This window comes from Cynocephalus volans, chromosome 1 (genome assembly GCF_027409185.1).
Source record: "Cynocephalus volans isolate mCynVol1 chromosome 1, mCynVol1.pri, whole genome shotgun sequence".
NCBI lineage: Eukaryota > Metazoa > Chordata > Mammalia > Dermoptera > Cynocephalidae > Cynocephalus > Cynocephalus volans.
The window spans coordinates 285565145-285709323 of record NC_084460.1 but is presented as its reverse complement, the minus strand read 5'-3'; the positions used below and the strand labels follow the sequence as shown (position 1 = coordinate 285709323).

General features: G+C 42.4%; 2 protein-coding genes across 3 annotated transcripts; both read left to right on the top strand.

Moving 5' to 3' along the window:
• Positions 1–8482: 8482 nt before the first annotated feature.
• LOC134373142 (RING finger protein 223) lies at positions 8483–9472 on the top strand. Its single transcript, XM_063090651.1, has one exon. It carries the CDS (start codon positions 8483–8485, stop codon positions 9470–9472), a length of 990 nt encoding a protein of 329 aa, XP_062946721.1.
• Positions 9473–29431: 19959 nt separating this feature from the next.
• PAX3 (paired box 3) lies at positions 29432–124050 on the top strand. Of its 2 annotated transcripts, none has more exons than XM_063111927.1 (9): positions 29432–29516; positions 30809–31044; positions 32501–32627; positions 33791–33925; positions 95792–95997; positions 104775–104940; positions 105850–106064; positions 123274–123520; positions 124016–124050. In XM_063111927.1, exons 1-9 carry the CDS (start codon positions 29432–29434, stop codon positions 124048–124050), a joined length of 1452 nt encoding a protein of 483 aa, XP_062967997.1. The 2 variants fall into 2 exon arrangements, with proteins under 2 accessions (XP_062967997.1, XP_062967990.1); XM_063111920.1 differs by having other exon boundaries at positions 32498–32627.
• The last annotated feature ends 20129 nt before the right edge of the window (positions 124051–144179 follow it).

Genomic DNA, 144179 nt, shown 5'->3' with positions numbered 1-144179 from the left:
CTGACAACTTTCACAAGGATTTGAGAACAATTTCAAGATATCACCTCCTTTTTCCTGTAACACTTCAGTATGCATTTATAGCAGATAAGAATTTTTTTCATATCCACACTGCTATTATTATAACAAACAAAATCAAAATAATTCCTTTATATCACCTATTAAAAATTTCTGGGGCTCCACTTCACCTGTCTGGGTTCATTGGCCCAAAGGAGGGAGCCAGGCCCATCTGGCTGACACCTTCCTATCCCTTCTCTCTTCTTCCTGCAGAGTCCTCCCAGATGGGGCTAGCTTCACCTGACCTGCTCGTGAGACTGGAACCTCGCCAGTCCTCTTTTCCCAAGTGGAACCTACCTTTCCATTTCTTTATAGCCACCAGAGCAGAGCAACTCAGGGGAACATGACGTGTGTCTGTGTGCATGTGTGTTTGTAAACTGAGAAGTACATTGGTTTGGGTTTAACATGTGGGTTATTATTCCACATTATCCAAGGAACCTGTTGTTCCCTAGGGCTATTTCCGTGGTGCTACATGCATGGACCTCAGTTCAAACTGATGACAGAAAACAAAATCTCGTCTCTGGTGGCGGTTCAGGATGTGGTCCATCCTCTTTGGCTTCCTTTCTCTCTGGATGGCATCTGAGCACAATGAAGTCAGCCGCGGGAGGTGGGGAGAAGCGAGAGGGTCCTTGCTGGCCTCTGCTCAGGTGACCCTCATCCCACCTTCATCCCTGATTTAGCTAATGCTGTGGTGCCATGTCTTCCGGCTCTGGGGTCTATTTGCTTTCTCCCTCTTCCAGCCATGACCCCCTTCTGGATGCTCCTCACCCAGGGCTCAGGAAGGTTTGCGTGATCTCTTGGAGCACTTTGGAGCATCAGGAGACTGGACACCCAGTAGTGGAATGTGCCGTGTCCAGTTCTCTCTGTGTGAATCTGCCCTGCCACCATAATTACTTTTGTAAATGTGTCTGAACATTCTTGTTCTGCTCTCCCTTCTTTTCAGAACTTTTCCCAAAAGTTCAGTGAAATAAGATATCTGAGGAAATAGGATGAGTTCATTACATAAATAATAAAAGTGAACTAATTATTCTTTCTTTATTGATATCTCACTGAAGCAAAGTCAAAAAAAACAATAGTAAAAGAAATAGTTTCAATGATTACAATTGAATTCTTGAAGAGAAAAAAATTCTTCCTTTTAAAAAAACTATTCCTTCATAAACATGATTGCTAACAATAAAAGCACTTTCCTGGATGATGAAATGAGTTCCTAGATAAAAATTCAAAATGTCGAAGGATAATTAATGCTTAATGTGATGTAAAGTCATCCAGTCAATAATATTTAGGAAATGACATTTTTCAAGGGCAATGGCCTACAAAACTCTACTTCTGAGAATCAGTCTTAAAGAATTAATCCAAAATATGGGAAAAACTATATGATGAAAATTTTTATTGCAACATGAATTTATAGTAGCTAACTATATTACCTGAATATCCATTGATGGAAGAATGCTTAAGAAAATTATGGTAGCATCATTGGATGAAATGTTATGGGCCATTAAAAATTATTTATTTATTCAAAAATATTTATTGATACATATTGACTAATATTTATTAGTCCATTATGTGCTAGATACTATTCTAGTCATTGGTGATATGACTGGGAACAAAACACAAGAACCACTACCTTCTATAGGCTCACATGCATGTGTGGAGGAACAGGCAGGAAACAAATTAAATAGATGAAATGCACATGCAGGATGACTTCATGCACATGGTACAGGGCCCTGTGCTCAGAAGGACATAGCACTTGCTTCAGTGCTCTGCAGACAACCTTCTTGACAGCCTTATAAAAATTCTTAATAATTCTTTACAATTACAGATCAAGCTCCTTGTTCTACTCTTTCCCCCCTTCTCACTACTGCACTTGACTAGTCTTAAAATAATAATAATTTTTTAACAAGATACCCACACTTAAATTTGCACCAGGTACAGTCAATTATGTAGTTGTGGAATAAAAGAAACAGAAACGTAGGAGGGACAGGAAGTGCGGAGGGGGCTGCAAATTTAGATTAGACGGTCAGGGAAACCTCATTTATTTTTCTTTTTTCTTAATTGACTCATGATAATTGTACATATGCATGGGATACATTGTGATACTTGGGTTCCTTTTTACAGTGTGCAATGACCAATCATACCAGGGTAATTAGTATATCCATCACATCAAACATTTGCCACATCTTTGCACTGGGAACATCCAACATCCTCTGTACTAGCTACTCGAAGTTATACGGTAATTTGTCGTTGACTGTAGTCTCCCTATATTGCTACAGAACACTAGACCTTACTCTTCTTGTCTCACTACAATTTTGCATCCATTGACTGTCCTCTCCCCATCCACCTTCCCTACTCCCTTTACCAGTCTCCAGTAACCACTACTCTCCTCCCCACTTCTACGAGATCAACTTTTTTAGTTTCCACATATGAGTGAGAACATGTGATATTTCTCTTTCTGTGTGGGGCTTATTTCACTTAACATATTTTTTCCAATCTCATCCATGTTGCTGCAAATGGCAGAATTTCATTCTTTTTAATGACTGAGTCGTATTCCATTGTGTATATATACAACATCCACTGACGGACATTTAATTGGTTCCATAACTTGGCTACTGTGAATAGAGCTGCGATAAACATAGTGGCACAGGTATCCCTTTGAGATGTTGATTTCCTTCAGTAAAAGCCTCATTGATGTGACATTTGAGCAAGGATATGGAGGTGGTCCTGGTTATAAGGACTATTAATATTATAGAAAAATGCTTATTTCATATTTGTTAAATTGATAGTTACTATTGAGTAAAAAATGTACAGTGGAGTTTTGGGATTTAGGTCAAAACCCTTGGAAACCCTCTTGGAACCTGCTTTCTCCCTCACTCACCACGGGCTTCACCTACAAATGCCATGCAGACTCCAAGCAGTCTCACCATTCCTGTGCGGTCACTTTGTCCAAGACACCTTCCTTTCTCTGATTTGTTAACCGGGCCACCTACCCATTTTAACTACTTCTAAATTTGCCCCCCTCTAGCCTATTCTTAACACAGCAGCTACACGATTCTTTTGAAACCTAAATCAGATTCTGTATCGTTCTGCTCAAAACTCTTCAATGACTTCTCATCTCACTCTAATCAAAAATTTAAAATCATTAAAATGCTCTGCAAGTCCCTGTATGATTGTCCCTTCCCCAACACCCTCTGTGGCCTCATCTCCTGTCCCTCTCTTGTTTACTCTGCTCCTGTTATTGGCCTCCTTGCTGTTTTTGGAATGCAGTGAGAACATTCCCACCTCAGGACTTTTGCACATGCTGTTAACTTTTCTTGAGACACTCCTCCTTAGGAGAAATACGTGGTTCTGTCCTTCGTTTCCTTAAGATCTTTGCTCAAATGTCACTTTATTAGATGGGCTTTTATGGCCACCTTATTTAAAATAGCAAATCCCTCCTTCCATACCCCAATACTCGCTGTCCTCTTGTCCTGCTATATTTTTTCCCCACAGCACTTTCCACTTCCTATTGTACTTAACAAAATTTGTTTATTGTCTGTCTCTCTCTCTCTCGCTCCCTCTCTCACACACAGACACACACACAATCACACACACACACACACAAGTTCCATGAGGGCAAGCATTTTTGTTTGTTTTTGTTTTGTTTTTGGCGGCTAGCCCGTTTGGGGTTCTGAACCTGTGACCTTGGTGATATAAGGCTGTGATCTAACCGTGTTAACCTGCCAGCCTGAAGCAAGCATTTTGTCTGTTTTGTTCACTGTCTGGTTTTTCTTGTTTGTTTGTTTTTCCGTCAGCTGGCCAATATGGGGATCCAAACCCTTGACCTTGGTGCTATCAGCACCATGCTCTAACCAAGTGAGCTAACCCTCCAGCCTCTGGTTTGTAGCACCAACTCCCAAAACACTGTCTGGCACATAATAGACACCAAAAATAGTAATATAAATGAATAAATCAAATTAAAGTGAAACAAGATATGTGCATTACTATTACAACTATGTAAAAACATATGCCTATGAGAATAAATTAAATGACAGTAATAGCTATGCTGAAGTGTTGTGTTATAGATGATTTAAAAATTCTCTTTTCTGAATTTTCTTTAAAGCAGTTGCATTATTTCTATATTTTAAAAAATGCTATGATTTTCACATTGTAATAAGTATTAAGATGTTCTAATGCAATATACTGAATTAAACAGTTCCTTGGAAGGTTTCTCAAATCTGCTTGCTGGATTTTACTGGAAGTAAAACCAAACAAATGCACAGTGAGCAGATATGTCTTAATCTCGAGGAATTTTAGTGGACATATAATTGCGAATCTCCATAAATTGTCCTCATCTTTAAAAATAAACTGTTTATTTTAGAATAGTTTTAGATTTACAGAAAAATTGCAAAAAAAGAAAATCCCTGCATTCCCATATACTCCACATCTAGTTTCCCTATTTTTAACATCTAACATTAATATGCTAAATTTATCATAACTAATGAACCAATATTGATACATTATTATCCACTAAAGTCCATGCTTTATTCAGATTTCCTTAGTTTTTTCCTAATGCACTTTCTTTGTCCCAAGATCCCCTCCAGGATATTACACCTCATTTAGTCATCCTGTTGCCTCAGGCTCCTTTTGGCTCCTCTGTTAAATTCTTGGTTCCTGGAGGCCAGGTATCTTATCCCCAGCACCAGTGGCTTCTGAAATAGGACCTCAGTAAATGGTGAATTGAATCGACCCAGTTCCTATTTTAAAATGCCAACATTGTGATCAAATCATTTACTAATTGCCTCTGAGTGGCCCTATCTGCCTATACATCTATTGCTCCAATATTTCCAATGAGATTTCTCTTTGTCCTGATGTTTTATGCAGGGCTTTATTTATTACAACTAGCAGATCAATAACGCATGGTGAAATTCATAGGGCAGGCCTCTGCCTGGTCTTTTTGAGTGAGATGCTACCTGTATTTCTATCTTTGGAATAATGGAAGAGCTGGGTGAGATCCACTCTGTTACTATTGGCTATATCACCTTGAGCTGGTTACATAAACCCTCTGGGCCTCTCTCACAGGCCATTTGTGAAGATTACTGACAGCAGGTATAGAAACCCCTGACATAAATCATAATGAGTGTTAACAACAGCCAGGGACTATTCTTTGTGTGTTATGTGTACAGCATATTCAATCCTCACAATAGACTTAGGTAGTAACTGCTCTTACCCTGTTTTACAGTTTTGGAAACTGAGGCACAAAGAAGCCAAGTAGCACATCTCATACTACACAAAGGGTGAGGAGCAGACCTAGGATTTGGACTCAGCACTGTCAACCCATACTCTATGTGAATGCTTTTTTCCCTACTAAGCCCTTTGTGAGACAGCTGTCCCCAAAACTAAAACATTCTCTCTTTAGATGGATGATGGAAAGAATGTATACAAGAGATTGCCCAAGACCATGATGGCCCCACTTTATACTCAGGTCCTCAAAAACAAAACAATTCAGTAAATACTGAGTGTGTAATATGTTCAATGCATGCAGGATTCTTGCAAAACCAATTCAGATACTGACATGAATATTGAGTTTCTCGTTGCTTCAACACAACTTTCTTCACAGTGAAACCATAATTCCTACATGAATAACCAAGTTTCATTACTTACTTCTGCAGGCAACACTGTGGGCATGGGGCCTTACAGTCCATTAAGGCAAATGGCTGTGGCCTATGTCACACAAATTTATACTCTTCAGGAATGTCAGGATGTCAGGGCTCCCCCCACATGACATCTTTATGCATCCTAAAAATGAATGGCCCAAGGACATCAAATTTATCCAAACAAAGAGAGTAAATTCTAGCATAGTTAAACAAATTCTGGCAATTGTTTGTGATTCCATCAACAGAATGAATTATCAATAAAAACCATACCTGGACCTCTCAAAGAAAGTTCGGTGGTATCCAAGATGTCATGAGCTATGGAAAAAATGCCTGTGGCTACTAAATAATTATTTTGGTAATGCTGTCTTACACTAGTTAAGAACTGGTTTTGGATTCACTTCAAACAAATTTGTGACTTTGGTATATAGCCCATGGTTCTCAACCAAGGACACTTTTGGTTGTCGCAATTGGGGAGGGTTTCTACTGACAGCAAGTGGGTCGAGGGCAGGGGTGCTGCTAAACATCTGACGATGCACAGAACAGCACCCACAACAAAGACTTATTCAGCTCAAAATATCAATAGCACTGACGTTGAGAAACTCTGGTGTAGCCCATGCTTCTATTTCTCAAGTCTTTCATTCAATGGTGAGAATGAATAACAGAGAGAAACTTCAAAATCTTCAATGTTTTGCTAAAATACCCACCATATCCAAACATACATAGAGACCTTCAGGACTCCTTTTGAGTGGCCTTTTGGCATGGAGGTTGCATGTATCCTAGGAACTAGGTGAGTTCCTGGGAAGAAGAACATAAATCTGCAAGAGCCCTTTTGCTTCTGAGCTTCTTTCCTCTCGCCTACAGTTTTTACATATTTTTCCACATCAGCATTATGTCTCTTCTCAGCTCAGAGCTAATCAAGGCCTAAAGCAGAAGAAACCAGTTTAAAACTGTGCATTTAACACATTTCCAGGCTCTTCACAATCACACAGTCAACAAGGGAAAGAGAAAGACAGGACATGTTTTGCTACAATTAGGTTTGTGTAACTTGTGCAAATTTGTAATCTGCTAGGGCCAGACTAGGGCCTTCTCCTCAAGTGCCATCAACCTGTCTTCTCTGATCACAGCCACCATCATAAAATATTTTTTTAAAAAAAGAAATTAAGAATATTTCCCCAAATAATAATTATAAAATTTGAAACTAGGATATGGAAAGTTAGTGGGTTTTAATGAGCTTCACCTAAGGTCCCTCAAATTTAAGATATTTATCACATTCACTATCCACATAGAGTAAAAAATGAATTTATTTTCAAATGTCACAGAAACTTAATAGCTATTTACGACAATTCCTCTTCTCTACCTCTTGTCTAAATGTTGGTTTCTTTCTTTTCCTTCAGCTTGCTTCCTACCCATTCATCCTTTTCACGAACATTCCCTGGGGCATCCTGCTGTCTTCTGCAGAGAATCTGGAGAGAAAGAGAGGACATTCCCATTTTCCGGGAATCCAAAATCTCAGAAAGCCATCTCTTCCCCTTCCTGCTTGGGGGAGGGAAATGCTCCGTCTTCATGGGGTGAGGCCCGACCTGCAGAAATAAGAGGGGACTTTTTGGTTAGGAATATCTGACCAAAAGAAGCCCTCTTTCTTGCTCATCTGTTCAGTTGGGCTTATATTAGTTTTAATAAAATCAAGATCTGTCCCATGTTACTCATGGAGTTTTCTGCTCTCTATATTTGTATGTTAAAAGTGTAAGTGGACGAAGTGGGTGAGTGACGCCAGGGGCTCAGTTTAAGCTGGGCTTTGAAATTCTGGGAACCTGTTTGACAACAACTTTCTCCCCTCTCTGCCTCTGTAAATGCCTGTGCGCCAGAGAAACAGCTCCAGTGTCAGGAAAACAGCAAGACCCTGCTATGAGTATGTGTTTTTGTGCCTCCTTAAAACTCAGGAAGCAATTTTTCAGAAGGAAAAAAAAAGGTATCGTTCAGCTCCACAATTTCCTCCAAATGGTGAAAGGAAAACGCCACCGCTCTGCTTCCACCCTGAGAAGCGCGCTGCAGGGCTGCTCGGGCTCTGCTAATAAAAGCGCACAGCACAAATGGCTGGGTGATGACTGGCTTTCGCCTTTGGACGGAGAAATGAGATCACGGTTTTCATGAAGGGAAGAATCCGCCGCTGCCGGGCGGCTGAGGCTGCTGCTTCCCCTCCCTGCGCGGATCGCGCATTACATCACCGGTGAGCTCTTGCGGGTGCGGGGAGAGGAGGCTTCGCCAGGGACCCAGCCCCAGACGAAGGAGGACAAACACAGAATAACAAGGGGCGTGGGAAGAGGAGTGTCGAGGAAGAGGAAGAGGGAAAAAGCAGGACCGGGTTTCCACCACCACCCCGTGTGTGTGTTGGGGAGACGGAGCCAGCACAGGCGAAATGTAACATCCGTAAGCAGCCGCACCCCCCAGATCCCCTTCCCGCACCGCCTCCCAGCCGCCCTCAACTCCCAATTCCAAGTCCAACAAAAACCGATATCCAAAGCTGCCAGGAGAGCTGCCTTGAGGGGGCCGAGGGCGACGGCCGAGAGGCGCCCGGGGACTGGGAGGGACCGAGGCGCCGGGGGCGGGGGAGGAAGGAACGCGAGGGGGAGGCGGTCGCCGCTGCGCCCCCGCCCGGCTCAGCCAGCGGTGCCTCCCCCGCCAGGCGACAGCAGTCAGAGGGGGGAGGCAGAAGCGCCTCCTCCCCGCCCCGGAGCTGAGGCGGCAGCGCAGGGGGAGGAAGGCGCCTCACCTTGCCCCGATGAGGGGCGGATCATGCCATGGCAGCGCCGGCGAGCGACAGCGGCGGCAGCGAACAGAGCCCGAGCAGCAGCCCCGGGAGCCGGACGGGAGTCCGGGACGGCGGGGACGCGGGAGCCCGGGACGCAGCGGCGACGGCCCCCGGCCTCCCTCCGCTCGAGGACTACGAGTGCAAAATCTGCTACAACTACTTCGACGCGGACCGGCGCGCGCCCAAGCTGCTGGCGTGCCTGCACACCTTCTGCCAGGAGTGCCTGAGCCAGCTGCAGCTCCGCGCCGCCGCCGCCGCCGCCGCCACCGCCGCGCCTGAGCGCCCGGCGCGCCCGCCGCCCTGGCTCGGCCCGCCGGGAGCCATCGCGTGCCCCGTGTGCCGCCACCGCACGCCGCTACCCGACAGCCGCGTGCACGGCCTGCCCAACAACACCAAGCTCGCCGAGGCCTTCCCGCTGGCCGTGCGCGCCGCGCACGACCCGCTACCCCAGGACCGCCTCCCACCGCTGCCCGCGCGCAGCCCGGCGCCCGCCGCGACCCCGCCGTCCGCCCCGGCCCCGCTGCCGCCGCCGCCGCCCGCCGAGGACGCGGCCCCCGGGCCTCGCTCCCGCCCCGGCCTGCGCGCCCCGGGCGCCTACGAGAGCTGCCAGAACTGCAAGCGCGCCGCGCTCACCGCCGGCTGCGTGTGCGTCGTCTTCTCCTTCCTCTCCATGGTGGTGCTGCTCTTCACCGGCCTCATCTTCGTCAATCACTACAGCGGCGGGGGAGGCGGGGGATCCCCCGGAGGCGGGGCGCCCCCTGTCGCGGCCCCGTCTACCGGGTCGCCCTCGCCCGTGGGGCCCATCTGCCTGTCGGTGGCCAGCATCTTGGCTCTCTTTTCAGTCGTTGTCACCTGGGTCATCTGCTGGCTCAAGTATCGGCCCGAGGGTGCGGTCGCGGGCTCGGCGGGGGGCGGCGGGGGCGGCGGCCCGAGAGCGCGGGCGGCTGCGGCGGGCGGCGCGCGGAGGAGCGACACGTAGCCTGATCGGTACGCAAGACCTTGAGCGGCACCTCCCGCTCGGCGCAGCCTAAAGGAGGGGTCCTCTGGCTCGGTGCGCTCTAGCTTCTCCGCCCTCTCCCTGCGGCCCCCGGACGCTCCGGACGCACGCCCCTCCTCGCTGTGCCACCGCGGGGCCTCGGTTTTCAGCCCCTCGGGCTCTCCACGCCCCACCTCCTCCGCTCTGGGCCAAAAAGGGAAACCGAGGAGGTGGGGATGCTGGTGGGGGGGTTCCCTTTTGCCCGGACTGTGCGAGACCGACCTCCGCTTCATGCACACCCTTATCCTCGCCAGAGTGTGCGGCTGTCTTCCCCAATGTCCGAGGATTTGCAGACAAGAGGAAAGGGGACTGGAACCCCTGCCGCCTCGCCCGACAGCTGCTTTTCCGGCGGCCGGGACTTGAGAGGTTCTGTAAGGGTGCAGGTGCGCGCGCGCGCATGCATGTCTGCAGCGGTTGTCAATGGACTTGAGATGTCCAGAGAAAGAATGAATAAGATGTAAACGTGAGAGAAAGGTTTCCCCGCTTCCCGGAGGTCGGAAAGGGAGAGATCCGGAGCGCTGAGAGTGATGTACACTCCCCGCGGGCACAGCGCGGGGGTGAGTGTCACAGCTGGAGGTACCAACCACCCGCATCTGCGCGCCGACAGGGCAGGGGCGCAGCGCGCGTGCGCGCTCGTGGCCGCCTGCCCACCGGGCGGAGTGGAGGGGCGGCCGCGCGCGCAGAGCGGGGGATCCTGCTGCCCACCGCCGGGTGTCTGGAGCAGATCCCAGGAGTCCCGTCTCCCGAAGGCTCGTGGTGGTTTTATTCACGATGTTACTGCCAGGAAGTCATTTCATCTTCTGTAACTGGACTCAGGGAGCTTAAAGAGCCTGTTCTCCCTTTTCTCAAAACTGACTTACTGTTGCCCCCACCTGGAAGATATTGAAAGCTATTCACGCAGAATATAAACTGCAGGCTTCTCCCTTTCCCCCGCCTTTTTTCTTCATTTCATTTAAAAAATAATTTATTTTCGAATATATAAACCTGGAATTTTTTGTGCATTAACATTTACAGAAAAGTTGTTGGATAAGCAGTGACATTTCTCCCTCACCGCCAGTCCAAATACATTTCGAAGTTGGGAGCAGAAAATAAAGAAATGTTGGTAATTGATTCAAAATTTTATACTGTGAAATAACTAATGACTTTCAGTTATCTGACAAAATATAAAATAGTGCCCAAAGACGAAATCAACTGACAAGTCATTCTTCCTTTGACTACAAGGATATATATATAATATATATATATAGCATACATTTATCAGAAAAAAATATTATTTTGAATTTGGCTGTTTGTATTGCTGGAATCACTGAAATGTTCATATAGGACCACATGAAATGAAAAAGAATAATATTTATCTGATTTTTTAATTTAAAAGATGAATTATGAGTGTATGTTGCAGGTGGGTTAGATGCCTTTCGTAAGAAAGAAAAGTCCCAGATGTATTTTATATGAAAACATCCTTTATTCCATCTTTTGAAATCTGGAATAAGACAAAGTTTTCATGGTTAAAAATCACAGAAGCTACTGAGAGTATGTTATTCCTTGTGTATTTATGCAAGCTGTCTGCATGATATCCTGATACCTACTATTAACTGAATTTGAATGGAGCATTTGTATCTATTATAAGAGTGAAGTAATTTATTGGCCAATGATAAGTAGTGTGGCTGCAATTAAGGAACTACAGTGTTACATGTTTTATGTCTGCATTGTCTTAATAATAAAAACAACAAGTATTTATAGAAAAAACCTATTTTCATGGCATTTATTTCATGGTGAAAAATTGCTCCAAGTTATTTGGGTGGCACTTCTTTTCCTTAAATACTCATCCCCATCCAAATCCTAATTTCACATTTTGTGTGGGGCTGAGAGAGAAATAACTTACACTTGGGAATGTGCATAGCTAAGATGGGCATTTTGTGGAATTATTTTTAGGGTTTAATAAGACTCCCTGAAGGCCCAGTGAGATCTGTTGCATTCTGAAGGGAGAAGCAGCCTACTCGTCCACTACTATAACATCCACTAAAACTAAACTGTATTGCCAGACTTTGTTCTTGGTTTCTGCAAAATGTTTTCAGGTTCCTAATGCTATGAATCACATTCCAGAGATTAGCTTTAATTTATTTACACCCCTAGTGTCTTGCATTACTTCTATATTTATTTTTATATTTATTCCCTCTTTGTTTACCTCCAGTGCTGAGATTCTGTTTGCGTTCTCAACTAGTTAGTTGTACAAGTGCATCTACACATGTGCTATATATGTGTATGTATTATGATATGTGTATATATATTATATAATATATATGCATAGTAGGAACAATTTGGCTTTGTGGATGTAACCATCTGTACATATGTACACACACGTGTGTTTATTTCACTCCCTAAACTGGCAACCTGGACATCTGTCTAAAGTTACTTGAGAGACTGGTCAGTTAGCTCTTTTGGTTAGGGTGCAGCCTTATAACACCAAGGGGTTCAGACCTAGTACCAGGTAGTGCCAGGAAGGAAGGAAGGAAGGAAGTGAGGGAGGGAGGGAGGGAGGGAGGGTTACTTGGGGACCAGCTTGCTTCCTGTAGAGTTTATTTATGTTCCACTTCTGTGAAACACCAATGATGTAACCTAAATTATTCTTCGTAAATGAGAAATACATCTTTGAATCACCTCAGTCACAGTAAAAGCCACATTTTGCTTCTTTAATTGATTGCACAGGTAAATTTCTTGTAATAAAAATTTGAGTTAGAATGCTTTAAAATCAAAGAGACAATTAGGAGCTCAGTACCTAAACCGAGAAATTCTTTTTTTCTTGGCTAACCTTGCTTTTATTGCTAATTTCTGACTTTGTTATCAGCAATTGAGTGGCAGGATGTGACGATGAAAAACATTTGTTTCTAGTGGTTCTCTGGTATTCAGGTGTCCCTTCCCTCATTCTGCAGATTTGATTTAATCATTCCTACTTTATATGGGAAAACCTGTCATACCAACACCTTAGACAAAGTAGGAGTTTAGGAAAAAATCATTGAAATAATGAGGCGGTTGTCTGGAGGGTTCCTGGTGACAGTGGAGTGTTTTTCTCCCTTCCCACAGCAATTCTCATCTTCTTGTAAGAGATTGATTCAATCCTGGACGTATCTCCAAGTCATGAGTGAGAACTACCAGTAGAGTCACTGCAAAAAGCCAGACCTGGCCTGGCCTGCATACCTGCTCAGTAACTCAGGGTCCCTATGGCTCAGGTTCTGCCTAAGTTCTGGGGTACAGGTTAGAATTATCATCATGCTTCCACAGAGTCTAAATTTCAAGTGAAAGAAACTTTTGATGGACTAAACACTTGGCTTCTGAATGCAATATGGTCTGATGAACAAGATGCACATCCAGAAAACACGTTGGGTTTGGGATCTGAAGATTGCATCTCCAGCCAAGAGATGTGAGGCTGAATATTGGCTATCCACTTAGTTGGAAAGACCTTGGAAGTCCTTTAACATCTTTGAGCCTCAGGCTCCTCATCTATAAAATGGGGGTTGGTGTGAGAATTTGCACACATAAGCGGGTGGAGGGATAAAAATGCTTTGGAAACTAAAGCCTATGTGGACCTGTGGACTTGTTTTCATTCAGGTCTCCAAGGGCCTATCACCTCCCCAGAGAGGTCTGCCTCCAGTGGAAATCCCAGTTTTACTTTCCTCCTAAGACTTATAACTGTCTGCAGTGGTCTTATTTATTTATTGCATTTCTTGTCAATCTTCTGCAACCAGATTGTAAAGCAGAATGTAAAGACAAACAAAAGAGGAGCCTTTTCCTCTTTCTCTCTCTCTCTCTCTCCATCTCTGGTGGTTGGCTAGTATGGGGATCTGAACCTGCAACCTTGGTGTTATAAGACTACACTGTAACCAACTGATCTAACTTACCAGTCCACTTTTTCTGTCTGGTTATCCACTTTATCCACAAAGCCTTAACCAGTTTTCTGCACATAGTAAGTGGCTGATCAATATTCTGCTGAGTCTGCTGAAGAGAAACTCTGGAATGAATATTTAGGTGACTTGGCTCCCCAAACTTGCACTGACACTCAATAACTCTTGAGAACCTAAAGAACTTAGGTAAACAGTTGTTGTTCCTACTTCACGAGGATTTTTGAAAGGTGAAAAAATATACCTATGAAAAGCACTTTGAGTTTTGAAAAAAATCAGTAGTGTAACAGTGGAACTCTCACTGCATTATATTTAATAATAGAAGCCACTAGAGAGACTAAAGGATATTTAGCCTCCATTTCTGATCATTTCTGCATTGTGACATTTTAAGGTACCTTTATAAACATGTCTGCACCATCTTCTCCCAAGCTAGCAGCACCTGCATAGTTGGGAGAAGCACACATTGCAGTGGAATTTCCCACAATATTGAGAACAATATGTATTAAATCTCTTATCATTTGTTACTCTGTTTTTTTAACTCTTCAATTTTTTCCATTTTTATAGATTATTTAACAGACTTGTTAATTGTATGATCTCAATAACAGGGTAATTTCCCAGTTATTCTGTGATCTAAGTCAGATCCTCTTTAATCATTCAACTCCCACCAACTAATATTTGTATTTTACATTTCTGCTATTTTACAAAGATGATTAAATTCATGTCATGGTTAATGAATGGCATCCTTGCTACATATGCATTTACATTTCTAATATCTACCATCGGTCTTGTTTCCTTCAGTCAATTTTGAATCTGGGGCTTTGTCCTCTTGTGTAGACCTAAAATATGCCAAAGAAAAGCAAGTTTATTTCCATGATAAACTCACAATCATTCCTGATTATAAAATACATTTGGGGAAGTAAGAGTGTGCAATGCTCAATTTTCAAGAATATTCCTAGGAGCTGAGGAAGAATGTACACATTTTCTTTGGGGGGGGGGCCTTTACATGTGAAATTGGATTATCTTTCATTTAGAAATACCATTTCTCCATGGGGTCGAGTGGGGGATGCTGAAATGGGAAGAAAAAGGGTATGAAGATGTACAAAAAAGTTCTCCCGCTTCCTGTTATTACAAAATGCACCACCAAATAAACAGAAGAGAAACTGATCAGTGCAAGAGAAAAACACTTTCATTTCAACAGCTATGATTTCAAGAACCAGGCAAATACATGGTCCGATCAGCTATTTCTTACCACCCTAACAATGAGTGTTCTCCATCATATATAAACAATACATTTATATTTCTACTGGGTATGTCTTTAAAAATATTTTGTAGTCAAAATATTTGACAGCAAGTTGCATCGCATAGTTTTGGTGAAGGATTAACTCCCAGTGAGAATTAGAAAGTTATTACTTGGGAAAAGAGCTGGGGGCCAACCTCTGCAAGGCAAATGATTTGCCCCTAGAGGGCCATTACTTATTAAATTCACACACAGCAAATCTATTTCCTGATGTGAACTTTAGTGAAGGTTCTCAACTCTGGTCACACGTCAGAATTACCTGGAGAGCTTAAAAAAAAAAAAAAAAAAGAGAGGGAAACACCTGTCCTGCCCCAGAGACGTATTTAATTATTTAATTGGTCGGGAGCAGGGGGGGGGGAGGTGCCAGGGTGTTTTGAAAAGGCGCCCCAGGTGATTCTACTGTGCAGCTACATTTGAGAACCATTATAGTTCACTGCATTTTTATTGAAACGCGACTGTCTCCATAATCTCACTTTAATGAACTAAACTCAGCGAGGTGTCTTTTCTTAGAAACTGATTGGGAGATCTTGGGTTAATGCTTAAATTTCGGAAGTGGCCATAATTTGGATAACCAAAGGAGGATTACTTAATCTTGCTGTAAAGTCTCTCTCCGTCTCTCTCTCTCTCTCACACACACACATGTTCACACTTCTATTGACTTTGCATTCCCCGAAAAGTAAAGTAAATATTTGCATCCCCATTTGGCCTGCTGTGATCTTTTCTAAAGTGGGCGGGGTGACGGCTGCGCCTTCCCCCATTACAAGGCTTTTTTGTGGGTTTTCCCAGCCCCAGAAAAATAGGTGACTGCTTTCCAAGTCCCCTGAGTCATCAAAATTCAGTGATAACGTGGGGATTTGAGGGAGGATTATGTGGATAACCAGACAAGTCTCGAGGTTAAATTAACAAAACATCGTCAGTGACAGCTGAAGGGGGGAAATTCAGCTCGTTCGCTGGTCGCCTTCGGGTGCGCACGTGCGAGCAGATCTAGGGCACAGAGTCCTGTTTTAAAATGCTAGGAGAGCTGTTAAATTCCTTTAAAAGAGCCTTCCGAGTATCTGCTCAGTGTGCAAATTAATTCCATGCCCTTGGATAGGTGTAAATGGATTTGCGCTGAGACCTAGTTGCCCGCGGTCCGTGGGAAGCGAGGGATTACCTGGATTTCTCTCTGTTTGGGCGCGGACACCTACGAGGCTCCCAGCTGAGCCGAAGGGATTTCAGGGGAAAGTCTGAGTGCGCGGGGGACGATGACAGCTGTCCCTGCTTACTACGGGACGGTGGCCCGGGGGCTGCCACTGCACCTGGGACCCCGGGGGCGGCTCTCCGGTCGGCTGGATGGAATCCCGCATTCCGGGGTTGGCGCAGTCTCCCTCAGCCCCCAGCGGCCTCCTGGACTAGACAAAACCAGAGGCCACTCAGAGTGACAGGCGCTGATCCCCGTTCTGCTGGGCCGACCGCACTTTAGGCTGTCCCTTTAGCAGACCTTGGCTCCAATTCCCAGCCCAGTTACCCGTGGGCTTGAGATCCGGAAAGGCAGGCGAGGGCCGGGGGAGAAATCGAAGGCACAAGGACACTGCCACGAGCTCACTTATCGCGCGTGGAGGGAACCAGCTGTTCCTGTATTTTGTCAACCCAGTCACTCGGAATCTCCGCTTAGGTTTTGTTGGTTTTGTCTTTGTATGGAACGTGGTCTCTTGAAAGCTATTTCTCCCGATTTCGTGAGGTTCCCCATTTCGGGGTCTGAGGGTATGTTATTTATGGCCAGATAGTGTATTTAACGTCCCCGAATGTCCAGGGGCCGCTCTCAGCACCACCCGAAAGCTCCGCGTTTGCATCTGTCTTTAAAAATACCAGAGATGCCCCAAATAGGTAGCTTTGGATGAAAAGAGACGCAGCGTGCGGTGGCTGCGACAGCCTGCGCGCGACGGGGAGTCGCCTTAGTTCAGTCCTGCTCTTCTCTGGCGCTTTTGGCCCCCAGCAGGGACTTGGGGACATCAGCGCACAGCAACTTCCGAAAACCCGCCCCCAGCCGAGTGTTCCCCGTTCTCCCCTCGTCTTCCAAATGTGCAAAAAGTGTCTTGACACACCCTGTCCTTGTCCGGGTGAGTCAGGTCAGCGTGACACGGACACGAAAGGCGGGGGTGGGGTGGGGTGGGGTGGGGGGTGGGGGCGGCTGGAACACACTTTAGGAGTCTTTCGGTTTCGTTTGTCAATTCCTGCCAGTTGCCCGGAGAGCGCCGCGTCCGCATCTCTTGTCCAGGGTCCCAAGACGGGCTTTTCCCGGTCCCCGTAGCCACATTTTTCTTACCCCAGACCTTGCACGACGCCGTTACCATCTGAGACGTGGCGGTCTGCAAGAAGTCGAGGTCGGCCACGAGGCTTGGCGCAGAAGAGGACTTCGGGGAGCCCCGAAAATGCCACGTTCCAAATACAGAGCTGATCGGCTGTAGCAGGAGGGCAAGAAGACTTGAATTCATTATGCAAATATTCATCTTCCCCCTCCTACCACGTGTCCGGCCCGAATTAGCCGCGGAGGGATGATGTTCAAGTGTCTCGGGTTCTTCTTGGGGTGGGAACATGGGCTACACAATTCTCCCTGGGAGGGGCTGGCGGGTTAGCTCGGTTTGTTGGGGAACGGTTTTCTAACACTAAGGTGAAGGGTTCGGATCCCTGTTGTACGGGCCAGCCGCCAAAAATAAATAAATAAATAAAATTCTCCCTGGTTTAAGTGGGATTATATCATGGGATGTGTTTCCGAAGGAACTGAGGTGAAACAAATTTTCGAATTCTTTTCAATCGAGATAAATTTGGTCGGTGATCCTTCAAGGAATTAAAGGTAGCTTTCGTTGAAACTTAATGACTGCCATAACAAAGCAAACAATGACAGGAGAAGTAGTTAGGTAGATTCCAGAGTTCATCTCTTCTGGGGCTGATCAAAGTGGTAGAAAATTAGGGCTTTCCTTCCCAAAGGTAGGAAACATAACATCGTCCTGGGTTTAAATCTTAGCATGGATTTAAATTTAATTATGTGACCTCGGGCAAGTTAATTAACCTCTCTGTGCCTCCTTTTCCTCATTTTTAACTGGACAGAACCTTGAGCAGTAAGTAAATGAATCTTCGTAATATACTGAGAACTATGCTCTTACCTACTAAGCACTCAATATATATATACTATTACTATTATAATTCACCATTATCATTAAGTACTGCTGTCACCACAGATTCCCCAAGTTCTCCTGAGATAGTTTATTCAGCTTATTTGGATGAGGAACCCATGCAACTGAACCAAGAAACACCAAGCTCTCTGAGTACTCATGCTGCCAGCCCCAGGACACTGGACACCTCCTTGGAGAAGTCTCATGGAGAGTGTGACAAAGACTGAGAAAGACGATGAGCAAGATGGCTTAGCAACTTGTGGTTGTGGGTAGGGGATAGTGGCATCCCCTACTCTGAGCCCCCCACCCTGGCACCTCTATAACCTCTGCTTTAAAAGAATTTGTTCCAAGAGTTCGTTTTATTCATGTTCACCCCTTCTCCCATCACTCTGCACTTATGCAATGTTTAGGCTGGCAAAGTCCAAACTCTATTTTACTTTATTTTTGAAATAAATGAATTTTATAACCATGGGAGCAAACCGAATTATTCTTAAGTCAATACTAAGTAAGGGTGTGTGTAATGTGTCTAGCATATAGTAGCATCCTAACTACTGTCTCTTCCTAATGTCTTTTCCCTCACCTCAACTGCCGATTTCCTGCTGCCTCCAATATACAAGTGTCTCTCCCCCGTGCCCACACATTCTGAAGGGTGCAAATATGTCCTTCGAGTTGGTAATAGTCATTCATTCTTGCCTAGTATGAATACACCTTGATTCTATGAGGAACATCAATTAGGATTATCTTTATAACATGTATCTTAGTAATAGTATTCTGGCATTTGGGCTCTATCTCTCTCCCGCTTTTTCAGTTTGGAGTAATACCTCCCCCTTTTCAGTTGGAGTAATCCTATTTCCAGCAGTTTTTTTTCTTTTTCTTTCTTTCTTTCTTTCTTTCTTTCTTTCTTTCTTTCTTTCTTTCTTTCTTTCTTTCTTTCTTTCTTTCTTTCTTTCTTTCTTTCTTTCTTTCTTTCTTTCTTTCTTTCTTTCTTTCTTTCTCTCGGTCTCTCTCTCTCTTTCCCATTTTTTCTGTCTCTAAGGCCATCAATTCTGAGGGTACACTTCTGCTTTTTGAGCTCAGAAAGTTTCTTTGATTTCTCTCTCTCAGGGTGACCTACCACTCTGCTTCTGAATGCCCCAAGGTTACTGCCTGCCCTCCTGGGTCATCTTCTCCTAGTGAAACCACACTGTTTAGTCTTTGAAATTAAGGCTTCTTCACAGAAAAGAGTTCAAGCCTCTCCTTCTCCCCAAAATGTGACCTTGTTCTGACAGACTAGAGACTATGGTTCCTATTACAGGGGGATTGTCACAGCCACCACTGCAGGGCCACATACTGTTGCCTCCACTTCATCCATTGCTTTCCTTGTTCCCAAACTGCCAAGGCTTTCAGAGATGTTTTCAAAGCTTTGATATTAATAACTAGTGAAGCCGTGTGAAGATATTCCTTCCTAAATGGCCCTGCTGGTTTCTTTTCTGTTTATCTCACAAGACCACAAGGCAGAGAATGATAACTGGTTTGTTAGGGTCCTGGACCCCTCTGGATTCTCTGAGAGGAGGAGTCCCTCCCCCCCCCCCACACACTCAAGGTGGTGGCAGCTGCCCCAAATCACCCAGGAGAAACACATAGGCCTGCCCCCACAGTGTGGAGCAGTGCACTTCTAGCTCTCCCAATATTTCCCCTTCCTTGGAGGGAGTTTCCTTCTGTTTGGGGAATGGGACAGTAGGGGGCCTGGACACCAAGAAGGTGAGCTCTCATTTTCTGTCCAATAAAAAGTGCAAGTTGCAGGCCAATGAGGGCTGAGATGAAGATGTCTAAGCCCCTCCTGGATTTTTGAGCCACAACCACGGAGAGGAGACTCGAGAGTCCTAAACCTCTGGCGTGCCAGCCATGACATCTACCTTACTTCCAGAGGTGGAGAAAGGGACAGAGCTCAAGGAAGCTTCAGCCCATGCATCAGAACATTCAGTTCCCCTGTCATCCCTCCTATAGCCCATTTGGAATGTCTTCCCAAAGAAGACAGTTGAAAACGTCCAGAAAGACTCTGCGCTCCAAGAAGACCCAAAGGTACCACTCTCTGGTCAAAGTATATCTGGAGGTTTGGCTGCCCAGGCTCTGCCCGAGTTTGCTAGGACCTCAGACTGTCCCGCGTGCAGTAGGCGTTCACTACAGTGTGTGGACATGTACAGTTCACTCTCTTACTTGTCCTCACCCTTCTTTCAGCAAACGCTGCTTCCTACACCCCCTTCTCTGCAAGACCTCCCTGTCTGAAAAAGCAACGCCTCCCCCCCAAACTCCACACCAGCTTCCCATACCACCGACCCCGACCCTGTGGTCCTTCAAGCTTCTCCAGAGCTGAGCTTCAGCCTTAATCCAATCTCCTGGCAGGTTGCATTTATATGCGCTTTTTGGTTATTTTCTGGAAAGTCAGCTCTACCAGGGCGAGGACTTTGGTCTGTTTCGTTCATTGGCGTAGCCTCTGCATCTAGAACAGCACGTAGTAGAAGCTCAATAAGTACGTGTGGAATGAATGAAAGGCCATGTTTGTCAGCACTGTGATCTACTCTGGCGAAGCCTGCAGACAGGCCGGGCCGACGATGCAGTGGGGGAGGTGGGGGATAGAATAAAGTAATCAGGTGACCAGCCACGTTTGCATTGCCTCGGGTCCAGGAGGTGACCCCGTGAGCAAAAGAGCCTGAGCCCTTGATCAAACTTTCGGAGGAGGTAAAGGAATAAATGATTGAATGAGGAAACACCGGACGCCAGAGTGTGCCCAGCTCTGGCACGAAGGAAAACAGTAGAGAGGAGGGCGGTGCTCTAGACGCTGCGAAAGCCGGGAGGGTGGCGCTTGTGGACGACCGCCGCACGCACCTCTCGTTTCTGCCAATACAGCCCAAAGCGCAACAGGGAAGGTTTGGCCAACGGGTCCCCACTGCTGCGGCCACAGGTCAGCAGCTCCAAGCGGTGCGCTCAGGAGAGACGCTCAGAGTGTGCAGCGCGACTTTCCGCTTCCCGGGGAGGCTCCAAAGGCTCACTGGCCAAGGGCGCGCAAGGATGCAAGGGTAGACGGGCCGGTCCTTTAGGGCGAGTATCCGCGGAGGGCCCAACCTCCGACGCCAGGCTTGATCCAGCTTTTATAATTGGATTGAAAAACCCAGGACAGGCATCTAGGAGCGTAATCAGCGTCCCTCGGGGTCCCATCGATCTTCGCTCTCAGAGAGCCCAGGGTCCACGAAGAGGACTTGTGCTGCTCCCCCTTATCCCCTAGGGCCTCGGATATCATTGTCCTGTTAGGTTTGAACACCGAACTACTCCTTTTTTTTTTTTTTTTTTTTTTTTTTTGGATCCCAAAGAATCTCTTTAAGGGGCTGGAGTGAAGGAATCTCCTCCCCGGATGATCCAAGCTCAGCGCAGAGGGCAGGACCTGCTAGGATGGTGTTGGGAGAGTGAGTTGGGGGGTGGGGGGTGGGGGACGTTCTGGCAAAGAGGTCAAACCCCACCAGGTTGGGAGGGTCCCTGCTTTAGCGGACAACAGTGCTGCGGGGCTGCCCGGAAGGACCCTGAATTGGCCCCCCTCCCCTCCAGCCAGTTTTCCCACTTGCACCCCGGAGGCTGCGAGCTTTCCTGGGTCTCTCTGCCAAGAACTGGAGGGGGTCCTCCTCCCCCAGCGCACGCTCCTGCGTTGTGCGATCGTCCTCGTCCTATTACCCTTGGGCGCCCGGGAGAGGTTGGTCTTCTGGACAGCTTCTAAGGTCTTCCCCACCCCACCCCCAGGGCAATTTTCCGGGGGGTCCTCCGGGCAACTGAACTGGGTTTTCTGCCTCCTCCTGCCTCCTCGCCCCAGGGATAAAGTGAATCTCCCCAGGATCGCTGCTCAGCTGGAATTTGGGCCTTGCAGAATCGTTTTCTGTCAGGCTTCTTTGACGCATCCGAGGGAGGGAGAGGATGGGGAACCCGATGGGGCCCAGAGGGGCGAAGGGCACAGGACATGGGTGTGTCCGCACAAGTCATACGAGCGCGTGACCAAACACGGGACGTGCGTGAGTGGATGATATTCCCAGGGCCGTTCCGGACTCGGGCAGCCGTCGGGCCAGCGCGCAGCCGGCTCCGGGTTCAGGGAAAGGCCTCCCCGCGGGGCCCGGCGAGCCGCGTCTGGTCTGGCCGCCAGTGCACGAGAGTCGGGAAAAGGTGGAAGTAATTGTGGAAACGCCGGCATCTCGGCTCCTTTTCCAAACGTGCTTTGGGAAGGGCTCAGGCGCCCCCTGTACTTTCGCTTTGGGCATGATTGATGGCGAATGGCGCACTGAGGGCTGCGTAATTAATAAAGATTATGCTCGTTTTGTCGAAACGTTCCTCTTAATTAATGGAAAAGGGGGGCATGAAGGGTGATTTATTTGCATTTGGAAAATTCCTTCGGCGGATTGGGCTCCGCGGTGGAGGCAACCGCTGGGACTCAAGACTAATTGGCAACCACCAGACTGAGGCGTTCTTGTTCCGGATCAGGTGTACCCCGACTTGTTCCCCTTGCCCGGCGGTCTCTGGGGCTCCACTCTCTGGGACTTAGAGCCCGCCCCCAACTCCATATGCATCCACCCCTGGGGTCACTGAGTCTCCTTCCCTCGACGTACACTTGGGGACACGGAGGGCATTCGCCCACCTCGCACGCTCCCCGCGGCGCCTCCTCATACCTCCCCGCTCACCGCCTCCAGAGGGCACCTCCAGGAGCCCAGATCACCGATCCCTGGGCTGAGCCAGGGCTTCCTTCGGTGCGCTCCGGGACGTGGCCGCCGGATGGAAAGCGCTGTTTCCGTGTCCCTAAGGCCAAAGGGCGCTCAGGGAACACTAGGAACCCACCCCTTGCTTGTTAATGTGTGTGTGTGTGAACACGTGTGGCTGTGTGTGTCCCTGTGTAGGTCTTACCTGTGTTTCTAAATATCTGAGTGTGTGCTGCGTTTTGCTAAAAAACACCACCTTCTCTGCCGCCTGACTGTTCACCTGCTACAGCCGCATTAAAATTACACTGTCGCTTAAACCGTAGACCCCCCCACCCCCACGCCGGGTGGCGGAAGCGAGTGCTCGGGGAGGTGGGGGAGACGGCATGGAGGGCCTAAGAGCCGCGAAATGGCTTCAAAGGTTTCGGTAACGATTCTTCGGCCTTTATTTATGTCCCTATTAATACAATATCCATCATGTAGATATCGATCTTTATCCTTTAAACTGATACGCTAGGAATCAATTAGCCATGCAGATTACGTTTCCTACATATCCAAATGTTAATCTTTCAGACTCAGGGCCGGTGATATATATTTTTGCAGCCAGATGGTATTAGATTTCGTTTAGAAAAGAGAGGGGAAAAAAAAAACGCTCTCTGAAGCTCATTCCTCTTGGGGCTACTTGTCTTAACTCTTGGCCAGGGCTGGATGTTGGGGGTCTGGGGGCTGGGACGCCCCTCACGGGGTTTTCCGGGGAGGAATCAAGGCCTCGGGGGCGACTTGCGCTCCGGGCCACCAATGGGACCCGCCACCAATGGGACCCGGGGTAGCCTTCTGCGAGCTGGCTCTGGGCGGGCGGCGGTGAGTGCAGGGTCTGTCCGATGTCCCCTCTAGCTAAATCACCGCGTCTGGCTGGCTCTTTCGATCGGTTTCAGCCTCCGAGAGGGTCAGTCCGTTTTCTTCTTTTCAGTTTCCCCTCACGGTTCTTTTATATCCAAGCTTCTTAAGCAAAATTATTTTCCCACCCCTTGCCCCAAGGCCTACGACTAGTTGCAAAATTTCTCTCAAGAAAGAGAGACTTGATTTTACAAAGGGAATGGATGTTTTCCTGGGGGATGGGAGAAGGAGAAAAAGTTTAATGTCTAGAAAGGAATTTAACGCGTCATGCCTAGAGATTCAAAGGGCTGAGGCGTCCTAGTTTTGTTGTAATGATGAGTCTTTTTCTCTTTCTTTCTTTCTGTCTTTCATCTTTCTCTTTTTCCTCTTTCTCTCTTTTCCTTTTTCTCCCTCCCTCCCTTGAAATGGGTCCCGCGGCGAGAAGGTCCCCTCCCCTTGTCTGTGCGCCGTTGCGCTCTCAGGGGCCACCCCCACCCGGGCGGGGGTCTCGGAGAGACAGGTGGGCGCAGCACACTTCCTAATATCTCCCCCAGTCCTGGGCCTGCGTGCCCCCAGGCTCTGGCCAGATCGTGCCCGGCCTGGCCCCTGGAAACGCCGCCGTCTCCACCTGTTGCATTTACTCGCTCAGTGGACTGCTCAGTCTCCGGCTCCAGGCGCGCTTTAAAAGCCCGGGAGCGCGGGTGCCGGGCTCACTCGCAGCCTGTCGCCTCGGGCTCGCGTGACCGCACTGTGACGTGCGTCCGTGCTCAGCGGGAAGACCCTGCGTTTGAGCATTCGCTGCCCAGGTTTCTCTTTTCTTGCTCCTTCCGTCCCCCGCCCTTCCACCCCCATTCCTCTCGCTGAAATGCACCTGGAGGAAAAGTTGCCTACGGGGTTGAGGGGATCCAGGCTGAGAAGCGGCAGCGGTTCACGGCGCTGGCTCGGACACCGGGGCCGCCTGGAGTCAGGGAAGAGGCCTGTCCTGATCCAAGCGAAAGGCGTGTTAGCTCCCCCCGCACGTTGCTCTCCCCCGTAGCCGCTCCCCTCTGGCCCCGAGTGCGGGACGCAAAGTCCCAGCTCTTGTTGTCCAGAGGCCCTGGGGCAGGAGTTCCTGGAGTGGTCATTTGATCATCTTTGTGCTCCACGTGTCAAATAAACCCACAGACCCTCGGGCTCACCTTATTCACTCTCCCCAGCCCTGATCCCCCCTTCCCCCACGCTTCGCCTTCCTCTCTACCCCCAGTCCCAGGCTGCGTGAGGCCCCGCAGCCCCTACACACGCACCCACACACCGCACAGCAGTTTCCGAAATCCCTTCTAAGTACCAACGCCCCTCCCCCTCCAGTTGGGCAGAACGTGTTTTGAAGATTAGAGAGGACTTATTCTAAGTTTTTACCGGACGCTTTCCCCCTGGAGAATGGGGCTTTGGCATCTTCTCTTTCTTGTCTGCGTAAAAATAATTTTCTCAGACCCAAATGAACTTCTGTAGGAGACAAGTTGCCATGAGATTCATTCTCTCCCTCCCTCGCTGGCTTTAAATGTTTTTTCATTCCTCTTCTTTCTCTCCGTTCTTTTCCTTTTCCATCTTCCTTCCCTCCTCCCACCCAAGCATGTGCTCTTTATTGAGAACTGGCTCACACGTTCCGGGCGGCTCCCCGGCCGCGGGGACACCCCAGGGGCAAACCCGCCGCTGCTGGCCCACAGTGCGGCGCCCCGATCCTCACCCGGTCTCCGAAGCCGAACTCATCCCGACCGATTTTCCGACGGGGAGAAGAGCGGCGCCAATGCTTTTGACAAATAACGGCGGGGGGCCTAATGACGGTCGCTGCGTCAGTGGCTGCGGTGCGCCCTGGGTCTAACCCGCGCAGTCCCCAATCCGGTCTCCTCGCATCCGGCCAGGCAGCTCGTGATCAGAAACCTGACGTTCTGATTTCCTCCCCGTGAGCGCGGGGCTGCCTTTCTGTGGGACCGAGGGTTTCTCGGCGTTTGCCCAACTTGGGACAGCGTCCTGAGAGTCACGTCTGCGGCCGGGAGGGCGGCCAGGCGCTTCCCAGCCGCCGGACCACGTCAGTCTGCTTCAGCTCTGCCCTTCGGAAGGGGCAAAAAAAAAAAAAAAAAAAAACCCGGGGTGGCAGACGCCGTCACTCCCTTCCCCCATAGGTCAGGGACATTATTTTGCATAGATCTTCATTTTCTCTTAAGACCTGTGTCCGATTGGAAGTGAGGTCATCCCTCAGAGGCCCGGAGAAGCCCGTGGGCCATGAAATGTTTGTGCAGGGATCTCCAAAGACAGTGGCTACGCCCTGAAGGGTGTCGCGTGGCAAAGGCAGAAGCCACCCAACCGCGACTGGAATGCAAATCCACGCATCCGAACAGCCCGGAAGGGAGAGCCTTTAAGTGAACGGGGTGCTCCACCCAGGCCTGGACAGCCAGCCCGCTGTCTATTTCACCTGAAGTGTGGCTGTAACTGGGGCAGAGAAATAGAGAAGGCGACATTAAGTTGTTTCCTTTTTTTTTTTTTTTTTTTTTTTTTGTCAAATTATCGTACTACTGTCCTTCAGGCTCCAGTTTCATCTTGCATGTGCACAGATAGCGCGAATGGACGCCACGCTCGTTTACAAAACTGTCTAGAGACTCCCCTGGACGCTTTTTGGGTAATTTGTCAGCCTGGGGAAATGATGCTGCCTCCCAAACCTGGGATCGGGGCTACAGGGCGCGGGCCCTCAGCACTGGGTCATTCCTTGGCTAATTTACGCCTGTACCGCGGCCAGATTCGGCACCAGGACTTCGTGGCCCACAGGCTCTGGACGTGGGAAGTGGCCTGGGTGGAGACTCCCTCACAGCTGCGAGGAGTTAGGGGCGGGGTGGCTTCGGCTTCCGGAAAGACTTTGGAAAGAAGAGGTGGGGGGAGGCCCAAGTCTCGGAGATGGGGACTGACTGCAGAATCAAACTGGGGTACGTTCCTCAAAACCAGTCTGGGAAACCAGGAATCACCTGGCCCTCCCATGTCCTGTTGCTTGCACTTCTGCCAAGTCCCTGTCTCTGGGCCTGGTTTGGTCCGGCCTGGGGTGGGGCCACCGGCTGGGGAGCCTCAACTAACAGAGCCGTTCTAGCTCTCCCGGGTTGGACTTCGGGGATAGCGACCACAGAAAACTTGGACTCCCAAGGTCTTTGAAAGTGGCCCAGCTGTCCAGAACCTGAGGGTGCCCACCCACAGCCCTCCGAGTCTGCAGGGCCCTCCAGCCGCTGTCCGGGTGGAGATGTGCTCAGCTGAGCGCTGGGCAGGGGAGAGGCTGGGAAGGGGAGAAAATGGGTCGCCTCTGACTCTGGAGCTTCAGGCTCTCAATCTTTGTGGCCTCCATTTGTGCAGTTTTAGAGCAAGTGGTGGCTTGTTCTTGGATATGCATGCTGACTGGCACCCACGGGCCTGAGACCAGTTCAATGGGCAGCACCCGCGTTCAGGGGTCCCGCCTGCTCTCCGGCTAACGGAACCCGGGAGAACGAGTACGCAGCAAGCGCATCCCTTCACGAATCTGCTGGCTCTCAGTAGAGAGAACACCAGGTCAGCACCAGGAGGGCTTGCAGACAGAGCCCTCAGCTCAAGAACAAAGCAGACTCAGCCCCAGACAGTCTTTCACCACTCACTGCAGGGCTTGAGATTCCTTTTAGCAGAGACCTGAGTCTGCATTTGCCCTCTTGAAATACACTTTCTGTACCTCCCTTCTCCAGTAATTACCGCTGACCCTAGAAAGTGCTCTGCCGGCTTCGCTCAATCTCCAGAGGCAGAAAAGTTGGTAAAAGTCTAGTTTCCTGGATGCTCTCCCTGAGAATTGACTTAGGATATAAGGACACAGACTTTGGTGGCCCCCAGTCCTCCAAGAGGAAATGAGAAAGTCTTCCCCTTGACAAATTGAATCATTTAATGTAAAACCAGGTTAAGCAGGGCTTCATTTCAAACAGCTTCTCTGCTTTGTACTACGAATGTGCATGCCCTCCTCCATGGGTGGGTGTGTAGGGGAAAATGTCCAGACATTTTAGGGGGGTCTCTAGAGGCCTGTTTCAGCTGCTCTGAGAATCAACCAGGCCTTTTGACATCAGGCTGAGCAAAAGCTCATCTGTTTTCCCCACTTTGGAATGAGTTTTTAAAGGGCCAACTCCTAGGCGATTGAGCAGCTATACATTTTTTATTTTCATCATCTTGCTATCTTCGTTTGCCTTAATTAGGGGGTGGGGAAGTAGAGTTGGGAGTCCGAGTTCATGTCAAAACTGCCAAAGAGGTGTGGGAAGGGGGGACAGAGAGAAAGAGGTGGAGAACTTTGGTGCAGGAAAAATTCAAAAATCGTAAAAGGAAAAGGGGGAACTTGAAGCCCAGTAGTCATTGTTTCCTTTATTTCAAAGGGAAAAACCTGCCCGATTCTCATCCTTTTGATTGATTAAGGCCCTGAATACCTCGCGGCCCTGGAGTGACAGTCCTTGAATAGACTCGAGCGAATAAAGCGCAGCGCAGAGCGCGGGGCTGGCACTCGAGGGTGTAAAGGAGGCGAGTTCGCTGGCACTTACCAAGTTATAAATAAAAGACTATGCACAATGGTACCTTCTCTAGGGACAGACAGTCTTTACAACACTCCTGGCGTCATATCCTGCTGGGGACACTTCAGCTCCTAGCCAAGACTTTTGCTCCTTTTATTTTTCCAGCAGTTTAGTCTGAATACCATAATAAATTCCTGAGAACAAACGCTGCAGCCGGGCAAAACTTTAACATATAGACGCATCTCTGTTGACACATCGGAGATCTATACGTCGAGATTTAGAGCCGCGCTTCTCAGAACGGTTTTTCAATCAAGAGGAAAGGGCTTTCTCTCCCCCCAACCCCTACCCCCAGCTTTCACTAAGGAGTCCTGGGGCACAGCCACGGCCGCCTACGCTTCACACTATGCGGGCCTCCAGGCTGAGAAGACAAAAGAACGTTATCAGCACACCCTGCTTTCTCCTAAGAGGAACCCCACGGGGAGGACCCCGTAACAAGCCTAGGCCAAGGGGCACTGACCGGAGGAAGGAAAGCCAAAGTTGTCTGGGGCTCCCCATGCTTTCTTATTGAATGCACCCCTCCCCCCGTGGCAGAAAGCCAAGAGAAATGAGAGAGAGAGAGAGACCCGCAGGTGGAAACCAGAGACGTATAGAGAGACACAGATGGAAAATGAGTCAGAGACAGGGAGACACACATGGAGAGACACAGAAAGAGACAGAGACAGAGAAACAGAAAGTCAAGGAGAGAGACCAGAGAGAGTCACACACAGAGAGTGACAGACAGAGCCCCCTCTCCGCCTCGGCGGCTGCTATTTCCCTCGGGCTGTCTCTCCCAGTTTCCAAGGGTCCACCCTTCTCTCCCGGGGAAGGGGCGCAGCGCGGGTCTCTCTCTCGGGGCCGGCCGAGGCCTCCGCACCGCCAGGGATGGGAAGAGAAAGTGGCCGCTGTCGCCCAATCAGCGCGTGTCTCCGCCACCCGGGACGGTCTCCCCGTCGGCCAATCGCAGCTCAGGGCTCCTGACCAAGCTTTGGGTGAAAGAACTAATAAATGCTCCCGAGCCCGGATCCCCGCACTCGGTGTCACGACGGGAGGAGACTCGGGCAGGCCGCGCTCCCGCTTCCCCCCGCTGCCCGGCGCGTCCTGGCGCTCTGAGCCCCCTGGCCGGCGCCCCCAGCCGCGGGGCCCTTCGCCCAGACTCGCACCAAACTTTTCCGCCCTGGGCTCGAGATCCTGGACTCCGGGGCCTCCCCGCCCTCCCCCTGTCCCGGGTTCCACCTCGAGCCTCTGGACTAGGAGAGCAGCCCCCCTCCGCCTGTCCCTCCCTCTCTCCAGCCTTTTTGGGGAGGGGCTCTCCACGCTCCGGAAAGTTCCCGAGGGTCGCCCGCGCCGCGCTCGTCTCTCTATTTCGCCTTCACCTGGATATAATTTCCGAGCGAAGCTGCCCCCAGGATGACCACGCTGGCCGGCGCTGTGCCCAGGATGATGCGGCCGGGCCCGGGGCAGAACTACCCGCGCAGCGGGTTCCCACTGGAAGGTAAGGGAGGGCCTCAGCGCCGCCCGGATTCCGGGGCCTGGGACCGGCTGTCCCGCCTCATCTCGGGTTTCCACAGGCTCCTTTGGTGCGTCCAAGGAGCCCATTCCCCAGGCACCCCCCCACGCCGAGAAGCAACATTCAGGGGCGAGGCCCCACTTGGTTTTCTCTCTGCAAACGGAGCGCGGTGCTTTCTGCAAACCCTCGTGAAGCTTGGCAGCCAGGCCTGCAGCGGGCCGGCTCCCCTTCCCTCTGTTGATTTGGAAATGTCGTGGTGTGCACGGTGGTGAACCGGCTTCTGAGCACCAGAAGCAACATTTCCGCATTTTGTCCACCCGAAGTCATCTCAAAATTGTCCCCGCTGTACCCACATTTGTGAAATTCTTCTAAGTTCGGGAATAATTTTCTTGCCGTGCCAAGTTGTGGTTTGCACAACGCGCGCCATCGTGATTGAAATTTTTAGTATTAATTAACTAGAATTCCATTCATCTCAAGTGGCATCTCGAAGTTTCTATAACTTGTTTGGGAACGGCCTTTCAGTCAACCTGAAGATTCTGGGAATCCCAGGGCCGGGAAGCAGGAAGCTGTGCAAGCCCGAGTCCTTACAAACGGTTTGAGAGGTCAGGGCTCCTGAGCTGGACTGCAGATCCAGGGGCGCCCGTTGCCTTTCCCTCCAGAGTAGAATCTAATAGCCAGAGCATGAATGGGGGCTGGGGGGCCTCACGAGCAGACCCACCGTGGTTGCCATCTCCCTCCCGAGGTGTAACAGGTGACATGCACCTCCTTTTGGGACCCTCTTTGACCCTTGGCTGCTGCACTCTTAGCTAGAAACCCCAAGGCTGTCAGCTTGCTCAAGCCACTTAGAAAGGGAGGGCCCCAGCTGGGCAGTGTTTGGTGGGAGCAGAGTTCAGGAAGGCCAGCGCCTGGGTGAACTCTCCGCCAGGAGGCTGTTTCTAAGGCAAGATAGACTCTGTACCAGCCCCAGGGCCTCCCTCCAAGTTGCCATTCCTCCTGGGCCCAAAGAGAAAAGACAGTTTCTCTGGGGCGAGTTTTCTTGCCCCGATTACTCGCTTCACACAAAATTATATGCCCCTAAATTGCTTAATTATTTGAACAAATGTGATCGAAAGAGGGTCCGGGACTGGAAGTCAAGTGTCCAGCAGTTTCAGTGTTGGGGCTGTCGAATGCGGATTGGCCAGAAGAGTGCGAAATAAGGTGGGCTTGTCTTTCGCGCTGCTTTCTATTCTTCCTAAGTGACTGTCCCCTTGCCCCTCTTTTTCACCTTCTCCTCCCAGTGTCCACCCCCCTCGGCCAGGGCCGCGTCAACCAGCTAGGCGGCGTTTTTATCAACGGCAGGCCGCTGCCCAACCACATCCGCCACAAGATCGTGGAGATGGCCCACCACGGCATTCGGCCCTGCGTCATCTCGCGCCAGCTGCGTGTGTCCCACGGCTGCGTTTCCAAGATCCTGTGCAGGTACCAGGAGACGGGCTCCATCCGTCCCGGTGCCATTGGTGGCAGCAAGCCCAAGGTGAGTGCGCGGGCCTGACCCTCATGCCTCCCGGCCTGTGTTCCCCAGGGTTGGGGAAGAGTGGGCAGGGGGCAAGGGCTGCCGTCTGGGGTTTTCCAGGGAGTTACTTCTCAAGTCCGTGAAGGGGTGTGTGTTCTGGGGACGTTGGGGGGAAATCAGTTGCTGCCGGAGCCCGACGCTCCTTGATGAACGGTAAGGGAGGTTCTTGCTTTTTTTGCAAGAGAAAATAACATTTGTTTCTTTTATGCCCAAGAACCCTAGAATCCTCACCAGACTATTTTGCTTTGTTTTTGGTGGCTGGCCGGTAAGAGGAAGCCTTGACTTTGGTGTTATAAAACCGGCTGTAACCAACTGAGCTAAATGTCCAGCCCCTGGTCGAATTATTTCAACAGTCAAACAAACACCTAAAGCTCGCAAGCTGTACGTGCCCACCTGTTGCCGATTTCTTCCCAGCCCCCACCCACAGCACCGCCCTTCCCAAACAAATCGAAGGGTCCCCTCGGTTTTCTAAAGGTTTCTCTCTCAACCTCTGCCCTCAGTCTCCCCCAGCGCAAATTGTTTTAAAAAAGCCAAAGGCTAGGGTGATTAGGTTTTTTGCTTGTTTGTTTGTTTTTGTTTTTGTAATGAGATGATGATTACGTTTTTAAAAAAGCAGATTGGTGCTATTTTCAAATTATTTTAGTTCCCTTTTGAAAAGAGAGAAGCACGCTGTTTAGGGCTGGGTGGAAGGGAATTACAGAGGGTCTGCCTTTTCTTCTGGATGTGGAGAAAAGCCAGTATGATTTTCTAGTTGCCACAGGGCAAAATCGAGAGGGTTATGGTAAACTGAAAACTTGCAAACATACCCCCTTCCCTCCTCCCCACCCAAACACCTTCACAGTCTCTTTAAGAATCTTTGGACACTTTTTATTGAAGGTGGGGGGGGAAGAGCCAGACTCTCGAATTATGCGTATTTATTATCCAGTCGAATTTTTTTACAACCTAGATGCTTACCTTTTGCTTTTCATTCTACTCTTCACTTTACCTAGTTTTGTGCCCCTTCAAAGAGGCACAAGTTGCAGATCTCACTTGATTTTTCAGCTCCTCTTTCAAGCATTTCTTTTTTAGTTTCATTTTCGTGTTGATTCTGTGTAAGGAGTTGCCTTTATTTTCAGGGATCAGAAAGTAAAACTCCCCCCTGCCCCAAGATGTTATAATTCTTCTCAATTTATCCCGGTTGTCGGAGCTTATTCTGGGGAGGTGAAGTGTCCCCACGCTCCTTTCGGGTGGGACGATCTTCTGTTTGCTCCTTTCTACAGTAAACTGCCTCAGAGATTTGGGGTCTTTTTGCTAACAAGGGGGACTGTCCCAGGGGATGCAGGAAGGAGCATCCGGACAGGCCCGGAGGCGGTGGAGCCCCCTCCTCTGGCCCAGAGTACCGGGTACCAACGCCGGTCCGCCTGTTCTCTTAAAGCAGGTGACAACGCCTGACGTGGAGAAGAAAATTGAGGAATACAAAAGAGAGAATCCAGGCATGTTCAGCTGGGAAATCAGAGACAAATTACTCAAGGACGCGGTCTGTGATCGAAACACCGTGCCCTCAGGTACTAGGCCCATTAACGTCTCCCCAAGGCGCGGCCGTCAGTCGCTATTACCCAGGCGGGTCGTCCAAGCCATAATCACCCCAATTATCGATCTGGGCTATTGGGAGGCAGCCTCTCCCCAGGCCCTGAAATATTTACGAACCAGACGTTCTGGGCGTGTTACGCAGGGAGGGGTGAGCTGCTTGTCCTGGGGGCGGAGGGTTGAGAGACCTCCACTGAGGTCTCCCCAAAGACGATTTCTGTCGAGGAGGCAGGGCAGGAAACGTGAGGCTGAGGCCAAGCGTTTATTAATATTGATGTTCCCTTTTAAAGAGAAACAAATGTTTTGGTAACCCCAACCGAAGGGAGATGGGACCTCGCCAGCCACGACTTTGCCGTGCGCGCAAAGGAGGCGCGGCTTCGGTAACTGCACGCATTTCCCCCAAAGTCTCAGGGACTGTCCGGCGCCCCCGGCAGCCTGGGGGAGGCGGAGGGAAAAGAGGGGCGAGCGCAGGGCCAACTCAAGGGCGCGCGGGAGAGTTTGTTTTTAATTAAAAGGAAAACTCCCTTTTTCCCTCTGCAAGAACGTTCTATTTCCGAGCATGGATTTGTTTACCAGACTTGGAATCTGGAAAAAATAAATGGGGGAGAGTGCATTTTCTTTTGATTTTTACAATAGGAAACGATTCTGCAGTTGAAATTTAAACCGTTTACAGCTTCAAAAAAAGGACTGAGTGGCAGGGGACAGGTCCACCGTGGCTCTTCCTCCCTTACCGCGAACCGCGGGGCCCGATGCCTTCGGCTGGGGAGGAGGGAGGGTGCAGGGTGGGCTGGCGGGAGAATTCTCTTAGATTGGAGACCTAGAGCCGGGTGTCTGGAGTCGAGAAGGAAACGCGTCCTGCCGGGAACAGAGAGACCGAGATGGCATCACCCGGCCCTAACTTGGAGGCGCGGGCTTCCCAGGCTCCGTCTTTCTGCACCTAGATGCCGACAGTAGGGTGCAGGATTTCGGTGGGAGGGTGAGAGGGTGGTGGAAGGGCCGGGTGCCCTGAGACGCAGGAGGAGACAGAACCGAGCTGTGCAGGGCAGCCGTTCTAGCGCCCTGGCTGGGGCTTGGGGGACTCCTTCCTGCACGGCCCAGCGCATCTCAGTCGTGTGCGCTCCTTTCCTCCTCCTGCCCCCAGTGAGTTCTATCAGCCGCATCCTGAGGAGTAAATTTGGGAAAGGCGAAGAGGAGGAGGCCGACCTGGAGAGGAAGGAGACAGAGGAAAGCGAAAAGAAGGCCAAACACAGCATCGACGGCATCCTGAGCGAGCGAGGTAAGCGGCGGCGCGTTGGGCCGCGCTCAGGGCCCTGGCTGGCCTTGTGATCACTGCCTCCCTGACGCTGGGGGCCTGATGGTTGCCCAGCCCGGGCTCGAGTCAAGGTCTCTCCCCGCTCACAGCCACTGCACCTAGGCAGGGGCATTCAAATGAAAAACCAGAGAGATACGTGCAATTAAAACAAAATTTTTCTCTATTCTGTTTAATTTTTCTACTTTGTAAATCTTTCTTCTGCAGCACTTCTACCCCCTTGGAGTCTAGAACTGTGAATTGTGTTCTAGGTGTGTGGGGGTGGGGGTACCCTCTTGCTTTCAGATGTAGGTGACTGGGTGTCTCTGAGCAATTGGGGGGCTGGGGATAGGGGGCACTTGAGCCTCCAGAAGTCGAAGTGGTTTTTGCACCCTCAGGAAAGGCCTTAGTCTCCAGAGTTTCCCACATCAAAGAAAAGAGAGAGAGAAAAAGAGAGAGAGAACTTTTTTGGGGCAGTGGGCCCCCAAAGTTGACCCACATTGGTTGCTTTATGAATGTGTGTGTGTGTGTGTGTGTGTGTGTGTGTGTGTGTGTGTGTGTGTAAACTGGCTGTTTTTAATTTGTTTAAAATTGGTTTTCAAATGTGGTGGGGTTTAAATTGTGTGTGTCTGGGAACTGAAAGGAGTGCAAGCTCTGGGTTACAAATCCAAGGGATCTGGGTTCTTGGGCTCCTAGCGCTAGAACACTCTGTCCCCCAGGATGTGGGCCAACCACACCTTGTTGATTGTGGCCTATCATCACCAAGAGAAAATCTTCCCCAGGGAAGCCAGCAGTGCAGCCAGCTTCTCTTTCACCTGCTGCGAGTCATCTCACAGTTTAAAGGTACATACACAAACACACATAAAGAAAGAAAAGAAAGTCAATGCCATTGGAATTGAACCAGGAATTGATCATTGAAGCAGGAGAGAGGAAATTGTGTCTCAGTGTCTCTGGCCTTGGAGATGATTGCACCTTTTCAAATGAGCAAATGGTCAGGAATGGCCAGGCATCCTGCACCTGGAGTTCGCTCTCCTGGGGCATGGAATTCACTGGGTTGAGTTGAATTTTGGAGTTGTCTTAGAGATGCAGACGACCCTTAGGCTGGTCATCCCTTTCAGCAAGCTGGGTCCAGGGTGGGACCGCGAGTCAGGAAAGTAGTAGCTTTTACCTTCATTGTCCAACCCTGGCTGGGGCGGCCACTGGCCCTCCAGAGCAGCTGCTTTGCAAAACAATGCAAAATCTGTACACAGCCTTGAAGGAACACTTAGATTTGGATGTTAAAAATCCAAATGTCTGATTTTGAGGATAAACAGATGTGTAAATGCTGTGCTGCACACCGGCAATCAGGAAAATACACCCCAAATCACAGTATGTTGGGCAAGGAGATAACATAAGTTGTTACTTCCCTCCCTGTACAGCAGGGGCCTCACATGGACTCAGTCTAGGTCCTTCTTTTCTGAGGGATGTATTTCTGCCCTCATCTCTGACAAAACATTTCGGCTTTTATCTCAGGCCTTGCTGCAGCACAGAGATACTGGGGAGGGAGAAAGGTGAGGAGTCAGCCAACCCCAAACCAAACGGGCCCCTTTGGGCAGTGGGTAAAAGAGCACTTGGTGAGGCTCAGGGGCCCACGGCTTTGCTACTTGTTGCTGGAGGCGCTGGCACGGCAGATCGACTTCTCCCTCACAGCACAGGCAACCGAGGCCCAGGAGAAAAAACGTCCCAAATGAGCTGGTCAAACATTTGTACAACTTTTCCAGCTTTTACAAAGAAGGCCTTCTCTACACAATCCACACTTGGAGATGAACTTGGGAGACAAAGCCTGGAGAGTCCATTGAAACTCACACTTTAGCTCGGCCCAGACAAAGCTCTGGCTTGGAGCAGCTTGATGTGAACAAAGGAAGGCAACCTTTTTATAATTCAAGGAGAAAAGAAGAGAAAACAGCCCCACAAAGGGCCGAGAATAGACATTATGGGCTTGCAATGAGGGATGAATTATTCAATGAGCCCCAATAGCTGCTGCGCCAGGAAGTTTTATGTACTCTCCAGCGTGGAAAAAGTGGCCATTTCACCTACAAAATGTTTCTAGTCTTTTGGGCCATCTAGCTGGGCCGGCTGCCATTCAAAAGCAATTGCTACCATTTTTAAAATCAGAGTATTCTCCCCAGTGGGGGCTGTGCCGTTGAAAACACTCGCGTGAGCGCACACACATACACTACGCAGAGCCCTCAGAGGCTGAAACCGAATTTAATTTGGGGTTGTCAAGGAAGAGGCAGCGTCAGTCTCTCAGGCTTCTAGCTCCCTTTCCGGATGAGCCCCGGAGGGCAAGAGGGGCTTAGAGAAAGGACAGAGTGAGGTGCAGTTTGAAGTCTAGAAACTTCAAATATCCCCCTCTGTGGTTTGGGCATCAAAAGTAGCAGGCTGCCCTGCTTGTAAAATAGGGTGAGTGTTGATAAAGGGCTCTGACCGCCCTGGTGAAGGAGGAGGAGAAAGCTGACGGAGGAGGGACTTGGGGGTGCTCTGACCGGCGCTCTGTGCTCTCGGCGGAGGTTCCAGCACGGTGGGTGCTTCCGAGACTTGCTTTCCAGGGGGCGTCTTTGGCCCGGGCTAGACACTAGGCGGTCACCGGGAGAGAGGCACCGTGAAAGAGGCCAGAACCACCTCGTTCTCTCTCCAGGGTCTTGCCCTTTCTCTTAGATTGCCCCTTTGACCCGCCTAACTTTCCCTTTTTCCTCGCCCAATCCAAGAGCCACGCGGCGTGTAGACCTGGTGCACTGGGGCCCGCGCGCCCTGGAGCACACTAGGCGCTGTGCGCCCCTGCTGGGTCCATCCTTCCAGCTCCGTAGCCCTGGTGAAAGGAGAGGTTGGGAGGCTCGGGAGCACCCACCCCCTATCCCCTCGCCCCAGGCCCGCACTGAGATCGGAGCAGGCGCAGCCGGAGAAGCCAAGCCCCAGCCGAGCGTCGGGGGCTGTGGGCACTGCCAGCGCTGCGGCCGCTCAATGGGCGCCTCTGTTCCTCCCCCTGCGCGGCCGAGCCGGCCCGCGGGCGCCGCCACAATGGGCTGGGCCCCCTCCCCTGCGCTCCGGCCCGGCACGAAGCTTAGCTCGCCGGGCTGCAGCGGGCTCAATTGCCTCCTTTATGTCCTTCTCACTTTCATCTAGACAGAGCCCGCCTCCCCCTTCTTCTCCCCCCTTTTTTTCCCTCCCTTGCCTGAGGCTCACATTAGTGAAATTTCTGCAACCTCCCCCCATTTTTTTTTTTCTTATTTTAAAGAAAGCCTTTAACACAAAAGCGGTGACTAATCAATAGAAACTGCTCCTTCATCATCTCCTCCTCCTCCTCCCCCTCCTGCAGAAGGGTGACGCTTTTCCTGTTTGTGAGTTTTGGGAAACATTTTTGCTTTGTGCCGTAATGGAATTAGAGGACAGATGAGGACTGTAAATGGACACGCGACTGCAAGACTCTCGCTTAAATATTTAGATGCAACGTTACAATTACTGACTTGTTGTAGCGGCTTTGAAGTGGCAGCTCGGGAGTGCAGGGGGAGAGAGGCCAGATTGCCAAATTGATGTTTTGATTGGGACTGGAGATACACTTTCATAAGACTTTCCCCCCCCCTTTTAAAATCGCCAGGGAGCGTGGGAGGTTTGCAACAGTTTCCAAGATTGAGCTAAGAGACCTCAAGCACAGGTCGGTTGGGGGCTTATATTCCTTTCATATCTCTCCCCTCCTATTTGACGTCTATGAAAAAGAGTGCCGTTTTTTTTTTTTTTTTTTTTTTTAAGAAGTTAAAGTGACAAAAGTTTTGCTGGAGTCCCCCTTTTGTTCGTTGAGCTTCTGAGCTTTTCTAAAATTAACGAGGACGACTTCAGCTTTGCAGGGAGGCATAAGATAACGCAGCTAAAAACTCAGAACAAGTTTTAAAGACCCTTGCAGTACTTCATTTCCAGTGGAATCCTAAAAACAGCACTTTTATCATGAAGGGAGCTCTGAAATCGAAGGAAACGCGAGGCCGTTCCCCCCACCCCCACCCCTCGAGTTAGCAGGGAAGGAGATGTTGGCGCAAGGTTGGGGGCGGGGGAGGTGAAGGAAGGGGAACTTTCCCACAGATTAAAATCATAGGATATAGGATCATAGGTTTGTAGCATCGGGACCTTTATTGATGTGGACAGCCCAGCCCACTCTCCAAGTCCATTTGTCAGGATCACGAATTCCACCTCGGTGTTGTATTTATTCTTTAGAGTCAGTTTCTTTTTTTCAGAAGTTCTTGCAACACTCCGCAAGAAAAACATCAGCAATTTTTAAAAGGTATTGGAAATATCAGAATTTGAGTTAAATTACGACACCGCTGTGTTCCTTTTGTTCAGGTAGCACTAGTCACGATTTTCTTGCCGAAACAATTTGTAAGGAAACACAGAGCTCGGCTCGTGGCTTTTCCTTCTTGGCTTGTTTGTTTGGTTTGGTTGACTGCTGTATGCTCACTCTCTAGCCTTATAGAAAACATGCAGATTTTCTAATTAATGCTTGAAATCGTATGTTTATTTTGGAGTTTGATTTGATTGTTGATAGCATCGGAACGGGGACGTAGGGGACTTCGAGTGCGTAATAATTACCGAAGGGTCATTTAAGAGTCCCCAGGGCTGAGTAATAAAACCCACCCGGGCGGGCGATGAGGCGGAACTAGCAAGTGCGGCCCTGGTTCAGGGATAGACAAAAATCAATCACGTGAATAGGAGCTTTGCCACTAAACCTGCACGGTTTCAACATCCACGAATCCACAGATTGTGAAAACAACAACAAAACTTCTTTCCAACCGTGGGAATAAATGTTTAAGTTATGCACATGTAAATGGCCAATGAAAATTAAAAGCCGCAGCAACAGCCAACAAACGGTGAGAAAGGGTTTGGCATGGGGCGAGGCAGAGAAGGTTTACATGCGGTGGGACTCTGTGACAGGTAACTTATGCACGCGGGTAAATAAAGATTAAAGAGCCATTAAGAACGTACATCTATAACTAACAAGACACTTAAAGGCAATTAAGCAGTCAGTTTAATGTCTTATCTCACTGGCTGCTCTGGGGTTGTTTTACAACTAGGAATTAAAATCTGAAAAGGAAGTTTTCAGCAGCCCTGGCCAAATATTGATTAAGTAGCTGTTTGTGGATACTATTGTTACGCATTAAAAGGCCGGGAGCGCGGCCCCTCTGTGACCATCTTCTATTGTGAGGGATTCTTAACCACCGAGATCAAAGCGGGATCATTTCAATTTATCTGTCTTGGAAAATCCTCCTTTTCCTCTGAAACCTCTAAGTAGGAATTGACCAAATTCTCTTTAAGCAATAGGAACTGAAACCAGCTACATGTTGTAGGTTGGTAGAGAAGACTCATGGGGTGTTTTTAATTACTCTATGGTGATTTCTTGTTTAGAACTGAGGCTAAGATGCTGAATTTATCATCAAATCGAGTCTCATGGGGGGGGGGGGCGGGGGGAGGAGCCATGAGAACTACTAGCTGCCTGTCGCTAAATTTCTAAAAACAGAAGTTTCATTAAAGTTGCCTTCCAAGCTAGAGTGATATGAAGAAAAGATGTAAAACTAGGTGAGGAATAAATAAGTACACAGGAAACTGGGAATTATATTGACTACGTCTTTCTCCATGTGTTTCATAATTTTTATGTTTATAGATGGTTAGATGATTCTCTTGTATATTTTTAAACCCCCTGTAATAAAGGAGTAGATACGTGTTTGTTTGTGGGTATAGTATATGCATCGTATAAGTTTATTTATAAGTTGGTTACTAAGAATTATGCTAGCAGTAAACTATATCCAGTTGCAAAAAATAAAGGTTTATTTGTCCTACGGATTGCACTTTCTAGAGTCATCAGAACTGGAGGCAACGACATAGCCTCCCAATTCATACACAGCTGTTAAATGCTAGGAGAAATATTTCCCTGAATTATTTTATGAATTCTTTGCTTGTTGATTTTTTTAGGTGACTAATGGACATTTGTTTGTCTGTTTAAGAACGCAATATATTTGCATAGGTTTTTCTTTTCTTATGAGAATGAAAATTCCTGTAAGGGCTCTTTTGGAAATACCATCTCTGAGCTTAATTTGCAAATTCCAACAAATCACTCTAACTGAGGTTGTAAAATTTATGCCAGATTTGGGCTTTGAATATTTAACTGTGCATCATGGATTTGCCTGTGTAGTGGTTTTTTTTGAATCCCCTTCTCTGTACTCATTTCAAGACTAAATAATTGTGCGTAGGGTTTTATTTTTACTTTTTTACTCTTGTTCATTCATTATTGAAAAAGATGAATCCTAATAAACAGAGCAGAATCATTAATGGATATGTTCTAATATTTTTTGTTATAATCCCTGAATTAACGAATAATCCAACTATGCTCAAATGCTTTCTTATTTACAATATTTAGTATGAATTATTGCAATGCAGAACAACCACCTAAAACAGGTTAAGCTGTAAGTTAGAGTCAGCTCAGATTTGTTATGGTTCCTCTGTCCTGGGTCCAGACACAGCATTAGAGAGTTCTTTGTTGTATATTTTACATGTATGTGTATATTGCATATACACACAGAGTTAAAGTGACTTTTCGCCCTTGGGTATTAGACTATGTGTTCATATATTTCCAGGGAGGACACCAGATTCCAGCTCCAAGTTGGGCCTGATCTTAGTATGAAGGCAAAATTGCTGACCCCACAACTGGCTGCTTTTAGCTGGGGAACTGTGATCTCGAAGGGTGCAGAGAAAGTAAAAGGGAATTTCAGACATTGCCATTCTCCTGGAAGATGAACACCAAAGTGGGAACAGAGTTGTCCCGTGGCCATCCTCTGTCCCATTGCTCCATTCATGGTAGTCTTTGGTAGAGCATGGCATAATTCAGGTTTTAGCTCTACCCTGCAGCGTTGGCCAAACACTGAGCTCCAATAGCATCGTGAATTTTTGTTTCTCTAAGAAAGCTCCTCTCAAATAATCTGTGCTGGGATTATGCTTCAAAATGAACATAATATATATAATTTCTAATTTTAGTTGGGATGTGCACCGTTATCAAAATGCCCACTAACATTATAAAACATCTATTCAAGAAAGATGAGTTAGAAAGTTCATCATTGTCAAAGGTAGATATAAAAATCATGGAATGGAGTTGTTGAGGACAGTTAAGGAATTGGAGGTTTTATGAATTCTTACCTTCCATGCCAGTTTTCCTTCCTTCCTTCCTGATTAAAAAAAAAAAAAAAAGACAAGACTAATAATTTCTGCTATAGAAGTGGCCATTTCTCTTTACAAAAGAAATAGTATTTTAATAAAGAGCAACAGTATAAAAGTTAGAATTTGATTTGATGCATATTTCTCCTAGAAAGGAAACCCTTGAGAAAGCATTTTACCATGCTGCAGGATTTTAAGTAAAGCAAAACAAAATAAAACAAAACATCTTCATTTTGGGGTAAAGCAACTTCATCAAAGTAGTCTGAATTTTTATGTCCTCCTCTTACTGCAGTGATTGAAAAAAAAAAAAAAAAAAAAAAGAGCTTCCCTGGTAAAACAGAACTCATGACAGGCGATTTTAAAACAGCTGGTTTTTTTATCCCCTTAAACCCATTCAGTAATTTCTTGACTGAACTTTCTTATGAACTTTTATTTGGCCAGATTTACTGCATCTATAATGTTACACTAATATGAACTCTCAATTCTAGGAGCCAATTCCCCACTCATCCTGGATGTAGTGCAATCGATTCCATTTTAAAATAGTTGATCAGAACGTTTGGTGGCAAGGATGGGAGACTCTTCTTAGCTGATCAACATAGGTTTGAGGGAGAGAAAATACCAGTGATTTTCAGCATTTAAAAATTTACAGGATCATATTAAGAATTCAAATAATATAGTTTTGTGGGACATACATGTAGATTGTCAAAATTTTTATAATCGGATAGTAGTCATGTTTCTGGAAACAAATGGAGGATTAAATTCATTTACTCTGATGTCATTAGATGGAAACAATAAGTAAGTTAGGGCAGAATAGTTAGGAAAGGAAAGTTAATTACTGTGCAATTTGTATTGCAACATGGAATTGGTGTACTTTATATTGTGTACTTTCATAATAAATGTTGACTTGGTCACATACGCATTTGCATTTTTAACAGAGAACCTACATTTACATTTTGTGATTTTTACAGGTATGTAGATATGCACAGCTGCCATTATCCCTCTTATCTTATCTTTTTATTTTTATTTTTTGGCTGAAGGGTACGGGGATCTGAACCCTTGATCTTGGTGTTATAACACCACGATCTAACCAACTGGGCTAACCGGCCAGCCCTTATCTTATTTTTTTGGTAAATCCTAGTATAGGCATAACTTATCCAGTTAACAGGCTCTTGGTTATTGCATGTAGGTGCTCGTAGCTTCCTAGTTTATTTTACAGGATCATCTTTTAAAAAAAACATTTTATTTTGAAATAATTATCCATTCATAATATCTGTTTTCAAACATATATTTTGAAATTCTCCTACTATTCAGATATATTATCATGATTGAGACAATCTTGGCCAAAGGATATGTGTATATGTGTGTGTCTCAGTTACCATGGTTGAGCTTAACCTGAACTAAAGAAAATTAATTGGACCAATTCATTTTATTGTAAGATAAGCAATAGGTTTCTTCTTTCTGAATCCCCACTTTGCCAGTTCCCTGATTGAGGTTCACTAAAGCAATGGTTTATTGTCTAGTTGGATTTAAATGCACTCCAAAGTATATATATATATTTTTACATCTTTTCTTGCCTTATCAGAGCACAATATCCAGGGTAAAAGTGGCCTGTTCTTGCATCCCCAATTTTGCTCTGAAATTGAGACCAAGGACAGCTGTGACCTCTCAAACTTCAGTTTTGATATCTGTAAGATGGGGCACATCATACCAACTTCCCAGGTTCTGTGGGAATAAAACGAGAAAATGCATGTTATGTGCAAATTATACCTATCATAGCAAAACTCAAAGTCTTGGGGGAAAAAACCTCTGAATATGCAGAAAGTGACCAGCCTGCAAACTAGCAGATGGGCTCTGCCCAAGGGCAGCTAAAAGCTTAATTCAGGGCTTAGAAGCAACAATAAAGACCAAACACACACACGCGCACACACACACACACACACACACACACACACCAGAGAGAGAGAGAGAGAGAGAGAGAGAGAGAGCACAGCACAAAGTCTACTTTCACCAAGTGAAAATAAAATGAGTTTATAAGCGACTACTTAATGCAAAAGATGTCATTGATTTAATAGACATGTAAAATAATAAAATTCAAAGGCCATTCACTAAGATGTCAAAAGATATTTCTTAATTACGTTTCCTCCCCATTTATCAAGATTATTTTTTTCTCTTAGGTTAACTTAGCTTTTTCAAAACTCGTTGGAATCAAACTTTTCTTCGTTTTTTTGCACAAGTTCTTTACACTAGATGAGAGATGGACAAACACATTACTTTTTCAAAATGGGTCTCATATATCCATTCTTATTCCGGAAACTCTGTTGTAATCTTTCATCTTGTGGAATCGTTTTCATACAGTTTCTCTTTATGTCCCCTCTTCAGCTTGCATCATTGTTCTTAAATGTCATCGTAGCTCTGCAAATGACATTGTGTGACTTCTTGATTTGTTCATTATTCTTAATTCCCTCTCCTTTCAAACTGGAGCTCAGAAATTTTAAGGAAACTTTCCAAAGTAGCATTCCTTATGCTGGAGGATAAATTTCAATGACCTTCCTATATGATTTCCCTCCATTTAGTTCCCAAAGTTTGGGGGCTCCTGTGTTATCAGGGTGTAATGTGAGAATAGGGAAGTAATAGCCTGGCTCATTAAGCTCTTGGGGCTGGAGAGCTCCTGCCCCGGGTTTCTCCTGCTGGAGCAGCTTGACAACGCTGTCACTGGCTGCAAGGAAGGTTGTTTTCTTATCCCCACATGCACTGGTCTGACCTGTCTCAGAAATAGGTCAGGCTGGGGCACAGCCAGTTTATGCAGCTGTTGAGGCTTAGACATCGCAGCAGGCAGCCGGGACTCCTTGGCCAGCAGAGCCCCCAGTGAACCGATAAGAATTCACTGGCTATCCATGGAACCTACCTTCTGGATGGCCCTGAAGGCTTTTAGATGCAAGGAAACTCCTGGATTGTGAGGGCCAACTCTCAGCCTCCAAAGGGAAACATTCTTTTATTCCGAGGATTGCACTCTTGTGGACCTGAACACTCACATCAATATGTTTTGTCAGATTTTATTTTTCCAATCATCATGTTTATTTTGGGGCTGGTTGAAATGTTCACTTTGTACAAAATTCAAAAGATATAGATAGATGTACAGTGACAAGTTTTCTTCCCACCCTTGTCTCCTAGTTTCCAGTATGTTGTTGATCTTTCTAGAAACTCTATGCATAAACAAACAATTCTCTCATTTGAAAAAAAAAAACTCTTCCCATCTTTTGCAGAAATGGTAGCCCACTGTATAAATTAGTCTGAACCTTGTTTTTTCCCCTTCACTTTCAAATGTAGCAATTGTTTTACATCAGAGCCTGATATTCTCCCTCAGCCTTGTTTGTATAGCTGCATAGTATTCCACTGTCTTTGCAAAGGATGATTTATTTAACAACATTTAGATCGTTTCCAATCTAACGGCACCATTTGGCACATGTGTGGGTTTATTTGTAAAATAATTCCTCAGTGGTAGGGACAAAGGGAATGGCATTTGTAATTTTGATGGTTCTGGTGGAATTTGGGTTCTGTATTGAGAACAAATGGTGGAAGAGTTCTTAGGAAGCAGGGGCAGGGGTGTGTTTGCCCAGGGGCACTTGCACAAGAAAAATGAGACACTTTACCACGCATGTAAGTAGGAGCACAGGTTTCAAAATCACTGCTTGGAGTTCTGCTAACAATGACTACCCTTTGGAAATTCCTCCAATATTTTATTGTTTCACCAAATGGAAACTTCTCTAAATCCAAGAAAAACTTTTTTTTCTTTGACTTATTGATTCCTTTTTAATTCTTTTTTTCTTCTTTACTATTTGTTTAATCTTACTCCCATCAAAAATAGTCTTGTTATGTTAAGCATTCTTGCTTATTTTTCTTTTTGTGCCAGAAAAATTATGGATAGTTTTATAACAATTTAGAGACAACTTATTCTAATTGTGTAGTTACAATAAATAAATTGTCTTCCAAGGGTACCAAATTAGGTTTGAACCAGTAAGAGAGCAGCTTAGGAATAATAAAACATAGTCTTGTATTTCTGATTTTTTAGAAATGCTGACCTGATGCTCTAGGGATTTCTTGAGTTTGGTAATGGCAGACTTTTAACTATACAAATTTTTAGGGAGTATATAACCATTCTCTTTTATGAACAAGGACTTTTTATGTTTTTTCACATACCTTGCCTCCCTCAAATCATTTCAGCTTATTTTCCCTTAAATCTGATTCTTGGGAATTTTGTTGTTGATGCTGCTGAGTACCTGGCTTACCTAAGCTGGAAATCAGAGTCTGTGAAATGAGCCAGAAAGAACTGTGGTCCAGCTACATGAGAAAAACAACCCTCTCAAAATCCTCCGGAGAACACTGGAGATGTGAATGCCAATAAATATTAGAAAGTAAATGTTTCAAGTCATTCCTCCTTAGGAATGGGTCTTTCAGAAATTGGAGAACAAGTTAGGGAATAAGGACTTATTTTTGAAAATTGAAATCTTGATTTGGTTTTAAAAAATAACAGAAAAACAAAAACAAATCCTCTTTTTTGACTGTTCTTGTGGCCAGCCCCAGGACACAAGGCACAGAGTCTGCCAGGTGTGAGGATGGAAGGCACATTTTCTTAATGCTTGAACTTTCATTCGGGCTGAAAGATAGCTCACTAGGTGCTTTGGATTTTCTTCTTGCTTTTCCTTTGACTTGCTTATGAAAATTTAAAGGAATCAGTTAGGGGATGTAAACAGGCCTGGCATTAAGAGCATCTGCAGAGAGCTGAGAAGAATCAAAAGCAGCTTTTTTCTCTCTCTCCCAGCTCTGTGCATAATTTGGACTGAATCAGGCCCATAATTTGTGGCATCTGATTACTACCTGTAAAAGTATGCAGCTTTCCACAGAGAAAGAAAGTTCTAGGGAGGGCTAATCCCAATGAGAAAAACTTTGATTTGTTTGTCATGTTGCTGTGATGTTCTCAAGAGAAATTTAAACCACATATAATAAGTTGCTTCCAGACTCGCACCGGCAGAGTGACCAAACTTTGGATTCATGACACATCATTACATTGTTATTATCCATGCAGGTAAAGGGACGTGGCAAGCAGAGCCATTCTCCAGGGAACTGGCTTAATGTCAGTGAGCAGGTGTTTTGTTGGGAGAGCTGCCCCTTAGCTTCTCATTGTAAACTTGCAATTTTTTAAAACAGGAAGGGAACCATAAATTCATCTGGGGGAAATGCTTCAATTTTCTGTTTCACGATTCCTAAGAAGATGGAATCTCAATGTCTGGAATTGTTGGTTATATTTTGAACAGTCTCGGGCCTTCAAACATCTTAGATCATTTCTAAAGGGGGCTGAGAGTCCATTTCCGGAAGTTAAGCCAATCAATGGTGGTCTCTTCACAGCGTGTCTGGTGGACTAGCAATATGCCAGACCAGAATATGATTTGGGAACCTATCCAGTGTGGAAACTTTCCAGGTGGTAGATTTGCTTGGCTTCTATGCAGACAGGGCATATCCGGGGCATGTGTGCGTGTGACACATTTGTCAGTGGGCAATAGAAAGGCAACGTCTACAGTTTCTTACTAGACGCCAGCGTCTGCTTGTGGTCAATGGCCCTGCCAAGCTCTGAATATTTGCTGAATTTCTGTCTGAAAGAAGAAGGTGAATGGAAGGCTGGGGATTTAGCATCAGGTCAGACACTGCAAACAGCCAGGTTTGAGAGTGCAGGGTCCAGAGGGATGCTTGGGTATTGGGCAAGCCCCCATTATACAGGGAATTGGCTGCAGGTAGGTCAGGATGGAAACTCATGGCCTGATGTACTTTGGATTCAATTTCTGGGACTTTCTGTGACAGTTTTGGGCCTTGGCTTTTCTGTATTTTTTCCTTGCTTGTGGAAAGTGCCAACTGTTCTTTCTCAGGGCACTCCTGGACCTAAAGCCAGTTGGTAGCTAAGATGGCCATCCCATCTTGTTTTTGTAAGAGGCTCAGTAAGTGGTCAGTAGAGAGTAGGGAATAAAGCTCTTGTGGAGGTCAAAGCTAGTCCTCTTACTTGGCATACTCTTGTCACATGTTGTCCTTTTTAGGAAAATTGGAATTAAGGCATTGCACAGATTTCTATTTCTAATAGAGTACCAGCATGCATGTACCTTAGTCAGATAAGGAGAGGAACAACTTCTTTATTACAAAATACAAATGACACAGAGAGCCAAATTTGGTCTAAATCTTTGTTTGTTGGCTAACTTTCATCACTTTATTGAATTACCATAATTTAATGTTACTAGTCTAAACTAACAATTTTTCCCCTGAAATGAATCCTTTCTATTTTTTTTTTTTAAAAATGAAAACCCAGATTAAATTCATTAGGAAAGACAATGACTATTTTTCATATTGAAATTTCTGGTCCCTGGAAGATCCTTTTGGAATAACTTTAGGAAAAATAAAAAGAACTGTCACTCAAACTATAATTTATAGGAAATGATGTTACCAGAACAAGTTTAGGCTTTAGGGGTTGAAAATCCCAACCCCTCCTTCCCCAAACCCTTTGAAAATATTCCCCCCCGCCTTTTCCTTCCACAAAGGGCCCCACGGGCTGACCTTTGTTGGGAAGAGTGAAGTCCGTCTACGATGCTGTCTCCTCTCCTTTCCTGCCTCCATACCCATGCCTTGCTTGTGCACCCTGGCTCTTCATGGATGCACAGACATACACGCACACACATACACAACATATGCTTCCATCCAGCTCTGCCCCATACACACAGAACCTTAACCACTAACGCCTCCCAGAGGTGCTGCACATTCCAAAAGGACCCTGGGAACTGACAACTTAGCATCATGGAGTGAATTCCTCATGTTGGAATTTTAGGTATCCATGTAGGAAATCTTTGGGTAGGGAAAAGAGGTAGGTTCTGATGCCCCTTAAATCACACCCCAGCAGATTCTATCTTCACTGTGAAAGGGCAGAGTTACTTCTGCCATGAGAGAGCTTCTTACTGGTGAGCAAGACCTGTGGGGGGTGGGGGGCATGATGCCTGCTGAGCTATTCAGGAAAAGGCAGGGCCAGGTTGGGCCAAGTACATCCTCCACCACAGGCATATTCCCCCCACTTCCTCAGTGCCAGGGAAGGCCCTTGGCTTGCATCCTTTGGGCTCACTGGCAAAGAGCAGGGCCAGAAAAAGGACATGAAGTGTCTTTCTAACCCAGAGCCATAGACCAGAAGGATACTGTCATGATCATCTTGCTTCAGAACTCAAAGCCCTCTCTGAGGAGCAGAGGTCTGAAGAAAAGAGATCCCCTTCTGAATAGGACTAGGGTCCCAAGGATGTCCATCGTGGTCCAATAGCTGGGGGGGCTTTTGGCCAGGGAAGGCCAGAGACTTAAATTCCCAGAGACTGCTAGAATCTCAGTCCTGGGAAGTCTCAGAAACACATTGATTTGGAGGGTAGAAGCCATAAGGTCCCCAGTAGAGCAGCTGAGATTTATTCTACCTGCAATGCCTGGGGTTCTGAAATGGCCTATTTCATTTGTTGACTATTTAAATGATCTTGGGTTTCTATTGGGTCCCCAAAGTTGGCACTCAGACTTGATTGGTATCTTAAAAATATTGGGTAATAACAGTGGTTCAAATCTGGAAGCAGCCCACATCTCCCCAGAAGTGGGTTCGCACAGAGCTAATGAATGTACAGACCTCACCTGTATGGTCTTCACGTCATTAAATTTTTGTGAACATTGCAAAATTAAGATATGTTGGTAATTATTTCTCAAGAGGGGCCCCCTAAATTGTAAAAGCTTCAGGTCTCACAAGACTGCACCTACCCTTGTCCTTACTCAGCAGAGGTAAGGAGAGATGGCACACTCTTGTGTATGCAGTGTGCATCTGGCACAACCATGTGCAAGCAAAATAATAACTCCAGTGCTCAGGTATCCTCCTGTATGTCTTGGACTTTAAAGCTTCCAGGATGCTTCCTCATTTCTTGTGCCTTTTCTTGTTTGCTTAAGGAGCCAAAGTCTGGGTCTGACAATTTACCCATGTGGTCCTTACACTATACAGCACCCTTGGTCCCTGCAGGGAGCCCCTCCTAGGGACCCTGGACTGACTCCACAAGAAGTTGACAAACATCCATTGGATAAGGGTAGGTGGGCACAACCCTGAATTTTGGGAGGCCTTAGTTCCCTCAGCTGTAAAGATTGCATTGGGTAATTCTTAGATATTTCTTGGAGGTCTCTGAAACTATTACTGTGGCCAGGTTGCTTTCTCTCTGTGGACTTCATTCTCCTCTCCCCTGAAAAATGGAAGCATTGAATGAGGTTAAGGTTATGGTCTCTCCCAGCTCTGGCAGTCTGTGGCAGCTGTGGCCACGTCCTACTCTCAGTAGACACGTGGAAGCCCCATGCAGCTGCCCAAGGACTTAGTGGGGTCTTCAGGGCAAGGTGGAGAGGGCTGTGGTTCCTCAGTGTCTTAGAAGGTGAGCAGCTCCCACCTTGTCCTGTCTTTGAGAGGAAGGGCCATTAAGTTCTGGAAGAAGGTGGGTGGGAAAAGAAGCCTGCAGGGAAAAATGTTTCTGTGTGGTTGGACAGTGTGCACACTAGCTCTGCCCCATCCACTAGGGAAATGCGTGTTTTACTGTACCTCCTGTCAAAGCCATGGCTTCCAGAAGAATCTGGAAAGGCCTGGGGACGTTGTTCAGAGGGCTTCTTCTTCACTCAGTTTGCACATGATTCTGCTGAGAAAAAGTTAGAGTTACTTAAGCAAGACGATAACATTCTCTTTCAAATCATCTGTGCCTAGATGATTTCTCCTTGTTCCCAGAGAGGGACACACGGATTCCTGATCACTGACCAAGCCAAAGCTACAAACTGTCTGGGCTCGAAGAGAGAGAGAATCAGCCAATAATGCTTTCACTTCAGCTGATTCTAAGTGATGTCTTAAACTTAAGTTAACTTCCTTATGTCTCACACCTAGTAGTTGTCAGAAACTAAATCAGGCAAACAAGATTTTTTTTTTTGCCTCTGAGTTAAAATGCACACATATACACTCACTAATTAAAAGTCATACATGAATTGATTAAAATTTTCCATGCAAGACAGAGTTTGAGAGAAAACTCGTAAAGATTAAACAGCGTATTATTTTGAATCTAAAAACTTCTATTGATTTTACAAGGAATTTACTATGAACCATTTAAAAAACTTGGAAAGAATGTAAGAAATGTTTTTTTGTTATATAAAAAGCAATTCAAGGCAAAATGTCATAGCCTGTAGAAAGAAGATTTTACTAAGTTTTCTCTCACATTTTTACTATTTTATTTTTGTGGAGAAAAATTATTTCAAAAGTCAAGATCTACAGCATATTGACTTTTTAGCTAAATCTTCTGAAAATAGACAATGATTATTCAAATATTGCAGCCCTTAATTGCAAAGATTGAATGGTGAAAGTAACAACATAAAATGCATTCTGAAAAAAAAATTTGAGGAATTTTTAGAGCATATAAAATAGTCAAACTAATGTGTTTGCATGCATAATTTTTCTTATATATCTAATATCTATGGTTCAAGTTTTGTTGTACTTTTCTTTATCTAAAATAGGTTGTGGAAACACACGTAAGCAAACATAGCTATAAAATATTTACTAATCTTTTAAAATAGAGGCTGAACATTATGAAATGAGAACATTATGAAGAGGAACTATACCCCTTTATACATTCAGAATAAAAAGCCCTACTGTTTACCATATGAAAGAGTTTGTTTCTATTTTTCTTAGTGATTATCCTGTACTCAGATCAAATATATTGCAATTTTGAACTTTGAATTGCAAGTTAAAATTTTTATTTGATAAGAAAGTCACTACTTGACCTTTAGATTAAAGAAGAAATCTGATCTTAGCCACTTTTAACCAACATTAGAATTTTTGTTGAGTAACTCCATCCAAATCAAAACAGCTCAAATTATTGACTCCCTTTTCCATGTCCATAGGCAAACCTCTGACTTATGTTGCCACATGAATTGGGTTCCAGCAGGTTTAAAGAAGTTGAATTTGTGAAAGTTATGGTATAAGTTTGCTTAATATAGTTTGAATAGCAAGATAACCGTATAAATTTTAAAACGTTAGGCATTTATAATGCTTGGCCAAGTTTGGGGTGGTGAGCAGTACTCGATCTGAGTATTTGATTTCCTCTACTTATTTTTTTTCCATGTTTTCTTAGGGAAGTGCTAGTTGAGATTCGAAGAAGAGTTGTTATTCTGTTTAACTATATAAAAACATTAAAACATTTTAGGGAATGCAAAAATACATATGCTTCAGGTTAAAATATTGAGACATCTTGGATATTTTAATAACATTTCCACTCTAAAGTAGCAAAAGCAGACTTTTTGAAAAAACTTCCTTTATACAGGAGGTTACATTTGCTGATTAAAGTAATTTGAACACTTTGGAAGAACACTTTAACTCTACATTTACTATTTTCTAGTCTGCTATTAAGTGAGGTGTTTTTTATTTATAGGTTGAATACTATTATGATTATTTTTCAATTGTTCAGAGAGATTTTAAAGATAATATGAATATAAACTTATACTCATTAAAGAAACTAAAATCAACAAGCACTAAAACAAAACTGTAGAATGACATTCCATAGGATAAATACACATTTCACCAGAATTATTTATACTAATAATGCTTCAAGACTTTGTTGTACAATTCATCTTGGATGCTTAAGATTAAAAAAAAAAAATCCCTTTAGGGTTTGGAGAAAATAAAACTGTTGCTATTTGAGAAGAGAGAGACCAGCAGAGCAGAACAGTGCAGAGAATCCTTATTCCAAACATTCTTCAAACGCCAGAGATTCTGTATATTTTATTTCACAAGTCCTTTGTGAAGCTGATTTCTCACTTTAGGATTAAAAAGATAATTTCCCCAGGAACTAAATAAATACCAAATTCCAAATTCACTTGCAGGGCAGATTATAATTTAGACCTGCTTTTATTAGAATGATGTCAATTCTAATAAATGGGAATTTTCTAATGAAAGGAATGAATTGAGGAGCAAATTAAAAAATATATAGCACCTACTTTGTTATATTGTAGTTGAAATTTTATTCTATTATAGTACCAAGAGCCATCAAATTACCTAAAGGGAACAATGAATTTCTCAACAGAGAGAAAAAAAAAAAAAAAAAAAAAAAGAAGGAAAAAAAGAAATTATCCAGAGAAGCTGCAACTTCAAAATGATCATTCCTGCTAAGCTCTGTGTGGCTTTAAATACAATTGAATATTAATTCTTTTGGATCTAGTTGACTTAAAAGCTAGGATGGAGGAGCTGATTTTTGTCATTCCTTCATTTTTCCACTCTTTTGTTCACTTGACACACAGCTTTTATACACTGGCTTTGCAGGAACCACTGGCATGATCTCCGAACAATCTGTTTGAGGAGGAAAGGTCTCCTCCAACCGGCAGCCGGAGTTTTAATTAAATACTGTCCGTCCTGTCTACCTCGAACAGCTGAAGAAATAGCTGTTGGCGTAAAGGTACCAATGAACTTATGTTCTCTGCTGTGAATAGGGCAAAGAATCTTCTTGGTGGTTAAAACATGCACGCGAGTCCACATACACACACCCCAAATCATGTGGTTATTATTATTTTTTAAATTAAGAAGAATCACAATGAAGTCACAGTCCTATCCTGTGCTGCTAGACTCAGTATCATGTTGTAAGGGACATGCAGGTTGGAGAAATTATTTTGTTTATTAATTCAGGTTACATATCCTACTAGGCTGGCTGGAAGAGATAGGAAAGAAAGGTGTAACTTTAAGCACACCCTGATTTGTTCTTATTACATAACAAAAGTCTATTTCTTTATCAGGTTATCATTCAGTTAATAAAAATTAGCTACAATAACAGCATCAACTTAAAAACCCCTCAAAGTCCAGGGGATTTTCTTTCACAATGAACATGAATACTGTTCAGAAATACAAACAGTCAAAGGATAACTTTAGGTCTGAAAGAGAAACCTGGCAAGGGTAATTGAATAAGCCTGGGTCCCCTAACTGTGTCATGGTGAAGGCAGTCAACATGTCATAATTAGGTTTATTGAGGGCCATTCCAACAATCTGCTTCTATTCTTCCTGCCTTATTGTCCACAGCTAGGCAAATAGCCAAGGGACAAAAGGAATCAAGTGCTGACAAAACATGAAAGAGGAAAAAGATTTAGCTGCTTTTATCAAAGAAACTGAGAAGGACTTTGTGTAAATAAAATAAGTGACTGGCCATCCTGCATTTAGGCAATGCCGTTTTCATTAGAATTAATTCTTGACATATTGGAAGAGTTCCAAGGGAAGGATTTCTACTTCTGACAAGTTTAATTTGTAAATTAAAAACAGTTGGTTAAACATGAGCCTCCATCAACAAAACTTAACCAAAGCCATACACGGTAAAGGCCTAAGCAGGTGAAAAAGAGAATTACTTTGAAAACAAAGTCTTCCCCAAAATTATGCAAATTCTTATTACTTCATAACAAATGTTACCCATTGAAGCCTACAGCAGGATGTCTGCTCCTAGAGGTTTGTTTAGATCACATTTTCTTCCCCTTTAAGCCTCTTTAGTTGACGTAACACTTACTCCGTGCTTGGGAAACGTGTGGGTGCTTGAGAGCAGTGGCAGAAGGATTAGAAGAGTTACACGTACATTTTTAAAGAAGTGGAGCTAATACAACTTTTACAACTCTACAAATTTCAGGATGGCTTACTCCTCTTTCTTTCTCTTTCTTTCTCTCTCTCTCTCTTTCTTTCTTTTTCTTTTCATCGAAGGCGAGAGTTTCTTCCAAGTTTGCCTCTGATTCCTCACTGAGATAAACAGGCGAGGTAACTAGGCAGTGTTTCCTGAACTAAATCTTCATCAGATCCCAGATCAATGTTGTCTGGTCGGACAGTTGCATGCAACATGAGCAACCTTGTGGTTGTGACTTGGTGACATGGAGCAAGTGAAAACCTTCAGGAGAAAGGTCCTGCTGGCATTTGGACAAGGCTTTCATTTACTTCTAGGAAAGTTCCTTAATAAAACAGCTATTCATGAAAGTGAAACATCTTTCCTGTTGCGTTTTTGCAGCTTTCAGGTTAAGCCTTAGATAGGGGTCTTTCATGTGGACCTGAATTTCAGAAGCACCCTTTTCAAGTTGGCTAGAGAAAAGAATACTATCGTGAACAATTTGTCTCTTGGGAATATAAATTTTACTTGGATATCAAATGCCTCTCAGTTTTATTGAGAGTTACACAGGAAATAAGAAGCTACATAGGGGTAGCTTCAATGACTAGGCTATTTAGATTTAAAATTTCACATTGCTTTACTTCACTTGACATCAAGGCCTATTCCCTTATTGCTTGGCACTTAAAATTAAAGAGAAAAAGATTTATTTTCTCAACTCAAAGAATCATATAAACACACCAGATAGCAGGTATGAAAAAACCTCAAAACATGTAAAGCCCTAGACAAATGCAAGATATAATCATTATCATCAGCATCACCATTATTGCTATGTTGGAGCTGGAGCTTAACAATGGTTGTATTTGTATGACCATGGCATCTTGGGGAAGCATTAAAATATGTGATCCAAATACTTTCCTTGTGTCTCGTTAGGTTAGGATTTGCATTGTCTTGTAGTTTATTCCACGAGTGGCTTTTGGTAAATAAACCACAGAATATTGTGCTGCCCAAATTTATTTCTGCACCAGACATTACCATGGCTTTATGAAAGGTTTGGGGGTGAAGAGACTTTGGTTTTTGCTCCAGTTCACTCTCTGACAAGCTGTATGATCATGGAAAAATTGCTATCTGTTCTGAGCTGGATTCATCTCAAATGGAGGTGATAATACTTGTTCCAGTACCTCACAGGATTGCTGTGATATATTAATGGACACGAATGCATTAGAGGTTCTGAACAAATATAAAGTATTATTTACTTATAATCTGCTGATTGCTTGTGTCCTCATTGAAACAAGATATGGTAGTTGATTGATGTGCCTTTGTGCTTTCTTGGGGTACAGTTTAACAAGGATTAAGCGGTCAGTCCAAAATATACTGAACTAATTCTATATCCAGGACATATGGGACCTAGTTTCTGGGGTAACATTGCTTTACTGCAAAGCAGAACACTGGTTCATATTTAGTGAAAAACTGACATAGGAGAAACTTCTATTAAAGGGTTGGATTTGGGCAAAATGAGCCTTTTGATTTCCACATTGCTGAAGCCTGTGGGCTCATGTCACAAGAGTGGATGGCCCAGCAGGCCAGGAAGGAGTTTCTCTAGAAGGAGTTGGAGATTTATGCAGATGGGCTGACTCTCTGACATTTATTTGCTGCCCTTTTCTCTCTCTGTTTTGGCAACTCTGAACCAGCCGGACAAGCTCATGGAAAATAAGGTCAGTGAGGAGAAGACGCTTTTGATTTTCCCAAAGATAAGGGAGACTTCTCTTATTTTTTTTTCTCTCTCTCTATCTCTCTAACATAGCAGTGGCAATTATATGTGCGCAAATTTAAAATTGGCAACTCACATCTGCAGACTGATTGAAGCATTGAACAAGGACCTTCCTTGTACGTTGTGGAGAGCCAAATCCATTCTGTCTGTTAAGGCATCCAGTGAAGAGACAGAAGTCCAGGCGATGGTATGAATGTTATGTCTACCAGAGGCCGATCACCCAGTCTGTAGCTGGGTATCAAGGATGCTTGTTGGCATTTTAGCTGAGATGATTATCCACCAGGACTGAAATCCTTCCTTAATCACCAACTCCTCTAAAAGGAGAACGACGAAGAGGGAAGCATGGCTTACTGTTTCACTCTGTAATCATTTATGCTTTGAGCTGTATTTTACCTTATGCTGACCTCTGGTGTGCTCTTGGTTTGCTCATTCCATAGTTGCAGCTACAGTGGCACAAGGGGACAATGAAGAGAGTGGCCACTACATGGTGATTTCTCTGGGGGAAATGGAAAATATAGCCTACCTGGATAGATTAAGTTTCACTATTTCAGGATCTCACTAAATGGTCTGTACTGAAGAACTAAGTGTCAGTAATGTAAGCACATGCGTTCATATCAAAAGTAATTATGTCTTAAGCACTGGGGCATATTTTGTGAAAGTTACATTTTCCCCTACAGTTTAAAATCATAACATTTTCCTTCCATGTTATCTACAGTGCAAAATATCAGACTGAAAATACTTCATCTCAGGCATGTTGTTGAACTCGGTTCTTGGAATTTCAATGTTGAAATATGGGATTAAAAATGGTGAATAGATGTGCTAATTAAGCGCAACATTTTTTTTTTTCTTTTTGAAGTGGAAGTGTGAGAGGGGGATGTGCTGCTCTCGAATTTAGCCTTGTTATTTATTTTATGTCGCTGTTTGTAGACTTTTTTTTTTTTTATTTGTTTACCCTTGTTTGTTTGAACTAATCACTACTTGAGGAAAAGTCCTCTGGCCAGTCTCCCCTTCACCAAGCCTTTAGCTGTGGTGACCATTCAGGCATAAAAACGTGCTTATCTGCAAATGAATGGCAGCTCTTTGCTTCATTAAAGCGCCTTTCTCTTTTGGCACTCGCATTGTGACCCTTTGATATTAATTCAAAGGGCAATTAAAGAATGCGGCCCATCTTTGAAGTAAGGCATTCAGGGCAAGGGTAGGGACGAACCTGGGCCTCTGATGGACTGTGTGTATTCAACAGGCCTTTTCAAGGCAGTTTGAAGTGAGTCAAAGAAAATGGGCAGGAGAAGGTCAAAGAGAAAAAAGGGGCTAAAGAAACAGTCTGTATTTGTTCGGAGTATTAGCCAAGCAAACTGCAAATAGCAACAAAATGAAACAGTTAATAGAGCAGCCAGACAGAGCCATGTCAATCACTTAACTTGAACAGCATTTGGCTTACCAAGGCTCCCTCTACTGTGTTACCTAATTATCTTGGGAAAGGCAGTAACTGGAAGTAATGGTATTGTATTTCTTTCTGCTTACTGCCCAGAAAAGGTGATAAATACTCACTGCTCCATAATTATGCAACATATATACATAAAAGAGTAGGAGGAGGGTGCGAGGGGGCGGGGGGCTGCATTGAAGTTGAGTTCCTAGTAAAAGGGCCGAATATGGCACAAATATGGCATTTTCAAACATTAGCATGCTGGGGAATCATTTAACTCGTTTCATCTGGAGCTGGCTGAAATATGCATGATTTCTACTAGAACAACCCTTATAAAGACAAACACGTTTACCCATCTAGGAAAGTTCTCTTTTAGGAAAGAAAAAAAAAGGCCGCAAAAGCTGTGTTCAAATAATATGAAGTATTTGGCGAACACTCCCCACGGCCCCCGTGGAAAAGGGGAGATGCAGAGTGAAGTTGGAAACTCAGCCTTTAGCTTTCCCATGGTGCCTGGCTCTTGAAACACCCTTGGGGAGAGGCGGCCCGACAGCCCTCCGCGGGAGCTGCGCTGCGAGTTGCGTCTGCGACACAGATAGGGGGGCAGGGAAGAGCTGGGGCTGGGGGGCTGATTGGAGATTTGATCGGTTTCTATTAGTGGATATTTTTGGATTCCATTTTTATTGGTCATTATAAAAAACAAAAGAACGACACTAACCAAACACTTCTTTGAAAGTGTAAGCAAACAGATTTTTTAAAGATTTCCAGACTCCCCCAAGGGGTGTACGGGAAAGAACAGAGGGAAAAACTCAAGCACGCATATAAATGTCTGCAGATAGGTCGAATATGTCTCTGTAACTGCAAAATATAGCTGGCTTTTCAAAAGGCCCCTGCGGACTCTGTTCAGATTGTTTGCAACATGGGCTGTTACAGATTTTTGTTTGATGTTGCATTTGTGCGTAATGGGTTTTGTTTGGAAGGACCATAATAGATCTGAAGGATCTGTTTAGGCAGCTTTTTGACATACTGTTCCACAATGTAGCTATTAATATAAAAGTTACTGCCTTTGGACAAAGTACATTATTGAACTAAGTACTCAGTTGCTCTGCATTTTAACACACCAGTCATATACTACTGCTTGATAACTTTCTTTTTCTTAAAAAATATCCTGATTTAGGGGTCACCTGGGGTGAATTGTATGCAAAACTATAAAAACAAATTGTATATTTTTAACACTTATTAATAACTTCAGCTCTTTAGTAGGACAAACTGATAAATTCCCCCTCCTGTTCAGTTTAATGCTACAGAGAGCAGTATTTGAGGGGTCAGGAGGTGTTTATATCATGGAAACAGTTAATAGCAGCACAGTAGATGCTCAACTAAACAGAAACAAATTTTGTGCCCTTGCAAATTTCCTTAGTTGTCTTGGGAGAAAAGTACTACAAAATACCCCAAATTATAATAAAAACTTAATTAAATAATAAATTGTAGAATAAAGAAAAACTCAGGTGATAGACATAGAATAAGCTAGGGCATTTCACCAGTAGTGGTCATGGAAATACTTCCACTCACAGAAAGAGTACATCCAGCCAGCTGCCAAAATAATACTATAAATTCTGATTCCTCAGGTTCTATGTGCTCTCAGAAATTCCAAGTTAGCCCCCTGTGGATCCTTAATACTTGAAGCAAGATTTTTTGTTGAGGATACTGAAGGTTAGAAGACTTAGCAAGCAGACTTCTAAAAATTCCAGCATAGGATGGTAGTTTTAACTTCTTTAGTTCATGCATATACACACAGAATCTGACAGATCAGCTAGAATTCTCTGTTAATGCCTGGGAATAAATCAAACTCTTAACCAACCAATCAGCTAAGTAACCGATTTCCTACCTCCTGCTAGAAACTGGCTTGTTGATGCCTATGGCAGGGTTCAAAAACAGAGCCAGTGGAATAGTGCTGGGGCAGTCAGGAGTTGATCCAGATTTTGTGCAGCTTGAAGCTTGTAAAACTTGGGGGACCCTCTTTTAAAAAGAAGAAAGATTTACAAATTCAAACTCAAGTATGAAAAGTGAATTTTTGTGTAGAGTGGGTGAAAACTCACAACAACTTACTGGGTCTCCCTTTTGCGTGTATTATCTCTCGAGGCAATTTACTAGCAATGCTTACCCCAAAACACATCCTGGTTTCTTCTCCTCATCTGGAACATTCTACAGCACTCAGCATACTCTCAGCACTCAGGGGTCCATGCATGTATGAGCCCCAAGGTTTAAGCTTTATCTGCTTCTTGGGAAACTACCTCTAGGCCAGGCCCTACAAATAAGATTAACAGGGACAATATCTAATGCTTACTGAGGAGCACTTGGTATCCCTCTGGACTATCTTATGTGATCTTTATCACAATTTTATAGGGCAAATACTGTTACTGGCCCCATTTCATAGACCTACCAGCTGCAGAAGCATTAGGCTCATTCCCTGAAAATGGCCCGCTCCTCAGTACTTCCCTCTTATCTTATTTTTTAAAATTTTTTGAGGCTGGCTGGTATGGGGATCTGAACCCTTGACCTTGGTGTTATAACACCATGCTCTAACCAGATGAGCTAACTGGCCAGTCCAGAAAATAATCATTAATAAGATATGTCTTCTCCTTTCCAGGAGCCTATACCCTGGAGGGGAAGATAATCACATGAGCAGATCACACTAATCTCATGTGTTTAAGGACTTTTGAAGTCCAGGGCACTGTGAGAATGCAGGGGCAGGTCATCCGGCCATCTCAGGTTCAGGGAATGCTTCCTTGAAAGAGAAGATCTTAGAGCTCAGTGTCAGAGGATGAGTAGGAGTTAACCAGCCCAAGAGGGCTGAAGAGGAAAGGCATTACAGGCAGAGGGAACAGCATGGGCGAAGCAGCCAAACACACAGTGTACAAGTATGTGGACATGGCAGGAAACTGAAGACAGCAAGGGTCTTGTCACCAGAATCCCTCCGTCTTCAAAGGCAAAATAAGCCCCTCTTTTTAGGTCTCTGTTCTGTTCTGCGATACATTTTAAAACAAAACCACATTTTCAGAAGACTAGGTAGTAACTTTAAACATTTGTAATTAAGCAAGTGTTGTCTGAAAATAAAATTTCATATGTTGGTTTGTTTTTTAAAAAAATTAGGACAAAACTTCTCCTACTTTGTGGAAACTATTCTGCAGGAACACTTTTGGGAAAAACAGATTGATGCCCAGAAAGGGGAAGCCCTCTGGAGTATAACAACTTAACTTTATTTTTTGGCAGCTGGCTGGTAACAGGATGGAATCCCCGACCTTGATGCTGTCAACACCATGCTCTAACCAACTGTGCTAACCAGCCAGCCCAACAACTTCGTTCTATCCCTTCCATTTTGCTTTATTCAAGGAGATAATCTGAGGGCGGAGTCCCAATTTGTTATTGTTGTTTTCTACTTTTCTTCCTTATGTGGCTTTAAATTTATTTTTTGAAATTATCATGGTAAAATAGACATTTTTTGGGTTATCTTGTATTGAGATGAAATGCACATAACATAAAATTAACCATTTTAAAGTGAACAATTCAGTGGTGCTTAGCACATTCACAATATAGTGCAACCATCTAGCTCTATCTTGTTCTAAAACTTTTTATCACCACAAAAGAAAATCCTCTACTGGCTAAGCAATTGCTTCCCAAGCCCCCATCCATCTCCTGCAACCATCAATCTGTGTTCTGTCTGTATGGATTCAACTATTCTGGTTATTTCACAGAAAAAGTCCTACAGTATGTGACCATTTGTGTCTGGCTTCCTTTACTTAGCATTGTGTTTAGAGGTTCATTCATGTTGTAGGATGTACCAGTACTTCAACACTTTTTATGGCTGCATAATATTCCATTGTATTTATATACCCAATCTGTTCATCCATTCATCATTGGTAGACCCTTAAGCTGTTTCTACCTTTTGGCAGTCACAAGAAATGCTGCTATGAACATGTGTGTACATGTATTTGTTCTTTTTTGAATCTTAACACATGTAACCACCATTGCAATCAAGATAGAGAACAGTTCCATTACCCCAAAAAACTCCCTTTGAAATCACATCCTCCTCTCACTCTTTGCCTCTGGAAACTGCTGATCTGTTTTCCATCAATGTAGTTTTGTTCTTTTAAGAACATCATAGAAAGTAAAAGAAATCATATAGTATGTAACTTTTTGGCACGGGCTTCTCTCACTCAGTGTAATTGCAATGAGATTCATCCAAGTCATGGCATGAGTCAATATTCCTTTTTATTGCTGAGTAATATTTTATTGAATGCATGTGCCACAGTTTGTTTAACCATTTACCTATTGGGGAACATTTGGGTTAATCCCAGTTTTGGGTCATTTTGAACAGAATCATCATAAACATGTGTATAGAGGTTTTGTGTGAACACAAGTTTTCACTTCTATAAATACTTAGGAGTGGGATTTCTGGGTCATATATTAACTGTATGTTTAATTTTACAAAAAAAAACTGCAAAATGTTTTTAAAGAATGCATTCTACCATCAATGCACAAAAGTTCCATGACCTCTACATCAGTGCCAACCCTTGGTACTGTCAGTATTTTTTATTTTAGCCATTCTGATATATGTGTAGTGATATTTAATCATTGTTTCAGTTCATGTTTCTCTGACTAAAGATGTTAAGCATCTTTTCATGTGCTTATATGCCACCCATATAAATGTATGGCTCATTTTAAAATTGTTTCTTTTGCTTTTACATTGTTGAGTTTTGAGAGATCTTGTACTCTCAATACAAGTCCTTTGCCAGCTATGTGATTTGCAAATATTTTCTCAGTTTCTAGCTTGTCTTTTCATTCTTTTAGCAGTGTCTTTTGTAGAACAAAAGTTTTATTTTGATGAAGTCCATTCTGTCAAATTTTTATTTTATGGGTTGTACTTTTTAGTATCATGTCTAAGAACTTTTTGCCTAGACCCTGGTCGTGAAGATTTTCTGCTATAAAACATAGATATTACACTTAGGTCTATAAACCATTTTCAGTTAGTTTTTGTTTGTGGTGTTAGGTTTAGGCCAAAGTTTATTTATTTATTTATTTTTGTATATGGATGTCCAATTTTCCCAACACCGTTTGTTAAGAATGATTAAAGAGTTTCTCCACTGAATTACATTTGCACCTTTGTCAAACATCAGGTAGCTATATTTGTGTGGGTCTCTTTCTGAACTCTTTATTCTGTTCCATTGAGGTATGTGTCTACCCCTTTGTCTATACCATAATGTCTTGATCACTATAGCTTTATAGTAATTCTTAAAATCTGATTCCTCTAACTTTATTTTTATTTTTCAAAATTATTTTTGAGCTATTCTACTTCTTTTGCTTTTCCACATACATTTTATTAATTTGTTTGTTTGTTTGTTTGTTTGGTTGGTTGCTGGTCAGTAAAGGGATCCAAACCCTTTGACCTTGATGTTACAATCCACATACATTTTAGAATTAGTTTGTCTATAGCTACACAAAATCCTCTGGGAACAATTTATTTATTCCAAGGTATTTTATTATTATTATCATTATTTTGTAAGAGTTTTGGAAATCAGAGTGATGAAAAAATGAACCTATTTCGATTACATACAAAATTAATAAAATTATCTAACAAATTGGGGACCTCATTCTATTACAAATATTTCCTCTATAAAAGTGCTCAGTTTCAGTAAAATGATTGGCTGTGAGTCAGAGAGGCTGAGCAAAGTCATGATATCTACATGAGCGAAAAACTTTGAATTGCCACGGATGTTTAACCTGTTTCACTCATTTGTCATGCAACACTCAAAATCATTCTCAGAGAACGAGGAAGGCATACATGAAACATTTATTGTACGTTCATAAAGAACAGGTCAACCTGCTCGTGGCCTTTATATAATTTATTTAATTTACATAGTTGTAAGCATTTGGGTCCTCTCAAAAGCATTTGCAAATGTACACTATTGTAGGGTTTCCAGGACAATGTTCTAGCCCGTGAATTAAAAAGTAGAAGTAGAAGGTAAGAGGTTTTGCTTTCTTTTTATGGTTGAGTGAAGAAAGAAATCCACCCACGTTCAGCCCCAGATGGGGACAATTAGAGAAATGTTATAATCTTCTTGGTATCTTTTCCTCCTGGCCTAGAATTTCACTGCAAAGTTCCAGGGAACTTTGAATGCTGAGTCCTAATGTTCTACACAAGTGAACGTGTATGTTAGGCATTTAGTATGTTTTTGTCTACCCATTTTCTAACATTTTGAATAGGGCTACAATTTAACACTTACAAAGTCAATGTAAGCATTATGAAAATGAGCTTAAAACGTATTCATGGATTTAATGAGACTCAAATTTGGCAGAAACTGCCTGTGAAACTCTTGGCTTTTTGAGGGAGGATGTTAGTCAGTCTCCATGGCCATCTTGGTAGCCCATGTGGAAAAGTTGTTTGCTGATATAATTTTCGATGCTTTGGGCTAGATAAAGTCAGCATTTCAGGTTACTCCTTAAAAACTGTATATTGAGGTGGATATCTAAGGTTAAAGTTTATCAGTAATAAATCTAGAAATTCTGCATTGAAACTGTATTGTATTGAAGAGTGCGGTGCTGAATGTTTCTGGCTACAACTTGAGCCCATTTTAATTATTTACACAAAGTCTAGAAGGCTCTAGGTGATTCAGTGGTTCCAAGGAAAACATTATTTTTAAGTTTAATGTTGCTAAAAATAATTTTTTCATTTCTCAACCATGACTTTATGGTGTTGAAATATAGACATGTGTCCTTGAAAGATAATTGTGTGATTTCTCACTTAAAGAACAAATGGAAAAACTGCTCAGTCAAACTATCACAATCCGGTGGTGATAATTATAATGCTTTATTTTTCCATCGTTCTTTTACATGTAGTTTTTATTTGCCACTTCAATCTTGTGATCTACAGCAAAAGGGCATTACTTTCTCCATCTTGAAGATGAAGAAAGTGAGGATCAGAGAAGTAAAGTGACTTCTGCGTGCCCAAGGCCATGCAGCTAGTAAACAGCAGAGTCGGGATGCTAACCACATTCTCCTGAAGGCCAATCTGAAATTGCCATTTACTTTTAGGTAAAGCAAATTCCCACCTTCTATCTGCAAGAAAAGAGAAAACATAACTGAAAGTACTGAACTGCTGATTCTAAAGCAAACATTATTAGATATTTTTTTTATTTACTTTTTTGCATTGAAACAAAAAGAAAAAAGACAAAAACATTAAATTCTGTAGCATCAGCTCCGGTTTTGGAATGTTTCCAAACAAAGTGGGGACTCATATTTTTCTTTCTCTAAATGCAGTCGACGTTATTTCCCAATATAATTTCTCTGTTTGGACTGTAATAAAATAAATAAAAGGAGTTACAAACCCCTTTTATTTTGATGTCCTTAATAGATGTTGATTGGTATAATGCTATGCCTCATCTTTATAGTTGACATATCATATATTACCTGCAATGTCCTTATTTGCTTTGTACAACCTCTTGGTCTTACCTTCTGATCTAGATACAAAACAGGCAGAGGCAATGTTATTCCTGCCTTTAATGTAATATGATTCCAGGAATTAGGAATTTCCATCTCAGAATGTATCAGGAAGTGGGGAATGAACTTATTCAAACAATGATGTTCTGTTGGATAAGTAGCATTGGTGGCTTACCACTGTGTGTGTGTGTGTGTGTGTGTGTGTGTGTGTGTGTGTGTATGTGTGTATGTGAGAGAGAGTGCACGTGTGTGTTCATTTGGAAGCAGTGAGAGTAGGTTTTTCTTCTTACACAAAACCAGTCTCAGAAGGCAGATCTCAACTGCTGTAGATGAGGAAAAATATAGGACACATTTAGGTTAAGAAACTTGAAATATTAAGATTAATTTTGTGAAAAAAAAGAGGTGTAATTTGCAGTAAGACATTTCTTTATTCTAGTTCTCTGTTGAGGCTGGTTTAGTGGCTCACTCCACATTATGCCTCAGGGTTTAAGATTTTTATAGTGTGTGTTAAATCAGTGCCATGCAGTCAAACCTAGATGTGACCCTAGAGAATAAGACTCAGGAGAAAAAGAAATCTCAGCCTTACCAATTAGAATTTTTTTCTTTTTTTTGTTTCTAAGAACCGAATCTCAGACCTACACATTAGAAAGATATGGTCAGCACTCAATAAAAATCTGATTTAAAAAAAATCCTTCATCTGCCCCAAATGTTCTCTAATTACAAACAACACACAAGGTTGAGAAATCAAGTCCAAATGTTAAAGGTTCTTGCTGGTGAGCCAAGGAGGGAGGGGAGAGGTATATTGACACATGTCACTTTCCAGATTCTGGGGTCAAGCTATGGATTCTAAAGGAACAAGGCATCTTCAGAAAAAGTGTGATTATCAAACAACAGGTCAAAGTTTATCTCTAGGTCAATGGAAAAGCAGGAGGGGTCATCATTCCAGCTCTGAATATAAGCTTTGTATTTAAATAAATTTGCAGCAAGGTATTCAGATTTTCTTTTTAAATTACCCTATTAGGTTTGCTAAATATTATTTAATAATAGAATCAGAAATTGTTCTCACTTATAATTAATCTTGTAAGGAGGTAATAGTTATAAAGTTTCACATACATTATATAATTCAATCCTCACAACAATAGTATGAGGTAAATATTATTATTCCCCCTTTGCAGATAAAATAATTAAGGCTCAGAAACATGACCTCTTTTAAGTCACAGTGAGAGGCAGACAAATATATTGTTTTGTCCACCACCATAGTGTCCTCCAAAAGAACTGGATGATGTGAAATGAATTAATTTTGATTTGGTTTAACACAAAATATAAATATGCATGAGAGCACTCCAGAAAATCAAGTAGGTTTTAGGATGAAAGAATATCTCTAGAATATTCCTCTTTCTTGAAGCAGTTCTTTTTTTCTCCCATTTTCCTCAGAAGCATTTGCCATTCTTTCCCATTACAAAGTTCCTCTGTGCCACCCGCCTGGATGTTCCCACAGTGGTAGTGTGGGAACACCCCGAGCTGGACCAGGGAAGTGGTCAGCGGCGTGAGGAGGCCCCGGTGGGCACAAAACGGCCCATTTCCTGCCTAGTCACGAGCCACCTTAGAGCCTCGGGAGGCCCCCAACTTCTGACTTGTGTGCTGCTCTCAGATGGGATGGGCCCGCGAGTCTTCACCGCTCTGCATTGTCTCTTTTTAAAGCATAATATTATGGGAGAATGCATGGAGCAGTGACCATTGCACGCATTCTTATTGGCATTTAAAAAGATAAATCGAGACAGGTAGTTAATTTAGATTACTTTTTCTATGCAAAATGAAGGATGTGTTGGAAACAATGTCTAGAAAATAGGCACCTTCTCAGTGGAAATCAATGAGAACAGGAATCTCCATAATTAGAATGATAAAACCTCAAATTATTTTTTTAAACATTTGCAAGCCATGGAGCTTTAACATTTTTTGGTAGCTGTTGAGGCAGAAAAATAATTAACTCTATTTGGCTCTGTGAGTTAAAACGAAAGGAAAGCAAAATACACCTTAAATTGCTATGGCATGAAAACTTCAACAGTATATTTCAGTAGTAAATGATTGTGAGGGATTAGAGACTTATCTGAAGGCCCCCCAAAATGGTGAGCTATTTATTTAGCTAGTGTTGTGTCCCTGTTAAGAGCAAGTCACCTGGAGACATTTAGGCGAAGTCTGGACAATTTAAAATGTATATCTATGTGAAAATTATCCCCTCCCCTCTTTAGTACTAATTTTCTTCATCATAGAGGAGCCTGTGGCACGGTGTACCTGTGTGTGCCCATCCTGTGAATATTTTCCAGATTTTTGCCAGCATGCCAATTATATTTATGATCCTGAATTAGCCTCATTAAACAAAACTATCTCATGACTACAGGATCCATTTCCATGATGCAGATTGACACAAAGTTTAGAGTTCAGTGCTGGGTGCCCACATCTGTATTTTTAGAGGTGAAATAGGTCTTGGGACAGTCTGTCAAATTTCAAAATGGAAAGCCAGTTCTTCAAATTCAACGACTGCTTTCTGAGATGAAGTCAGGTTACTCTTCCTAAAACAAGTTGTATAATTGAAGCATAACATTAAAAATACTGTATTAGTATTCTCTTATGATTTTTAGGAAAAGGAAATAAAAAGATTATTAGTTTAAAAAATCGCTGTTATAGACAGTATTTGATTTTGTATTCATGAAAAAAAAACGAGACTTCCAGACGACTAGTAAAGAAAAGTTAATTCCTCGCAGTAGAGAAATCAAAGAGCAGTTTCCAAGTCTCTTGGGACGAAAGACTTGGAGGAGGTTAGGGGGTCTTTGTGCCCGAGGGATTGTCTCAGTGGGAGCGGAGAGGGAGATGGAAGGATCAGGAAGTGCCTGCCTCAGTGTGAGCCCGAGGGATCAAGGAAAGACGGCAGGGGTCTCCGAGAGGGAGGGATGGCATTAGCAGGATGAGAGAGGTCCTGCTCGCATCAAGGAATCATCCAGAGGGTGCAGAGCACAGTCTGTGGGGCTGGTTGGAGGGAAGAATGGTTTTCTGTGCACACAGAAATGTCCTTTGCACAAACGCTGAAAACGCTTAAGAGGATCTGCCTACCAGCCACTTTGCCTCCTTGGAATGTGATTGATTCTGGCACATTCCAAACACCAGAGGAAGGAAAGAGTTCATGAGCTCTGAGGTTTCCAAGGACAGGGTCTGGTACAAGCCAAAGAGAAGTGATTGCTCATTCTCAAGGTAGGCACTAACAACTGCAAGTAAAAAACATGATTGGGCATGTCATTACTATTATATTACAGACATTTTCTTAAATGCATGTAAGTGCCCACCATAAGACAGCACACACTGTCTATGGCCACACTTCTGGGAAATGGCAGATCCAGGATTTGACTCTATGTACGTCTTACTCCAAAATCTAGGTAGGCTAGTGTTTGCCTAGCTTCAGGGAACCTAAGAGTCACACCTAAAAGACTGGGAGTTAGTATATGTAAAATGCCTAGGACATTGACTGACATGGCAGATGCAAGTTAAGCATTAGTATTATTATGATTAATTTCTGAGGTCCTTGTTTAAAAAGCATATTTCTGGGATCCAACTTTAAGTGCTTTTGATTTTGCAGGTTTGGGTTTAAGTCCAGAATTAATTTTAAACAAACAACTCAGGTGACTTTGATGCCGGTGATGACAGAAAATTTGCAGGATTTCACTGAATGGGAACTCTCAAGCTCAGAAGTCTCAAGATACCAAGCCCTGTCTCCTGGAAACCTTGACCGTACTTAGGCAGGGCAGGCATTTTCTACCACATGCCTTAATAGTGGGACGACCTCCCTCATTCTCAGAATCCAAGTCAGATCCCACGACGTGTGTTTGAAGACTACACATTCCCTTTTCCCCCAATGAAATCTATAAATGACTCCAACTATTGAACAAAACAAAATCTGTTTCTATTAATATTGCATTTTCTTCAACTGACTTTCTGAGTTGAGAATGGCAAGCTTAATAGTGAGCCTTCAGTATATGAGGGGCCACAATAAATGCCATGTTGATATTCATTGAGCTTTTTGACGTACTTGTATGTTAGAGTGTCATTAGAAATGTTACATGATACAAAAATAAATGCTCACCCACCCACTCAAAGAGATCTTCCGGTAGTCCTAGCCAGCCACAATGTTCTCACGCATTCTAAGTAATTATGACATGGATGGGGACATCAGTTTAGGGGCAGATCCAGAGATGAATCTCAGAGATGCCTTTTTGATAAAATAATTCTTAGTGACTGTGGGAAACCCAAATTTCCAAAGCTCTTCCTGGTCATCTAAGAGACCCTGAGTTTCAGACCCTCAGGGTAACCTTATATGTCTCAAGCATTAGACAATGCTTATATTGCAAGGGGAAGCATGTCAGAACAGACAAGCATATTTTAGTACAACAAAACCAATGTAAAGGTAAGGTGAGAAAAGACTGACAAAACGTAAGATGAAAAGACTGTGACAGCCATCCCCCATTCCCCCCAGGCAGATAACATATCCACTGAACACAAAATGGGATTAGAAGTCCAACTATTATCTGGTTAACCATCTACCATGTCTGACTGAAAACTTAAAGTGAAACTCTCCATTTAAGAAAACATTTGCAATTGGCATTTCCTGGGGATTGGATGTCAGATTTTTTTTTTTTTTTTAAATTTGGTATTTGCTAGACTGTGAGCTCTGCTCCACTCAGCTTTTTGTGTGCAGTGCTTTACAGAGAACTGGACATAAAGTAGGCACTAAATAAGCATTTGGTGAATAAATGAATGTGGAGTTAGAGAAAAATTTTGCGAGGAGGTTGTTAAAAACTTTGACCTCTTTTATTTCCCCTGGGAAAGAAAACATATGTTTAAACTTATCATGTAGGTTATGTCCTGTTATCTGGAGTTTGGTTATATCTTTGGTGGCTATTTCTGGTAGCTCATCATATAGGTTTATTGTTGTAGAGGGAGTCTTGGTTAGCATGAAGTTTTGGATCCTAACTCACATCTCAAAATGTCTTTAGTGTTTGATAAAATTAGCACACTAATGTCAAAACAGAATATACATTTTATATTTCGGCACTATAATTTACTTTTATTTTACAGTCTACAATACTTTCCATTTTTCAAAGTCTGTTCTTACTGCTGTACATTTGTTCCTCAAAACCAACCGTGGACTGTTATAACTCCTTTACAGATGGGAATCTGAGAGCCACACAATTCAGGCAACTTGCCCAATCAACCTTCTGTGTTGAGAGTAGAATCCTGGGAACAGAATAACAGTCTTTTCTTCTGTGCTTCCTCTAGCTTCCTTGTTTACCAAATAGGTAATCTTGCTACCTTGGTGATGGTCTTTAGACAGAAATAATAGAAGTAGCCTATGAGGCATCAGGGCATAGGATTTGGGAGTAAGGTGACAACTATGGTTCTTTCATTTCTGGGATCCAGCCAGTGGTTCATGTCAGAGGTCACTGAGTTTGTGGCATTGACATCCAAGACAACCCAAGAGTCTGAAGTTAAAGCAAAAGTCAACATTATGCTAAAGTAATCATGGCACCAAGACTCCAGACCACCTAGAAAATGGTTGTTCAGTTAAAAGAGTTTCTTGGTTCGGTCCCTCCTTGTGAACTAAGCAATATCTCGGTTCTTGGGTGTAATTAATTCATGAATTAAGTTTGGTGCCTGCTCTATAAAGTTGAATAACACCGCAGAGACCTGCACTCTCATGAAAAAAAATCCCACACAACTCTGGCTTCATTCATACCTAGACATAGGAGAATAACTGTAGCAGGAGATAGGGCGAGGCATCCCTCTGTCCACACTGCAGAGGGATTGGGACTTATATCACGCTCTCTATAACAGGAGTTTTGAAACTGTATTTTGCCTGCTTTTGAATGATGGTAGTGGTGGTGGGCTTTGTTAGTGACAGGGAATGTGGAGATGAAATTTGGCAAAGAATTCATAAACACGAGCATCTACACGGCAGAGATTTAATGTCAATTCCCACCTCTACTACATGCTAGCTATATAACCTCTCTGAGCCTTCATTTTTTCATCTATAAACTGGGAGATAATAATAATGTTGATTAAAAGATGAGACGAAGGAAAGCAGGTAAAGACACTTGGCACAGCCAATACACGCTCCATATTTTCTTTTTTTTAAACATTGTTTTTTAATTGAGACATAATTGATTATACATATTTGTGGGGTACAGATTTGAATATCAATACCTGTGTACAATATGTGATCATCAAATCAGGATAATTAGTATACTCAGGTTTACAAAGTATAATCAATCTTTGTGACTCAACCAATTTCTCACTAAGCCCCCTCCCCCTCCCCTGTCCCACCTCTAATAACCTCCGTTCTGTTCTCTTTTTTATTAAAAGTTCAACATATTATTGTGATTGTTGTTTCTTTCTATCTTTTTTTCTTTGTTTCCTTATTTTTTTTAGCTCCCACTTATGAGTGAGAACATGTGGTATTTCTCTTTCTGTATCTGGCTTATTTCACTTAACATAATTTTCTCTAAATTCATCCATGTTCCTGCAAATGTTGCTTATTTTCTGTTAAGGCCCATATAGTGAATGTTTTCGGTTTTGTGGGTCACTGGTCTCTGTCACAACTACTCAACTCTGCTGTTGTAGCATGTAGCCATAGAAAATACATAAATGAATGGATGTGGTTATGTTACACTAGATGTTACTTACGGACACTAAGTTTCATGTAATTTTCATGTATCAATGTTATTCTTTTTCTAACCATTTAAAAATGTAAAAACCTTCCTTAGCTCATGGGACATGCAAAAATAGGCAGTGTTTGGCTAACCACTGGCATAGACCTTCACATCTTCAATTTGGAAGTATTATTTTGTTTTCTATTACCATGTCTATGTTTCTGGCGATTCTTATTACAGTTCTGTTGGTAACTTCTGGTTATGTAGCAAAGCAGTCTCAGAAAGCTGCTGTGCAGTTGTGATAGGGTGTTGACAATCTTCATTATTCACCTGAGAGTGATTATACCACAAAATGGTACACTTCTAGAGAAAAATGGAAGTGTTGGAGTAGGTAATCCTTTAAAAGCAAACGTGCGTTTTCAACTTTACTTTTAGTCCAGGAGTCTTGGCAGTCAGCTCAAAATTTCCATTCTTAATAAATCTTCCTCAAATAATAACACACTAGAGCAGCTGAGATAAGTGAAAATTAGCATTTTACCCATTGAAAACTGAAGAAATGTAGAGAAATTTAGTTCCTACTGAGTTATTTTGAGGCAAAACTGTGTAAGGTCCTGTATCATATTCAGAATTTAAAAAATCTCAGATAAGAATAAAGCCACATCTTCAGATGCAAGTAAAGAAGAAATATAAGGTGTATTTAGATAAGTGAAATGTTAAAGCCCTTGTGCCTGAAATAGTCAACCAATTAACCAAAGTCAGTATTGCTCCTTATAACTTTCTAATTACCCCATTTTGTTCACTTCAATTTCTAGGGTATTAATTCTGATCTATGCTTGGTGCACGTCCCCCTTTCATAGTAACTTTTTCCAAGTTTCTGTGGTACAAATATTTCCTATGCAAGATGTTACAGTGTTAATTAACATGCATAAAATTTCTAGTGGTATTTATTATTGTTACTCTGATTTTTTTACAAGTTCAGGAGTGTGCTAGCAGTATCATCATTTAAGTACAAAAAGACTACACTTGCTGGTTAAAATGTTGAATCGACTCAAGATTGTTTGCAAATTCTCACAAAAATACCCAAGCTTTCCTTTTTTGGATACTTCCCAATAATGGAACTACTTCCATTATTACAAAAGTAATCCATATTCACTACAGAAAAAAAGGAATTTCAGAAGTCAATCCAACTGCATTCCTTTTGAAGCCTAATGACTGCAGAGAACATGCCCATGAAGGAGCCAGATTCATGGGAGTCCTTTCAGAAGGGTACCCCCACAGGTTCCAGGTTCCTGAGACGTTTCTTTAAGTTTAGAACACAAAGCAAAATGGCTTGCCAGGTTTATCATGAGGTTCTCTCAACTACCCATGACCTATATGTCTCCATTTGCTCATAGGCTGAAGTAATGGATATCTCCGTAGATTGATTTCAGTGGAATTGGGAAAGAAGCCCCATTTCTCCATCAGTCTATGTAGTTCATGATTGTGAGTGTGTTGATTTGCTTGTCCCTGCTATTTGGGGGAAGAGTGGGCTGTTACAACCACTGTTGTTTAGGGATGTTTTACACTGTGTTCATGGCAAGAAGGGCAGACATAAGAGGACAGTGTCTTTGCTTTGGAACTGTTTGGCATGAACAGAAGTGAATTTATAACGAAAACTTCAGGGCTCCTCCCAGGCAAGGGCTCCTTTAGAATCCTTGCAAAGGGCTCTCACATATATTATTACATATTATTACATATAATCATGTGATTTTGTAAAATATGCAAAAGGCTGCTAGTTTTGTATTCTTAAAGAGGACCCCCTCCACACACTCACATTATAAAAGCTTCAGGCCCCTACAAAATATGGATTTGTTTGTGACTCTGTATTTTGGAGCAAGAACTTTCACCTTTTTTGAAAGGGGAGAAGAAATTGTCTTTGATGACAAGTATAAAGGATTCTGGAAGTTGAAAAGTAAACTCTCAACTTTACTCAAAAGACGAAAATGGGAAAAGAAAAGATTTACTTAAGGAAAGTGCTGCTAAGCTGAGAGAGGGATGGTGTCTTTCTGAATTCAAAAAAAATAGTCAGGAAGTTTGAGAAAAAGAGGGGCACGTGTCTTTAGTTGATAAGAGAAGGACCTCATGCCCTCATGTCTATTTTCTGTAGACAGTGAAAAGCTTAATATAATGCTTCTTTAATTTAATACTGGTTAACATGGTTGTTTAATTGGTGCTCCATTATCTATTATAATGGTAATAGCACTCTGGTGGTGGTGATGATGATGAAACATGTGTGTTATGTGAATGCTGTAGTTTACTAAACACCTTCACATATTTTCTCTCATTGTTAACTATTGGAACCAAGAAAGGGTCTATCTATGGCCTGAGATACCTCTGAAATTAACCAGAATCCAATGAAAGACTGAAGAAGAATGGTCCACATGCTCCTGTTACTTTCCTTATTTTGTGATGAGGCCATATGATACCATCAGTCAGTTCCTCCTCTTTTGTGAATTCTCCAGCATAGCGGCAGTCAAAGCAACCACTGAACTTGGGCACGCAAAGTCACTTCTCTTAAAACGACCTCTAATTTTTCGCCTGCACAACCACGCAACTGACAAGGAAAGAACCGTGCTCCCTCAAAATCTGCTTTTATTAAGACAGCGTCTGCATTTGTCAGATTCGTCTGTATGAACTTCCTAATTTCCTTGTGGACCTCTGACTGTTTGACCTCTTAAAAATGGTAGAGTATTGCTGGGACATGCCACTAAATTTATACAAATTCAAGGAAGTGGTCAATCGGAGAAATAAGTGTGGTTGTGACAAGAGTTGACCTGCAAGTGTTTGTCAATAGTTCAATTACAAAGGAAAGGTGTTGAATGTCTGGAAAGTACCGAATGCTCTTGCAATGCAGAGAAAGGAGGGGCATTTGTGACTGGGCAACTCCGGGAAGGCTTCATGGAATTGGGTTTTGAGAGCTGTGTGTGACATTGTGTAAGGATGGCAGGAAGGCATTCTGGATAGAGCGGAAAAGAATTAGGTGGGAAAACCAAGCTCTGACTAACCCCTGGTCTATTCTGGCAAGCACATGGGATTCTGGGAAGTAGGTTTGTATCAGTCCAATGGAAAGTTTAAATTCCATTAAGTGAACTCTTAGCAGATTTTTGTGTACAGGTTCAATTTCACATTAATTAGTTTTCTATACTTTAAAGCTGATTTACTCAGGAATATATTAATCACGATTTCTTATAAAAATTGGTTATTAATGAATAGTATTTGAATATTCACATTATTTGAGTGAAAAATTTGTGGATGAGATGATCCAAAAACTATTTTTTGTGTGTATTTAGAGTGAAGACTGATGATTATCTTTGCAGCTTTGACATCTAATTGACTTGCTGAAACTTTGGGCAAGTCCTTTTAAATACTCTAAGTATCAACTTCATTTTAAAAACAAAAATAAGAGTATCTAACCTACAGGATTGTTATAGAGATATAATGAGATATAGAACTTTAAAAATCAGAAACAAACAAAAAAAACAGCACTATATCATGGTTGGATGTAAATAGGATGGTTGAGATGCTAAAAAAATTCTTCACCCCCTCCCCAGCCCAATCTTGAGACCAAAGTGCTTTGCATCATTTCATTAATTTTTGGATTTAGTGTATCTTTTGATGAGAGGACTCTAGCAACCATAGTTGATTGGAAAAAAGAAGTCAATTCACCCATAGATCTGCAGAAATAATGAGCTGATTTTGTGTTAAAGTGGAAAGAGCTAGAATTTAGAATTCAAAGACCTAGGTTTGAGATTTAACTCTGGCGCTAACAGGCCAGGTGACGATGGAGGTATCATTTCATTCATCAGAAACTTAATTTTTTTTTAATCTATAATGTGAAGGGTTGTCTGATCATCTTTAAAGTGGATTCCAGTTTTAAAAATTCTATGCTAAGCAGCAACATGAACTTCTCTAACAAGCAGTGGAAAAAAATTTAAATAGCTATATATTCCTTTTTTCCCCAGTAATTTAATCACATTGTTAGTTACCTGGGATATTGTCTTCTTGTGCGTTAGTTGGATTTCTTCTGTGGCCACACTTTCTGTGTACAGCCTTACTCTCAGACATTCACACACTCTCCCTGCTCTGGTTCCTTCTATACAGAAGAAAGCAGCCCCCTCCTACTTAATTGAAGCCTGAATAGAAGTAAGGATGAGGATTTGGGAGGAATGATCAGTAAGGAAAACCACCTCTAATGACCCAGGCCTTTGACAAGATTTCTTAAAACTGTGGCTTATTTATTGTGAGAGTGGAGAGAGAGATGTATGAGAGTGGGTTCGATGCTTGTTTAAATGAATTGTATATCTGCATTATATAAATGCAATGCAATGTATATGCCTTTATCTTGGCACTCATATAGCAAGATGGGCAAATGTCCATATTTGCTCATTCAAACACATCTATAGGTGTATATGAGCAAATTGGAAGGAATGCTGCTACATAATTTCAGAACGCAAGTTAAATTTTCAAATGGAAACAATACTATCAACCAAACAACTTTTCTGTTATTACTTAAACAACAAAGATAAATTCATTTGAATACTTTCTGTAGCAAAGAATTTTAATTACTTTTTTCATGTACAGTTAATCAAGAAAACTTTAAAAAACTTTTATTGTGTTAATAATATACTTATGATAGAAGAATTGAAAAAAAAGCACAGTAAAGAAGTTTAGTATCTATCTATCATCCATCCATCTAAATTTGCTAATTTATTTATTTTTTTTTTTATTTTTATTTTATTTTTTTTTTTCTTTTAATTTTATTTTGTCGATATACATTGTAGCTGATTAATGCTCCCCATCACCAAAACCTCCCTCCCTTCTCCCTCCCCCCCTCCCCCCCAACAATGTCCTTTCTGTTTGCTTGTTGTATCAACTTCAAGTAATTGTGGTTGTTATATCTTCTTCCCTCCCCCCCCCGGTTTGTGTGTGTGTGTGTGTATGTGTGTGTGTGAATTTATATATTAATGTTTAGCTCCCTCCAATAAGTGAGAACATGTGGTATTTCTCTTTCTGTGCCTGACTTGTTTCACTTAATATAATTCTCTCAAGGTCCATCCATGTTGTTGCAAATGGCAGTATTTCATTCGTTTTTATAGCTGAGTAGTATTCCATTGTGTAGATGTACCACATTTTCCGTATCCACTCATCTGATGATGGGCATTTGGGCTGGTTCCAACTCTTGGCTATTGTAAAGAGTGCTGCGATGAACATTGGGGAACAGGTATACCTTCGACTTGATGATTTCCATTCCTCTGGGTATATTCCCAACAGTGGGATGGCTGGGTCGTATGGTAGATCTATTTGCAATTGTTTAAGGAACCTCCATACCATTTTCCATAGAGGCTGCACCATTTTGCAGTCCCACCAACAATGTATGAGAGTTCCTTTTTCTCCGCAGCCTCGCCAGCATTTATCGTTCATAGTCTTTTGGATTTTAGCCATCCTAACTGGGGTTAGATGGTATCTCAATGTGGTTTTGATTTGCATTTCCCGGATGCTGAGTGATGTTGAGCATTTTTTCATATGTCTGTTGGCCATTTGGATATCTTCCTTAGAGAAATGCCTACTTAGCTCTTTTGCCCATTTTTTAATTGGGTTGCTTGTTTTCTTCTTGTAAAGTTGTTTGAGTTCCTTATATATTCTGGATATTAATCCTTTGTCAGATGTATATTTTGCAAATATTTTCTCCCACTCTGTTGGTTGTCTTTTAACTCTTTTAATTGTTTCTTTTGCTGTGCAGAAGCTTTTTAGTTTGATATAATCCCATTTGTTTATTTTTCCTTTGGTTGCCCGTGCTTTTGGGGTCGTATTCATGAAGTCTGTGCCCAGTCCTATTTCCTGAAGTGTTTCCCCTATGTTTTCTTTAAGAAGTTTTATTGTCTCAGGGTGTATATTTAAATCCTTAATCCATTTTGAGTTGATTTTAGTATACGGTGAGAGGTATGGATCTAGTTTCATTCTCCTGCATATCGATATCCAGTTATCCCAACACCACTTGCTGAAGAGGCAGTCCCTTCCCCAGTGAATAGGCTTGGTGCCTTTGTCAAAGATCAGATGGCAGTAAGTGTGTGGGTTGATTTCTGGATTCTCTATTCTATTCCATTGGTCAGTGTGTCTGTTTTTATACCAGTACCATACTGTTTTGGTTATTATAGCTTTGTAGTATAGCTTAAAGTCAGGTAGTGTTATGCCTCCAGCTTTATTTTTTTTGCTGAGCATTGCTTTGGCTATTCGTGGTCTTTTATTGTTCCATATAAATGTCTGAATAGTTTTTTCCATTTCTGAGAAAAATGTCTTTGGAATTTTGATGGGGATTGCATTGAATTTGTATATCACTTTGGGTAGTATGGACATTTTCACTATGTTGATTCTTCCAATCCAAGAGCATGGAATATCTTTCCATCTTCTTGTATCCTCTCTAATTTCTCTCAGCAGTGGTTTGTAGTTCTCATTATAGAGATTTTTCACCTCCTTGGTTAACTCAATTCCTAAGTATTTTATTTTTTTGGTGGCTATTGTAAATGGGCAGGCTTTCTTGATTTCTCCTTCTGCATGTTCACTATTGGAGAAAAGAAATGCTACTGATTTTTGTGTGTTGATTTTGTATCCTGCTACTGTGCTGAAATCATTTATCAATTCCAACAGTTTTTTTGTAGAGGTTTTAGGCTGTTCGATATATAGGATCATGTCATCTGCAAACAGGGACAGTTTGACTTCATCTTTTCCAATCTGGATGCCCTTTATTTCCTTCTCTTCTCTGATTGCTCTGGCTAGTACTTCCAACACTATGTTGAATAGGAGTGGTGAGAGTGGGCATCCTTGTCTAGTGCCTGTTCTTAAAGGAAAAGCTTTCAGCTTTTCCCCATTCAGGATGATATTGGCAGTGGGTTTGTCATATATGGCTTTAATTATGTTGAGATACTTTCCCTCTATACCTAACTTATAGAGGGTCTTTGTCATGAATGAGTGCTGAACTTTATCAAATGCTTTTTCAGCATCTATAGAGATGATCATATGGTCCTGGTGTTTGAGTTTATTAATATGGTGTATCACATTTATTGATTTGCGTATGTTGAACCAACCTTGCATCCCTGGGATGAATCCCACTTGATCATGATGAATAATTTTTCGTATGTGTTGCTGTATTCTGTTTGCTAGTATTTTAGTGAGGATTTTTGCATCTATATTCATCAAGGATATCGGCCTGTAATTTTCTTTTTTGGTTATATCTTTACCTGGTTTTGGTATCAGGATGATGTTTGCTTCATAGAATGAGTTTGGGAGATTTGCGTCCGTTTCAATCCTTTGGAATAGTTTGTAAAGAATCGGTGTCAATTCCTGTTTGAATGTTTGGTAAAATTCTGCTGTGAATCCATCTGGTCCTGGGCTTTTCTTTGTTGGGAGCCTTCTGATAACAGCTTCAATCTCCTTTATTGTTATTGGTCTGTTCAAATTTTCTACGTCTTCACGGTTCAGTTTTGGGAGCTTGTGTGTGTCCAGAAATTTATCCATTTCCTCCAGATTTTCAAATTTGTTGGCGTATAGTTGTTTATAGTAGTCTCGAATGATTCCTTGTATTTCAGATGAATCAGTTGTAATATCGCCTTTTTCATTTCTAATTTTTGTTATTTGAGTCTTCTCTCTTCTTTTTTTTGTTAGCCATGCTAATGGTTTGTCAATTTTATTTATCTTTTCAAAAAACCAACTTTTTGATTCGTTGATCTTTTGAATTGTTTTTTGGTTTTCAATTTCATTCAGTTCTGCTCTGATCTTAATGATTTCTTTCCTTCTGCTAACTTTAGGATTGGATTGTTCTTGTTTTTCTAGTTCTTTAAGGTGAAGTGTTAGGTTGTTCACTTGCCATCTTTCCATTCTTCTGAAGTGAGCATTTAATGCAATAAATTTTCCCCTCAATACTGCTTTTGCAGTATCCCACAGGTTTTGGTATGATGTATCATTGTTTTCATTAGTTTCAATAAACTTTTTGATTTCCTGCTTGATTTCTTCTTGGACCCATATGTCATTAAGTAGAATGCTGTTTAATTTCCATGTGTTTGCATAGTTTCCAGAGTTTTGTTTGTTATTAATTTCTAGTTTTAATCCATTGTGGTCTGAGAAGATACATGGGATAATTCCAATTTTTTTGAATTTATTGAGACTTGATTTGTGACCTAATATGTGATCTATCCTGGAGAATGATCCATGTGCTGATGAGAAGAATGAATATTCTGAGGTTGTTGGGTGGAATGTTCTGTAGATATCTGCCAATTCCAATTGGTCTAGAGTCTTGTTTAGATCTTGTGTTTCTCTACTGATTCTTTGCCTAGATGATCTGTCTAATATTGACAGTGGAGTGTTCAGGTCCCCTGCTATTATGGTATTAGTGTCTATTTCCTTCTTTAGGTCTAATAGAGTTTGTTTTATAAATCTGGCTGCTCCAACATTGGGTGCGTACATATTTATGATTGTTATGTCTTCTTGATGGATCAGTCCTTTTATCATTAAGTAGTGTCCCTCATTGTCTCTTTTTATGGTTTTTAGTTTAAAGTCTATTTTGTCAGATATAAGAATAGCCACTCCTGCTCGTTTTTCTTTTCTGTTTGCATGGTAAATCTTTTTCCATCCTTTCACTCTTAGTCTGTGTGAATCTTTATGGGTGAGGTGGGTCTCTTGTAGGCAGCATATAGTTGGGTCCTGCTTTTTGATCCAGTCAGCCAGTCTGTGTCTTTTAATTGGGGAATTTAAGCCTTTAACATTAAGAGTTGTTATTGAAAGGTGTTGATTTATTCCTAGCATTTTATTGGTTTTTTGGTTGTCTTAGGTTTCTTTTGTTCCTTGCTTTCTGATTTACTGTTTGGTTTCTTTGTTTGTTGGTTCCTTAGGTTGTAGATAGTGTTTTTGTTAGCTTGTTTTCTCTTCATGAATGCCATTTTTATTGTACTAGCGGGTTTAGATTTTTCTTAGGTTTTTATGGCAGTGGTAGTTATTTTTCGGGAACCAAACCCAGTACTCCCTTGAGGATTTCTTGTAAGGGTGGTCTTGTGGTAGTGAACTCCCGCAGTTTTTGTTTGTCTGAGAAATATACTATTTGCCCCTCATTTCGGAAGGATAGCCTTGCAGGGTAGAGTATTCTTGGCTGGCAATCTTTGTCTTTTAGTATTTTGAAAATATCATCCCATTCCTTTCTAGCTTTTAGGGTTTGTGATGAGAAGTCTGATGTTAACCTGATTGGGGTTCCCTTATAGGTGATTTGACGCTTCTCTCTTGCAGCTTTTAAGATTCTCTCTTTGTCTCTGAGTTTTGCCAATTTGACTATGACATGTCTTGGAGAAGGCCTTTTTGGGTTGAATACGTTTGGAGATCGTTGAGCTTCCTGGATCTGAAGATTTGTGATTTTTCCTATACCTGGGAAGTTTTCTGCCACTATTTTGTTGAATATGTTTTCAATGGAATCTCCATTTTCCTCCCCTTCTGGAATACCCATGACTCGGATATTTGAGCGCTTGAGGTTGTCTGATATCTCTCTCAGATTTTCTTCCATGTCCTTGATTCTTTTTTCTTTCTTTTTGTCTGCTTGTGTTATTTCAAACAGCCCATCTTCAAGTTCAGAGGTTCTCTCTTCAACTTCGACAAGCCTGCTGGTTAAACTCTCCGTTGTGTTTTTTATTTCGCTGAATAATTTCTTCAGTTCAGCAAGTTCTGCTACATTTTTTTTCAGGACATTGATTTCCTTGTATATTTCCTCTTTCAGATCCTGTATACTTTTCCTCATTTCATCATGATGTCTAGCTGAGTTTTCTTGTATCTCATTCAGTTTCCTTAGAATTATCACTCGAAATTCCTTGTCAGTTATTTCAAGGGCTTCTTGTTCTATAGGATCTAGAGTATGAGATTTATTAACTTTTGGTGGTGTACTTTCTTGATTTTTTGTATTTCTGGTGTCTTTTTTTTGGTGTTTATTCATTGTGGCAGGGGGTTTCACAGTCCACCGGTTTGAGACTAATGACTAACTAGGATGTTGCTGTGGTTGCTAATTTGGAATGGCTCCCACCGTGACTGCTCAGTTGGCCTCTAGTGTCTTGTGTGTGTGGTTGCCTCGGGTCTTGGGCTTCTCCGGGGATCCACCTTTCTGGTCAGCTTGTACTCTGCTGGGCTGGTGGATCACGTACCACAGGGTGTGTGATCTCTGTTGAGCTTTCACTTTCTGTACAGGACTTCTCCCCGTTCCGTGTGCTCTGGCCCAGGCTGTTAGATCGTGCAGTGGCGACCCCACCGGGTGTGTGGTTTCTGTCGAGTCTCCCCCCTCTGTGCACACTGTGCTGGGCTGGGGCGTGTCTTCTGCACCCCTCGTCTATCAGCTGGGCCTTCAAGACCCTGCTCAGCACCGCCTCGCCCAGGAAGTCTATCAGGTTTCTGCTAGGCACAGACAACCGGTCTCTCTGGGTGCCTTTGTAGCACTGTGTAGATCTTTCTCGGGTCTTGTTCACCTTTGTATCCCCCCAGTATAAACCGAGTCTAGTGCCTGCCTGCAGCCTGCTCTCCGGCAGGTTCAAGCGGACCTGGGAACTCTCCTACCACACTATTCCCAACCAGAAATTCATTAGGCTTTTTTCCAAACTGGTGGTCGCAGAGATGTTATCTGCCTCCCAGTAACAGGAAGTTTACCGGGGCCGGAGTCCAGGGTGTGGTGGAGTGACAGTCGGCCCGCCCGTACTTTCTAGCCCTCCCAACACTGGTCGGGACGCCCCACACCCCCAGCCCCGCCAGAGAACCGCGGAGGGAGTGGGAGAGGAGGCCAGCCCACAGGGTCCGGAAAGCCCCGCGCCAGGCCAAGCAAATGGGCTCAGTGATGGCCGAGCAGGGCGGAGCTGCCCGCACCTGGGAAAATGGAGGCAGCACCGGGGCAGTGAGTGGCCTGGTGGTGCAGGCGGGAGCCGCGTGGGCCAGGGATCACTCACAGTGCTGTGCCAGGTCGGGCGCTCGCTCTGTCTCTGGTTTGTTGCCTTCCGTGTTCTCGGCGCTGCCGCCTCGGGCTGTTCAGTAGCGGCGCCGCTCGGGCGCTCCCAGGAATCTTCTTTAATGCCGGCCTGAAACCTCGAATCCTGAATAGGGCAGCTGGCCGCCTTCAGTGCGGCCCCAGCCTCCGGGATCCTGGCTGCATCCACAGCAGCCCTGGCGCCGTGTTCCCTGTTTCAAGACTCGCTTTTGCAGCTAAGAATCAGTTCTTTTCCTGCTCCACACTTCAAAGCTGTTGCCTGTAAATGAGGCAGCCTCTCCTGCCGGGGGCAAAGTGGCGTTGAGCCCCCACGACCGGCCAGCAGCAGCAGTCCTCCCTTAAGAGATGGCCAGAGGAAGGTCCACAAGTTTCCCGGCTGCCTGAGGCCCAGTGGCCACCTTTTCCACCTCAGCTACTCCGCGCCAGCCGCCGCAGCCGCCGCCATCTTGAAACCACCTAAATTTGCTAATTTAAAATCAATAGTGATTGTTTTCAATTCTGGGCCTATCATTGTTTTTTAATTTTAGATATTGCCAAATTTTACTTTATAATGTAATATACTTTTATAATGAATATACTTTTATAATGAGGGATAAAACTCACAATGAAATAAGAAGCATATTATATTTTGTTCAAGAAACTCTTCTTAGGAATGAATGTATGATTGAGTGGTGAAGAATAGGCCTTGAGTTTGAATTGAATTGGTAACAGTTTCTTGAAATGTCAGCATCTGTTCTGACATGTTGATGGGATGATTTTCAATTAAAATCACTGGTTGGTGGGGGAGGGAAGGATGGGTGGGACTACTTTTGGTCTTTACCCAGGAGAGTCCTTAATTTATTCAAAGCTGCCAAAGATCAGGATGCATTTTCAGACCCTCATCCCCAACTCTAGTCCCTCAGAGGAGGCTTTCCTAACTCGAAAGACTTGTCATCAGAGGCTTTTGGAGAAAAGAGTGGCTCTGTTCAGCCCACTGAATCTTAAACCACCTACTGCCTTATTAATCTCATTGCTAGAAAGGAAAGTTGAACTTCTCTTCTGTCTCCCCTGTTCTGTTCTCTTCTGTTCTTTCCTCTCCTCTTCTTTCTCCCTTACTTTCTCCTACCTAGTACTTCCTTATTAATTTCCCTTTGGTTCTGCAAGACTGTTCCTGAAAAGGCAATGTGGAAAGGAAAGGCGATTGTCCATTAATTCGCGTAGAAGTGGCTACTGAAGACATTCCTGACGTCCACTCTTTCTGCAGTTGGATGCCTGACCTATTCACATTGGCTGTGGACCCTAATCAAAATGATCAGATAGTGAATTGCTCAAAACTTTACTTCATTTTGCCTATATAGATCCATATCAGTAGACATAACAGGAGACAAAAATTTGCCTCCAAGCGAACATATTCAAACTTCCTCCCCATGAAAACCAACATGAATACTGGCATATAGGAAAGGCCATGCACCCTTCATTTCCTTTAGGCTGGTTGCCTGATCTTTTTTTAAAGCTCAGCCTTCTTGTTTAGGCCCTGAGGTATTTTGGGGAATGGGATTTATTTACTTAAATCGCCACCTTAATCCCACAGTACAGACACATGTCCTGAGCCACGTGGTGTGAGTACACTGGCCTCCAATTTAGATTTTTAAGGAAATTTGGTGTGGAGCAAGATCCCAAAATCCTTTTTTGTTGGATACACATACTGGCTGATGATGGGCAGGGTCTTCAGAAGAGGAAGCAGATGGCATATTGGGTCACACTCGTATTTCACAAATTTGGGAACTTTTACAAATATCTTCAGAGTTTTGGTGGTTATTTTTCTCTGTCAGTCTTAGATTAATAGAGAACATTTTTTTTTTCTTCTTTATGCCTGGTAGGGCTGGTTGACAGAAAGGGAAGGGGTGCAGAGGGGATTACCTTTACTGAGGACATACCGTGTGTCAGGAACTGTGCTTTGTTTTACAAACTATCTCTTTTTCTTAAAACCAGCCTTTGAAGCAAGTGTTTTAAACCCCATTTTGCTGATGAGAAAACAGGTTCAGAAGGTTAAGAGGCTGGCCCCAAATCAGGGAGGGAAGTGGCCAAGTGGATATTTGAAGTAGCTTGGCCTATCTCCTAAGCTGTAAGTCTTCCACCATGACATGAAGCTTCCTGTGCCCAAACCTTTGATATCACCTCTTCTAGTTCGATGGCAACTGTTGCTTAGACACAAAGAGAAGACAAAATTTCAAAAAGCTGGTGATAAATCATTCACATTACCTATTTCGTCATTTTGACTGGTTTGCCAGTTCCTCTTGGGGCTTTCTGGTGGGACGTGACACTAATCTGAAAGCCCATCTTTTAGATGGAGCCTCACACTTTTGCAGGATGAAGGGGAGGAATCAGACTCTTCTTATTCCCTATCCCCTTCCTCCCAGCCTCCAGGGGAATACTCTTCTCACAGTAGGTGTCCCATGCATGATTTCTGATGATGACCTTGATGTTGCTACTAATTCTTTTGCCAGCCGAGGATTAAGCTCAGCCTTCTCTGTTGCCTCCAGGAAAAGAGTTTTCTCTTTCATTTATGTTTAGTTATTACCTCTTTCTATCTTCCAACAAGCAATAATTGACCCAGATAAGATTTGGATTTTCAAAACAAGCTTTCTGTGCTTCCTTACAGAACCCAAGAGAAAATGGGAAGCAAAGAAACAATCTTGAAATTCCATATGGGAAGTGTCAGTTAAAGCATTTATGTATTATTTTGATCTCTATATTAAAGATCATAGGCTCACAGAATCTATGGTTCTGTTATTTAGTAAATAATGTATCTAGGTTTTTCAGCCTTGAGAGGCCGTTTAATCTTTCTGTTTCCACAGGGCATGGCTAGATTATCTCCTACATATACTGACACTTTGCCTCGGTGGAAAAAGCGCTGGAGTGGGAGTTTTACTTTTTGAATTTAGGCTCCGTATATGATTCATATTATGCAAATATGAATGGTGCCAAGGACAATATTAGCCACGTCTTAGGCATTCAATAAATGTTTGTTGTATGATGTGTGATTTGGAGTAAACCCACTTGCTCTCTGGGCTTCAACTGTGAAATGAAGGGACTGGCCTAGGGTTTCTTTCAGTGATTCTGCAATTTTATAAAAGCTTTGCCCTGGCATTTTAGTTCTCTTAGTTGTTTATCTTCTTATCTCTTTACATAGATTTCTGGCACAAAAAGAGTAGTATTTAACTTTCTTCTTAAATCTGCCTTTCTTCTATTTCCCAAACATCTCATGTCATGCTAATCCTGGCGAAGTTTAGTTGTCGATAAAGCTGTTTAGGTTTTGTGTGTCTTTGGGTAGTCTTGTCTTAATAGGGGTGGCAAAAGCATTCTTTTGTTTTTTACCCTCTGAAAGGCTCTCTGTTTAACTTGTTACCTCTTTTACATAATGAGCCTTTGTTTATTTGTTGACTTTAAAGCAACTTATGCACACAGTAGCAAAATATTTGATAGTGGAAAATACAGACAAAGAAAGGCAAGGTAGTTCTTTGCATATCTGAGTCCTGGCTCTGCAGATCAGGAAGAAAAAAAGTGAAGATATTGGCTATAATTTTTCTTTGAACCCACATCAATCCTACTCCTCCAATGATAATCCTAATAAGTTCTTATATTGGTGTAGCCTCTCTGCGTTCTCAAGAACCAGGAAGGTGACATCTCTAGACCTCATTTCTTCTCATCTGGAGGATAGGGATGACCATACCCCTCCAAAGAGGGTTTCGGTAAAGATGAAAGAAAATGCACACAAAGGACTTAGCAGGGAGCAGGGGCTGGGTATAGTAAGCTGTCAGCAGGTCAGTAAGTGGCAGCTTTTCTTATATCATTATTACTATTATTAAGTTAATTTTACCCATAAAGGTGAAGAAACCATCACAAGAAGGGCTTTGAGAGATCCATGTTCTGCCTCTAGTTAACCAGTTTACATACATAAGATTTCAGAGCTAAGTTGTTCTACACGGCGATGGGTGAATCACACTTGGACCAAAAAATGTGGTTTCAATTCAGTTGCAGTAACAAAAACATAAGCTAAATCCCCTCATAAAGCTAGTCTTTTACAACACAGCTTTTCTTTTCCTATTAAAGAAATATTTTCCAAAGAAAGGAGGTGATTATGTTTGGGAAAGTAAAGTGTCTAGAAATAATTATTTTAACCTACTTGTTTTCTGTTTTATCATTGATGAAAATTAATGATAATTAACCCAGAATGAGATCATCTCTAATATTCTTCAGTTTTGAGTAGATAAGATGTAAATGGAAGAAAGGTACATAATCACTACATGGAACATGATCTTATGGTCTATTTCATAGAGTTCATTTTTTTCATTCCTAACATCTAGAAATGCATATTTAATTGTGAGAGGTTAAAAATGCCTATTGTTCTTTCAAATTGTTTGCAGTGTTCTGTTTTTTTCCTTCTTCCTAACTCAATTTCATTGAATATCTATGAGTTGTCACATTTTTAGTTAAATAATAATTGTGTCAAGCTGTGCTGACAAAACGTCCCGACATAACTGTTAAGTATTGTCATTTTAAGCATGAAACAGTTTAGCTAATGATTTATCTCTTATAATGCAGCACTCGGGGCAGCTGTATGATTTGTCTCTTTAGCAAGTCAAGTAATTTCTTTAACAAAATGTTAAGCACAGATGGGCCATAAGCTGTCAGTTAACTATTATTGTGTCTGCATCTGCTTGCTTTCAACGCACTGTTTTATGTATTCAGTCAGTTACTTAGCTGCAGCTCCCTGAAAAGCTGAACCTACTCTGATTGGCAAATAAAATGTTCATTTGTCTCTTCTTCCTATTGTTTTGTTTTGGTAACACATGTCAGCAGCTCAATTACCCAGTTCATTAACAGCTCCCAAAGGACATGATGGCCAGCCCGTGATAAGAGGGCAATTGTGGCACATATGGTCAATAATGACCTCTCTCTTGGCAATTGTAAATAAAAGTCACTTGGCCCTTTTCCTTTCACCAGAACTACTGTTTTCCTGTTCTCCTTCAGTGTGCAAATTACCTCTTTTGCTCCACACTCTCCAATCCCAGGAAACCAGAGTTTAGCTTACTGCTTTTAGAGACAGGGAGGCTTCATATGGATAGCAGTCTTGTCTCTGAATTTTAATTATGACTGACTTTTGAGCTCTTGAGAAGGGGAAGTTCTTATCAGGGGAGACTATTCTTAGAAAGCTGTTAGCTGATTAATTAGTTAACTAATCAGTTTTCCTAATTGAATAGCAACACATTTTCTTGGGGCTTTAGTCTCTTTTTCTCTTTGAAATGCTCTGGTGGCAGTTACCACAGAGTTTTAAAAAACCATTAAAAAAATATTGCAAATAGAAGCTGCTTGCGGGGCTGGGGCAGGGAAGGGTGATCTCATCCTTCCTTGATGAGAGAAATTCATGTTGTAAAAGGAGTTCTCATTACACACACGTAAGCCTCAAACTAAAGGGTTTAAGAGGCCACTGGGTTAATTTGGGTCAGTGTCAACATTCTTAAGTCATAGAGGATTCCTCCTTCTTTCAAAGGAAGTGCCTGAACAGGTACAGCTTGGTTGGTATTCTGTGGCTCCCTTAAGAAAAATGTGGCTTGTGTCAGGGGATGAGAAAGGTCACAAGCATGTTTTTAGTTAAACATACCAGTGACTACATCTACTAAAAATAATCGCCAGCAGCGCTGCAGCGAATGAATGAAGGAGGAATAGCCTTTCTTTCTAGCTGTGCTGTTACAAAGAAGGCCTTCCAAAATGGCTAGTCGTCAGGTGGTGGCTGTTGGGAGAGAACTCCAGCTAGAGACAGGTCTGCCAAGGTGATGCGGATGGAAAGCCAGGGCGCACCTGATGGTCGAAGTCACCTGAACCCTGGGTGGCAGGTGTCTTCAGAGCGGCGCAGCTCAGCACCTCCGAGGCAGCTTGGCCGTCCTGCAGCCTCTGCGTGTCAGTGTCAGCCCTTATCTTAAATAAACACCCAGTGGTTCATGTCGTGCATTTCAAATGACTGCGGGGCGACGGAGCACAGGCCGGGCCCTCCCGGACCGCCCCCGCGGCTGGTCATATTCATAACCAATCTGTACTCTCCTCCCAGGGCAGCAGGCACTCGGGGAGTTGTTGAGTGTCAGGGTTTATTTGTGTTATTTTGATTAGCCCCAACCTGGCAGGAGCTTATTTTCCTTCTAATGACCTCGTGCTGTGAGACGGCAGCTTCCGAGGGAAGAGCTTGGGTCAGATGGGAGGGGGAATAGCGTTACATTTCTCCAGCCAAAAAAAATGGGGCTGCTGGGCAGGAGCGAGAATAGGTAAAGGGTTGGAGGGTCTTAATTAGATTCAGCGATCTCGAAGGAAACTTTCCTTGAGAAAGCCCAACATCTCCTTGCCAAAAATTGTCCTACTTTAAAAATATTTTTTTTTAAATTTTGCACTTGCTAAAGAGTCTTTTGCTGGCACATTTGGGGGCGAAATTGTAGAGGGAGTAAAACCAAAACAAACCAGACTCCTCTACCCCCCAGACTGACCACTGCTTTGGTTATAAACCATCTCACCTAGTTTATCAGCTAACAAAATAACAACTACTCGAATCTGGGTTCTGGGTTAAGAATTCTGGAAAGTCAATTTATTGCTTGATAGTTCGTTAGGTTACACACAATTTTTAGTATACCTTAGGATTTGTTGTAAATCTTTGGTTTGTTCCTTTCAGCAATGTATCTCTTTTTTTTTTCTCAAAATATATACAATTTTAAAACACTAAAAAGTATCATCCCGGATCACTTCTTAGCTTGTGAATTAATGTGGAAGAGAAGCTTCCAGGTGCTGAAGTCTCTCAACTGGCTTGGATTAACCCCTACTGTGCATCCATTTCAACCCCTCCCTCCTCCCTTCTCTAGAAGAAAAAAAAAAAAAAACCCCAACCTCCCCTTTCTCATCCACTCTGGCTTTCTTTGTGTCTCCTGCGCCCTGCCAGGCAGGTGTCAGAACCCTGAATGAGGGTAAATGCCCCGTTGATGGATTCCACAGATGGAGCGTGGAAATCGGTAGAATAGGCCTCAGCCACAGGCCATTTCTTGGGATCCAACAAAAGCCTCCAAATAAGTCAACAAAAATCCCGAAGATCACAAAGGGACAATGTCATTTGTCATTTACTCTGGGTTTGGGAGGGAACATCAGTCTTGCTTCCCTCCTTCTGACTTTCACCCGAGTAAACACGAGAGACGTCATTCACATCTTTCTCGGTGTCAAAGGGCTGCTTCAGATCCGAAAACAGTTAGTTGTCTCATTGTACCCTTCAGGTTGGAGGGTAAAGCTCACAAGCACAGGAGACATTCTGCGATGAATTAGCCAAGTAGGTGCATCAGACTTCGAGCTGACTTGTGAAAGCCTTTGTGGAATATGCTTATGAAATACCCTGAAATGGTCAGACACAGTATGAAACGAATGCATGGAGCTCTCGGGAAGGGCTCTTACGTTTATCTTGTTCTTTTATCAGTGAGACGCAGCTTGGAGTAAAGATGCTGACAGGTCTGGCTCAGAAAGATTAAAACAGAGGAAAAGACCCTCGGATTTGGTCCGAGGCCATCTTATAGTAAATGAAGGATGACCAGGAGTTCAGCCTCCAGAGATTCCTCTACCTCCTCCTGAGTCTGTAAACCGCATTGTGTTATATTTAGGGCAAACATAGAGTTTAAATGGTTGTCATGTTTTGATTCTTTAATTATTCAAATGGAAGGTCTTGCTGAGAAGAAAGACAATGTGCCAAATTCATGCTTGTGAATTATTTTGTTTCACCATTTTTTTTGCCTGTCTCCCACCTCTGAGTTATATTTGTCTGGAAACCAGTAGTTATAGAATTCCACATGACTAAATCCCTATAAAATTGAGGCAAGATTTCATGTATAATAGTGTTAACTAGGATGAAATATTTCCCGAGGCTACAGAAGAGGTCACAAGGGGCTAAGGGACAAAGACATACTCTCTAATTCTGTAATTCCTTCTTTAATTAAACGTCATGGTTAGGCTGCTGGTGGTAATACTTTTGCCTCCGCCTCCCAGTTTGATTTGTTTCCGAAGGAAGAGTTTGTAATCCTGCGGGGTACAACAGTTGCCCTATGCCTGACACTGTCCATTTTCCCAAGATTAATGTCGGGAATTAATATGAAATCATTTGGGACAACTGATATTTTGGCTCCTAGAATCCAAAATTAGTTTGAGTTAGAAAAAGATGAAATGACCTTTCTTATAAAACACAGAATTGAAACACTCAGTTCCCTGATGAGAGGTGACACTTTCCAGTGATCACTCCAGGATTTCTGCTTAATATCCTGTGAGTATGTTTCAAGTTATTTATTCCTGAACTTTTGTTTGAAAAGAACTATACAGCTCTTGATATCGTTTTACTAAATGCATTGTAATGAAAAAGAAGACTTTAGTAAGGATATTGAGTAATCAGTCCAACTGCTTGTGATTAGTCGTAGATTTCAGAATGACACTGGATCTTGGGAACAGTGGTCTGGGATGGTTCTTAGCTGAGACTGAAAAATGGTTAGACTACTTTGATTCCATTGGAAAATTATTTGATTTGGTATACAATATTGATCCAACTGTAGTATTTCTGTAAATTTTATTCAATTCTGGGCAGTTTTTTTTTCTTTTTTTGGTGGCTGACCAGTACAGACGCTTGAGCTTGTTCTAACATAGCACTCTCACCAAATGAGCTAACCAGCCAGCATGATTCTGGGCAGTTTTTACAAATGTGGGACAAATAGTAGCAATAGTGTCAATCAGCTAAATGATTGATATTTAAATTCCCTGTTTTGGTTCATTTCTGCTATTCCTCTTCAAAAGGACTCTGTGTGTGTGTGTGTGTGTGTGTGTGTGTGTGTGTGTGTGTGTGTGTGTGTGTGTGTGTGTGAGAGAGAGAGAGACAGAGAGAGATAAAGGAACTCATCACTTATTTAGGACACTCCAAGCTAGAAGAGTGAAAGAGAGTGCGTCCTCCAAAGTCTCATAGACCTGGGCCAAATCCTAGTTTCCTTTAGCTCTGTAACCCGAGTAACCTCTCACAGTCTCAGTTTCCTATTTCTGTATAGTGGGGTAAGTACTTACTTCCTCAGGTTGGTGTGTGGTTATGTGGGGAAAAGAGAGAGATCTTCACCCTCCTGGAATAGTTTGCTGCAGGGTCATTGGTGACACTGAGTTAAACTAATGTATAAGTCAGAGAATGGAAGGGGTTTTGATAATGAGTCAAAACTTCCCAAATCTGATAGCAATATGGATTGGGAAAGAATTTGCAAATTGTTATACTATGAAAAGCAATAAAATTTCTATTCAGGAGCCTGTGAATTATGTATCGATATGGATTTTCTTAGGAGAGTTATTCTGGAATTTCAAATTGGGGGATAATATCTCTAATGAATAATAAAGCAAATTTTGTTTGTGAAGCATCTGTAGAATATGACTGAGCCATTTAAATGTAATTGAAAATCTCCCCTTAATATTAAGGCTGTACAGTAGTAATAGTCCAAAGAGATTATATTTAATCTAGGGTCTGTATCCTAGCAATTTATTAAGTCATTTACATAACTGTCTTGTTAACATTGCTTATAGTTTCCGAGTCAGAGCAGTAGATATTCTATACAGAAAAAATATATAATTCCTTCTATCAAGCTGCCTGAAAGTAAGCCTTGTTTTTACTTGTGTGTAGTATTTAAGATTAGATACTTTGTATCTAGTATCTAAGTTGTACTAATAGCTTGACTAAAACTGAGTATGTAAAATAGATGAACTTCAACAAAATGGTTTCCTATGTGCTGTTAAATTGAGATTTATGTTTTAGATTTGTTCTTGGCAAAAACTGAATGATTCAAATTCAGGTGGTTACTGTGAATCAAGTTCTGTGCAAATAATGAATTTTATTTCTATTGACTGATATGAAAATATCAGTATTTCCATCTTTAGAAATAGCTAGGTTTTCCTAGCTGGTAGATTAATCTTGGGTTGCTGACTTTACATATTTTAAAGCCCACATCCTTTTAGCGTTTACAGATGGGGAAAAGTTAGAATTAACTTGTAAGATTGTGGCTTCATATTGCCAAAAAATAATCAGTTGGTTCAAATAATTTTCCAGTAGAAAAATCAGGCAAATCATTTTCTCTGTGTCTTTTGAAATGATCCTATATGGAGGTTTTCCTAGTTAGGTGCAACCTTTCCATTGCTTTTGGATAAACAGTTTAAATGTAAAAGTAGTGATTTGTTAGCTTATTAAAGAAAAATTTATTTGGGGTGGTAAAGGCTATCCTATAGAACTCTTAAAAACTGACTCTTTTAAATCACTAACTGTTGGTAGTTCTTCATCTTAAAACAAATCACAATCCTCTTTGAAAAAATTGGTAATTACTCATCAGGAAAATGCAGGTATACAAATGCTTGCAAAACTTTCTGAATAATTTTTGAGAGTTCACAGATCCCCAAATTCCTGGAAATAGATATTGGGAGACTTGTAAGAGCTGAATTCCCATTTTAAAGATATGAAATAGTGGCAGAGAAATCAGAGTTAGAACAAACCTGAAATTTTACCCTACGCTTGTGTTCATTCAACATGTACTAATTGAGCACCTACTGTGTTCCAAGGGTTTCACAGTGAACAAGGCAGAGCAGGGCCTTGAGCTGACAGAGCTTAGATTCTGGGGGATGTTGATTGTTAAGGTGAAACACAGTGGTCTTGACCCTCAGGATTAATTCTCACTGGTGCTTGTAAATCTAACCAGTCTTTTTCTCCAGAAACCAGAGATGACTTTGATTAATTGACCTGACAGTGCATGGCACATCATATTTACTTGGGAGGATTTAATAACCCCAGAGACTCCCAAAGGAAACATGAAAATTTCCGCATACTATTATCCTAATGGGATCATAGTAGGAGACTGTGCAAGTGAAGATTTAGGGTTCTCACAGGCAGAGGAAGCTTTTGTTTAGTCCTTAAATGCTGTTGAGTTTTTTCACCTGAATTGACTTTGGAAAGAAAGGTCAGGGCAACAGAAACTGGAAGCATGGAAAGAAAACATTCTATGGAAATTTATTGTCTTCTTTGGGGAATAAGTAATTTGCTTCTTAGAGGGCATATTATTTATAATTTAAAAATATAAATGTGGAAGTGAATTTTCTTGGTAAATTGTGGTGGGAAGTATTTATACATGTGGGAATTTTGAGAGGGGAAAAATTAGTCTGAAATATTTTATAGAGGTGGTTCTCAAAGTGTCATCTGGGATCAGTAGAATTGGCAACCTGGGAATGTGTAAGAAATGCAAATTCTTGGGACCCATTGCAGACCTACTGATTCTGAAATCATGGAAATGGGGCCAGCAATCTATACTTTACCAAGACCTCCAGGTGATTCTGGTGTTTGAGAACCTCTGCTTTACAATTATGCAGAAATTATTGCTCATTTGGTTTAGCTCACATTTATCAAACATATATGTGTATTGGGAGCTTTTGAAGTTCATAATGTGATGCATGGCATATTTCTAACTCCTTTAAAATATTCCCATAGTTAAAGAAAGTGTATTTTTCTTCTTTTTGGTACTAAAATACTCTAAAATAAGATTTATATTAAATGAAGCCATTTTACATTAAATTAGATAACATAATTGAAAAACCAAGCATAATACCTAAGATACAGTAGGTACATTATACCGTATAACTCTGTTTTGCTTTTATGCACAAATATTTGTTTTCAGGTATATTCTTTAATCTGTCATATATATTATCAATTCATTATATTGCCTCTTAATCTCACAGTTTAAATGTGAATAAAGTGTAGAAGTATTAAAATATTAGAAAACTTAAAATCGTATATATGAGTTCCTTTTGGATGTGCACCTTCTAGGGCATCTTATAATTTATACTGAAATAGAATGAAATTTTAGATTTCTGTAGGGCAGAGTTAAGTTTGAGCTTAAGATAAAAGAGAAGCGAGTAGTATAGGACTTACTATATTTTCACATTGCTTCTAGTGCCATCTGCATTTTCCCAGGTTTTACCAGCCCGAGAGTACAAATGAATTACCTTGACATTGACATTAACCGTCTACAATTTTCTGGCTCAAAGCACCTTCCCTGCTTGCTGACAGCACACCTTAGCCCCTTCTCTAGAGGATAACCCCATTATTTGGGGAGTTTTCGAGTGCATATGGATGTGCTCAGGAGCAAGACTTCTCTGGCTTCTCCTCTAGGCTCAGGGACTGTGACCTGATAGCCCTTTATCAGGCCTCTGGATAGGCTATTCTCCGGATCAGAGCCCTGGTCTGATGTGTCCTCAAACCATAGATCCTTCTATAAGCCAACAGGTTTTCTATTGCTGTCACAACTCAATTTGCTGTGGGAGCCCTAATGTATTCCTAGCAGAAAAAGGGAGAATGCCCGCTCTGCCCTTGCCCCCATCAAACCCTGGCCTGGCAATGGCACCGCTTGTGTCCTCAGCTTTGCTAACCGCTGTTCACAGCTTCTTTCTATAAGCATGCAGACCTTGTTACTCTGAGAGCAGACACCACATTGTATTGTTAACACAATTTCCCTGCTCTCCATTCTCTTTCCCAGGTACCTGCACAGTCAGTTTTGAAGGTCCCATATGAATACCAGCAAATACAAGCTTTGTGGGGAGGTAGCCATAGCAGGGCCGGCTTCAGGGGTATTTGTCCTATGCAGTCACGCAGGGCCTCACACTGCAGAGGGCCCCATGCTTGGGTTAGTGCTCTGTTATTGCTGTCTTGAAATTGGTAATAGTTTTTGAATGAGGGGCCACACATTTTCTTTTTGCAATGTTCTCCTCAGATCAAACAGATGTCCTGGGCAGCTGCTCACCCACTCAGCAGGACCCAGACTCTGAACTTCAGTTTAGGGACAATTCTCTAGATGGTGCCTGCTTCTTGTTGGGTCCTTTCTTGAGATTTACATTGATAACATGTAAATTCTCCTAAAAGCACTTCCCAGTATCTGGTAATGAGATACTACTAATTTTAAATATGATTTTTCTTATGGGAGCAGTACAGTCTATAAATATATAGGAAACTTGCAATAGTTTACTGTTATTATCTTTTGAGATACTAAAAGTCAACTTTGTAATATATATATATATTTTTTAAATCACATTTGTCAGCAGATTTCTCATTATAAAGCTAGTGAAAATTTATCAGGAACCAAATTAAATATGATTCATCCATTAGATACAAATGGAGTAACCATTAAATGCTATGTATAAAGTCCATACAAATGGAATAAGGCCTGTCCCTGTTTTCTAAGAGCTCATAATTGGCCTAGAATGACAGATGCCTATAGCAATTATTTCTGCCTGGGGGGCAGGGAGATAGGGTAGGAGAAGAGATTAAATATCATTTAATAATGTAGAATTGCACGGAGAGGCTTGGCATCCATGGGAAGATATTGGGAGTGTATGTAGATTAGGATTTGAATCATTCTGGCCTGGTCAGACTTGTTTTTTGATTCACACTTTATCACGTTTTTCTCCTGTGCTTGTAGCCTCCGCACCCCAATCAGATGAAGGCTCTGACATCGACTCTGAACCGGATTTACCACTAAAGAGGAAACAGCGCAGGAGCCGAACCACTTTCACTGCAGAACAGCTTGAAGAACTGGAACGTGCTTTTGAGAGAACTCACTACCCTGATATTTATACCAGGGAGGAACTGGCACAGAGGGCAAAGCTTACTGAGGCCCGAGTACAGGTACCACACCCAAACATCCACGTCCTACTTAAATCCAAATAGGAGACAAAAAAGCATCTTCTCATCTAAAATGTATTTTAAGCCTCAAACATAAATATATTAGGGATGGCACTTAATGTGTATGCATATCTTTAGACTTTGGTTATTATTACTAAGACACAAAAGTGTGTCAACACATGTTACTCGTCATTCCAGGAATCCTTACTGTGCACGTGGTGCTATGTGGACATTGGGGATGGTACACAGATAATAGTAAACAATGTTTGAGTGGTTACTCTGTTCCAGGCACTTTTTAAAGTGCGCTACATGAGTTAACACATCTAATCATTAAAACCCTGGGTGGGAACTATTACCACCCTCAATTTCGAGATGAGGATATTGAGATTTGGACTATTTAAGTAACCACCCAAGTTTGCATAGTTGCATGGCTAATGTAGAAATAAATGGATCCCATACACTTCATCTCTGTGACTTTTCAATTATGCAAATGTGCAAAGATGCATAAGGTAAAGTCTCTTCCTTTAAGGATTTTATAGTCGGAAAGCATTTCAAGTAATTATACTATTTTAAGAACATATTGAATTACCTTTTGAACTCTTAGGAGCTCTGAACCCTTTGGAAAAGGCTACTTAGATGTAATATGTTTCTGTTGAGAATAGAATAATGTTTTCATCGTTAATGATGAATTTTCCTCTTAAATCAGTAAAGCACTGTTCGAAAGATTACAAATGTCTTAGGGTATTCTGGAACTCCTCACTGCCCCAGAAGCTGTTACCTTACCTGGAAATGTTTTATGCTATTCCCAGATACTTGGCTTTTATAGTCAAAGTCAGGCTGGGGACTTGGCAGTAAACTAGTCAGTTAACATGGTGCTTTGATTGACAATGCTTTCACATATGCAGCTAATTAACTGTATTACAGAGTTTTATAGAAATAGCTGCTTCCAGACTGCAGAGCCTCGTCAGAGGGATTATGTATTCAACTTTCCATATGATCATCATAGTGCTATGAAAATCAAGGGGTTCTAAGATGAATTCAGACAGTTCTCTCAAGGAGCTGCAATCTCATATGGATAATAAAGTAAATATACAAATAATTCAAAAGCAAAGCAGATGTGATAAGTGCTGAAAGAGAAAGAAAAAAGTGCAATGGGAGTTGTGAAGAGGAAAGGATGAAATCTTGTTGGAGTAAATAAGAGAGGCACATGAAGGGGGAAGATTTAAGGTGAACTTTCCAGACTAGACAGATACTCATTGGACAGGGAGGGTGGGGAGGGCATGAAGTAATAGGGAATTGTAGGAATAAAGGCACAGAGACTTGCAGTGCATGGGCCACATGTGAGATGAGCTTTCATTTTCATTCTAGTATTGAGAGAAAAGTGAGGAATGCAGTTGTTAGAGTGGAAGGGTGGTGGAAGGAATGTGGGTGGGCAGCTGGGTGGAGGGCTTGGGTTTCAGGCTAGAGAGTGCACACTTGATGTCATAGGCAGCGGGGGCTGTGGCATGAAGTAGGCAGTGGCAGTGGGAATGGCATGGAAGGGACGGTGGTGACAGGTATTCAGAGATACAACGTAGGCAACTGGTTGTGTAAGCTTGAGGTGGGCCTAAGGGTGAGTGGAGGGAGAATCATAGACACTTCAAGATTCCTAGGGTTGATGTTTTAAAGTTGAAGCTACTGAATTCCTCTTCCCATTTCATTGCACACTATGGAAGTGACGACCTTCATTCACCACAAATCCTATGTTATCACGATCATTGATATGAACACTGACCTGAGGTCATTTCTGTACTGTGCAGTGAGGAGGAACACTCTATGCCAATGGAATGGGTAGAGGCATTCAATCGTATTACAATCGTATAATGACAATGTCAATAAATTATATATATATGGCAAATCTATTTTGCTTTTATCGTAGTTCTGTGATTACCCAGTTTAAATGTGATGTGAAGACCGACCGTTCCTCACTGAGTGTGCACCGTCTTCCAGCGTTTGGTGCCTGTGGCTGACCAAGCCCACATACCGGGTCTGTTCTTAAGACAGATCAAATATCAGCCCAGAACCCAATTTGAGTAAAAATAAACATTTATTTTAAAGAGATCAGACAAGGAGGGTGAAGAAAAACTGAAAAAAACTCTACCTTATTCCTGCTTTTGTTAACACTGAGGGTGGGGGAGAAAATAAATCTCAAACCCATGCAGCTTGTACAGTACCCAGCATTCTCATCTGGCTCAATGAATGTCAAAGGATTATAATAATGGCCCGTTAACTTTCAGAGGACATGGGATCAAACCAATAAAGAGTGGTTCATATTTTTCTCTACAGTGACCTCCTCTCCAAAGCAAGGCCCTCATTACCGTAACAGCTGTCTTAATGTGGCTTTAACCCAGTGACTCTTTACATTCCTTTTGGTTCTTTGGTTCCCTTGAGACACATCATGTCTTACACCACATTGTGATGTACAGCCTAACAAATTCCCTAGAACACCCAGCATATGGATCTTTTACTTAACCCAGCAGGAAAAAGAAGGGAGTTGTTAATCACTGATTAAAATGCCAGAAGAAGATCCTTTAGTTTTTAGTAGGATCTGGGAAAGCAGTAGCAAAGTCAACTCAGTTTGAGTGATAGCCAGTAAGCGTGAGTTAGTTTAATTTGGGGCACCTGCGAAAACCAAACACCAAACCTAAAAAAATCCCAAGCCATGTCTACTTTCCATTTTTGTTCCTGAGGAAAAATATTTCTAGACGCTCCAGATAGAGTCTAAAGATATAGTAATGTAAGCCTTTATCAGTGGTTCATAAAAATTCATTTGGAAAGTAGTTATGTTGTGTTATCATAGCCAAATCTGAGTACACAATCTAAGAATGTTGTATACTAAAGACTATTTGCCTGTTATTGATGCTACCAGTAAAGACTACTTGCCTAATTCACTTGGATAGCTGTTATGCTAATAATGACAAACATGGAAGTTTTGTGGCAATATTATTTGCAAGTATTTATAATGTGCAAAAGTTTTAGTAAATAGCCCATTGAAGAATTCCATGAAGTAGGCAACTATCATTTTCTTTTACCACCAAGATAATGAAAGACAGGAGAGGAAGCTACTTGTGGAAATATTTAACTAGGAGTCAGAAGAGTTTTGGTTCCAGCTTGGGTTTTGGGTTTTGGTTCCAGCTTCTAAATGTCTTTTTTTTTTTTTGAGTAAGTCACTTAATCCTGCTGTAATACTGCTGGGCTTCAGTTTTTTGTTTTTGTTTCTTTAATTTTAAAAATATGGGGTAAGTTAGATCAGATGATCTCAGGCTGGGTCCATGGATCACCAGAATAACCATGGAGGGACTTCAGGAGATCTGGGAGACTAGAGATTTGTACATAAAATGCTGTACCTCTGTGTGTATACACAAGTGTTAACTAGGGAGATTTGTACACAAAATTTAGTGCCTCTTGTGTGTATATACAAGTGTTAACTAGGGAAAGGGCCTCTGGCTTTCATCATATCCGCGAATACCATCTTTTCCCCACTTCCAAATTAAAAACTGCTCGGATTCATGATCTCTTAGCATCAGGATTCATGATCCTTACAGCACCAGTAATTTGCTATTCTCAGGGAAATCCAATGGTGATTTACAACCACCTAATAGACATGTATAGTTCAGAAGTTAAGATGGGTGTGAAGTATTTTGAACTCCACAATGAAGCAAGAATATGGTCATCCTGCAGCTCTCTGCAGGAGTTTGCTCTGGGGTGTGCACAGGGGCAGCTGAGTGTGCAACCGTGTGTGTCCATGGTCCTTAAACATGCATGGGAGCACAGAATTCCTCATCATTCTTGCCTCATCCTACTCTCCATGCAGTGGTCAAAGCTGGACAGCAGCAATGATAGGAGGGCCGAGGAAGGTGTGGTGCAGAAAGAGAAAGGAGATGGAAGTGAATGAGAAGGTCCAGGAGAATGAGCAGCTTGTTCCAAATTTACCTACGTGGAAAGTACTGTACTTGCCATTGTGGCATTAGACATCCCTGAGTCTTGTTTAATCAGGATTTTTATAATCTTGTGAATTCTTTTTCTAAGAAAAAGAGGGTTTTTTCTAAGGGTTAAGTATTATATTCTCTGTCCATTTTTCACATTGAATTTGAAATAACCCATCTGGAATAATGTAGGTTAGGTGCCTTTGAGGACAACATCAAAAATGTGAACCAGTAATTTATTAATGAGCAAAATTAGGCTTACACCCTGGGACAATTAGCACTAATCCATGAAACTTGGAAGCAAATTTGACCTAAGCTTCCATTCAAGTCAAACTGGCTTTCAATTATTTGAGGTGTTTGTTGGGTACTTTCCTGTTTACTCATTGGCATGAAAGGCTTTGGCTCTAGACCACAGAGTGAAAGAAACAAAGCAAAGCTTTAATTCTTGGTTTTCTCAGACTGAAGAGTCAACGTGAGCTATTTTACTCAACTATGTTTATTGACCACTTAATATCTCCTTGATATTATTTTAAGTGCTTTTATTGTATGGTCTCTTTTAATGGTCACAACAATTTAGTGAAGTAGTTTTTTATATTCCCCATATAGCAGATGAGAAATCAGAGGCCTGCAGATATGAAACAAATTGTTCAAAGTCACGAAGTAGTGAGTGGGGGAGCTGGGATTCGAATTTGCTTGATCTGCATTGCACTTGCGTGAATAAAAAGTACAGTACTACTGAAACTTAACTGTAGAAAGTACTAAGTTTTTCCTAACTTCCATTTTTGAGATTCTGAACAAATTGGTTACTTACTTTATAATGAAGAGAAAAATTTATGAAAATTTTATTTTGCTTGTAATTCATAAGTTTTTCCTCTAGTTATCATGTTATTGGGATTTTTCAACCAATTTAAATTTTACTTCAAAAAAACCACTGGACATAATACTACTCCAAAAATGCATCTAAAGATTATTTTCTAAAAGGCATGAATATAGCTTTATGGAAGGGCTCAGTGGAGAGGCATACAAGTAGGGAGAGGTCCAGGGGGCAGATGGAAATGAACCAGGCTGCAGTTTGTCAGATGAAATAGAAACTTGCTTTAAGAGAGTTTTGATGTACTGTGATATTATACATGAAATTATAGGCATTTAACTGTGCCTAATAATAGGTTACAGACCAGTGTGTGCCTCCTGTCCTCACTTTCTCACCATGCTAAGTGTGATATGGAAGGCCAGGTAATGTTGTGTGGGGAGAGTGGAATGACATTGATCTGTAGGTCACAGAATGACATTTAACAGGTGTGTGACCTGTTCTTTCTGCCCTGTTGGTAAAGGCATCAGTGGAAAACCCATATTCTCTTCTAGAACATCAGTCAAACTCCAGTTTGCCTTTGTTGCTATTGCTACTCTTTTCAAAACATGGAGAAATTTCTAGTAATTGTAACCACTGAGTCATAAACGCCCTTCATTTATTTCAAATGAACTTACTATTACACACCCGTACATGTCGTTCAATAGACTAGTCCTTGATTGTCTATTAGGAATTAGTGATCCAATATTGAAAGAGTTATCCAAGACTTCTGAGTATCAAAGACATTTCTTTCAGTTAAATATAGGGTGATAACAGCAACCCAGGATCACTGTACTTCGTTCTTTCAGGTATTTAAAATGAAGATTATTTCATGGGCACCCCCTTTTTTTTTTCCTACTAAAAATGAAAGTTATGTCTTTTCTGAGTTTCAAAGCATAAAGAAGGCAAGGACCACTTCCCAATTTGCAACTTCAGTATGTTTGTCCTTCAATGCTTCTTTCGTGAGCCTTAGCTGGTTTTAGAAAATGCAGAAGGCTGGCAATGGAAAGATGTTAAAGGGCCAGACGGGCAGGCCAGTCCTCACTAAGCCCAGGTTTTCTCAGGAATAGCCCCCGGATTTATTTAACCTACATTTAAGCAACATTTAAATTCCTTCCTTTGGGAAACTGTTCAACCTCCTGCCGAAGGTATGCTTTTTGGTAAAGATTTGCTTCCTAACAATTTCTCTTCATCTTTTATTATAGATATAATTGATCCTGTGTCATAAATATAAGAACTTTTTAATCCAACTCCTGATGTATTTACTCAATGTCCTTGATACTTATTTGTAACATTTTGGGAAAAATGAAAACAAAATCAAAACCCCTAGAGAGTTTGGATTCTCTCTCTCTTTTTAAAAAATCTTTTTGCCCCTAGTCTCTTTGGATTCTATCTTTTGAAGGTATCTGTAGAAAGTTATGCTGTTTCTTCTTCTTTATTATTTGAGCAATGATATTTTTATTTTAAAAACTGGGTTATGTTGGAATTAGAATGAATCCTGAATCAATGGTAGGTTGAGATTGAAGGACAGATCAGGCACAGCCATACCCCGGGTAAATCAAACTTGGTTTACTTATCTAAAGGTTACAGAAGGCAGTTGGCACAGAGAGATTGGCACCTTGCTCTGATAACAACTGAAGTATAAGTTTCTGAGTTTTTCATAAAGGGTCTCACCAGGGGAACTGAGGATTGTAAATCTGCATGAGTGAAGTCACATCAGAATTTCTGAGAGTGCAGTTCCCCTCCCAGCCTAGTACATAGAGCTGGAGATGCACTGCATTTAGTTGATCTAGACAGGTGTGGGGAATGACCTCACCTGAGCCAGGAATATCTCCTTAATCTTGCAGCTTTATAACATAAAATATGACTATAGTGCGTGTGCAGTACAGTACACTCAGGCATGAACATGACCCTAAATTCCCACCCTCAGCCTTCTCAGGCTGACACATCTTGTTCCAAGCACTTTCTTGAAAATGGTTTTCTTTCCCTGATGCCTCTGGGAGTCATAGGAACAGGTGCTCAGATTTGCAGTGCAAAAACAACTGATGTAGACCTGGAATCGTGTGCTGTTCATGGCTCTATTACCCCTGGTGGCAATTTATTAAGTTAAATAAAACTCTAATTCGATTATGTATCAGCATGGAAAAATATTGACCTACCTCCTTTTCCTGTTAGAAACTTAAGGAGTATTAAATGTTAATATTTTGAGGAAATTCAGCTTTTCTTACAACAATCTTGCAACAATGTCTAGAGAAGACAAAATTATTTTCAGACAACTGCTTGGGTGAGTAACAAAAGTTGGAGCAGGTGCCTTAGCAAAGATTTGCTAAATTGGGTTTTCTTGCTCCAGAAGGGAACAATCTGTTCCTCCTCTCTACCTAAAGTTATATAACCTAAAAAATTACATTTAAATTTTATAATTATTCACATTGTTCTTTAAGGAAATCACATCTTATCTTTTCTTAGCCAGACTGATCTCCTGGAACAAACTGAGTATTTTCACTCTGTACTATCACCTCCGCCAGGAGTGATTCCTCATCGAAATCATATCCAAATTTTAAAGTGAACTGAAACTTTGCCTCCACTCTAAAGTTTTCCTGGTGGTCTGCACTTGCAAACCCGGGGCTTCTACCTCTAGGGAGCAATTATTTTGGTTTCCTTGACTACTTTGTGAACTCCATGGGGACGAAGCTGTAAGCGACTTGACTGCAGGAATGCTACTCTATTCCTCTTTTATCCCTCCAACCTCAAGCACAGTGCTCGTTCCATATCTAGTTTCAGTGAACTTTTGATATAGGAATTGAAATATGTTTAATTGATAGGATATCTTTAATTGGTAAACTTTCATTTTGGGGGACACCTCATGTGAGCACCCTAAGAAAAACACTACGAGTTTTACATTTAAACACTGCAGATGTAAGAGTCAGGCAAGTTCATAGGGCCCACTGAAGTCCTTGTATCGTAATTTCTTAACATTTTAGATGTTCAGTTACATTTCTTGCTGCTGTTATTGCTTTTTCTTCCCATCAACTCACACAAAATGCTTGGGTTTTAAATTCCTTGAAAGCATTTTCTTATATTTTGTCAAGTTTTTCTGAATGTACCTGGTTAGCATGGTGCCTGACAAAGAGTATTATAGGTGCTTAAAGCTGTTGTTGAAAGACATAATAAACAAACTAATTATTTTAGGTTTTTTGGGGTTTTTTTTTTGACCGGTAAGGGGAGTGCAACCCTTCACACAGTGTCGCCTGCACCGCACTCAGCCAGTGAGAGCACCAGCCATCCCTATGTAGGATCCGAACCCACGGCTTCGGTGCTCCCAGCACTGCACTCTCTCGAGTGAGCCACGGGGCCAGCCCCAACAAACTAATTATTTTAGATAAAAATCACTTCCGTTTTTTGAAATGCTTACCTCCTTGGCATTTATTTCTAATGAGTTGAGTGCAATGTCTCACTCTTTGAAAGAGATGGTGAAATGGTTCCATTTATCCTCCAGGAGCTATGCTCATAATGACCGTAGGGATACAGACTGGTAAGAATATAAAATATAAGGCTTTGTGTAATAGGCGAGGCCACATTTAGGCCAAATGTGCCATGTGGTGTCAGAGGGGCTTATGGATGAAGCCTAGAAGGCTGAAATACCGCAGACAGGTAGGTGGTGTTGATGGTGGTGGAGGAGAGTTTCTGCTGCTCTTACTCCAGCTCAGCTCTTCCTGCCCATGGTCAGAACAGGGTTTGTGGAAGCTGCTGCAAGACCATGAGGGTCTTTGAAACCCCTCTACTGACCCCTGACATTTGACTCTCCTTTTACCCCTTACAATGTTCCCCAAAACATAGAAGGAGCAGGGCTCTTGTGTCTATTTACCTTGTCAGTGAGGGGCCTTTAATCTACTTTAGCATGAAAAATTCATTAAGAATGTACTATTATTTTGTCAGTGAAATCCTCAAATTTTAAATTAAATCCATAGGTCTGGTTTAGCAACCGCCGTGCAAGATGGAGGAAGCAAGCTGGGGCCAATCAGCTGATGGCTTTCAACCATCTCATTCCGGGGGGCTTCCCTCCCACTGCCATGCCGACTTTGCCAACCTACCAGCTGTCAGAGACCTCTTACCAGCCCACATCGATTCCACAAGGTATGGAGCAAGACAGTCAAGGAGATTAAAATGGAACTTCTAATTGCTTGCTCTGGTGGATATTTTATGTGGTGAAATCTTTCTGTGATGCTAACATGGATGATGTTTGTATGTTAATTACAGTACATCAGGTTGTCCCCAATGTGCCTGTCACTTTTCAGAAACATAGCTAGTACTATGACATATCTAAATCTCTCTAAATAAACTGTGCTGCAATCTAGTACTTCTGCAGTACTTTAAAACAAAACGACCTTCTTAAGTAAACAGGGGATTTACTTTTCTTCTGTTAAAATCTTACCTCTACATTTGTACTCCGGTTTGCAACTAACTGAAGCTTTATGATGGTTAATAACTACGGTAGCAATAGAAGAAAGGTAAGTTCTAATAAAGTCACTATTTGTTAGCACATAGAGGTGAATGGGATAATGTTAAATTGTAAGACTCAATTATTTTGGATTATGAAAGATGCATTCCAGGCATTTGAAACTATACTATTAAACTAATAGTTGGGTGTTTTAAAAGTATATTTGATAAGAAATTTGAGACTTGCAGTCCTTACATTGGTTATTATTGGTTATTATTGGTTAATTCTCATATTGATTAATAACATTCACTACAAAAATAGGTTGTTGGCATTGTTAATATGATTTTTGCGTTAATGTTCTGGGTGAGTGTGCCATCAGAGTACATAAGTAAGTTATGTGCTTGCAAAAATATATACAGAGACAGATGTGCCTATATTTATTATAGGTGATTCTATGCCTGCATGTTAAGAAATGGAGTTTGAAATTAACATTTGATCTAACCGGTAGATACTGCTGATGGCTTTGGTGACTTGTGAACTTTTCACTGAACTTTCTCTGCTGGCCTACAGAGGAACTTTATGGCTCACAATCTTCTTCATTTCAGCTGTGTCAGATCCCAGCAGCACCGTTCACAGACCTCAACCTCTTCCTCCGAGCACTGGACACCAAAGCTCTATTCCTTCCAACCCGGACAGCAGCTCTGCCTACTGCCTCACCAGCAGCAGGCATGGATTTTCCAGCTATACAGACAGCTTTGTGCCTCCGTCGGGGCCCTCCAATCCCATGAACCCCGCCATTGGCAATGGCCTTTCACCTCAGGTCAGTCCCGTGTTTCTAGACAGACGATTTGCTGTATACCAGAACCAAATAGTCAATTCCCCGAGGCAGCAGTATAATGAATTGCCAAATTTAAACCATAATGTATTCTTTATATAAGCCACATGATTTTAGTTTTCTAGTTTCCTTTCTTTCCACCCTTCCTACTGGCTGCATCAGAAGTTGTAGCTTAGGCTTAAAATTCAAGGGAGTTCTGTTATCACAGAGACTGTGTTTATGATTAGTTGTCAAGACATTTATCATGTGTTATCTTCTCCACCCCTAGTTCTGGGCTTTGGTTAAGAAGCTCAGACACATTAATGTTTTTTTTTTTTGTTTGTTTTGTTTTTTGTTTTAAATGGTATTTGGTCTGATGGGGTTGAGGGCAAAAGCACCTCGTAAGAAAACACCAAAGCTTTGACAAAACAATCGGAGAGGAGGCAAAGAAGACATGTGGAGAGAAACCCAGCTGATGACTGCAGAACTCTGGAATAAATGAGTTATATATGCACAAATTAGGAGAATTACTGCTCTTTGGGAATATATAAATATTTGAATGTTGTAATTGTTTTTCTAATTTGCATTGGACTGTGAGCTTTCCTTGGGAGATCCTGTTAATAAATTGCCTTGATAATTGCATGTCAGAGGGTTGGGTAAATTTCCTACATGTGGCATCTGTCTGAGGTTGACATTATTAGCAGTTGTTTAAATACAGATCACTTGATTTTATTAGAGAGCGCTTGGCCCAGGTGGCAAGGATAGCTGCCCACTAAATTTGGAGAAATGTCACAAAGGGGTTGCAATCTATAATTGCAATCGAGAATCTCTTCAGGGCCCAGAGTGAGAGTTTTAACAGCTTTATCTTTTCTCAGCCCCCTTTTTCCTCCTGGTGGTTAGAAAAACAGAGAGAAGCTCAGAATGACATAAATGAAAAGTGAAAAGACAATTATACTCAATTACACACTAATCACCAACTATCACCGCTGTCTAAGCACCAAGAGGGCATTCTAATAGGCAGAAAATGAGATTTTAATGGCACAAAGGGTGGCCAAAATAACGACTCATATATCTTTGGCTTCTTCGTTTTCTTCAACTTGTGGTGTGTATCTTGGGAGTGGAGTTCCTGGGCTCTGCGCAACGGTGATAACTCTGAGCAGCTGAAAAGTTCAAAGCCGTTCGAGTTGAAAAGAATGGATAGCAAAGGCAATGGAATAAACATTTCTGCCTAAAGGCAAAAGTTCATAAATCCTTTTTTGTAACAGTAAATGTAATTAAGTTTCATAGATTCCTATAGCACATCCTGGGATAAAAAAAAAAAAAAAAATAAGAGGTGGCTTTAAACTTCAGCTGAAAACTAACAACATGAAAACAATGAAAGTGCTTCCTACAGGACTTTAATACATTTAATTTCCAAGTACTGGCATTTGGGAATGTAATCTTGCGTGAGAATCATGGATTTGTATTAATAGAGTCATCTTTAAAATGCCCAGATTCATAGCATATAAACTTCTCCCATAGTAGAGAATTAGTTATCGCTGTGATTTTTAACAGTAGTAGTTTAGGGCCATAGAAAAGATTTTTTTTTTTTTTTTTTTGGTGACTGGCTGATATGAGGAACTGAACCCTTGACCTTGGTGGTATAAGGCTGCTCTCTAAGCAACTGAGCTAACCAGCCAACTCCAAAAGCTTTTTATCAACATGATTTGGTTGAAAGTTTTAATGAAAGTAAACTTCAACCCTTACCGCTTCTGTAAGGTGAGATCCACGATTCCACTTGCATTTCTTAGTACCTTGCTTTATTCAATCACAATAAAAATAACACAAACGTGTATTCTATAAGTGAAACTACCAGCTTCTTGTATTGCAAGTGTATTATCCTGTATGTTATGAGTATTATTTTGTATTATATAAATATTATGTAAATGGAATTGCTAGAACTTGATCTTCAAACTGTTAATCCTTGACTTCAAGATGCCTGGCTGTGATTCTGGAGTTGGTGGTAGAGCAGGAATCATTCCAATATCAAGCAATGGAAAATTCCACAGGCAATTTTACCCATATTTCTTTACTATATTTCACATATTGTGCTAATTCCTTACTTATTACATTGCAAACATCCCAGCTATTTTACATTTCTACCATACATTTCAGCCTCAAGCTGCCCCAGGAACCCATGTCGTCTTAGTTTTTGAGCATCCTCAGTGAGTTAGCAACGAGACAGATAATGTGCAGTTCTTTCTTATTTCCTCAGGCGACTGGAGAACAAAAGACAGAGATGAATCAGTATCTTGCCAAAAACATTTACAAAAGGACAGAGCAGGAAAATAGGGATTAGAACTCAGATTTCTATAGCCTTTGGGATAATTATCACTTCTCAGGAATGCCTCTACGTAAACAAGAGATGCCTATACTAGTTTAGGTTGTCTGGCTTTCCTAAAAATATTGTAATGAAAAATTTGAAGCAATGAGACCATGTCTAACAAACTGGTTTACCTGTTAACTAAAGAAGAGACTGAAGAAAAGGTGGTGGCCTTTAGTCACTGTTTATTATACAGAAGTGCGTGTCAATATATTGGATCATGTAATGGTAACAAGGGAACTAATGTTATGATTACCAGTTTTCTTCTTCCTCTCTGCCTATACTTTTCTGTCTCCTCTGCCTCTGTCTGGTCATCTAATGTGCTGACAAATCGTGAGGCAGTTGGGACAAGAGTCTAGGATTCTTGGCTCGTAGTCTAGGGTCTTGTCCATTATAGTACGCAGTTGAGTGAAGAGAAAGCAGGTTTCATGACAAAACAGGGGAAAGGGTTTTAGTTATATTTTAAAATAATTTGGTACAAATTAGTTCTCTAAACTTTTGGGTTTGGATTAATTTACACTCGTTTTACTAAGTGTAATTTCCACTAATCTTTTAACTTCTCCCAATTATAAAAGCACTGCATGCTTATTGTAGAAACATGAAAAAATTTTAAAAAGCGTTGTTAGGGTAGAAAAATATTCTCTGAGGGAAACCACTATTCATAATTTTGCACATTGCCTTTTTCCTCTTTTTGGGTCTTGTGCCATTTTAAAAAACATAATTGAGAACGTATTGTATGTGACTTTGCATCTTGCCTTTTCTCTGCCTTTACATGTCATTATAATCCGTTCCCCATCTATTAATATAAACTGAATTGGAGCTAAAGTTTTTTTAGTCCTTATGGTCAATTCATTGTAGATCTGTCTTCAGTGGAGGCTATATGATATTTAAAAAATATTTGTACGTTTTATATGACTTTTCCCCCAGTGTCATTGAAATTGATGTATTGTTTACCATTCAAACTCAGAAATCATGAGCTAGACTGTGTTTGAACCACTGTGGAATGGGCTCTCTAGTTTCTTATCAAGGAATTAATGGACACCATAAGGACAGTCAAATCTTGTCTCTGTATGTGTGTGTGTGGATGGTAGCTGTTTTTCATCTGGGGTCTCTAACATATCTGCTCCCTCAAGCAAAGATTCTTTTAAAGCTCAGAATCAGAGCCATTCATCAAATGGGCTTCATAGATGCCCTCAGTCCTTTCCTCAGGGAAGGTCTCAGCTTCATGAGGGGAAGTCACACCTGTCCAGATGGCCAGGTGGTATAGCAATGGACTGACCTCTATTTATGACAATCTGAATTTCATAATACTGACAAAAACTTTTATAAACTTTGGTCATACCCTTCCTTGAGTTGCTGAAAGTGCCTGTGTGCTATTTAACCATTTGCAAATTTTTCTTGTTCTGATAGAATCAGCATCTCTATCTGGGGAATATTCCCATTTTACTTATGGGAATACTGAGGCCAAGGCAACATAATCATCTAAATGACAGAGTGAGTTACTGGCAGGGTTAAGAGCCAATCTATCTCTCTTCCAGTCGATAATAATTCTTCTGTGACTGCGAAGTACACATTGCAGTTGCTGGTCTCCATCAGAGGAAGCATAATGTCCTAGGAATTTTTCCATGGGCTTTTGTGCTGATGTTTGACCAATTTTCCTGCAGGCATAGTTGAATGGCTTCACCAATGGGAGGGCTGGGCTTCACATTCCATCAGAGGTTGGATCTGTCAGGGAACCTGAGGCAAGATTCTCAGTGATTGGTGAGAGGGGAGATAGGCTAAGGACCTCAAAATTTTCCACCATCTCTGAATAGCTGTCTGAACTACATACCCCTTTTAGGAGATGGGGCTGATAATGAATGACAAAACACCCTCTGGAAAAACAAACAAACAAACAAACAAAAAAAAACGTTCAATTCACTCTGGCGAGAACTTACCCCTTCCATATAGTAGCCTTCTTTTGAAATGCTGTGCTCTCTTGGTATGGGGACAATACAGAACATATGGAAATATAGACCATTTATGTCCCCTCAGTCTCTAGACAGTACATTACCAACACCTTCCAGCATGTACAGGAGGGAAAAGGAATGCTGACTTGGAATACTGAGTGCCAAGGAAATACTACTGTATGTTCAAGATGTGAGACTAATTAGCATTTGGCCCATGTTCTTCTAATTAACTTTCCTTTGCAAGAAATACTACCCTCACTGCTCCCCAACCCCACAAACACACATAGCCAACCCCCCAAAACAAGGACAATTAAATTAACAAATTTTTATCGTTTCACATTCCATCCCCATCCTACTCTACAAACCCCACAGTTCTTTGGTAACAGTTTCTAATGATTTCTTCAGTGAAATACAGTGTCAGTGGGTTACATGGTTTCTAGGAAGCTTTTCTATTGTTCTGTAGTATATAAAAATGGTCCAACTTGGCTGCATTTAGGGTTCATCAACCATTGCAAATGATTCTTCAAATGTTTTGGGTTTGGTAAAACCTAAAACACATTTTTGCCAAGCACTTTTCCTCCTTAATTTTTCAAACTGTGTATTTTAGGGAAAATTCGATCCATATGGTTTTGATTCATTTACTCTTATATCATTGACATTTTTTTTTCCTACGGAGCCATTTGATATCTAAGAAGCTTTCTGAGCCTTTCCTACATTCATTTTAAGCATTTTCGTCCTTAAAAAGAGGAAGTCCTGTTTGCAAACTCAGAGGCCGTAAATTTTGAATACTTCTCAATTCAGCAATATTTAAAAATACATTTGGTATAAGTCTGGATTATTCTGAAAACATTTTATGTTCAGAGCAGATGGGCAGATTTTTAGTTTCTGGTTTATAAGTAAAACCAATGTCAAAATAAGAAAATAGGCTTGAATTACAAAATTTTTTTGTTGTTGTTTTAGAGAACGTTTAACTGTTATTAATAAATCCCCCTGGTAAGAGCTATGCTCAGAGGCCTCGTTTCAAATTTTGCCCAGGTCTTGGGTAAGATGTAATTGAATAACCAGTACACCTGTCCTATTTCATGGATAATCTACTGAGGAAAGAAAAAATTCTCATAAAGATTTGTGTACCAGGCTTGAAAACGCTTGAATGTTTGTTCACCACTCAGCACTTCAGGAACAAAGAGTAGGTCTGCAGAACTCATCAAGTTTATCGACCATTCATCTGTTAAGTCTGGTTGAATCATCACAACCTGGTGGGGGTGTGATATCATCTCTGAAATAGACCCAGAAAGATCAAATACATCCTTGTAACTAATGAGATTGTGGTTAATGGCATAAGATGCCAGGATCAACTTTTCTTCTCTTTCACATTTTACAAAAGAAAACCTTTAACTCAGCCACACATCTCGTTGCTTTTAAAGAACAATATTAAAATTGAGATTATTAGTGTGTAATGTATGTAAATTGCATATTCGGTGTCAGCTACGCTTATTAGGCAGTGTCTCCATTTCATGCATATATGAATTAGGCTATCCTGGTTCCATTTCAAATTAGATTTCAATTGCTCAGCGCAGTTTCTTTTGACAAACATTTGTTAATCCTAAAACTTATTAAGAAGAAGCATTTAAGTGTTAATATGTGTACACAAAGCTCAAGACTGCTTTTGATTTGCTTGTCATTTTTTTGGACCACAGTGTTAACAGTGATCTCAAACTCTTTAGCAGCAAGGCAAGATGATGGTTGTTTGTCCACGGAAGGTGTAAGGGTTTTCTACAGATAAGTGTATTGTGTGGATGGGATATAGTCATTAAAAATGGTTGCTTTTTTCACCATAGCATGGCAATTCCTTGCCCTTCTCTTGTGTTGCTTATACACATAAAAGCTATAAGGTTTATGCTGCTGGTAAAGCCAGCTCTTATTTTCAAGAGAGCTATTTTTCTGGACATTTTTGGGCACACATCCGGAAGCTACTTGGTGCTAGTCTTGCTGATAAGCCATTCGGTTTGTCCATTTCATACACAGGTTGCGAAGCCTGTGCCCCCAGCCTACTTTATCATTGTGAAGAACCCGACAAGCAGGTGGCCTGCCATGAACTCATTTCCCAATGGAGGTCCTTCCTTCTCTTTACACTTTCCAGAAATCCATCTGTGGAGGAAGGAGTGATTTTGATTAAAGAGATTTGTTGGGTGTCAAACAAAGCTGGGACAGAGAGACATGCTGTACAAGAGTGGCAGCCTCTCAAAGGCTCGAGCCTCTTTCTGTTTCTTTTCTAAAGCAGTTGATGAGTGTATTACCAGGGCTTCACAAGCCTCACGTGTTTATGAAGGCTCGAGGATGTTTATGATCATAAACGAGCCCATTTCAGCTCCACCAGAACTACCATTGGCCATTTGCATGTTTCTATTCTGCTATATTAGGTTTTCAAGATGTTCTGCTCTGTGGTGAAAACATCGCTGTTAATCCGTTTGTTGAATCAATGCAGGCTGTAATTGACGTGGTGCCTTTGGTTTTGCTCTGCAGGCTGTGTTGCTACCCTTACAGAATATGAGGAGGGCCCTGGTTTATGTCAGAACTAGCTATGGCCTCTTGAGCGAGTTAGATTTAGAAAATCATGAGAGAAACAACTACTTGGCCAAAATTTCCTTTTTAAAGAAAAGGGGAGAGCTGCAGCCAATGACTGAATCTTACATCACGTCACTGAAAAGAACCACAAGAAAACCTTTCCTGCTGAATTAAATGTTTTTGTGTTTGCTGAACTGATTTAAATAGAAACTCCGTCAGCTACATTCTCCTATACATTAGACGAGTCCAATGCAGCAACCCCATGGTTTTCAGGCCCATCTGAATTCCTCTAGCAATTGAGGAGAAACATAATTGAGTGTGATTGCTTTGTCTATAACTAAGCTACTAGAATAAAAAGTTTTCCTTTGTAGTCAGGAATACACAGAAAAGCTATGCTAGATTCTAGTGTGGGGCCAATGTCCTGAATCAACCCACTATATGTTGATGGAATGCAATATAAAGCTTTTAATTTATTACTGCATTTGCAAAATGGCAATATCTACAGAAATCTGAATACTTGCATATTTATTCAATTAGAGGCTGAATATATACTTTGTACTGTAGACAGAGAAGACTTGATTCAGTCATTAGCTGTGTACTATTTTTTGTTGTTTTTTCCCCCCAAGGATTCTGTCTCTGCAAAACAGTCTGCATTTCATCAGAGGTGTGTATTTTTCAATGCATAGTGTAATATTTAAAAATTGCTCCTGACGTGTAGCTTGAGTTCAGTAAACTAGAGTTTCTGAGATTAGTAATTGCATCGTCTCTGCTGATCAATAGAAAAGATGGCAAACTGGGAGACCTTTTGAGACAGTCCATTTTGCAGAACTACAGGGTAGTGTTTTTACATTGAAGGGAATATTTCTTCGCTGTGAAATAACTGTGAAGCTAAATCTTCAGTGCTGAACTAATGAAGGAAGGAAGCATTAGTTAAAGAAATAACTGTCCTTATTTCTTACAAAATATTAATGTCTCATTTTGGGCAGCTTGCATTTTAAAAATCTAGTATCTGTTCTGAGATTTAAAAATACCCCCTATAGAAACGATCCTCTATTTGTATGAATCCATGGGAGTAATTCCAGCTCAGTGTCAATCCTTTCATGACTCTTCCAGGCAGAATTTCTTGCTTTAGTCTTTGTTGATTCCATATTACTGTATTTATACCTTGTTAAAATACATACCACACGGTATGATATTATTAGATTTTCATTCCCCCCACCCGCCCTTTTACTACAAACTTCTAGAGAACTGGTACTATGTCATAACCATCTTTGAACACCCAGAAACCAAACCAAACCTCATAATAAAGGCTTGTTCCCCCAAAGCAGTCTCCTTGCAACAGTGGTTTGGGGGGAACAGTATTCTCAATGAATAATTTGGTAAAAGTCACAAATTATATCCCTTTATTTTTCAGTGTTCCAGTGCACATTAGCCTACTATAGGCTCCGACAAGTTTTGCAGAATGGAAACAAACATGTTTAGCCTTGTTTAACTCAGAGTTTTCTAATTTGACCATTGGACCCTTTTGTTGAATACCAAGCTATCAAGTTTTGAGGAACCTTTCCTAGGAAGTGCTGAATGATAGAAAACACAGGTGAAGACCCAACTCATGATCCATCCATTTCTAAAATAGTTCCCTTGATTTTTTTCCATAGATGAATGTTTCTTTCTAATTAATGTCTCGTTTTATCGTTTACCTCCACACATTGTCAGCTCTCTATGTAAGAACTTGTGTGTGGGAGGGGGAGGGGGCAGACTAATTTTAAAGAAGAGACTATTAACTGCTTAATAATGTTTAGATAAGGGAGTAAAGGAAAGAAAAAGAATTCCTGTTTAGTGAATTGATTACAGTGTGGGTGTAACTCATTGATCTAAAGAGAACCCCAAGGTCAAAAGCACTAGATTCCAAGACTTGTTAGTCATGCTCTGGCTGTATGTCTTCAGATAAGTTCTTTAAACTATCTCAGCTTCTGTTTCATCTTCTTGATAATCCTGGAAGATCTTAAATAAGAATTGACCTACAGAGCTGTGTTGGGGAGCACAGTCCTTGGGAAATCTAAATGCTCTTTGATAGAGTAATAATACTATTGCAACAGGGCTTTCATTATTGTTTACTGAAAAATATCATGTGAACCTCTGACAAAAAACAGACTTTTGCTTTTCCCTGACCAATAAAGCAGGTGTGAAAACTGAGTGACATTGAAGAAAAGGTAGTTTCTCTGTCGACTGGAATATTTTCAAGTATTTCACTCAGACATTTTAAAGAACTAAGGACTCATTCTGATCTAGATTCAGAATTCAGTAGTTATAATACTCTAGATAAGGTAATCTTAGAAATATAATGTACTAGAATTGGTTTTGAGTAATTCAGACTGCAATAACATGAGAACCCACTACAACAAAAACGAGAGCCAATGATCCTTCAGTCCATGGGGCTTGGAGTGCAGAGGGGAGAAGGTGGTCCTATTGTTTCCCTTTTTTTATTCTTGTTTTGACTTACTCAAAAATGAGATGGACATAAACACATTTTAAAAAATACACAGTCCATCTTTTATAATGCTAGATCCTGGATAAACTGGGTAAAGCACGACACTTACCTCCAAGGCCAGGGAATCTGATGCAGAGCAATGCTTCCCTCACCTGCAGAGGATAAAGGTAATTTAAACAACAGGTACAAGAGAAAAGTTTTGGAAAGTAAGCAACAATCTAAATAAGTAATTTGGAGTTAACCAATCGGAAAGCACTATTCCAATCACTGGATTACAAAGATTTTATTTCGTTAAGATCTGCAGGAGCAGACAATTTCTGTAGATCAAAGAACTATGTAAGTGACTTTACTGTGGACCTTGTACATTGCCAGCCCACATCAAGTTGCTTGTGCAACAGGAGACATAGCCACTGCCCAATTTAAGACCAGGAACACAAGTAAGTTTTTGGGGTGGAAAAGAGAACACAACATCATTATTGTTTCAGTGTCTCTGGAGTTGGGTATGAGAGGGAATTAAAGGTAGATAAGATTTGAGCTTAGCGGCATAGTAGCTTCTGATTCCTAGAAGGCTGTTCTCAGATATCGTCTCATATTTGTAGCATTGCTACAAGTTCCATGCATCTTAAACGAATGCTTATTCTGTCTTACCACAAATTCCACTGTTCCTGGTCAAACAGACCTGAAAGTAATTTCTAAAGAGTACATTCATTCTTAGACTTTTCTGAGACTTTCCTCCACTTTCCCATGGTTAACAGAAATATTTCTCCTGATATGTACTCATCAATATTGTACTTAAATCAGTTTCACATGGTCTTCTCAGGTAGTTCTTTTCTTGAACTTAAGCACATACCTTCCTTCACCTGAAGAGAAGGGCAGGGAGGCTTCTCTTATATAGTCTTCAGGCAGCTGCTAGATAGTCTTGTGACATTGACTTTGGGGAGCCACAGAAGTATTTGCCTACATCATACATGGAAGAAAGAATAAACTTCCTTGTTGAGCTGGGCCATCATTTTCCTTCTTTAGTGGGTCAGAATGTCGGCCTTCTGCATTGTTAGGGTGTTGGGTGCAAGGGAAAATTTTAGGGAAATGAGAATGTAGTATAGTCCAACATCTCTGCTTGGCAGGGCCAGAGTTGAAGCTCTTCTTACTAAAAGGCAATGTAATTTTCTAGTTTATTATAAGTTATTTATGAGTTTCAGGCAGAACAGAGTAGTTAAGCTTCAGCAAGGTTAGCATTTATGAATTTTTATTTAGGGTGAATCAGTTCTTTATTTCCTCAAATGCAGGTTTAGTTTATGGGCAATTAGAGGGAAATTTTTAAATGCCATCTCATTAAAGTATTGTGGGATGTCCAAGCATAGTGCTTTTCTTTTTCTGTGTTTAGAATCCGAAGTCCCAAAGAGTCAATTAATATTTAGCAAATGTGTCCTGAAGTAGTCATGATATGAAACCAAGATATATGTTGATTTTTCACAGTCGTGTTCTTTGACAGCTTTTTGAAATGGTGATAGGTTTGAGTGCACATCCTTTCAAGGGCTACTGTGGTTGTGAGAAATTTCCTGCAATGAGAAGAGTTAACAGAAGGTAATGTCATTCCTTCCAGAAAGTGTTTCAGACTCTGTGTTAAGTGATGAATGAGGGTATCTGACCCACATCTGTTTTACATTAGAATGGAACATTGCCCTGACATCGTTAGGAGCATTTGTCAAGATTCCCTGGACAGAGCTTCTGTAAATTACATGCTGCAAATGTGTCAGGGTCAGATAAGAGGATACCATTAACTCCCCTAAGTTTACTCAGGGCTCTGTCAGTCCATCTTAATATGCTAACGGCCAACAATTTTCCTTGAACCGTTTTGTTATATTTTTCATTCATAGAAGGAAAAAATATGTATGCTATACCTCCCCGATATTGCACATGTTCTTTTCTAATAAATCATATTAATTGTAGACATGGTCACAAAGCACATTAAATGCAGGCATGCGTAAATGAATTAAAACATATGAGAATTTTATTATGCTCATGGTGGGTCTAACATAGTCAAATACCAACTGTATTAACTGGCATACTTTTTCATTTAGGTGGAATGAACTTTTTCTTAATGCGCTTTATTTTATTGATAATAGATGGACATGATATGATTGTTCATCATTGGCTAGAAGTAAACTATATATATATATTCATATACAATGTATACTGTATACTTATATATAGTGTGTGTGTGTGTATATATATATACACACTTGTATAGAGTATGTATATGTGTATATATATATATACACACACAAACACACCTCTTGCAAATTCTTGCTAATTTCTTGCCTAGATTTATGTTTTAATCATCAGTTCCTAAAGAATATTGCTATCAATTTAACAGCTTAGCTCTATTGAGAAATAGGTATTCTAAAGAATGGATGAAAGTTATTTCAGTAATTGGTCACAGGACCGGAGATGAAAGCATATATACAGCCTTTGGAGTTTAACTGAGACAATACTTACTATACTATTCACAAAAAAGCTTGGAAATATATGCAGCATATGAACTACACTTGTCTGGCACTGACACTCTTTTACCATGCATTAAACATAGCTACTTGTAAAATGTGAGCTAAGGTTAAAATAAAGAGTTAAAGCCATATTTAGCTGGGCATTTTACGTGTACCAGTCTTCTATCTGGTTAGGTAAAAGTTGACTGTGCCCTTTCCATAACTCTCAGGATGGGTGAGAAGGTCACCATACATACCTTAAGAGAAACTTCTGCCTTCAGGCAACTTCCCTCTTACAGCTTGCAAACAGACAGGACCAAAAATCTAATTATTTAGATGCTAATCAACTGCAGGATAATTCCTAAGGCATTTGAATCTGAAGACAAGATTTTCAGGAAAGTCTCCATTGTTTAAATTTAGGCTTTTCAGTCTCAAAGATACAGACATTGAAATTTAACCATTAGATGGCTCCAATAACACCCTTATTGGCAAAAAACATTTGGATAAATATTTGAATATTTTTGTTTGGTTTTGGAAATGAATTATATCTAAGTAAAAAAATATGCAGGCTGTAGACTTCTGGAGAGAAGAAGGCTAAAAAAACTCCCTTTATAGCAAAATCATTTTTAAAAAAGCAACTAAACTTATCTTATTAAATGTTAAATCAGAAGAACATCTGATTTCTTAAGAACAATAAAGACAGTAAAGACATAAACCAGGATTCCACTAAGGAAAAAAGAAGCGCCTAGATGTGCACCATAATTTGCTAAATCATTTTAGATTCCTGATAAGCTCTGTGCACTTTCAACTGACAGCAAAACCCTAAAGCTTGTGCCAAGACAAATATTTTCCAGACACATCGTTTTAAATGTAAATCTTAATTTGGCCCATAGTTTTTATATTTTATATTTAATCTCACAATAGGAAAACTCAAGAGAAAAACGGCATGAAGCAATTGTAAAGAGTTAGTTTTTCTTGAACCATATAATCTTCCAATCAAGATATAAACAACCTACTTGGAATTCTGAAACTTGAGAATGAGTTTAAAGGGATCTTCAGAAAACATCTCTAATAATGCAAACGATGGAGAAACCGGAGGAAGAAGTGTTGGCACAAGATTCTAAGGCTTCAAACTTGTTTTTAAAGATTATTGATAAAATAATTTAGAAATGGTGTCTAGAAAACATTTTGGAGGTAACAATACAGAAATTTGCTACTAGACTTTTTGAGATGCCTCCCCTAAGAATTTTACACAACTGAAAGTAAAAAGCAAGAGCTTCCCTCAATCCCTTTTCTGATGGGACAGAACAGAAATCTTTACTGAAGAAAACTCTTTCTGGTCATTGCGACTCCTGGATTTACCTGGCATTTAATGAGAAAGTGGTTGGTGTTCAGGAGACACAACTGAGTAGCCTTGAATTTGTTTCTTTTCCTTTGAAATTGTTTGTGAAAAACAGGGAATTGTGCTCCCTCCCACCCCCAATTTTTTTTTTTTTTAAAAGGCAAAAAATGCCAGTCCCATAGTAGAAATAGCTTACTAATGGTTTAGGAGGGGGGAAAATCCACTTCGCAAAAAATAAAGATTGTATTTTAGGCTTTGAATTACTAATTGCTGTAGGAAAAGCATGTATAAAAAAATTGTGGCAATATGCCTAAAAAGAAAATATGACTGGAAGACATTCCATAACCATATTGGGGGAGTTCTAAGAAGTTCATTTACCAATCTTCGCACACAGAAAGAAATTTCCATAGCTTCCCTTGGACCACATGAAACACCAAATAGCTTTTAAAGAAACATACATGAAAGTGTAATGGGACTCTTCCACAGAGATTTGAGGTTTTAAATTATGTTAGGGGAAAGTAATGCATTTTCTATTGACATATTCCCCTTTTTCCCCTAACACAGATCTCCTATTTAATTTTTAAATGACAGGTTATTAAAATCGTGTACATTTCTCAAGTTTTCTCAGTGTGAATGAAATGAGATAAATCACATTATCGTTATTTATTAATGTGAATTCCAGATCAAGCATAGGAAAATCTTACTGCCTCATTCCCCATCCTTTTATAATTCTTGAGATCATGATTGTAATATGTGACTATTACAGTCGACGTAATTTTGTAGGAAAATGTCTGTCTCTTTGGCTCTATCAGAAAAGTCAAAGGGGCCAAAGATAACCGTCTCTGGTCCTGTTTATTCCCTTACATCAGTCACTGCAAATATTGGGCTGCTGAGCTTAGAGCTATTGCTAAAGCAGGAGCCCTTCCTGGCCTCCTGAGTGTGACACTGGCAATACTGACAGGAACACCCAACAAGCCTCCTTCCTATTTGGGTCACCTTCTGGGATGTCTTAAAGGCACTCTGCCCTGGAATTTTTGAGGAAATATCTTTCTATTGCCCTGGAACATGGCCCTGCAGACAGTACTGTATCCTCTCTATCCTCTAATAGATATATTTTAAGGTCTTACAGTAAAATCCTGTCCTAATGAATTTTCTAATGCAGCAACTGCAAAAAGTTGCTATGTGAATAATGCCATAAGCTGTTTTTTTGCTATAGGAAGGATTGGTTTCTTCTCTCTTAAAATTCTTCATTTTTTCCCCTCCCCATAAACAAAGTTATTGCTGCCTTCAAAGTTATGCAAACAAGAAATGTATGGCAGGGGATTAAAAAGAAGTTTATCACAAAAATGTACATATAGCTCATGGAAGAGTGTGCATGTTTTGAATAAAATTCTGCTCTGAGCTCTTCAACTATAACTATACATAGAGTATTCCATTTCTCCCTTAAAGTGACATACCATTTACTGAGTTTCAAATAGGTATCTTCATGAAGGACACTATTAATTTAAAATATATTCTCTTTTTATCCAGTACCATTGGATATCTGCCTCTCAAGTACTGATACAGTTACAAAATTGCTTTTTCTAAGTGCTTGTTTGTTTACTTAACACAGCTTATTTACCTATGTCTTTACCCCCTTTCATTAAAAAAAATTACAGTTTTCATATTTTTATTTTTTCTGTCCATTCTTTCCCATCGGGCCAGCACACAAAGATATTCTCCTGATTTGAAAGAATGTGTTTGGCCCCAAACAAGCTCTATTTTAAAGATTCTTTTTTTCTAATAGACATGCCTACTTTGGGCTAAAATAAAATACTTACTAAATTAGTATATCAATGGAAGTTTATAAATTTTCCAAGTATATACTGTAAAACAGTTTGTGTAAGCTCGTGAAAAGGCAAAAAAGAAGAAAAAATCCATGTGGGTGGAAGAACATCCAGGAAATAATTTAAACACATTCTTGGATATGTCCAGGTTTTTAAAATGAGGAAATGAAGAAATTAACTTGCTACAGGACCCTATAAGAACCCACGTTCTAGTCACTTTCCATCTTCCTGGGGTTGTAAATCCTGTAAATTATTTTGTTACTTTCATTTTCCCCCAATCCCCGATAAAACAAAACCATGCTCTGTCACACATGATTATTTTTTAGAATATAACTGATTTTTAGAGATTTTTAAAAAGGTATTTTAACCACGTATCTCAAGGAAATTTAGATCCTTGGGTGGGATGTCTTTCAAAATTTGGGTATTACTGTGTTGTTTTACCCACACTGGCCCACCTTCCCACCTCCCCATGTGCATACGCACACAATAACCCAAATGAAAAGGACACGATGAAATGGAAAATGGGGTCTATGGCGAAAGCAGGGGAGATCAGTGGCCTGTTAAAATGGAGAAAGAGAAAATAAAACCACAGAAGGTGGTGAACAGATTTTCTCTCTCCTTTTTTTTTTTTTTTTTTTTTTTTTTGTCTCTTGGGGCTAATTGAAGATGGATCAGTTTAAAGCCTTAGTTCAAGAAGATTTTCTTTAGCTATAAGGATAATGCAAACCCTTCCCATAGGGAATTATGGGATCCTTGTTTTTGGAATCTGAGTCAGGATGCTTCCTGGAATGCAAGACTGGTCCTCCTCTCCCCATGCCCCTGGCTTGCTGGAACCCCCAGATCTGGTATTCTAAGGGTTTTGCCTGAATTACTTCTGAGTGAGAGGTGCTTTGCAGCTAGCATCAGGGCCTATAATGAGGGCTTGATTTTTCATTTCTGCCCCCTCTTCTTGCTCTTACTTATACACTTTCATCTCCATAGCTTCAAGTTTCCTAAAAGAAAACAGGACTATTACTGAAATATTGTGCAAGTGCAGGACACTCCATTTAAATACTGTGCAAATAGATGTGTTTTCTGGGGGTCTCTTCACCCTGCAGTAGATTTCTTCTGTGATTGTTTTTGATCCCTGCTACAGAATTGAGGTTGAGAAAAAACACTTCCATTCTTGTGTGGCAGTTTTCCAGCTGCAAAATTAATTATCCACTTACTTCCATCATGAGATGCTGTAAAGGTCAATGAGCTTAGTTTGTGAAACACTTCACCATGCTGATCTGAAAGTTCTGTTATCTTTTCTTTTTTTTAAGTTTTCTTATTCTCTAGGGTTATTTACAAAACAGAACTTTTTAGAACATGTTTGCATTTAGGCTTGTGTTTCCTTTTAATGTTTCTTCTGTATAAAATGTTGATTTAGAGAAGAAATGAAAGGACAGGTAATAGAGAGAGTTATTTGGAGAATCTTTTATCATTCATTCATTCATTCATTCATTCATTCATTCATTCAACACCTAATTTGTGCCAAGCGCTGTTTTAGGTGCTGAGACATAAAAATGAGTAAGTTAGTCCTCTCATAGCTTCCACAAATCAAAGTAGATGCCAAATTAATGATTATGTAGTGGGAGGAACAAGTAGCACAGATGAATATCAGGGAGGGAGCAATTATTTCTAGTAACTGAAGGACGGGCAAGGTGAGGAGCTTTCATAAGAGGGAACACTGAAAAAAGGCAGAGTTCTCAAAATACATGGAAAAAAAGACGAATTCATTTCACATTTTTTTTATATAAGTGAATGCCTGTTTAAAATCACCTGTGAAACTTTTAGATGTAATATATGATGAGACATTTTTCTATAGGAACAGAAATAATTTCTCCCTCTCTCCATCCCGTCTTTTCCCTCCTTTGGAATTCTAGTCTGATTTTATCACTGGGGACATAGTATAATCTCTCCCCCTCTCTCTCTTCCTCCTCCTCTTCTTTTTCTTTTCCCTCCCTCTTTCCCTTTTCTGAAACTGCAGTCAGATGTTATCATGGGGCACGATATAATATCTCTGCCACTTTGAATTGAGGTCACAGTCTTCCGGACAGCTCTTTAACAGATTTCCAAAGAAAAAATTGGACTTTCAAGTTATTCTTTCAGCTATAGGCTATGATCTGGTCCTCCCTTCATTTTAACTTCTTCCCAATTTGCCTGTTTATTTTAGGTAATGGGACTCCTGACCAACCATGGTGGGGTACCTCATCAGCCCCAGACCGATTATGCGCTCTCTCCTCTCACTGGGGGCCTCGAACCTACCACCACGGTGTCGGCCAGCTGCAGTCAGAGACTAGACCATATGAAGAGCTTGGACAGTCTGCCAACATCTCAGTCGTATTGTCCACCTACCTATAGCACCACGGGCTACAGTATGGACCCTGTTACAGGCTACCAATATGGGCAGTATGGACAAAGTAAGCCTTGGACTTTCTAGAGGATAATTACTTTTGGAAAAAAGATAAATTCAACTCTTGCTTCAGAAAGGAGAGTAAAAAGCATGATTAAGCCTTACATCCCAGTATTACTACTGTGGCCAAGCCAGCTAATTGTTCCAGCAAGGTCTCCCTTATATAATTATTTTCTTAACTGATGTCAACAACATCTTGCAGTCATTAATTGCTGAGACGTGAAAACTGATTGCCACTAGGTGAAACGCAAGGGTTGGCCAAAATGAAACAACCTCTAGCATTAGAAACACATGTTCTTAATGAGGTCAGCTTCTAAGGATTATATAGGGTATAATCCCAGTGACACAGAGTTGTGTCAAACTTGTTTTAGGAATAAAAATATTAGTTTTCATCCTTTGATAGCACGGTATTAAATATGACATTGTCAGCCTGTAGCTGATGTTACTCCTGATGGTGAATTGTCCCAGCATGACCTAAAAAGCTGCGTGTGTTTCCTTACAGGTGCCTTTCATTATCTCAAGCCAGATATCGCATAAGTGAACTGTCCACTTGGAGCTAAAACTGGCCTCGTTTCCGGTCTCCACAGCCTAGATATGAAGAATCTTCTCAGAAATAAAAAGAAAAAAAAGTCACCTTTTTAGGGAGCAGTCCCAACAGGAGTCAAATGAGAGTGACTCATTTTCTTTCTCCAGTAGTTGGTTTCTAATTCTTTCAAACATGTTGACGAAAGCAACGAAAAAGAGGAAGACCCGGAGCAATTAAATACAAAAGCAACATTTTAAGGCAATGGTTTAACATGGCCACATATCAAAATATCCCAACTCTTTAGTGCTGATGATCAAGGACCTAAAACATTCCATTTGTGTGAGTGTATCTGAGATTTACCTGGACTGGTTTGGGCAAGCAGAATGTTCTAAAATATAGTAGGAGAATACTCTGAAGTATAATATGTTGGATGTCCATTGCTTACACTTCCACAACTTTAAAACTGCTCCCTTAATGAAGCAGGCATGGAGGAATCCTAGACTTTGACACACTGGAAATTGATATAAAAATAAATGCCACCATATTTAGGAAGCTAGACTAGATGTAAAGGGCCTCCCAAATAAATTATTTGTTATCATAGTCTCACTTGTATCCTACTTGTTAATAAATGTCCTGGACACATCTTGCTAACAGGATATGGGATAACAGGAAGAAAAGCTTATTTCCTTTTCCGGTGCAGGGAGAGGTATGTGACGTCTTCCCAATTCATGTTCATTTGGAAGCCAGTCTAGGCAGGGAGAAGTGACACGCATTCACATATCTGCTTATCAGTGTGCAATACTGTGTACCTCATGGATGCTTTGGCAGTGGCCATGGCGATGTAAACAACAGAACTACATATTTGCAGGTGCTTTTATTTCTGCAGCCCGTAATTCATTGTGGTGCAACGCAGTGAAGTTTGCCATTTGCTGGACAACCGACACCTGGCTTGCTCCTTTTGATTAGAGACTGTGTCAGAGAATAATGCTTTTAAAATTATTCCGTTTACATTCTTCTCTTTTCTATGAAAGGCAGGGCAAGAACAGAAACGTCCATGTGGCTCTCGTGTACTTTTAAATTATACCATGATATCCAATATTAAAAGATTATAGGAACTGAGGTTTACGTACGTTTGCGTGGTGACATTTTAGAATGTCAATAAATTTGTTTTTTGAAGCGTTGAGAAGAACAAAAAGGTGAAAGGCAGTGTTATTTATTTCTTTCTATTCTTGGAACCATGAATGAGGTAGGCACAAATCCATTCCTTTTAGAGTTAAGAACTATGACCTAGTGAGTTAGTGAGACTAGACTAGTGCCAAGTGCAGTTCACACATTGGTCCTAGAGGGTGACTGGATGAGAGAACTACCCTTGTGTTGCAGTCTCAGCCAACAACAACGTGTTGTAAAAATGTCTTTCATGTAAAAAGTGCAGTAAATATTTACTATTTATAATGAATAAACAGTTATGAAAACTTGTCCAACACTGCTTTTTTGGGGGAAACTGGGTGAATGTAGTATAAATTAAAATTTGGTAGTGGGGAGCCCAGCAAAACATATACTTTACTTCTAATGGTACCTTTTAGATCAAAATATAACTTGGACAAATAAGGTTACACAACCCACGGTTGTATATTCTGTATATTCTGGAAGCTTGGTTCAACACAGTTTTAAGGACTGAAGCTTATATTTTCATAGGTGTGGAGTCTAGAAAAAGCCCTCCAATCTACGTTCCCTCCTGTCCCCCTGGTTGGCTCAGAGCTATTAAATCCCTTTACTGTCACTTGGAAGTGTCACATTTCAAGTTTTCCCTGGAGTGCCAACAGTTGGAGTGCGTCTTCATCTCCAACAGTCATCTCCACTGACATTTTTACTTAAAGCTCTCATACTTTATTTTATCTTAGCAGTTTACTTCATTCTTGTTGGAAAATATTACTTTCTACTTTATCCATTCTTCCTTCCACCCTCCCTCTTTCCTTCCTCTCTCCTTCCCTCCTTTCCACACTCATTTAATGAGAGTCCAGAAGTGCCAGGCGTGGTGCTTGGCACTGATGTTATTTTCAGCAGTGCTTATTACCTAGTGGGTAAGGCAGAGGAGTAAATGCAGACTTTAAATAAAGTGTGAGGACTGTTATTATAGGGGAAATAGTCATAATACCCTTAGAGGCTCTTACTTGTATTAACTTATTCATTCCTCCCAATATCTTATATAAGCCAGGTGATGTCAGTAGCATTCCTCTCTTACAGATAAAGAAACTGAGGCACAAGGAGTTTATGTGATATCACCCAGTGGCAGAGCTGGGACTTGAACCCAGGCAGCTAGATTCCAGAACCCAGGGGCTTACGATGATGATCCTTTGCTTTTTCAAGTCCAGACTGGTGTGGGAGAACCTTTCAGTCAGAAGGATCTAAAGGGACACTTTCCAATTCAGTAGCCACTAGCCATGTATGGCTATTTAAATTTAAAGTAATTAAAATAACATAAAATAAAAACGTTAGTTCCTCAGTTGCACTAGCCACATTTCAAGTGTGTGATAGCCACATACAGCCAGCAGCTGATGTCTTGGGCAGTGTTTCTGTAGAACATTCCAGAACATCATCACAGAAAGTTCTGTTGGTCAGCTGATCTGAAGCATGTGAGTTCATCTTTTAAAAATCCTAAGGACTTGCAGTGCAGTAGGTAAAATTTTCCAAGTTTTTAAAATGCCTTAGCTCTTTTTAACCCACACACTTGTCCTGATCAAATATGTTGCTCTTTTTCTGACAATTATCTATTCCAATATAAGGTAATAGATATAATATAATATATAATATAAGAAGAAGAAAGGAAGGTAAATTTTACTGAGCACTTACTTTTGTTATTGTGTTTAATCCTCACAAACTCCTGTGAGGTGAATATTATTAGCCTCAATTTACGGATGGATGGACTGAGGCCCAGAGTTGCTAAGCAATTGGGCCACATTCACCCATAGCCAAAAACAGCAGGAGGAGGTATGACTTCTACCCGGCCTGGGGGCAGAACCTGTTTTATTTTACCTCTCCAAATGCAATATCTACTTTATTATATCAACCTATCCTCATGCCAAACTCAAGATGAAAATAGGCTTTTTTTTTTTTTTTTTTTAATCATTCGCTCCCAATATATGAGAGGAATGGTACCAAGATTCAGATTATACAACAGAAACTGGTCGTACATGATCACTTTTGTTTCTGTCCCCTGATCTCAGAACCTGCCATGTGTAGCTCATCTCTTTTTGATATACTTTTTTATGCCATTTTCTTATTTCTGCATGTCTTTGAAATCTATTGCTCTGCTCGCATTTCTCATGCTAAAAGTCTCTGTAGATCTTTTTTCCCCTCTGACACTTTTTTTTTTTTTGGGTATTTTTCAGTCTCTGGGGAAATAGGGACCTGATTTTTCCCAGTTGGGGTCCCTACTCTCATCCCTGGGGACAAGAAGCCCTAAGGACTTTGAACCCTTGGCATTTAAGTAAGCTCAAACCTGATTGTGGGGAAGGATTCCCCATTGTCCATGGAGTTATTTGATTTCATTTGAAAAACTAAAAGTAAAAACTGAAAATCAGAACTCAAAATCATTGAGTTGTAGATGTACTATTGTCATCTCCTGAGCCATTTCTTGGCAGCAATTTTCCTAGGAACAGATATCATATTTCACATCCGTGATGGAAACATACTGTTCTATGCCTTTAATTAGCTCAATCTGTAAATGTATTTTCACACACACTTGGATATTTAGGGAACATCTAGGTTAGAAATGATCTTCATCAGTGCTGGCATACAGAACCAGAGCAATGGACAAGATCACTGGCTCATGGTTATGAGTCTAGAAAGGGTTTTAAATGGAGGAGAGGATGGATTAATTAATGCCCTTTGTGTGAACATGGCATGGAAGAATCTATCCTCCAACTATATAATTAAGAGTTAAAATTAGCACATGGGACCAGAACCAAGGTCTCTATAAGAAGGAAATCTAAGTCAGGGATAAAGACTTGGGTCTAAACCATTCTGAGTAAAGGATTTTTGGTGTTTAACCATTTGTGGATAAGGAGAGCTTGTGCCAAACATGGAGGAGCGTGACAAGTGACAATCGGCAGCATTTATGCAAAGAGATCCACACGGCCAGACTCAGCCTCAGACAAGAGCTCATGGATGTGGAAGGCAGTGAGAGAGAAGGAAGAAACAGAGCGGGGTACAGGGCTTCTCGCCAAACACCAGTTATGTCAGCTAGTTCTACCTTTTTCATTGATCACCCTTTGGTATTCCTGACCATTGCATCCCAAGTGCCTGCACCATGTCTGGCCTATAATGGGTACTTGATACCCACCTGTTGAATAAATGAATTGAAGAGTGACTCTTTTACACGGTGCCCGCATAATCTTCTGGACAGGCAGACATTCGGCTCATGCAGGACCAAAGGCACACAGACTGCCTCGAGGCTGGATTGGTGCAAAGCTTTAGGGAAGGAGTGGGAGGCAGGAGGCCGAACCAATCATTGAAAAGCCATATTTCTGGTGTTCCTGACTGATGCAGAGGCACAAAACAGCGATTTGTTGGTTTCACCACTGGGAGGATTAGGGCAGAAAGGCGAAATCGCTATTTGGTTGATTGCTTAGAAAAGTGGCTCTTAGCCAGGCCCACCCAAACCAGCGGACTCAGAATCCACAGAGATGGGTGAAGGAGGGTTGACAAAGAGCGAGCTCAGGGAGATGCCTTTGGCTGCTTTGAAGCCTTGGCTGCACCTGACCAGGTAAGTTTTCTGGGGCTTGGAGCAGTGGTCAGGGACCATCCACCACGGCGTACCGGAGAGGGAAATCACTTTGGAATATCGAGACACTGAGCCTTGTCTCCATCTGACCTCCCCTCCACCTCTTCAGCCAGAGCATGAGCTGTGTGTGGATGGGCAGCAGGTGTGGATGAGCCTGGGATTGCATCCCTTTCACTTCCGCAGCTGGAGGCCTGCAGAGGGCCAGCAGGTGCCGATGCACCGCGTTCGGGCCTCTCCCCAGAGGTGAGGACACATTGTGTCCCCCCAGGCTCTTGCCATCCTGCGGCATTCGGGAGAGCTTCAAGCATGGCACGGAAAACCTAACCGCCTTTCCATGCTGCTTGTCCCGCTCGCCCGCTCCATGACCCCGAGCATCGGTGCAGCTGCCGAGCTTCGGAAAGAATCCGCACACCTGCTGGCTCTTTCCACCACCTGTGCAGTGAGGGGGACAGGCAGTGAGTTTTATTTCCTGATTAAGTGATTAATGTGTTGGAGACTTACCTGAAAGAAGTGTTTTCCAAGCTAGCCGCAGTAACGCCATTCCGCAAGGCACAGAAAAATACCCTAGTAAAAAAAAAAAAAATCAACAGCAGTTTCCAGGGCGCCCTTCAACTGTTTCAAGAACTCCCACATGACCCGCGCTTTTCCCCTGGCCTTGTTTAAACCGACCAGTTACCTTGCTTCTCGCTTCTGTACCCGCGCTTTTTTCTATAAAACAAGCTCAAAAACTCTACTCGGCGCGCCAGTCTACCGAGAGACTGAGCCGCCCGGGTACCCGTGTGTTCAATAAAACCTCTTGCTAATTGCATCCGAAGCCGTGGTCTCGTTGATCCTTGGGAGGGTCTCTCCTGACTGATTGATTGCCCAAATCAGGCGTCTCTCATTTGGGGGCTCGTCCGGGATCAGACCCCCACCCAGGGACCACCGACCCACCAACGGGAGGTAAGCTGGCCAGCGATCGCTCCGTGTCTCGTTTCTGTGTCTGACTCCGTAACTCTGACTGTCCCTCTGAGTGCGCGCATTTTGGTTTCAGTTTGTTCCGGGCTGATCGCTCTGTGAGCGACGTGTGAGTAGCGAACAGACGTGTTCGGGGGCTCACCGCCCGGTAATCCTGGGAGACGTCCCAGGATCAGGGGAGGACCAGGGACGCCTGGTGGACCCCTCAGGAGAGGATCATTATGTTCTGATCCCACTGCCGCGTCTAGAGAGGCGCGCTCTGCCATCTGATTCCTTCTTTTGTCTCTACGCTACTCGATCTCGCCGCCGTTTCTGGTTTCTTTTTGTTTTGTTCCTGATAGGCCTCTGTGTCGTGGTCCCTCTCTTCGAAATGGGACAAAATAACTCTACCCCTCTCTCCCTCACTCTAGGTCACTGGAAGGACGTGAGAGCAAGGGCTCACAATCTGTCCGTGGAAATCAGAAAGGGAAAATGGCGGACCTTTTGTTCCTCCGAGTGGCCCACGTTCGGTGTCGGGTGGCCGCCAGAAGGAACTTTTAATGTCTCTGTCATTTCCGCAGTTAAAAGGATTGTCTTTCAGGAAATCGGGGGACACCCGGACCAAGTTCCATATATCGTGGTGTGGCAAGACCTCGCCCAGAGTCCCCCACTATGGATGCCGCCCTCCGTCAAGGTCGCTGTCGTCTCCAGTCCAGACAATACCCGAGGGCCATCCGCTCCTCCCCGACCCCCCATCTACCCGGCAACAGACGACTTGCTCCTTCTCTCTGAGCCCCCGCCCTATCCGGTAGCCCTGCCACCTCCTCTGGCCCCTCAGGCGGTCGGACCGGCGCCGGGCCAGGCGCCCGATATTTCCGATCCTGAGGGACCAGCCGCGGGGACCAGGAGTCGCCGTGCCCGCAGTCCGGCAGACGACTCGGGTCCTGACTCCACTGTGATTTTACCCCTCCGAGCCATAGGACCCCCAGCCGAGCCCAACGGCCTAGTCCCTCTGCAATATTGGCCTTTCTCTTCAGCAGATCTTTATAATTGGAAATCTAATCATCCTTCTTTTTCTGAAAATCCAGCAGGACTCACGGGGCTCCTTGAGTCTCTTATGTTTTCTCATCAGCCCACCTGGGACGATTGCCAACAGCTCCTACAGATTCTCTTCACCACGGAGGAACGAGAAAGGATTCTCCTTGAGGCCCGCAAGAATGTCCTGGGGGACAACGGGGCCCCTACTCAACTCGACAACCTCATTAATGAGGCCTTCCCCCTCAATCGACCTCAGTGGGACTACAACACAGCCGCAGGTAGGGAGCGTCTCCTGGTCTACCGCCGGACTCTAGTGGCAGGTCTCAAAGGGGCAGCTCGGCGCCCCACCAATTTGGCTAAGGTAAGAGAGGTCTTACAAGGACCGGCAGAACCCCCTTCGGTTTTCTTAGAACGCCTAATGGAGGCCTATAGGAGATACACTCCGTTTGAGCCCTCTTCTGAGGGGCAGCAGGCTGCAGTTGCCATGGCCTTCATCGGACAGTCAGCCCCAGATATTAAAAAAAAGTTACAAAGGCTAGAGGGGCTCCAAGATTATTCTTTACAAGATTTAGTGAGAGAGGCAGAAAAGGTGTACCACAAAAGGGAGACAGAAAAAAAAAAAAAAAAAGACAAAAAAAAGAGGCAGAAGAGAGAAAAAGGCGGCGCGATAAGCGCCAAAAAAAAAACTTGACTAGGATTTTGGCCGCAGTGGTAAGTGAAAAAGGTTCTAGAGATAGGCAGACAGGGAATCTGAGCAACCAGGCAAGAAAGACACCTAGGGATAAAAGATCTCCTCTGGACAAAGACCAGTGCGCCTACTGTAAAGAAAAGGGTCACTGGGCAAGAGAATGTCCCCAAAAGAAAAACGTCAGAGAAGCCAAAGTTCTGTCCCTAGATGACTAGGGGAGTCAAGGTTCGGACCCCCTCCCCGAACCCAGGCTAACACTGACTGTGGAGGGGACTCCCATTGAGTTCCTGGTCGATACCGGGGCTGAACATTCAGTTTTGACCCAACCCCTGGGAAGGGTAGGGTCCAGACGGACAGTCGTACAAGGAGCAACAGGGAGCAAAGTCTACCCCTGGACCACAAAGAGACTTTTAAAAGCTGGACATAAACAGGTGACCCACTCCTTTCTGGTCATACCCGAGTGCCCCGCCCCTTTGTTGGGTAGGGACCTCTTAACCAAACTAAAGGCCCAGATCCAGTTTTCTGCTGAGGGCCCACAAGTAACATGGGAAGACCGCCCTACACTGTGCCTGACCCTGAACCTAGAAGAAGAATACCGGCTACATGAAAAGCCAGGTCCCTCCTCTATCGACCCATCCTGGCTCCAACTTTTTCCCACTGTATGGGCAGAGAGGGCAGGCATGGGACTGGCCAATCAAGTCCCACCAGTGGTAGTGGAACTAAGATCAGGTGCCTCACCGGTGGCTGTTCGACAATATCCAATGAGCAAGGAAGCCCGGGAAGGTATCAGACCCCACATCCAGAGGTTCTTAGACCTAGGGGTCTTGGTGCCCTGTCAATCGCCCTGGAATACCCCTCTACTACCTGTAAAAAAGCCAGGGACCAATGACTATCGGCCAGTCCAAGACCTGAGAGAAATTAATAAAAGGGTACAGGATATTCATCCCACCGTCCCAAACCCTTACAGCCTTCTGAGTTCCCTTCCGCCCAGCCACACTTGGTATTCAGTCTTAGATCTCAAGGATGCCTTTTTCTGCCTCAAGCTACACCCCAGCAGCCAGCCGCTGTTCGCGTTCGAGTGGAAAGACCCAGAAAAAGGTAACACAGGTCAGTTGACCTGGACACGGCTGCCCCAAGGGTTCAAGAACTCTCCCACTCTCTTCGACGAGGCCCTCCACCGAGATTTGGCCCCCTTTAGGGCCCTCAACCCTCAGGTAGTGCTACTCCAATATGTAGACGACCTCTTGGTGGCAGCCCCCACATATAAAGACTGCAAAGAAGGGACACAGAAGCTCCTACAGGAATTGAGTGAATTAGGGTACCGGGTATCGGCTAAAAAGGCCCAGCTCTGCCAAAGAGAGGTCACCTATCTGGGGTACCTACTCAAGGGGGGAAAAAGATGGCTGACCCCGGCCCGAAAGGCTACTGTTATGAAGATCCCCGCTCCCACGACCCCCAGACAGGTCCGTGAATTTCTGGGCACTGCAGGATTCTGCAGGCTCTGGATCCCTGGGTTTGCTTCCCTAGCCGCACCCCTGTATCCCTTAACAAAGGAAAGCATCCCTTTTACCTGGACTGAGGAACATCAGAAAGCTTTTGACCACATAAAAAAAGCCTTGCTGTCAGCCCCCGCTTTGGCCCTCCCCGACCTCACCAAACCATTTACTCTATACGTAGATGAGAGGGCCGGTGTGGCCCGGGGAGTGCTTACTCAGACTTTAGGACCCTGGCGGCGGCCAGTAGCTTACCTATCAAAAAAATTGGATCCGGTGGCTAGCGGGTGGCCAACCTGCCTGAAAGCGGTTGCAGCCGTGGCACTCCTTCTCAAGGACGCTGATAAGTTAACCTTGGGACAGAATGTGACTGTGATTGCTTCCCATAGCCTCGAAAGCATTGTGCGGCAGCCCCCCGACCGGTGGATGACCAATGCCAGGATGACTCATTACCAGAGCCTGCTGCTAAATGAAAGGATATCGTTTGCACCCCCTGCCGTCCTGAACCCAGCTACCCTCCTACCAGTCGAGTCGGAAGCCACCCCAGTACACAGGTGCTCAGAGATCCTCGCCGAAGAAACTGGAACTCGACGAGACCTGAAGGACCAGCCATTGCCCGGGGTGCCAGCCTGGTATACGGACGGTAGCAGTTTCATCGCGGAGGGTAAACGGAGAGCAGGGGCCGCCATCGTAGATGGCAAGCGGACGGTGTGGACAAGCAGCCTGCCAGAAGGTACGTCAGCCCAGAAGGCCGAACTAGTGGCTTTGACGCAGGCATTACGCCTGGCCGAAGGAAAAAACATCAACATCTACACCGACAGCAGGTATGCTTTTGCCACTGCTCACATTCATGGGGCAATATATAAACAGAGGGGGTTGCTCACTTCTGCGGGAAAAGACATTAAAAACAAGGAAGAAATTTTGGCCCTGCTAGAGGCCATTCACCTCCCTAAGCGGGTCGCCATTATCCACTGCCCCGGCCACCAGAGGGGAAATGACCCTGTGGCCACCGGGAACCGGAGGGCCGACGAGGCTGCAAAACAAGCCGCCCTGTCGACCAGAGTGCTGGCAGAAACTACAAAACCTCAAGAGCTAATCGAACCCGCCCAGGTTAAGGCCGAGCCAAGAGAGCTCACCCCTGACCGGGGGAAAGAATTTATTCAGCGGTTGCATCAGTTGACACACTTAGGACCAGAAAAGCTTCTCCAATTAGTAAACCGCACCAGCCTCCTCATCCCGAACCTCCAGTCTGTAGTTCGCGAGGTCACCAGTCGGTGTCAGGCTTGTGTCATGACTAATGCGGTCCCAACCTACCGAGAGATCGGAAAGAGACAACGAGGAGATCGACCCGGCGTGTACTGGGAGGTAGACTTCACAGAGGTAAAGCCTGGCCGGTATGGAAACAGGTATCTGCTGGTATTCATAGACACTTTTTCCGGATGGGTAGAAGCTTTTCCTACCAAAACTGAAACGGCCCTGACCGTCTGCAAAAAGATATTAGAGGAAATTCTACCCCGCTTCGGGATCCCTAAGGTACTCGGGTCAGACAATGGCCCAGCCTTTGTTGCTCAGATAAGTCAGGGACTGGCCACTCAACTGGGGATAAATTGGAAGTTACACTGTGCGTATAGACCCCAGAGCTCAGGTCAGGTAGAAAGAATGAACAGGACAATCAAAGAGACCTTAACCAAATTAGCCTTAGAGGCCGGTGGAAAAGACTGGGTGGCCCTCCTTCCCTTAGCGCTGCTTAGAGCCAGGAATACCCCTGGCCAGTTTGGTCTAACTCCTTATGAAATTCTCTATGGGGGACCGCCCCCCATACTCGAGTCTGGAGGGACATTGGGTCCCGATGATAATTTTCTCCCTGTCTTATTTACTCATTTAAAGGCTTTAGAAGTTGTGAGGACCCAGATCTGGGACCAGATCAAGGAGGTGTACAAGCCCGGTACCGTGACAATCCCCCACCCGTTCCAGGTCGGAGACCGAGTGCTTGTCAGACGCCACCGACCCAGCAGCCTTGAGCCTCGGTGGAAAGGCCCGTACCTGGTGTTGCTGACCACCCCGACCGCAGTAAAAGTCGACGGTATCGCTGCCTGGGTCCATGCTTCTCACCTCAAGCCTGCACCACCCTCGGCACCAGATGAGTCTTGGGAGCTGGAAAAGACTGATCATCCTCTTAAGCTGCGTTTTCGGCGGCGGCAGAACGAGTTGGAGTGAAAACCCTCACCAGCCTGTGACCCTCACCTGGCAGGTACTGTCCCAAACTGGGAACGTTGTCTGGAAGACAGAAAAAGTCCAGCCCCCTTGGACTTGGTGGCCCATTCTTACACCTGATGTATGTGCCCTGGCGGCCGGTCTTGAGTCCTGGGATATCCCAGAAACCGATGTATCAACCTCTAAGAGAGTCAGACCCCCTGACTCAAACTATGAGAGTGCTTATAAACAGATCACCTGGGGAGCCATAGGATGCAGCTACCCTAAGGCTAGGACCAGAATGGCAAGTTCCACCTTCTACGTGTGTCCCCGGGATGACCGGTCCAGTTCAGAAGCTAGAAGGTATGGAGGGCTAGAATCCCTGTATTGTAAAAAATGGGGTTGTAAAACCACGGGGACTGTTTATTGGCAACCTACGTCCTCCTGGGACCTCATAACTGTAAAATAGAATGACACAGATCGATCATGGGGTGCCCTACTGGCAACCTGTGAAAAATCCGGCTGGTGTAACCCCCTTAAAATAAATTTCACAGAAAAAGGACGGCAATCCAAAGATTGGATGATAGGAAAAACCTGGGGATTGGGATTCTATGTGTCTGGATATCCAGGCGTACAGTTGACCATTCGGTTGGAGATCACCAGCAAGCCAGCCGAGACAGTGGGCCCCAACTCCGTCCTTGCGAAACAAGGACCCCCTAACAAAAACCCCCCTTCCCCAACGAGGGAAGCGCCGCCCATCTCTCAACCCTCGGCGGCTCCTAGCCAAGTCCCCACGGTACTGGAGGAAAGTGTTGTCCTGAACACTCTGTCTCCCACCACGGGCGACAGACTCTTTGGCCTTGTGAGGGGGGCCTTCCTAGCCTTAAATGCTACCGACCCAGACGCCACGAAGTCTTGCTGGCTCTGTTTGGCCTTGGGTCCCCCTTATTATGAAGGAGTTGCCTCCTTAGGAGGGGCCTTCACTTATACCTCCAACTATACCCAGTGCCGCTGGGGGAGTCAAGGAAAGCTTACCCTCACTGAGGTCTCAGGACACGGGTCGTGCATAGGACAGGTGCCCTCTACCCATCAGCATCTTTGCAATCAGACCCTACCCATCAACTCCTCCACGACACATCAGTACCTGCTCCCCACCAACCATAGCTGGTGGGCCTGCAGCACCGGCCTCACCCCCTGCCTCTCCACCTCAGTTTTTAATCAGTCTAAAGATTTCTGTATCCTGATCCAGCTGGTCCCTCGCATCTATTACCATTCTGAAGAAACCTTGTTGCAGGCCTATGACGATCCTCACCCCAGGGTTAAAAGAGAGCCTGTCTCACTTACCCTAGCTGTTCTTCTGGGGTTGGGGGTCGCAGCAGGTATAGGTACTGGCGCATCCGCCCTAGTTAAAGGGCCCATAGACCTCCAACAAGGCCTAGCCAGCCTCCAGGCCGCCATGGATACTGACCTCCGGGTCCTCCAGGACTCAATCAGCAAGCTAGAGGACTCGCTGACTTCCCTATCGGAGGTAGTACTCCAAAATAGAAGAGGCCTTGACCTACTGTTTCTAAAAGAAGGAGGCCTCTGCGCGGCCCTAAAAGAAGAGTGCTGTTTTTATGTAGACCACTCAGGTGTGGTGCGAGACTCCATGAGAAAACTCAAGGAGAGATTAGATAAAAGACAGTTGGAGCGCCAGAAAAACCAAAACTGGTATGAAGGGTGGTTCAATAGCTCCCCTTGGTTCACTACCCTCCTATCAACCATCGCCGGGCCCCTATTGCTTCTCCTTCTGTTGTTCACCCTCGGGCCCTGCATCATCAATAGGTTAGTCCAGTTCATCAATGACAGGGTAAGTGCAGTAAAAATTCTGATCCTTAGACAAAAATATCAGACCCTAGACAACGAAGACAACCTCTAAATTCGCTCTAAGATTAGAGCTTCCCACAAGAGAAATGGGGGAATGAAAGAAGTGTTTTCCAAGCTAGCCGCAGTAACGCCATTCCGCAAGGCACAGAAAAATACCCTAGTAAAAAAAAAAAAAATCAACAGCAGTTTCCAGGGCGCCCTTCAACTGTTTCAAGAACTCCCACATGACCCGCGCTTTTCCCCTGGCCTTGTTTAAACCGACCAATTACCTTGCTTCTCGCTTCTGTACCCGCGCTTTTTTCTATAAAACAAGCTCAAAAACTCTACTCGGCGCGCCAGTCTACCGAGAGACTGAGCCGCCCGGGTACCCGTGTGTTCAATAAAACCTCTTGCTAATTGCATCCGAAGCCGTGGTCTCGTTGATCCTTGGGAGGGTCTCTCCTGACTGATTGATTGCCCAAATCAGGCGTCTCTCATACCGAGCTCCTACTGTATGTGGGGCAGTGAGGCTGTGATGGTGAATGAGATACAGTTCCTGCTGTCAAAAGACCCCAGGGCAGAGGCAAGAGCTGGATCAGTAAACAAAGAGTTGGAACACAAAGTAATTTGTAAGCAAAAGTTAGTATGGGAACCCAAGGAGGGGGTATAACTCCGCCCAGCTTTGGGATATTTTTCAGAGGAAGTGCCCCTGGGGCTGAATCTCTAGGGATACATATAAATTGACTGGGCAGATATAGCGTCAGAAGGCATGCCATTTCCATTTTTATAGGATGCCCACTGATGGGTTGCCAGTTAGAGGAAGCCGGGGAGGTCAGACAAGGGCTGGGCCTCCCAGATTCTCTAGCCAAAGAGAAAGGGGTCAAAGCCAGAGCGTCCTGGGAATCCCTTAGTTGATAGGGCCCAGTGGATCTGAGACGAGACAAAGGAGACTAATTCATTCTTTTCTAAAAACGGATCGACAGAGTCTTAATCTCAAGGGCTAGTTAAGAAACTCATGGAAGAAGGAACATATATCTTTCAATATCACCTCTCTAAGCACCCCTCCCACTCCCCAAACTTGGTAGGTTTAATGCCAACTCTCAGTGGCTCATCTGCAGTTTCGCCCACGCAGGACTCTTTGCTGGAAGTCTGCAAGCTGCTCTTAGCTTGTTCTTGGCATTCGCCTGGGAAGCTGCTGGGCTTCATTAGCTCTGTCCATTGTTCCAGGCTGCCTGGGATGACCTGTTCTTACTAGTTATCCAGTTGTGTGTAATTGGGCACTCTGCTGAAGATGGGTCCCAAGATCTCTTTGCTCATCCTGGATAGGTAAAAAGGGGAAAAACTGCTGTTTTTTTCTTTTTGAGGTCCAAGTTTAAATTTTTCTTTAGGGCAAGCTATCCCCTTCCCCCTTCTCAAACACACTCTCTTAGTTGTATAAAAGGAAAGCAAATACCCTGCTCTGGAATGGAAAGTAAATTTCATGTAGATGTACACAGAGATGGTGAGAAGCTAAGCAGCTTTGTATAAGGATGTCAAAGACTGTCTCTGTTGGTAGAGATTTATGTTTGCAGATTATATTTACTTGGAGAAAACCAATTACTTCTTTCTGGGCTTGGAAGAGTAGAGCTGTACTCAAAGGAAATAAATTGTTGCCAGTAACACAGTGGCAGGCTGAGGGCCTCCGTAGAAGGACTTGGGTCTGGGAGAGCTGTCCTCTTAGGCAGTCATGGTTTGTATCAGTCAGAGTCCCAACAGAAAACAGATGCCCCACTTAAGATGGAAATTTAGAGGAGGGTTTTTAATAAAGAGACAATTTACAAATTCAAAGGGGTGGAGGTGAATCACAAAGGATTATGTAGACATGTGGTGACAGTAGGAGAGCTGCTACAGAGTGGTGGTGGTGGGGGGTGAACGTACTGGAACCTGGAAAGAGAGAGAGCCACATAGAGCAGGGGACTCTGAGAGTGACCTCTGATGAAGGGACACAGACATCCAGAGGAAACCTCAACAGGAGGGATCCAGGGGATGGACAGTCTTGCTTAACTTTCCTCCCTTTTCCAACTCCTGCTGGGGCTCCCACTGGCTGAACCCAAATGGCTGAACTAAAACACTGTCCCTTTCTGTTATTCCCGTCCTTTTAGAACAGCCTTAGACAGCCTTAACTATCACCCCGAGGAATTAGGAAGGGTCTGTGCCCAAGCTGGGGAGAGGTTGTGGAACATAAGCAGATGCTGCTTGAGGAAGGCTGATTCAGGGAGGTGAAGTGGTGTCATGCACAGCAGCCATCCAAAGCCAGACAGTTGACACAGATGGCAAAGGGAGATTTATGTTAGATGTAATCATTTCCCAAGAATTCCCAGAGATATTTGGAAGAGAGGAAGCTGTCAAAGGTTGTGCTTCTGCTGGCTAAGCAGTATGGGTGTTCGCATTATAAGAAACTGGGCATAAAAAAGAAAGTGAGAATGTCTTTTGACAGTCACTATACCAGAAGATCTGGAACATCAGATTTACCCATATAGACAGATTCAAACTGTTTCAGACTTGTCTATTTCCCCCATACTTTAAGTTTCTTGAAGGTAAGGACAGTGAACTGGTCATTTTTGCATTTCCACCTTTATTTTGTTCATTGTCAATCTGCCTGACATGTTTATTGAATGGAATTAAGCTGTTGCTTACCATTTGTGCTTGATTATCATGCAGCACATGAATAGTCCTTTATACTTTAGATATACTAGATTTACTTGTTTTCAATTGTAATTGATTTAAATATTAAACTCTATAATTGTGTGCTTTGGTCTTTATGGTTTTCTGATCATGTAGCATGGACGATCTCTTACAATTGCAAAAAAATGCAGAGGACATTTAGGACTTCAGTGAATTCACTTCACTTCCTTTATGTCCCAGTTGTTGGGCAATAAAAAGACAAAACAAATCATGATTCCCATATTCAAGAAGTTCTAATCTATGGATGAATTTTTAATATAGTCTGTAAGACTATTTGATGAAAGCTGAATTTTAATCCACCTTTGTACTAGAAATAAGGGATTTGCCAAGAAAATTATGACATAATATGATTATACTGATAATAATGAACCTACTCAATAAAATCAAGTCTCTGAGATCATAAAAGGAATAATTTATAATCAAAGTGATATGGTGATTATAATTCACAGGAGTATATATGTGTATGTTTTTAGAAGGTTTTATACAAATTTATATTTGGCAACACTTCATTAGTTCATAGCTTGAGTTACTATATATATTTGATAATCATAAAACTTCTTAATAAAGTTGTTATCAATTCAGTTTTATTTCTATTGAAAAAAAGTAAAGACAATAGTCCAACTTTAGAGAAGATTTAACAGATCTGTTATTCTACCAATGTGAGAGACATTTTTAGTTTTGCATGTTCTATTCCAGTTTTTAGCCAAGTATACCCAAGTTTTTACAGTCATTCAACTACCTTAAAACTTTATTTTAAATAAAAAATTTTTAGAAAGAAAAAAATCACTATGTATGCCAATTCCTACACAGTTGTCTTTTTGCTCCATGTATACACTACAATTTTCAGGAATCTTGGTTACCCCCATAACCTCATGATTTAGTTTGTTCTCCATGTTTTTGTTTGTTTGTTTGTTTGTTTTGGCAGCTGGCTGGTATAGGGATCCAAACCCGAGACCTTGGGGCTATAAAGGCGGTGTTCTAACCAATTGAGCTAACCTGCCAGCCTTGGTTTAATTTGAATGACAGGGCTTTTTATATGTTCTGTTTCTTTTGTTTGCTCACCTAGGCTCTTCCTACAGTGTACAATAAAGGAAATATCCGTAAAAGATAAATTACTTCCATCTGGCTTTCTGTTTTTTGCAAAATTCAAGCACATCTCTTTTGTTTGTTTTGTTTTGTTTTAGCTCTTTATCTCATTTCAATTCTTCCCCTTCTATTGGTCTTTACTCTCAAATTTAATATTGAAATTGAAAAAGTATCTTGAGAATTGATTATAAGAAAATATCTCTGCATTTCTATATTTGTTGACTTTTTCTTTAATTGTAATTATCAAAGAGTTTGAGGGGCTGCATTGTGTATCTGTGATGGTCTACATCACACCTGAGAATTTCAAGAGGTGTTTTAGTGATTTAGGAAATTATAATTATAATAATTATATTTTATTGAGCTTTTACAAGGAGAGGCTTCTCCAGGGTTGTGAAAGAGACTTTATATAATGGAAAACTCCTCACAGCAATTCAACAAGGCGGTAATATCACCTGATACTTAGAGAGTTTGAGTAACTTTTCTGCTGCATGACAAGCTTTGTTGTCCAGTGAAATAAAATCTTACTAGCTTTCTCACTTCCTGCTGCCCCAAAGACACACCTTCATACCCTCTTTGTATTTGTTTTTGTCATATTTTATTATTCCTGTTTTATTTTGTTGTTAGGATTTCTCCTAATCCTTACAGTAGTTAACAAAAATAACAAATATAAAGTAAAAGGTCAAAGCTCCTGGGTTAGGTGTGTGCTTGCTGGTCTGTGGGACCCAATTGTCTTTAATGTGGAGAACAGATTGAATGGGATTGACTGAAAGTAGGGAATCTAGTTAAGAAGCTATTGCAGTAGTTTAAAGAGAGATGAGGAAGGCTCAGACTAGTGCCATGGAGCACGGGGAAGGGCTTTAGGAGATATTTAGAGATAAACTGCTGATAGGCCTTGTTGACTGACGCTAAAGGCAATACTCTTCTCAGTACTATGCATGCACATCAAGTCTCGTCATACTCCCTTCCCAGCGTTTCCAGTCCTGCCTCCCTCCAATACATCCTCCATAGGACATGGAAATTAGATAATGTTCCTCCTCTGCTTGAAAGCTTCAGTCAGCTTCCTATTGAGTACAGAACCAAATCCATGCTCATTATTGTGGTCTGCAGGGAGGCCTGGCCAGACTTATCATGTGACACAGTCCCCTCACAGCATACCAGACACCAGCACCTCATTTCAGTACCTCAAACAGGCAAAGCTCTTTATCAAATATGGGCCACCACTGCTGTTCCTGCTGTCTAGAAATCTTTCTATTCACTTCCCAGGGCTCATAACTTCTCATTCCCTGCAAGACCTTCCCTGACCACTCGGTCTAAGCAAATGCCATTAGTCTCTTTGCATCCTCTTTTTTTCCTTCCTAACCCTTAGCATAATTTCTAATTTTATGCTCACTTCTTTATTCATTTAAGTCTATCTTCCCCACGTGATCTTCAGAAGCCAGGAACTAAGTCTGTTATTTGGCCAAAACATCAAAGACACTAAAACGATTCCTGGCTGGCAGAAATTTCTCAACAAGTCTTTATCAAATAAATGAATAAAAGGGTTGGATTTCAGGTCTCAATGACTCCCAGTTCACATTCTAATTGTTAATATAATTTTTCAGTCTTCATTCAAAATGTCATTTGGCCTGCCAGGGTCCCACTCTGCCATAAGTTAGTGCCTGCTTCATTCTCATCTTTAAGAGTGTGGCAATTGTTTTATGAAACAAAATTCTTCCTTCCTCCTCCACCCTTTCTATGGATTCCACTAGCTCCATCTGAGCTTGAGCACATGGCTGCCATATACCTAAACAAAGTTGGAATTCTTTTGGCAAAGAAGATAGAAACGACCATTTGAATGGTCAAACAATAGGCCACTTCTTGCCCTGGACGATGAGGTTAAAAGCTGACAGACTGTGCTTGCCAAAATTTACTCATAATTCTCCCCTAAAATCACAGATTCCTGTAAAATCCAAACCGATCCCATAGGAACTAGTAAAGCTCCTCTACAAGCAATCCTAATACTTCTAACCCACCACGGGAGATCAGCCTTTGGGTGTAAATGTCTTCCAGTCTTTGGAAATACAGAGTATATTATCCAGTTAGTCTGTGTCATAAATATGAAAATAGTTCAGGAAAGACACATCCCACTTGACCTTTGCAGAATGATTGAATAAAGTTAGCTTGATACAAAAAATAGTGAAAGAGTAATTGCTGATAAAAGCAGAATTGTGGCTTCCTTCTTTCATAGCCTCCTTTCTTTGGAAACACTTCACAGGCTTTATTAACTCTTTAATGTTTTTGTAATTGGTGGCGTTTATCCCTGAGGCCATAGTACCAGCCCTGGAGTTGGGTTCCATTAGAACAGAGATTCCCCATCTCCTAGTTTTTCATCCCCTTTCAGCACTCATCTTGATATCTTTGTCTGTGTAATTAGGCAAATATGTTTTCAATTGCTTTTACGTGTGTACACATTTCACCCCTTTTACTGCTATCTTGATTGATGTTTTATGGGATAAATTTTCAATTGGTGGCCTCCTCCACCTAGAGAGGTGCCAACGTTTGCTTCTGTATCCACTTACGACTCTATCGGTTCCATCTGCAGGTGTAACTGAATATGGTCCTTCACTTTCCGGATGAAGGCTGGGCCTTCTGGGTTTGCTAACTGAAGACTCTATTACCCCACCATTTTACCCACTGTTATTTATTTATTTTATAGTGTTATACTGATTGAAAATGAAATATAGATCTACTTGAAAAAATGTGGAGACTGCAGAAAAGTCTAAAGACACTTCTTTGTGGTTTTAGAATGACCCATATAATTGCAACCATCAGCCGAAGTGATTTCTTCCCAGAGGGCTATCTGACCACCCAGACTAGTCACCCAGTCCCTCCCAATAGTACCACGAGGCTTTGTTTTCATCAGAGCATGCATCATTACCTGATATCTTCTTGCTCATTTATTTATTTGTGGTAATTGTGAGAGTGGGGATCTTGTCTGTCTTATGTAGTGGTATTTCCCCCCCGTTCTTATAATTTCCTGGGTTATATTTGGTGCTCAATTCATATTTGTTTAATGAATGAATGAACTCATTTATTATTTTAAAACATATTTTCCTTAACATATAAAAATTTGAAAAAGTTCTATATACTTACTAGGTTTATGTTTCTTTTTACACCCAGCATTTCTTCTCCTTCCTTCTTTCTTTCTTCCTTTTTTTTTTTTTTTTGCAGCTGGCTGGTACAGGGATTGAACCCTAGACCTTGGTGTTATCAGCACCATGCTCTAGCTCTAACCAACTGAGCTAACCATGCAGCCCCCAGCACTTCTTTTCTATGTTTTATGAGCCAGGATAGGCTGGGTGATGCTGCCATAAC

Coding starts and splice junctions, on each gene's coding strand:
- LOC134373142 (XM_063090651.1), top strand. CDS start 8,483: ATGGCAGCGCCGGCGAGCGACAGCGGCGGCAGCGAACAGAGCCCGAGC.
- PAX3 (XM_063111920.1), top strand. CDS start 29,432: ATGACCACGCTGGCCGGCGCTGTGCCCAGGATGATGCGGCCGGGCCCG. Junction 31,045..32,497: donor TTGGTGGCAGCAAGCCCAAG/GTGAGTGCGCGG, acceptor GTTCTCTTAAAG/CAGGTGACAACGCCTGACGT. Junction 33,926..95,791: donor CGGCATCCTGAGCGAGCGAG/GTAAGCGGCGGC, acceptor CTGTGCTTGTAG/CCTCCGCACCCCAATCAGAT.